The sequence below is a fragment of the Podarcis erhardii genome, assembly GCF_964252035.2.
Source record: "Podarcis erhardii genome assembly, chromosome: 6".
Lineage (NCBI taxonomy): Eukaryota > Metazoa > Chordata > Lepidosauria > Squamata > Lacertidae > Podarcis > Podarcis erhardii.
In genome coordinates this window covers 15345145-15467040 of record NC_138510.1, presented here as the reverse complement: position 1 = coordinate 15467040, position 121896 = coordinate 15345145, and the positions used below count along the sequence as shown (strand labels likewise).

The window sequence follows — 121896 nt, the reverse complement described above, 5'->3', positions numbered from 1 at the left end:
CATTTGAAGGACTTCACAGCATATTTGTCTGATGTGCTCGTTACACTGGCTATCTTTTTTGCAGGACAATCCAAGGCTAGATCTACACAGCTATAAAAAAATGCTCTGGAAAAACCCGTTGTAAAGCTCACAATGGAAATCATTGAGTTGCAGTTTCAGCTCTACAGCACCATCTGGTGTCACGGGTGTTATAACGTTTAAAACGTTGTAGTTTGACTAATATAGCTGAGTCCCAAATCCCAGCTTGGTAACAGTAGGGTGGAGTCACCACCACATCCTTAGACCTGTTTCTCATGCAGGGTTGGATGGAAGGTGGCTGGGCAGGCAGCAAATCTGGTTCAGTCCCTCCCTCTCCAAACCCCTGGAATACTCCATTTGGGGGCTTGCAAGTTCAGCTGGCAGAGTAGAAAGCTTCATGGTAGTGCAGTGACAAGTCATTCCGCGGGCAGGATGTGGTAGGTAGGACTGGGTGGAGTAACACCTCCACACAAACAAACCCCCCCATAGCGCAGCAAAAGGGGGGGGCATGGATTACAGTTTTATTTACCGATAAAATGAAACACACGGAGAGTCCCTTTGGAGCTAAAAAAGTGGGATTTAAAATATATTTTTATATTATAAATAAATGTTAAAGGAAAACATTGAGAGAGTGTGAAAAGCTTTCGTCGTATGTTGTATGGTAAAAATACAAGAACCTATTAGAGAACAAAACCCCATGGTGGCTATCACCATTAGAAGCATTGTCAGTAAAAAAAACTGTGGAAAAAGAATGGGCAACATATAGAGAATTGTTAATTGAGGAGGAGGAAAAGCAATTGAAAGTAAAAATGATATTTTTAGGCTGGATAAAGGAGCTGGTTTTGGTAAAGAACTTTCAAGATTGCAGAGAGAACTGTTGAGAAAAATCTGTCAAAAATGTATAAATTGGTGCCAGATTAGGAAACAAAAGATGAGTAAGTAAAATCTGTAACGATTCATTGGGCAAAAGATGTGGGACATAACATACAAATCACCTCATGGGAAAAGTTATGGAATAAAGATCTAAAACTTACTATTGTTGTTCGTTAAAAGAAAACATTATGAAAATGATGTATAGATGGTATCTGACTCCTACAAGACTTGCAAAAATGCATAAGAACACAACCAACATATTTTGGAAGTGTAAAGTTAAGGAGGGTACATTCTACCATATGTGTTGGACATGTAAAATAGCTAAGGCCTTCTGGGAAATGATTTACAATGAACTGAAAAAAATGTTCAAAATAACTTTCATTAAAAAACCAGAGGCCTTTTTATTAGGTTTAGCAGGAGAAAAAATACCAAAGGATAAAAAAGTATTGTTTTTATATGCAATGACAGTGACAAGAATATTATATGCCCACGGATGGAAAGAGGAAAGAGCCCCATTGAAAGAAGAATGGATATTGGAGATGATAGAATTTGCGGAGATGGCAAGATCAGGCACCAAGAGGACGATAAGTTTTGTAGAGAATGGTATAACTTTATTGAATACAGCAGGATTCACATAACGCTTGTAATTTAAATCAACAAAGGATAAAAATGGAGTATAACAAAGTTAGATAAAGTACAGTAATTAGAGGCAGTTAAAAGGGGAAGAATTCTGGAAGCCAGGGAGGGGTGGGAGAAAGTCCTGGGATTCAGGGAACCCCATACAGGTATTGATATGAATATGGTTTTGTGAAAATAAGTGTATATGTCTGTGTGTATATGTATAAGTGTGTGTGTTTAAATAAATTATGTTTTCTTTTTGAAAATTTGGGGAATTTTTTTTTAAAAAAGATAAGTGTGTGAAAAGCATGATGGCAGTTTCAAACACACACAAAAACAAGTTCCTGAAGGTTCTTTGTTGTTGAGACTAGATTTTGGTAGACTGCACGCTGAAAGGCACCTCACTGATACATATTTCAAAGTTTGCTTAGACTATATAACCTTAGGGACAAATTACATATGATCTGTGATCTCCCAAGAGGTTCTGTTCTTTTTTTATTAAAAAGCAGCACTTGTGCTGATTTGGATTGGCACTTTGGGAGGGATTAGCCCCTTTCCAAGTGCTATTTCCTTTTCTTAAATTGCTTATCCCATTAGCTGTGGTGGAGGAAAATATAGATATTTACATAATACAAGCCCTCTTCCTGCTCCACCCCATCATGGGTTATAGTAGCTTCAGGGTGATTTAAGTTGGGTTTCATTATGTTATGTACCCAATAGCCTAATGGGTCCCCCCCCTTCAAAATAGCATTAAAAATAAGAAATCTATATTGCCAGTTTGCAGCACTGAGGGTGCTATGGGTGTCAAGACAAAGTCAACCTGGAACAAAATTAATCCCCTAGAATAAAAATTTCTCCTTGGTGCAGTGAACCCCCAACAGTGTTGCGTAATGTTTCCCCCCCCCCCCCACATCAAGTTTGGCCCTTAATCACATGGCACAAGAGCCAAGGAAATAGGTATGTTCCCTAGCAAAGGGTAAAAGAAAACCAGCATTTGAGATCCTAACTAATTGTAGTGGTCATGTCTATGTGTGTATTTAGGTCAGTAGCAGCCACATAGTTACACATCACATTACATCATCACAGTCTTCATGGTCCCTCTAGGATGCTATGATTCCATGAATGTTTCATTCACCTTCTAAATGGAGCAGCCAGTGAAGTGGTGTTGGTCTAAACATCACATTTTACATTTCTTCTTTTCCTATATATTATCAAAAAAGTTCCTCCTAGTCTATGAAAATTTGTCTCCCATAATCCACTCTGTGAAGGGATGGGGGAGCTTTGAATGCAAGCCAATTATTTTAAATGGAGTCATTTCACACATTCAGTTTGGAGTCATATATTACTAGAGGAAGATAAATCATGCAATGTGCACAGCATGTGTGAGTGCGCCCACTGGTGGTTTTTAATATTTGTTTTCAGAGTTCAAAAATATGCACATGAAATAAATACTAAACATAACAAATAAAAATATCAGTTCTTTCCTAAAACCACATCATTCACATATACCGTAACATTCACTCAGAAGAACTGAAGCAGTTTACAACAATAAAGTTAAAATAAAATACAAAAGATACAAGCTTTAAAAACCATAAAACAATTTTGCAATTATATAAGTGTGATGAACACTTTATGATAGTTGCTTGGTGTTACAGTCTCCTATCTCATGCTAGAAAAAGTATGAATATCTTCAATGTTAGATTCCAAAGGTATTGTGACAGAGATTAGGCATAAGCTTCCTTCTCACTAAATAAAGGATCTGTTAGATTTATATGTGGCTGAAAGAGTCAAAACAAAGAACAATGGTCAGAAAATAAAATCCCTCTATTGTACTGGCCTGGCTGCCATGATACTAAATTACCTGCAGGTGTTTCTCATTCAAACGTTATGTAAGCTAAAAACGTATTGGATTTTATTCTTTAAGCAAGGCATGTCAAATCAGAAAGGATATGCCCTCTTTATGCTCTTTGCTGTGAATGACTTTTCATCTCCTATTTCTATACTAGAGGCCCTGTTCATTAAAAAAGATCAACATCTTTCCATGTAAGCAGCAGGTGATAGGTCTGGTTCCCATACTCAGCTCTTGTTCATAGTCAAATCTGCTGGTGCATAGAATACATTTTTCTTCAACATTTTCTCACAGCCATGAGAAACTGAGAAGTGATACAATAAGAGATCCAGAAAATTCTTGTTGCCAATTATATTGTCTTTCAACTACTTCACATTTCTATTAACACTCTGGTCAGTGACTGACATAAATTGATTCATTCATTCATTCTGTTAACAAAAGCAACTGGATTCCTATATGTTACCAAATTGCTATAATTTATTCCAGAGAGTTTCTTAGTAGGAAAATAACCTGTTCCTGTTAGAGGAAGTGAAATAGGTGGCAATATGTATTATCCAATAAGATTCTTTGGAAAAAACTAAACCCATAATTATGAATATAATAAATCTGAATGTTTTGTAACTATTGAACCAGTATAATGTGGAGTCAAAAGTTACTTTTTTAATGGATTATGAAATCATTATGAGCATAGTTAAAATTTTTAATGTGTGTAATTCACTGCATCACACGCTGCATGTGGAAGTAACCACTTGTCTTTAGAACATTAAATAATTAGCACAGAAGATGAAGATGATAAATTTGTTTGTACACTGAGGCATTTCATCTGATACAACATTGGTAGGCTATCCACATGTGTTTTTGTTTTTTAATGATAATACTTATAAGCACAACCTACATTTAATTGACTAATGTTGGGAACTTGCCAAATGGTGACCATTTCACTGAGAACATTCTGATACTTGAGTTTAGCTAGAAGGGCAATTTAAATACTAAATTATCATTATTTCTTTCAATAAGAGTAATGTAGGAAATGATATTCAATTTTGGAGTCAAGCCTAATTAAAGTGGATATTTGATGCTGCATTGAAATAAAAGGAGTCTTTAAAATATCTTACTATAGTGCACAATTTCATTTGCAAATGTTATTTAAAGTCCTGACATATACTTGTCAGCCTGTGTATCAAATAAACCTTGAAACACAGATGCTTGATATGGAGTTCTTAAAAAGAGCCACAGGGGTTTGCATAAGTATTTTCCATTTGATCTCAATATACCTGAAGGCAAAAAAAAGGTGTGTTATTTAAAAGGATTTGTTAATTCCCTCTTCTTTTGTTGTTTCTTTGATAATTGCACCAGTTTCTTTCATGTTGGAGCCTGAGGCTTTACTAAAATGAAAAACTTAGATTTGTGTTACCACTATCATGGTGGGCTAAATCTCAAATTTCATATAATTCAGTTGAGGCTAATTGGTGAAAACAATGTCGTGAACTTTATGTCCATGGTGTAGACCCAAAGGTAGAAATCAACAGGAAATTATTCTGCCCCTGCATGGCAAATTGCTGACAATCCTGTGGCATGGATCCAATGCTGCCCCCAAATTTCTATATATCATTGTAATTTTTGTGAAAGGAACTCAGGAATCCACTCTAAATTGGTTCACAGCATTTACAAAAATAGCAGGTTTTGCAGGTGGCAGCAGAGGCGAATTAGGGTAGCATGACTGGTTCGGCTGCACTGGGCACAGAGCCTCAAGGGTGCTGCAGGGGACACCACAACTATGACGTTGAATGGAAGGAGAGAGGCAGAGGGACACCAAATTTTGGTATTGCACAGGGCACCAATGAAATTTGAGACACCAAGATCTGTCACTGGTGTTAGATTACCGGTATGTCCTGGGAGACTAGGGTTAAAATCAGGACTCAAGACATGAAGCTCACCAGATAACCTTTGGCTAGTCACCTTGACCTCAATGCCCTTCTGCCCTACCTCTATCCAAGTGAACTTCAGCATTATACAGATAAGCTTTTGTGGCATTGCCTCACAGCAACTGCTGCTGGCCATTGCAAACACTAGCAAAGTTTTTAATGTGAGCAATTATTATGCCACATGGGGAGTATCAACTAAATTCTGTAACAACTTGCTAATTTTGTATTGGAAATCATGACATAAAGTCTGCTCTTGAACACAAATGTTCAAAACATAGCACCCAAAATTATTATGTGGGTAGGATTGTTTGCCTTTGTGGTTACTTTTTTTGAAGCTCTCCTTCACAAAGATTTTGTAGACAGTGATAACAACAACAAGAAAAAAGGAAAGTATCTTTTTCAAAAAGCTTCTGGACATTGTAAGCTCTAGTGATTTACTATACAGTACAACAAAATTAGGAGAATTATACAGTACTAACCCATGCACTGTATTTGAGCCACATGCATACACCTCTTGGGTCCTAGGCTAGATTCACCATATTTTGCTAAATACTATGTTGTCATGATTTGGGAGTTTCCCATTGTGAAGACTGGCCCCTTACTTTCCCCTGTATTTATCTACTTTATAGGCTGAGACTCTGCATATACCTCACATAGGTAAGTGTGCTTAGGATCACAGCATTAACATTTTCTGCACCCCTTGACATATTGGCTTTTTTCTTATCACAATTTAACATTCAATAGCAACTGGGATGTTCTCAGTTGCAGGACAACTGGGACCAGTGGTAGAATAAGTAAGCTTATGCCACTATACCGGTAATATGTATTTAATTATTGCAGGTGCCACAAGAATCTTACTTTTGCACCAACAGATGGGTCCCTTCCAATTCTACAATTCTATATGGTTATCCCTCTGGAAATAATGGTAGCCTAGTCGTCACAAAGAGCAGAAGGATGTCAGGGTTGCAAACAATTTAGGGCAGGGGCAATGCTTTCGCCCAGTTTAGTATGTGGGTTTTTTGGACTAGTTTTCACTTCATCGGATGCTTTAGTTGGCATTTATACATGGACAGAGGGATGGGAAATATGTGTGACAAATTTCGAGCAGCACCATCATCTTTAGTCTATATAATACTTTAATCCGGTGCTTTTTTCTGGGGTACACAGGGGTACGCATACCCCTAAACATTTTGTGAATCTTTGTACTTTTGTCCATTTACTGTATTTATTTTTCCCAATTTGAGCTACAAAATGGTGATTTTCTTGAGTCAAAATGAGAGTACAGTGGTACCTCGGGTTACATACGCTTCAGGTTACATACACTTCAGGTTACAGACTCTGCTAACCCAGAAATAGTGCTTCAGGTTAAGAACTTTGCTTCAGGATGAGAACAGAAATCGGGCTACAGCGGCATGGCGGGAGAAGGCCCCATTAGCTAAAGTGGTGCTTCAGGTTAAGAACAGTTTCAGTTTAAGAACGGACCTCCGGAACGAACTAAGTACTTAACCCGAGGTACCACTGTACACCTAAACATTTTTTAAGGAACAAAAGCACTGCTTCAATCTCAAGTTTTCCATAATAGGAGCTTTCTTGGGCTGCCCTAAACGGGGAATAAGCCCCATGGAATTCAGTAGGGTTTCCTATTAGGATTGTGCAGCTAGTAATAATCACCTCTCCCTCCTTTCCCCTGCTTGTATTTTTTCTAACACTAATACAAATCTGCTAAACAAGTCGTCCCTGGAGTTGACTTTCTGTTTATCTGTGGCCGAGGCAGATGGGAGACCGTTTTTAAAACAAAAACAAACAACGAAACCGTGACGTTTGTTGCCATCCAGTCAAAATTTTCCTCAGTAAATCATTTAGTGCAACAACTAGCAACCCTAGTATCTTTTATCTGTTTTATCTGTTTTTTTTATATTAAAAGCTGGGTACTCGTGGCAGCTTTCCCTCAGGAATTCTCTCGAAGCTTTATTTCCTCCCCAGTTGTTGTTGTTTTAAAAAAAGCATCCTCGTGGCAACTTTCCCCTCATAACCTCCCTCAGATCTTCATCCCTCCCTTCAACTCGGTGTATGTGTGTGTGTGTAAGAGAGAGAGGAGAGCCCGCCTATATCTCCTAATTTGATTGGTTGTCTGGCTCAGTCCTGCTGAAGACTGACACAAAACCGTCTTTGCTGGACAGGTGCGCGCGCTACCTCATTCTCTCCCCCCCAACCGCGCGCCAAAATATCTAGGAGAAGGCGGGAAAGACCGTTGGTTTTGCGCGCGAGCCTCTCCGCTTCAGGAACGCCACGAAAAAAGGATCAGCAGAGAGGGGCGAGCAACGAATACCTTCCCTTTAGATTTTTTTAGCCTTCCATTTAGTGCCTTCGCTCCATCTTTTAGCCATGACCTTCCCTGGAGAGACGAACTGGTCCTTGTTCACCTTATTGGACAAACACCGACTTTCACTTAGGGAAGCGGCTGGTGTAACACTTGGAAGCAGACATGGCCCCTTTGTGGCCAGCCAGAGCTGTGAGATCCCCAGGTAAAGACTCATAGAGTCAGGCAAGATGGAAAGCTGCTTCCACTGCGAGTACCACACAGACGCAGCAATCACCACCTCTCTCTGTGTAAAAAGTGCACCACATTAAACAAAGGAGAAAGAAGGTAGCCAGTGTTGTTGCCCACGTTCTCCTTCGTCCCTCAAAAGATCCCACAGAGCAGATACTTGGTAAAACAGTAACATGTGGTGCTTGCATATGCAAACAGTTCACTCCATCAATGAGGGCGACATCCATTGGATGGCCATTTCACAAAGGATTGAAAGAGATTTCTGATCTGTCATCACCTAATATGAAACTTATGCTCTGAAATGAGGGGCAACAGTCTGTGGTGAAACTGTACCCCAGCTACTAGCATGCAACTAGCTTTACTGTCTGGAAACTGCAGTTTACCTGTAGTACTTTTATGCTGTTTTACAACAAAGTATTTGGAGAGCAAATAATGTTTTTGTTTCACAGTCCTGTGATCCCAAAGAAGGTTGTAATTGAAACATGTTGGACCTAACCACTTGCATTTTTATACACTTAATGCTTCCTCTTTTCTAGTTCCAACAGTTGGGAGATATTAGAGTGGAGGATCTTTCCCTCAAAAGTACATTGAAATAATGAATGCTTGACTCTTCAGCTTAGTCCCAGTGGCAGCACCTACCCCACTGCCAGGCGTAACATGAATAAAAGATAACATTATTACCACAGAACTGCTTCTAAACTGTTACGTTCTGAGAATATGAAGTTGCTTTGGATATTTGGCATTACAAAGCTGAAAGTAAGCCCTGCCTACTGATAAAAGAAAGAGAGCTGCTGGGTTTTGTTTTGCCTCTTTGAGTATTATTGCAACTTGTTGCAAACCACCTGGAAGATTATTCCATTGAAAAACAGGATATCCATTTTCTAAACAAATTAATTGATGAATATTGGTCTTTCTAGCCCACAATTATCTCCTCCCCTGAGGAACCCTCCTCAAGATAAGTAGTGTAACAAGCTCATATTGCAAATAAAATTACAATAATAATGATCAATTAATTAATGAAATACAACCATCTAAGCTGGTGCCCATAATCTTGTGGAAGCATATTTGAAGGTTTAACTATGTGCTGTGTATAGAAGTATTTCGTTTTGTCCATCCTGCACCATGCATAATTTTACATAGCTTGAACTTCCCCCCTTACCTGCCTTTTTTCTAAACTAAAAAACCCCAGAAGTTGTAATCTTCCCTCACAGGGGAGTCCACAACTGTGGAACTGTTCAAGAACCACACATGATCTGTGCAGCCTGGGATGTGACTCGACAACTCCACCGGCAAAGGTCTGAGACTGGGAAAAATATACCTCCTGAGCCCACAGTCTAATAGACCATGGCTGAATTGAGAGTGGAAACAGGAACATCTAGAGTGCTCACATTCTTTCACATTAATTTCATCTATATATGTAGCAAACAACCTGGAATCACAGACTGATTTTCTAAGCTCTGAACCTATACATATTTAGTAGAATGTTCTTCTTGGGGGGTTTTCACCCAAAGGTCAATTGCAGGATACGTTATAATAACCAGATTCCCCCCCCACACACACAAATAAAATAGTGTGCTTCTGATGCTGTATGCATTTATCAAACTAATCCACTGGATATATTTAGCATAAGAAATTTGGCACTTTAATATCTTTGTCTTAAGCAACATATGGTTTTCCAAATTTAATTTAAAATAATTCTAATCTATGTGCATACTGTTCACTTAACACACACGCTATAGGATTAAATCTGTAACTTGGTTTGTTTGTTTTATTCCTGTTGTGAAATAATGATTTAAGTGCATTTCTATTTGTGCTGCCAAAAGAAAAAAGAAAGAAAGAATAATGTTCATGCTGTGACTTGTTGGAAATGAGCTGACAGGCTTTATCCTCATGTGATACATCTGCAGTGCCTTGCTGTTCCCAGCTTAGATTTCTCTGTAATTAATGCTGAGAGCTTTTTAAGTTGGCATGTTTGGCCAGTAATGTATCTTTTTCTTCTTAAAGGTTACTTCATCTTTAAGAAGTGGGAGCTAAAATTAAAGAAAGAACATATGTGATTTGTTCCAATGAGCATGCCATTCAAATCCTTCTCTTTCTCCTTTAAAGTACTCTCAACTTATGTTGGCCCCAAACAGCAGACAGTAAGCCTGAATGTGAAACCTGGATCTACCATTTGGCACTGCTCACTTACCCACACATTTTTAAAGATGAAACAAAAACCTATCTGGCTAAATTATCTGCCTTATACAGAACTATGATAAAATTCAATGCACATGGGTCATAAAAGATCATTGCAGCAACTGCAAAAACTGAAGGAATCAGAATTAATTTGGTAAAAAGTTACCAAGTTCCAGCTGGAACAAGAATCATTATTTAACTTTAAGAATTGGTGCATGAATTTGTTTCTACTTCTTCTTCTTCTTCTTCTTCTTCTTTCCTTTTGTGTTCTGTCTTTAAGATTTTCAATCTGCTTGCAGGGATGCCTTATTTTAATTGATTGCAAATAAGCCACTGGAATGGTGCATAAATGTGCTAAAGAAATAATAATACAATAATTAAAAGTACCCATAGGAAACATAGCAAATGAGCAGTGCTGATGACCCTTGTCTGTTGAATAAATGGAATCATCAAATAATCTTGTTCTGAAACTTTTCAACCTGGCACATTAACCATTTTTTAGAGAAAATATATCTGAAAGCTGAGGATTGTGTGGGCCTATATCCCGTCTTATTTTGATAAATGCTAGTTTTCTAACAAAACAAAAACATTTCCAGTTTCCTCCTTTGTAAGATTATGAGTAATATACAATCATCTTCAAAAAGCACTTAATACTATACTTCCTTAATAGAGAGGAAGCATATTATGAAGAGTGACTAGTGGGGTGCCACAGGGTTCTGTCTTGGGCCCGGTCTTATTCAACATCTTTATCAACGACTTGGATGATGGACTCAAGGGCATCCTGATCAAATTTGCAGATGACACCAAACTGGGAGGGGTGGCTAACACCCCAGAGGACAGGATCACACTTCAAAACGACCTTGACAGATTAGAGAACTGGGCCAAAACAAACAAGATGAATTTTAACAGGGAGAAATGTAAAGTATTGCACTTGGGCAAAAAAAATGAGAGGCACAAATACAAGATGGGTGACACCTGGCTTGAGAGCAGTACATGTGAAAAGGATCTAGGAGTCTTGGTTGACCACAAACTTGACATGAGCCAACAGTGTGACACGGCAGCTAAAAAAGCCAATGCAATTCTGGGCTGCATCAATAGTATAGCATCTAGATCAAGGGAAGTAATAGTGCCACTGTATTCTGCTCTGGTCAGACCTCACCTGGAGTACGGTGTCCAGTTCTGGGCACCACAGTTCAAGAAGGACACGGACAAACTGGAACGTGTCCAGAGGAGGGCAACCAAAATGGTCAAAGGCCTGGAAACGATGCCTTATGAGGAACGGCTAAGGGAGCTGGGCATGTTTAGCCTGGAGAAGAGGAGGTTAAGGGGTGATATGATAGCCATGTTCAAATATATAAAAGGATGTCACATAGAGGAGGGAGAAAGGTTGTTTTCTGCTGCTCCAGAGAAGCGGACACGGAACAATGGTTCCAAACTACAAGAAAGAAGATTCCACCTAAACATTAGAAAGAACTTCCTGACAGTAAGAGCTGTTCGACAGTGGAATTTGCTGCCAAGGAGTGTGGTGGAGTCTCCTTCCTTGGAGGTCTTTAAGCAGAGGCTTGACAACCATATGTCAGGAGTGCTCTGATGGTGTTTCCTGCTTGGCAGGGGGTTGGACTCGATGGCCCTTGTGGTCTCTTCCAACTCTATGATTCTATGAGTGTCTGAGGTTCACTGTGATATATATCATCAATGTGCTCCCATTTAAGAAAAGGACCACATTCTTATCCACAACTGAATGTGATCATCCAGAGTTAGAAGTTTATGGTCAGGATCCAAAGAACCACACAAGTATTTCTGTATGCCAAAAGGAACTTTGGACTTGTGTTCTTTGAACTTCAGCCAAACTCCCTTCTACCCCACCACCTCCACTCTCATGAAAAATCATTTTTTGAAACTGAGGAGAGTCTCTAAAGTGGTTTGTGATATGTAATGGGTGTGTACTTTCAAGTAAAAAAAAAAAAATCACTGAGCTAAAGGAAGTTATTGTGAGGGCCTAATGTAGGGTGTTTTGGGTTTTTTTTTTTTCCAGATCTCAGCTTATATATCTTGGGCTATGGATACAAGTTGTAGGTAGAGTTTTAACAAATTCATACAGCATCTATGAACTGGCAGCTCTGTATAACATACACAGCTCTACAGCTGGAGAGCAAGGGAGCTGATAAAATTAAGCAAAAATGTCCTTTTGTTTATGGGAGGTTCCGCACAATCTGCTATTTTGCTATATGGGGAACAACATTACAATACTACTGTTCTTAGTTCAGTTCATTGTACACTTTATCTCCCCCCGCCACACACACAATGTTGTTATCCTGCCAAAACCTACATATAATTAAAAACCACAGGCACTCATTCAAAGTGTCAGATCAAAAGGTTAATGTGCTATGGTAGAGAGGAAGTACTTATATTATACCCTTGAACATTTTTTGAAGTTTACAGCATTTGAAAACATGTTAAGTCAAACCCTAGCCAAAGTTAATATTACATCATTTGATTTAAAACATTAATCATAGTTTTAAAGCAGTTGATCCAAATGTTTGCCTGCTGTTTGAAAAGAAATATCATGAGAAGTGGTAGGCAGTGTACTTTCTAATGCTTGAAGTATACACACATGAAATAGCAAATTAAGATTTCTAGGGGTACTGAAACAAAAAAAGTAAAGTAAAATGTTTCTTGCAGCTTCATAAATCTAACATACTTAAGGCAGTTATGCATGTCAACATTGTAGACTTTGGAACTGGTATAGATGCAGTCTTTAATTCTATGTCATAACTTGTTTCAGCACTGAAGTTCTTAGAGCAATTGAAAATGTTATTGAAGATGTTATCACAAGTCTATCCAGAAATGAAGCACCCGTTCTCATATTAAATAACAGATCTAACTGGGGAAATATACAGTAGGTATATTCTACCGTGTGTGTGTGTGTGTGTGTGTAACAAATGTTGTTTGTTTGTTTATAACACTATATACTATCATCTTAATCACACCAGGTATTAAGGTGGTGTACTGCATAAAACAAATACAAAAACATTAACAACTTTTATTATTGCCTCTTCGTGTTTCATGAAACCCTGTGCCATGGTACAATGTTTTCCTGAAAAAAAATCTTCAACAAAATTGTACACTTATTCTTACAATCTGCTGTGTGTGGTTTTCAGTCAGTGCATGAACTGACAATCTGGCTAAAGGTCACCATGGCTTCAGTGAAAATCACAAATGCTACAGAGTTTTTTAAAAAGTCCCAAGAACAGGTCCCAACTGTGGGTGACAGTGGCGTAGCGTGGGGGGTGCCAGGGGTGCCGGCCGCACCGGGCGCAACTTGGGCAGGGGCGCACTCGCACTAGCAGCTCTCTGCCCCTACTAAAATCCACTGGTTAGGGAGCCCGCGCTCGCTCGGCTTGGCGAGGAGGTCGCAGAAGGGGGAGAGCAAAGCCTTCTGCCGCTGGCAAAAAAAGGAGAGGAAGCCGGGCGGGCGGGCGGGCTGGCTGGCTCGCGGGGGTCTGGCTGCGCCTGCTGCTGCCGTTGCCGCTGCTGCCGGGCTTTGACAGCTTGGCGAAGCGGAGGGAGAGGTAATTGCGTCTCTCTTTCCACTGGCCGCCTGGGTAGTGAGCCGAGCGGAGCAGGGAGTCTGGCGAGGGGGCGGGAAGAGACTTTCCCCCCTTTTTCCCCCCTCGCCTGGTCAAAAAGGAGAGCGGAGTCTCCTCAGGGTGCCCTCAGGCAGGGCAGGGCAAGGCAAGCAGAGCGAGGAGGAGAGAGAGGGGAAGGGGGGGGGAGCAGCCAGGAAACGACGCGGTGTGGAGGGGGAATCAATTAAGGAGAGAAGCCTCGCTGCTGCTGCTGCTTGGGAGAGTAAATTACTGTACTTGCCTTGCCCCGGGTTAGGGGGCGCAAATTATTTGCCTTGCCCCGGGTTGGGGGGCGCAAATTACTTGCCTTGCCCCGGGTGCTGATAACCCACGCTACGCCGCTGGTGGGTGATAATACAAGTTTTGAAGCATTAGAATCTTAGCAGACAGTGAGCAATAAATAAATAAATAAATTGTCTATACCTCTCAGTGGACTTGGGTAATATGGCACCCTGTGCAAGGTCAAAATTTGACACACCCACCCACGCCCTTGCGCTGCATTCCCAAAGATGGATAAGAGACTCTAGGACTCTGTCTCCTTCCCCAAACCCAGAGCCTAACTTACTGGGCTTTGAGAAGGCACCTCACTTGGCTTAGCACCCACTGTGTGCACACCCTAGAAAGTTGAGGAATTGGTAGAAGTAAATTAACAGTGCTGGACTGACATGGTTATTAACAATACCAAATTTCAAGCAGCCACGACTGCAGAACCATTCATAAATACAACCCACAGACATCAGAAAGAGAAAAAGGGACGGCCAATATATGTGGTATCTCATAAACTACAAAGTAATAGGGAAATCATGGGCTTCTGTTGAACAAGGATGTAACACTACACAGTGTGGTGTAGTAGTCTGTTTTGGAATAGGATCTGGGAGACCAGGGTTTAATTCCCCACTCAGCCATGAGGCTCACTAGGTCACCTTGGACCAGTCACTGCCTTTCAGTGTAACCTACCTCATAAGTTTTTTGTGGGAATTAAATGAGGAGGAGGAGCACCATGTACATCACCTTGAGCTCCTTGGAGGCAAGTTGGAGTATAAATGCAATCAATCAATGGAATCATTATCTGTTAGTGATGTTTTTGAATAGCTAATTACATATTTATAGCTGGTTGACAAGGATATCCCCAATAGCAACAGTTCCAGAGCAATTCATCTCAAGTTTTACATATATTGCATTGAGACACTTGAGAAATTAACTTGCAGCTGACTTAAATGTGTTGTTCCGTGATTAGTTATTTAATAGCAAACATGCATTGTATGCAGAAGGCTCCAAGGTTTGACTCTCCCAACAGGTTTTGCTTAGGAACCTTACACAGTAAACCAAAATAACTTCCTATGTAATAATTGTGTTGCTTAATCACAACATTCCACAACTGAATTGCAGATATGATTGTAAAGAAAGCATATTCGAAATATGACTTGTCTCAGATGTAGCCCATTTGGACTTTTTATATGCTAATTTAAACCATGAGATTAGATTGTGTGCAACTGGTCTAAAATTAGATCTATGTTTTGTATGGAAATACTTTCAGATATGACCTATGTACATCTTACCTGCTTTATTTAGATGATAGCTGACCTTTAGGTATTTTTCTAGGGGTAGAGCAAGATAAGAATGGAAATAGTCTGCAGAGAAAAGTCAGGTTTTTTTTCTGGATCATAGGCTTTTCTGTAGCTTTACAGTGCAGTGTCTTCTGCCACCTTAAGGACGTAAAAAGCAGTGCATTTAAAAAGTGAAAAAGCAGTCATGTCACATTTGCGCAACGAAACCAATATAACCTTTCCCTAATAATACCACTCCAAATTTCATTGTGATTATACATATCAACAATATGTTAATTATGATTGTTATTCATCAATGCTACACACATACCATGGCACACCAGATTTAGAAAATATAGTACAATATTCAGGATGGCAAATAATCATTGTGACCAAATTTCAAGTACATTATGTTGAAATAAATTATTTATTAGTCACATTTAGGATCTCAGGGCAGTTTACATGACTCTAGATTTTATTTATTCTAATTCCTTACCTAGATCTGACAATATGTCCGTTTATTTTAACCATGTGCAGTGCATTTATATAATTACAAGCAGGGAGTGCATGGGAATTTTTAGAAACCAAACAATATTGTGATTTTTAAATGGATTATTGAATTTTGTCGTTTTTGACTTATCACACCAAAAACAGGTGTGTTACTCCAAAGTCACATTTTAGTCCACTAATTTGATTCAAAGTGGTGCCTGACATCTAAACATCAACAAAAATACCCTTCCGCTCCGGAACCCTCTTCCCAATTTGGTCAAGAGACAGTCAAACCTATGCCAAAAAACAGGCAAAGTCATATCAAAATGACATTTCAGTCTACCACCATCAATTAAACGCTCCACTCTGGGAACTCTCATGCTGAGTTTCATGATGATATCTTGAGTGATGGCCTAACCTATGCCAAAAAAACAGGCATAGTCATGCCAAAGTCACGTTTTGGTCCGCCATCTTGATTCAAAATGGCCCCGGCACCAAAATGTCAATGTAGATCCTGCCCATCCTTACCTCAGGAACTTTCATGCCAAGCTTGGTGTCAATATATTCAGAGGCAAGCTGAATCTATGGCCAAAATCTGGGAAAGTCACACCAAAGTCAAGTTTTGGTTTACCATTTTGATTCAAATGGCACCCAGTGTCAAACAGCAAGAAAGTCTGCCATCCCACCCTATAAATCCTCTTGCTGAGTTTGGGGACAGTATTTTGGAAGGCGTACACACATAGAAAACAAATGAAAAACAGAGAGACAAACCCTTTTCTAAATTATAGAGTTGATTACACTCTTCCAAATCCATCTTCCTTTCCGATAGCATTTGACTTTTGCTTATCTGAATTCATGAAGCAACCCTCTTTTGTGTTAAACTTTACATAATAACACCAATTCTGAAAAGTAACATACAGCTGAACTGGTTTACACATCCACAGGTTTACAGATTCTGTAGGTTTGCAGATGACATCTACTGGTAATTGTACCACAAGGAAAATAAGAAGTGACTGTCCCAAATCAGCACCAAAATTTGGTAAGTTTAAGAAACTGAGCAATATACTAATTTATTTTATTTTAATGTAATATTCTGAAGTACAAAAAACATGTCTTTACATCTATCTATCTATCTATCTATCTATCTATCTATCTATCTTCAGCTTCAATACAGTATTATCAGTTAGTCAGTGATGCTAAAGCGACTTTCTCTGTACTGGGGTTACCAACTGGAAGCACATTTGAATCAGCAGGCCCTTCAGTGCCACTGAGGGAACTCCAACACAGCAAAAACTTTGAAACAAAGATCCCTCTCTGGGCTCAGAGAGAGAAGACTGCTTGTAACATCTGTAAATAGTGTGTTTATGTATAGTAGTGTGTGTTGGTTTTGGCCTAGTAAACTCTGCTAAATGGGTTTTCTGCAGTGAACTTAACCACTTGACTGAGCTTCCGCAGCACATATGTCCAACAATCCCAACAGATTCTTCTTTCAGATATCCCATTTTGTAATGTGTTGGAACAGTAGACACCAATATAATATTCAACTAAAACACTTTTCCTTTACTGTAAAACTATTCTGTATGTCCTTTGCTCAAAGTAACTTATGAATAATGTAGATGTGAATATATATATGTGTGTGTGTGTGTGTGTGTGTGTGTGTATTTATTTTTTGGGGGGGGAAGATGACCAGGAGTTGAATTCCCAATGGTTAAGGTATTTTTAGGCCACCCAGAAAACCCAAGATTATATTTTCCCAATAGAGCAAAGGTAGGGGACCTCCAGGCAAGTGGGCCAATTAGGCTCAGCAGGGGACTCAATTTAGCACAAAAGGCCATTTTCTCCAAACCACACCCACCTGGCCCACACCTGACTGTGAGATCTGATGTGGGGCAGGTAAAAGTACAACTGCAGGGAAACAATCAGGAGCCTTAAAGTGTACTGCCTTTTGTTCCTTGACAAACAAGGCTAGCTGTAAGATGAGCACCATACTAGCACTGAAACTAGATTGGACTCAGGGTAACTGATTAAAGGAAATATTTGAAAAAGGTTTGAACATTTTTTTCTACTACACATCAAAGCTTGGGACAGAAAGTTTATCTCATAGTAGGAATCATACTTAGTAGGAATAGTTTACCTCATAGTAGGAATCAGGCACTGAACAGAGTGGAATATTGGACTACAAAAGTCCTGTTCACCCTCAAGATTTCGATTTGAAAAAGAGGATACTTATAATTACAGCAAAGTACATTTTTCTAACCTTGCAGAAACTTCATTGATTAGTATATATCGACATAATGGTATAATACATTTTAAAATAAAAAGAGCACACCAATCTTTATTCAGAAACACTCAGATGGCTGGTAATATTTACTAGCTGTTATTTTATATTTCAGCTCTATTTCTTAAAATATTATCTATTATCTACAAGATGGTGCAGACAAACATTTATGCAACAAAAAGGTAATAATAACTTTGTATGTAACTGCAAAATTGAAATAACCATTTAAAATTAAAAATGTGATATAACAGATTTGGCACAGTATGTATAGGTGAAGTATTGTTATGATGCAAGCTGAGCTCAGGTTGAATGTTTTTAGCACTCAGCTGTTGCTTCAGCAACAATCAACCATAGACAAGGTCTTATATAGGAGCAGTAAACTCCACCTTTCCTGAAAAGTGCCTCTTCAGTTAAAGGGGCTTGGCTCACACCAGTGTGTTGACAGAGCAGGGGAGCTCTGGTTGTATTGGAGCTTCTGGAATGGAGTCCTCTGAGTCAGAGGACAGCAATACAACATCTTTGGGTTAAAGTGGCACAGTTGAGTGTCAAGACCCCGCAGCCACACCCTCGTTGGAAATAACTCACACAAGGACATGGATATTAGGTTTATGTTATTAGACAAATTTGGGCCACAACTTTATTGAAATTACAGAATGTGAACAGTACTGGCTTAGGCATTGATTGGACCTGACTATATCTGACTCCTGCCCAGTGTGCAGGAAGTCCAGTAAGGGTAACCCACCGGTAGGGGGAACCCTGTCAATGCGAACCAACTCAAGCTCCCCCTGGTGTTTCCATCGGGGTCGTGTCAAGGCCCTAGCCCCCAGCCGGGCTTCAGACTAGATCTACACCCCCGGATTCCTTTAATGGAATACCCTTAAGCATGGAGGGGCAGGTGATGGCCACACCTCCCCTCCCCCCACACAACGTCAAACAATGCCTAACCGCAACCCTAAAAGTTGTGACGATTGCTACGAAGTAGGCAAAAACCAAGTGGCCAGTGCCAATTTACCAAGTGGAAAAATTCCTACCAGGCCCCTCAGACAACCAAGGCGACCAACCAAAGTCCATAGCAAGGCCATTGCCTAACCTGCAAAATAGGGAGGGGGGGTTGAGGAAGCGAGCCAAAGAGGAAGCCCTCTGGCTCGCTCCTTGGTTTAAACAGCTCCAGCCACACACACCCAGCCAGTGGATTGGTTGACCAGGCTCTGACATGGCCGGGTTCCCCCAGGCAACAGGGGACAAGGTCCCCCGCTCCCGGTGGGGAGTGGGTGGCCACGCAGTCCACCGCAACTTCTCCCCACTGGGAAGTGGAGCAGATTTACCATAGGCACATCTTGTGGATGTGCTTTAGGATTGGCCCTGCATCCAGTTCCCCTTCGCACTTAAGTCTTGAATCTCATTTCCTGAGGAAGGAGAATCTGAATTTGGGTTAGTTATTTTATTTATTTATTAAATGTATAGACCACCCTTCATTCGAGGATCACGTGGCAGTTTACAATATAAAAACATAAAAATGCATAACATAGTCATAAACAAAAACAATACCACCCCCCACCCTGCCACACACAGTTTAAAATGACAAAGATTGTTTAATTAGCTAAAGGTGTGGGAGAAGATGAATGTTTTTGCCTGGTGTCTAAATATATATAATGAAGTATTTCAAACTTTTTAAATCTTTTAGAGCAAACAACTCAGAAACTACTTAATGTATGAGCACTGTGTCTGGACAGTGAAAAGTCATAGCACTTGTCATTTAATTTTGTAATCGAGCTTGAAATGTTGATTTAAAGGTTTCCTCATTCCCATTCTTCACAGCATATGCCATATTTTTCCATGTATAAGACAATGTTTTTTGCTGAAGTTTTTTAGTCAAACATTGGTGGTCGTTGTCTTATACATGGATGGTGAATGCCAGAACACGCTTGTGGGGTTAACACTTGCCTGTTGCAACACTTTCCACCTGGGGAGGGAGCTGGAGGAGGAGGAGCACCTTGTGGTCCCGATCCACAGGTGAGTCATAGTGGGGACTATGTGCCCAGGCCACCAGCACCTCCCCGGGTGCGCCTCCCCACCAGCTCCCCCCTGTTGCAGAGCCAGATTTGTGTGACTGCAAAAAGCGCAGCTGACTTGCAGTTGCTGAACACCCCAAGGTGGCTGCTTTCAGCTTGGCCAGAAAGAGCCCACCTCATGGGCAACTGGCAAGGCAGCCCTGAGGCAGCTCAGTAGCACGATCCCTTTCTGCAGGGCGGGTGAAGTAAGGGATGCCCCCCTTTCTTTGCTCAGATGCCCCTGAGCTGGTGGGCCATGCTCTGCTGTTAAAATATTGTTTTCTTAATTTTGGGTTCAAAAAAATTGGGCTCATCTTATACATGGGGACGTCTTATACATGGAAAGTACTTGTTTGGACCAAGGCTATGATTGTTGGATTGATATCAGTTTAGGAAGGCAGGTGGTAGAAGATAATATGCATGGTATTTAAGTACTTAGACTATATTCCCTATGTAACATCAATGTTTATGGTACTATTATTATTTCATTTATTTTTGAATGACAATATTTTGTATCTTGACAGAGATATATTTTACACTGATACAGCACATTTCGGTAACCAAAGAGTAGTGGACGACATTACCAATGACATTTCCTGTATGCTCAAGATCCCAAGAAGGAGTCTGCATATTGTTAAGTATCAAAAAAGTTTTATTACATGATCTGTGAAAATGTATCACATTTGGAAAAGTACAGCAAATTATTATCATTTGAAACTGTAGAAGGCACAAATAGGCCAAGAAAGTTATTGCACTGACTATTTCTAGCTGACGATGCCAATAAGGAGAGAAATAAGAAAGCTTGGTACATTGCTACAATCAAAAAATGCTTAATACCTCACCAATTAGTGTCTCAGTTCTGTTAGGAAAATTCCTAGGGCTCCTTCCTTGAAGTAGACTGCCAAAAGCCTCTAAGGAAAGAGGAGTCAGGTACACAAAGTAGGCTCAACAGAGAATTATAAATCATTAAGACAGCGCTGAATGGTCAGCCACAAGGCTATTGCCACAAGCATGTTCTGACAACAGTACATGCTCTCAGGCTCTTCTTATATACTCTTCTATCAGGTAAATACATGAAATCCTCTTGCCCATATCATTTATGCAACATTATTGGCTAAAGCAATGTGTGAACAGCTTGTGGATACACTACCTGGCCTTCCAATTGGACACACCATATTTGGAGTTGTTTTCCAGTTAGAAACTCCCGTTATCTTATTAAGATGTCATCCTCAATCATTCCTTTTCAGCAGGTTTTGGCTTGCATATTCTGTTACCTTTCCCTCCCAAACTTGTCCTTGGCAATTCTCCTTGTTTGTGCTAACTCCTTACCATTACATTCCAATATGTTTTCCTCCTCTTATCTGGCCAACTATTAGTCTCCTGTTAAAGAACATAGTTGCAAGGTTCTTGCTGCTTACGTACACTGCTTTGGACAAGCAGTTCTGACTCTAAGCATAGTCAGCAATTTTGATTTTAAATACTTCTATAATATTCATATCATTATACATGTTCTATATATCTAACGCAGTACACATATTTCTGACAGCTCAAGGCCCCCAGATTGTGAGCATCCCAAATATTTATAAGGAACAAAATTTGCAGTAGCTTCATTTATTCTTATTGACTTTTCTCTTTTGCAACTTTCATTGCTTTCTCATTGAACTGTTTAACTTCTCTAAAGCAAACACAGCATGACATCAGCATTCTTTGAATATTTGACAATGTCTGCTCTGTAATTATTCCAGATCTAGTGATTCAAGAGTTACCATACTTGTTCAATCATCTGATCACAGAAGTCATAGCTAACAAAAAATTATAATGTCTTTACGAAACTATTTTTATTATTCACACCTGTGTTCTGAATTGTATAAGCATTACTTTTATTTATTTCTACAGTATGCAACATTATTCTCTATTTCTGTGGTACACTGTAACCATTAAGGATGACAACAAAACATTTACTTATGGGCTCAGAAATACAAGTTTCATAGGCCTGTAAGACTCACCTCACATTTGAGATGGTATTACAGCTTCTAAATTTTTCTCCAGCTTTCATTTTAGTCCCCAACCTGTTCTACCTACCATTCTCATCAGTGCAGTGGTAGCTGCAAGACACAGGCGAGGAAAGTGAGGTCTTTCCCTCTGTCTGGTGGCAGCACTCCTCTAGGCTGCCAAGAAGACAGGTTGGTCTCTCTCCACTCACTCCCCTTGCCATACTTTCCTTTCTATGCTTAACATGTTGACATTGCAGTGGCCCTTGAAAAAACTACAGGGGCTGCTTGGGTGTCAGAAAATAGACAGTGAGTACCACTGCAACAATGGGCAGGAAGAAACCTTTCTCTTCCCACTTTGTGTTGTAGTGCCAACCCTGTAAGTGAGATGGCAGGATTTTGGGAAACCAGTTGTCAAAAGGGACTTGGAAAGTGAATGGAGTTCTACAGTAAGCAACTTATTTCCAAAATCAGATTGAGCCCAAAAACAGACAAGCTAATTCACATTTTTCCCCCACAGCTGTCTACCAGCAAAGGTTGCATTGCTGGTAATCTAAGTTATGTTGAAGAAGATGGTACAAAAGTGAATTGTAGCTGCAGTACAACAGTATGTATTACTAATTCCTTAGAATAATAGAATCATAGAATTTGTAGTGTTGGAAGGGAATAGTTTTGGTTAATTAATTTACATATATAAATAAATATGCAATTGAGGTTTTGCAGCTGAGCAAATAAAGGAGGTGATTTCAAATATTTGCAAAAGATAAATGATTGCTCAATGCATTTTGTATATTATAATATTTCCTCAAGAGTTGGGGAACTCCTATTTTTTCTCAGGAGTCCTAATATAGTATCCATATTTTAGTTTGCAATTGATGTTTGACAACAACTTAAGCAGCAGAGACTGTCTAAGAAAATGTTGGAGCAGTGTAAGAAAAGGGGTTAAAACCAATTGTTCCTTAGCTATTGCTTCTCTTAGAACCGTAACAGAATGCCTGTCCAAATCCATAAAATATTCAAAGATGTAGCAACGTGTTAATAGTAAACATATAAAATCTCAACACTTCATAAACCAATGTATGCTTTGAAGATGTTCTACTCTATATGTATAGATCAAGATCTTTTGGGAGAGAGAAATTAAATGATGACATTTTAATAAAGTTAATAACATTTATTCTAAATCCTTTTAAATTCCTGATGTCTTTTGAAAACATCCAGTATATATGAAAATACTATCAAATTATAAGGCCATGTTCAGATATAACACTAAACCTTGATTTCAGATATAATACTAAACCCATATAAAGAAATGAGATACGAAGCATTCCATCATGGCTAGAATCAAACTACTTTACTGTGGAATCCAAGTCTAGTAGGGGATCATTTGCACAAGCCATAGTTAGCCACAAACAACAATAAGAAGCCATTGGCAAATGATTGCTTGACAGGTTCAGATGAAATAGCAAACTATGATTTGCCAGAAATCAGGAACAGAAGTTTCTCCTCACCTTACACACAAAGGAGGAAAGCATATGCCCAGGGCACATGACTCGGGCAATACATGGTTCACATAGTTCAGAGGTTACTAAAACATGGATTAACACTGGCCACATTCACACATAACACTAAGCCAAACTGTGGCTTAGTGCAAATGAGCTGGCTTCCATAGAGGAGATTGCACCTGCTTTGCTCCTCCCCAGGCTTCATGGCTCAGTGCAGCAGGGCAACAAAGCCATCAACTGAACTGTAGATCATGCTTAAGGTCTCTCTTTCACCACAGTCTCAGGTCTGGATGACACATTAAGCCATCCTCTCTAGAAGCTAGTATGCTTGCACAGTCCCCACAATCCATACTTTATACAGTATTGTGACATGTGAACAGGGTCATGGACACAGAGTCAATGTTGAAATTTCCTTTTACTAAAGCTGTTACCTTTGACTAGAATACACTATTTATTTCTACAGTGGTACCTTGGATGTTGAACGGCTTGGCTCCTGAACAAATCAGTTCCCGAACGCCGCTAACCTGGAAGGGAGTGTTCCGGTTTGCAAACATTTTTCAGAAGCCAAACGTCCCCCGTGGCTTCCAATTGAGTACAGGAAGCTCTTGCAGCCAATAGGAAGCCACACCTTGGTTTTCGAATGGTTCTGGGAGTCAAACAGACTCCCGGAACAGATTAAGTTTGACAACCAAGGTACCACTGTATTAATGAAACATTTCAAAAATATTTAACAATACATATCAACAACAAACCATATATAATTTTTTTTCATTCACAAAAACATTTTTAAAAGACACAGTTCATCCAGAGTGGGCTTTTTCAGAAGTTCAATCACTGCCTTTTTCAAGAAGACCAGGACCACTTCCTCCCACAAAGATGCATTGGCCACACCATGGATCCACCCAGCCATACACAGTGGAGATGCTTTAATAAGTCAAGTGGTGCAAGTTAGGAGGGAATACATTACTTAAAAATAAGCTTCTCACTCAGAGACCCACATGCATTCAGTTCCCTAGTGCACACAATCTGGCCCATTCATTCCAATGGAGAAAAAATAACTATATGAGCAACGTAAGACATATTTCCTTTTCTAGGACTAAATATAAGGTTCCTTCAAGATTAATATTTCTCAGGGCAGTGTTTCCCAACCTTGGGCCTCCAGCTGTTTTTGGACTACAACTCCCATCATCCCTAGCTAGCAAGACCAGTGGTCAGGGATGATTGGAATTGTAGTTCAAAAACAGCTGGAGGCCCAAGGTTGGGAAACACTGTCTCAGGGTATCCTTATATTTTAGTATGTCCAGATGTTCTATCTTGAACACCTGCAATGATATAATGGTTAAACAGTAAGGCCACACACTTCAGCTTACAGTATATAGGTGTTTATGCCAATTTCTCCCCTCCCCCATCTCCTTCCCTGTTTCTTTCTCCATATGTTTGCCATATTGAGACAAATTCCAATATGAGATATGAAATGTTAATAACCTTTTCCATAACTCTGGAACTCATATCTCGCTTGAGTTGAATAATAGCTGAAAGGCAATAAAACAAATGGAAAATACAGCAGTTTAAAGTGTCTGTAAACATCTGTCATCAGGATGTTTAACGTTTGCCCTTTCTAGTGGCCATATGCAAATTTCAGCATAAAACAAAGTTATTATTTGGGAAGAGTGTTTTGGGCACATTGATTTCATGGTTAGAGTGTCAAACATGGACCTGGGAGACCAGGGTTTGAACCCCCAGTTGGCCACAGAGCTTGCTGGGTGACCTTGGGCTAGTCACTGTCTTCCCTCAGTCTAACCTACCTCACAGGGATGTTTTGGGAATTACATGAGAAGGGGGAGAACCATGCCCACTACCTTGAACTCTTTGGAGAAGAATAGTGGGATATAAATGCAATATGGGGTGTTAAGGGTGGGGTAGTACCTCTGATGGGGGAGACATTGTGCTCCTTCTGGAGCAGTTTGTCCACCTTTGGTCCCACCCTGCAGTCAGATCTCAACTGTGGCTCCTGGAAGCTGTCATCATGTAGCAGTGCTCAGGAATATCTTCAACCAACGAGCTAAACCAGTGAGGTAGGGATTTCCCCTGCATATGAAGATGGACTGGTAGATTGAGTGGACAAAACCAATAGTGGGTCCGAAAGTCAAGAAGGTTGTTTCTGCACGTGCAGTATCCATCAATACACATGGAGTCTATAAAGCAATTATTAATGTAGAAAACTATATTGGAAATTAACAGTTAAGGCCTTTAGATGATTTATTCCTGTTTCTGTTTATCTAATTATTAAATTCCATATCTTTATTTTTGGTACTTTGCCTTTTGTTGTTTTAGGTAGCCGTACCATCTAATGTAGAAGGAATGAGAAGTATCCTTTAAGGAAAACATCTATCTGTAGACTGGGAGAGGGTTTTTCTTCTAAAGAGAGACAAAGACCAATATAAAATTTGTACTTCTTTTTCTCTTTAAAATATTGGCTCTGATACTAAGTTATTTACTACAGTATTCAGCACTTAATTGTATGGCACAATGGAATCCCATCAATATTTGTGGCCTTAATTTTATAGATTTGATCACAGAAGCAAAATTTATTCTAATTGTTGAAAAAGATGCAACTTTTCAGAGACTGCTGGATGACAACTTCTGCAGTAAAATGTCCCCATGCATAATAATTACGGTATGTAGCTAACATTTTGTAACTCTGGAACTTATTTGACTGGTAGTGCAATGATTTCTCAATATATATTCAAAACATTGATAATTATATAAACTCTACTTAGCCATTATTTCCTTAGGGAAAAGGTGTGCCGGATGTCAACACAAGGCTTCTAGTCAGAAAGTTATGGGATACATGCCATGTGCCTATCTTTGCTCTCATGGATGGTGATCCACATGGTAAGTGTGAGAAATGGAAATGAAGATAGTCCTCCTCACCATATAATTTATAAAGATAGAGTAGTCTAAGAGCAGAATACTTTATGATAGAAACAGTTCTCTCAGTCTCATGGCTCCCTTGTAAAATGATGCTGGGAACACTTTCAGGAGAAAATTGGAATGAGATACTTAACATTTTCCCACCCAGCAACCTATCATCCCTCCCAAGCTTTCTTCTGAAAACAAAAGTGAACTTAGCTGCAGAAGCGGGCAGAGTTGGCAGCCTTCCAAGTGCCCCCTACCTGACATTGGCATGATTTCTGCAAAAGCAGAGTTAGGAACTCTGCCCTCCTGAAAAAAAATTGGGAAGGCAACATATCTATATATTCATAGCACTATTTTGGTATACAAAGATTTACAATTAGGATACATTGCTAAATCATACATTGATTTATTTTCACCTTTCAAAAAAAATGCAACCATGTATTCAAAACACCAATGGTGGCTCAATCCAAAATCATATCCAACATGCTGGGGAGGGGAGTTTAGATGAAGTGGAGATATATTTCTGCCCAGCCCAGAAGTGCTCCTCCAGTGGACTAATGCTATTGCCCCAACCAAAAGTGAAATGGGGCATTCTATGAACCAAATCTGCCCCCCAATAGGTATACCTCAATTTACATTTCATATCATCTTTATATTAGGTATTGAAATAATGTGTATCTACAAGTATGGTTCTGTGGTAAGTTTTTTACAACTTTAAATTCAAAATTCTGTTGCACCATTTCTAGCTAAAATGTGATATGGGAAAACTATTGCTGGTTTATTTAAGCAGGACTAATACGTTATTTCTTATTTTGGTCTACATTGTTTCTGGACCAAAGTCTTATATCTTTTGGGACTGCAGTTGATGGAAAATGTCAATTCAGTGTGTAGCAGCTGTGAAAAGGATGACACCCATGCTAGGAATTACAAAAGAAAGAATTGAAAATGAAATTGTATAATAAAGTTCTGATACAAATTTATGTTGTAACCACATTTAGAGTATTTTGTATAGTTCTGTTCACTCTATCTCCAAAAATACATTGTAGAAGTAAAAATGGTGCAGAGTGGGGCAACCAAAATTATCAGGGGTTATAACTCATTCTCATGAGGCTCCTGTAGGGCTCTTAACCTTGGGATGGCACTTCCCCCTGGAGCATATAGGCGATGTGAGTCTTCATTGCTTCTCCATTGGAAGGGCTGCCCTGCACTCCTAGACTGATCCTGCCAAGTAAACTAAAGTTGAATTGGGTTTACAGTGTAAGCCTAGCCATGTCTACTCAGAAGTAAGTTCTACTGAATTCAATGAGACTTACTTCCAGGTAAGTGGGCTTTTGAATACAGCCAAGTGCATAGGAGGAAAGGGTCCTGAGGGGCTTAGTTTATGAAGAATAGATCCACAGCAATCAGTGCCAGGATCTGAAGGCGGTAGGTCAGGATCAGTGCCAGGATCTGGAGGGGGTAAGATGCCTTCAGCTAGCCAGCCCAACGTGGATCTCTCTTTTTGTTCTCCCTTCTTGTTCCCAGCATACCTTGCTAAAAATACTCTTTTACCGTCACCTCATACCCAGTTACCCTAGCAACCGTCCAACCCCCAGTCTCTGTTCACACCTCAGGACAGGAGGGAAGGACAGTTCTCTTACATTGCCAATGGCCCTCAATGGCCCTGTATTGTTTCTTAATATCCTTGACTTAGCCAGGTCTCTCTTTTTCCCCCTTTTCTTTTCTTTTTTGCATAGGCTAGCCTAGGAATTCTTCTGCAGTTTGTATTTCTCCCTTCACAACCCAAATAATCAAAATCCTACTATTTATTAATTTCTAGGGTTTAGGAGGGTCCCCAAACCCTAGTATAACATAGTATACCTGCATCTCTACCAAAATGAGCATGGGTCGTGAACCTTTAGATGGAGATTCCTCATCCTGGATAGATGTGACTAGAAAACAGGATTCTGATGGGTTTTTTAATAGAAGGACTGAAGCTCACCTAAAACCAGTTATCTCAATAGAAAGAGGCTATAATTTACCTATTGTCTATCCTACTACCACCAATATCTTTGTCAGATAAACTTCCAAGCTGACATTTTTCTTTTTTTAAAAAAAGTATTTTTATTTAATTTTATCCATATAACCCCAATAACAAAATAGAACTTAATGAGACAAACACATAAAAATCAAAACAAGTCTTGGCATGGGATGCTCCATTCACACGAATAAATAATAAAGCTTATCTAGATATTTGCAAGACAGGTAAGTGGAGAGTACTGTCATAAGAACTGAGAAAACGAGAAGTGTTTTTTTCACATTTCAGTCTATGTCCTTTGAAGCCCATCGCCTCACAGTTCCTGCTATAAGATGGCTTGGCCTTCTTCCATCTGATTTTGACCGGTTAGTTACTTTTCTAAGAACTTTAATTTCCCTCATTCTTTCACAAAAATGAAACCAAAAACAATACATTTACTTAAAATCCCACAAAACTGGGAAACTTCTGTTGGATTATTCTGTATAAAATACACATGGACAGCTACAGGGTAAGAGAGAGGGTTTTTCAATCAGTGCCCCACTCCTTTTATTTCAGTGTGTAGATTCATGAAAATATTTTTAAACAAGTGTGAAAAATAAGATACAGTAGTCAGATTCATCTATCTGCCTTTCAGACTGAGTATACCCAAGACTGCATTGATTCCATTGACTAAACAAGATCAAAGTAAACTGGACAGTTTGAATACAAGACCTTATATTGCTTATCAATCAGCATGGAAAAAAGAAGTATGTACATTTTTTTACTATTTATTATTTTTTGAGCTTCTTGAACTCATTTTCCCTCTTACTCTACACAGAGAGAATATGTTACCTTAATTAGAATAATAGAATTATGTGATTCTAATTGAGGTAACGTATTCTTTCTGTGTAGAGTAGGAGGAAAATTCATACATCATCCCAAACAAGTTTAATAGCATGGTGTTTAATGAAGAAGCCATGGTTTGCAATCAACTACCAAACTCAAATCAGAACTAGGTTTCCAAATTATTGCTTGGATCCAAGCAACTGGGAGGAGAAATTTATTCCACAAACTCATGTGTAACAGCTAGCATAGGGGTGGGGAACCTTTTCCGGTTCAGTAGGCCAGATTGGCCTTACCCCAACAGGCCAAATTTGACAGGTGGGTGAGGCATCCCATATATCAATAAGCTGTCATGATGACATCAGATTATTGACAGGTGTGTTATCTCACTCACCTATCAAAATCCCTTGTACAACATTTCCCAAGCACCCCATAGCCAGCTGGCTGTCAGGCAACTGGAAATTACTGTGCAAGGGCTTTCAACTATTAGAGCATTTTTGAATCAAATTTCATGTTTTCTGCTAATTAGCTATGTGTAATCTACCAACTGACACAACCCATGGCTCTGCCTCCAGATAATGCACTATTGAGACAGGAGTGTATTAATGTGAATGCTAAAGACAATGGAAAAGAAAAGCAGACTAACAGATCCCAGGTATAGATTGTATTTTTAAAAACCTTTATTGGTTATATACAGCACTAAGGTTTATCCGTCACAAATAGTTTATCTTTAAGACCACTTTCATTTGTGTATTGAATAAACAGCTACTGTATTGCATAAGATTTGTCCAGTCATGCTTGTCCTTTTATCACTTTTAAGTTATTAGTTATTTTCTCAGCAATAGCCAATAGCCAATCCTTTCAAGGCCTTCCAGGTTTATATAGGTAGAATAAATCCTTGGTATTTAAATCAGTATTTAGGCCTTATAAAAGGGACAATAAGCATGCTGCATATTTGTAAAGCCTGTCCATGGCTTTTTGTGATCTTGGAGTTCAGCTACCACAACTAAACTGAAGTCATATGTGCCTGTGAGCCAAAGCCATATAAAAATACAGTTCACTAACAAATGCATGATTTATTAAGCACATTGCCCACCTGTCCTCCCACTGACTGTAATTGTAATGAAAGTCAGTTTATTATTAATTATACCACCAAATAAACTACAAACAAGAAACAAGAAAAGACCACATTACAGATCTTAATATATCTGACTACTTTGATTCATATAGTGTTATATACTGAAGTTCTCACCCTGGGCCAGCAGGGGGATACTGTAGATAGTTCAGGTCCACATATGCAAATAAGGGATCGAAAGTGACATTCAGTGATTAGATAGTTACAGAAAGTTGTTACAGTAACGTTGTACTGGAGCTCTATATAAGCAGAGTGGCTGAACCCTTCAGTTCAGTTCTGTTCTGACCTGTGAATAAACAAGAGCTGTTTGGAGAATCGCTGTGTTGTCTGATATGTTCACCTACAACTCAACAGTAAGCTGCTTTATTTGTTGCAGTGCAAGCTTTTGATTTTACTGCAGCAGTAGCAGCTGATAGGATTGAGCTGTAAATTGCCATGCATAATGTAAAAAAAAGGAAATTACTGCAAGTAAAAAGAGATTAAGACCATAATCCAACACAAACATAGGCATTCTTAAGTCAATCAAAATCAATGGTTTCAGTTCACTTACACAGTACATACTCAATTGTGGCCAAAAGCTGCTCTTGTACAATAAAGGTTTGTTTTTATACTATGAAATAACTTGAAACTGGAACAAAACTCTTTTGTTTCTTATGTGGCACAGTTACTCTTCTAGATCACTGTAAGTGTAATATATGCATCATATCAATTTCAATAGAAGTTTAATTTCCAATACTTTCCTTTACAGCTAGATATTATGGCAACATGCAAAATGAAGGCTGAAATTCAAGCACTGACGTATTTTTCATCCGATTATCTTTCCAGAGTGTATTTGCCAAATAAATTGCAGTTTGGTGGATGGATATGAATATTCAGTCAACTGTTAAAACATTTCATGCATCACTGTAAAAAAGTTTCATGCAATCCTAATTGAAAAGCTGCAGAATTTTTTTTTTACAATTTGGGGTGCATTTGTTTTTGCCTTTGATCTTTTTTTTTAAATTGGAAAGAATGATAATTTCCTTCCATGAATCCACATTATATTGCAGTCACCTAATATGTACTAATTGCAAATTGTTAAAAATAAAACGTGATTCTTACAGAAAGGCAAAGAGGATATGTTCTAACATTTAATTTAAAACCTTGATTAATTTCTCATAATTCAAGATACAAAACTGCTATTTTTAATGAAAACTATTGTTGCAAATACTGTAAGATGTGATGTATCATATATTCATTTATTTCAGCTTACAGACAATTGCAAATTAACCACAAGATAAAAAACTATAAAATGATTATTCCTCATCTTTATAAAATTTCCTAGAAAAATGGAAACATATGCAAACATTCAATATTTCTTTTTTTTTATATATAATAAATTTTTATTGAAATTTTTCCATAAAAAACAATAAACCAATCCATTTATATATCACATATTTCGCCTTGTTTGGACCTCCCTCAACTTCTCTGACAATCTTTCGTAGTTCAAATCCTCTCCTCACATTCCTTCATTAAATATTGCCATTAAATATTATATTTCTATCCTTGCTTGCCTTTTGGCAATACTCCTTCTATTTTCACAAAGCTTCTTTGAAACACGCTAGCGTTGTACTATCCTCACACATATTTTTCAAATACTCTGTAAATTTCCCCCAGTCCTCAATGAATTTCTGGTCTTTTTGGTATCTAATTTTCCCTGTTAATTTGTCTAACTCTGCGTAGTCTGTTAGTTTTAACCTCCATTCCTCCAAAGTCGGAACCTCTTCTTGTTTCCACCTCTGGGCCAACAATATCCTTGCTGCGACGATAGCATATTGAAACAGTTTACAGTCTCTCCTACTTATATCCGTTCTTGTTATTCCCAGCAGAAAGAGTTCTGGTTTCTTAACAGAGCTATATTTTAGCATTTTCTTTAGTTCATTGTGTATCATCTCCCAGAACCCCCTTACTTTTTTACAGTCCCACCACATGTGCATAAATGAACCAACCTTCTCCTTACACCTCCAACATTTATTACAGGTTTTGTACATCTCTGCTAATTTTGCTGGTGTCATATACCACCTGTAAACCATCTTCATTACGTTTTCTTTTAATGTAACACATGCCGTAAATTTCAAGTTTTCATTCCATATTTTCTGCCAATCACCAAGGTCTATGTTGTATCCTAAATCTTTGGCCCATTGGATCATAACTACTTTCACCTCCTCATCTATTGTGTGCCATTCTAACAAAATTTTATACAGTTTAGAAATTGTTTTGGAGTCGTTATTCACTATCTCTGTTTGGTATCTCGAATCTTTTTCTTTATACCCCTTTTCTTTCACATCCTTTTTAAACATTTCATTTATTTGATGGTAATGCAGCCAATCAAAGACATATTCTTTGACTTGTTCGTATGGTTTTAATCTCCACTTTCCTCCTTCTTTCTCCACCAAATCTCCATAGGTAATCCAATCGCTTCTCATATTTTCTTTTTTGACCCCCATGACCTCTAACGGGGATAGCCAATGTGGCACCCCCCCTTCCAATATATTTTTGTATCTGTCCCAAACTTCCCATAACGATTTCCGGAAGATGTGGTTTTCAAAAGTTTTATATCCCTTCTTCTTTTCTTTCCAAAGATACGCATGCCACCCAAATCTGTTGTCGAATCCTTCCAGGTCTAGGAGTTTTGTATTTTTGAGTTTAATCCATTCTTTTAACCAGCAAAGACACGATGCTTCGTAGTATAACTTCAGATCTGGCAGGGCAAAGCCTCCCCTTTCTTTTGCATCTGTTAGTAATTTATACTTAATTCTCGGCTTTTTGCCCTGCCATATGTATCTGGAAATCGTCCTTTGCCATTCCTTAAAAATCGCCACTCCTTTTAATATTGGTAACATCTGGAATAAAAACAGCATCTTTGGTAGCACTAACATCTTAATCATTGAGATTCTACCCCAGAAGGATAGTTTTAATCTATTCCATACTTCCAGATCCTTCTTAATTCCATTCCACACCGGGATATAATTGTTTTGGAACAGATCAATATTTTTTGGAGTTAGCCATATTCCCAGATATTTGACCTTTTTGACAATTTCAATACCAATTTGTTGCTGCAGTGCCTCCATTGTTGCTTTTTCCATGTTTTTAACTATAATTTTAGTTTTTTTCCTGTTTATTATGAAACCTGCCACCTCTCCAAATGTTTCAATTTCCTTCAGTATCTCAGCTGCCGTCTCCAGCGGATCTTCTATCATCAAGACTAGGTCATCAGCAAAGGCTTTAACTTTATATTGATTTTGGCCTACTGACACCCCCTTTATACTTTCCTTTTTCCTTATTGAGTCCAATAGCACCTCCAGGACCAGAATGAATAGTAGTGGTGACAATGGGCATCCCTGTCTGGTACCCTTAGAAATCTTTATTTCTTCTGTTATCACATTATTCACTATCAGCTTCGCTTTTTGCTCCGTATATATTGCTTTAATTCCATTGAAGAAGTGACTTCCCATTTCTCTCTGTTCAATATTTTTCAACATGAAATCCCATGCGACATTGTCGAATGCTTTTTCAGCGTCCACGAACATCAGCATTGCTTGTTTCTCATTTCTTGCAGACAGATATTCTAAAATATTTATTACATTTCTCACATTATCTCTCATCTGTCTGCTTGGGAGGAAACCCGCTTGGTCGTCGTGGATAATTCCTTGTAAAACCTTTTTTAATCTTTCTGCTATAATTCCTGTGAAAATTTTGTAGTCCGTATTTAATAATGAAATTGGTCTATAATTCTTTACTTGGGTTAAGTCCGCATCTTCTTTTGGAATAAAGGTTATAAGTGCTTCCTTCCATGTCTCTGGAATTTCTTTCTCCTTTAATATGTTATTCATTACTTCTTTCAGTGGTATCAACAGGGATATTCCCAATTCTTTGTAATATCTTGCTGTAAAGCCGTCTGGTCCTGGGGCCTTTCCATTTTTCAGTTTTTTTATCGTCACTCTTATTTCCTCTATGTCTATCGGGGTGTTCAGCCTTTCTTGTGCTTCTGTCGGGATCTTTCGCACCTCTTTCTCTTTTAAATATCTTTCTATTTTCCTCATATTATTCTTTTCTTTCTTTTTATATAATTGTCTGTAATATTCCAAGAATCCTTTCCTAATATCTTTGGGGTTTGTTATCTCCATTCCTCCCACTTCAATTTTATTTATTGTATTTTGCTCCTTCCTTTTCTTAGTCTGCCAGGCAAGCCATTTTCCTGACTTGTTTGCGAATTCGAAATTCTTTTGTCTCAGTTTTTTTATATTCCATTCCACCTCCTTGTTAATCATCACTGCAAATTGAGTTTGTAAAACCTTGATACTTTGCTTAATTCTTTCATTGTTTGGTTTCCTGATTAGTTTTTGTTCGTTTTCCATAATTTGTTTTAAAATTTCTTTCTTTTCCTTCTCTCGATTTTTCTTCTTGATCGAATTCTGCTGTATAAAAAAGCCTCTCATCACCGCCTTGCTTGCGTCCCACACGGTGTTCATCCTCGTTCCTTTATTGCAATTGTCTTCAAAATATTCTTTCAATTTCTTCTGTGCGTCTTGCACAATTTTCCGGTCATCCAATAAATAATCATTCAGTTTCCATCTGAAAGTTCTTTCTTCAAATCCTTTGATTTCTAGTTTAATGGGACTATGATCTGAGATAACTCTCGGTTGAATTTCTACTTGGAGGATTCTTGGCGTTAATTCATTTGATATCCAAATTTGATCGATTCTAGACATTGACTGGTTTGGTTCCGAATAAAAAGTAAACTGTTTCTCCATTGGGTGTCGTAGCCTCCAGATGTCTATTAAATTGCAGTTTTTGACCATTTCAAAAAAAGTTTTAGGTAATTTTCCTTCTTTTGATCCATTATTTCTCAATCTGTCCATCTCTGCTGATACCACTCCGTTCATATCTCCCATCACAATTATCTTCTGGTCTGCGTATTCCAACAGTTTTTCTTCCAAATTTTTGTAAAAATCAGTTTTATTTCCATTAGGTGCGTAGATCCCGACAATCACTATTTTCTCGCCTTGCCAATTAATTTGAATTGCAATAACTCTTCCTTCCTCATCTTTGAAAATTTGTTGGGCTTCGATTTTACTCCTTACATACAATATCACTCCCCTCTTCTTCTCCTTATCTGATGATATAAATTCGTTTCCAAGTCTCTTGTTGATCAGGATTTTCCTGTGTCTCTTTGCTACATGCGTCTCCTGCAAACAAATTATGTCTAAATTTTTCTTCTTTAAGAGTTGTTCCACCTTGTTGCGTTTCTTTTTTTCGTTCAGTCCATTCACATTCCAATTCCATATGTTTAAAGCCATATTTTTCAGATTAAATTAATTTGAATAATATATTTTCCTAAGTTTTATAATCTTTCCTCCTCTTCTTCCTCCTCTTCCTCTTCCTCCCCTTCCTCCTCCCTTTGTTCTCCATTCTTCACCTTCACAGCGGTACCTCCAGTTGCTCCTTTCATTTCTTCTTCTTCTTCTGCCGTTAATTCTCTGTACTTTCTTTGGAACTTGCCTATCTCCGCTGGGCTGTTCAGCCGGTGTCTTTTATTCTTGTAGGTAAAGGAGATCCCCTCCGGGAACTCCCATCTGAATTCTATGTTGTTCTTTTTGAGAATTTGTACCAGTGATTTGTAAGGGTCTCTCCACTTCAGCAGTTTGATTGGGATGTCTTTAAAAATAATTATGTAAAAACCGTCTATAGACAATCTTTTTTCCCTATTTTTTTGGAGAACCAAATTTCTCATATCTCTATCCTTAAATGTTATCAAGCAGTCTCCGGGATATTTCTTCGCTTTGGTCGTTCTTACCTTCATCCTGAAGGCATTCTGAATGGAGTTTGCCACCTCCACCTCCTGAAGCTCCAACCATTGTGCCATTTCTCTTGTTAATCTTTGTTTAATATTCTCGTTATGAGTTTCTGGTATCCCTCTCATCCTCAGATTAACTTCCCGTTGTCGAAGTTCATTCATGGAGATGGCATCCCACATTTCTTCTTGTGTTTTGTTAGATTCCATGAGACCCGCCCTGATTTTATCCTCTTCCCGTTTCAGTTCCCTCATTTCCAATTTTGTCTTTTTCATTCCCTCCTCTAGCACGTGAGTTCTCTTAGATACTTCTTTAATTTGTCCTTTCAATTCATTTACTGTCTCGTCTATTTTCTTATCCATTTTCCCAATCTTTGCGTCTAATTGTTCAATTTTTGTTTCTAAATTCTTTTCGCTCTGCCTAATTTCACCAAACATTTTCAATATTTCCGCTCTAAAATCTGTTTCTTGTTTGGATCCCTTTCTATCTCCCGGAGTCCCCCCTTCACCACTTTTTTTCTGTGTGTGTGACATTTCATCCAATTTGATCAGTAGCCCTATATATCAATAACCCTCTTCTGTATATCAATAACCCTCTTCTATATATACCAATTATTTATCCCCCTTTCAACCAAAGAATCAAATTAATCTCCCCAGAAACAATCCCCAGTGCCCCTTAAGTTCTTTAGTCAGTTATACTTTTAAATCTATTTTTGCCCCAATATAGTTATGTCCATTAACCAGTCTCCCTAATCAATGTTCCTTCTTCTTGCCCCCACTTGGGCTAATCCACTGGTTAAAATTGTTAATGATCGAGTTCCAAATCCAAAATCCAGAGTACCAGTCCAATCAATACTCGGTCTTGAATCTTCCTGCCACCATTTAGGCTAATCCATATCGTATTGCATATATCCACCTTCTTAAGATTTTAATCCTTTTTGGTCTTCCTGCCCTCAATTGGGCTAATTCCCTTAAGAGTTCGGGCTAATGGGGTGTTCCGGAGGTTAAACACCGATAGGTTAAATCCCAATTAAATTTCTTCCCGGCAGTCAGGGATCCCACCTCAATGACAAGTCCGCTCAAAGAAACCAGCCAAAATCAGATAGAAAAAGAAAAAAAAAAAAAAAAGAGAAATCAAGTTGTAATTTTCCTTCCAACCGCCAGGAGGTTGCAGTCGGTAGGGAGAGTCCAGAGGACACACACACACACAAAAAGAAAAAAGGAAAAAGGAAGAAAAAAGAACTGCAAAAAGAAGTAGGGAAGTAGGGAAGACACTAAGCAAAATAGAAGCTTCCCCGCTTCACAGAGTGAGATCTTCTTTAAACCGGTGACCAGGTTGTTTTAAAGTTTAAAGTTATTTGGGTTTAGTTTAGATAGTAGTGCCGTGCCAAACAGAAAGTCCCTTTCTCCTCCTTCTTCCTCCTTCTTCCTCCTTCTTCCTCCTGGCACGTAGCAACCAAAAAGAGTAATGGAGTCTCTGACCCGATAGATTCTTTCGTTGCGCAGAGCTTTTAAAAGTGAAACTATCGACCTTTTTTTGCCTCCCGTTGTATGGGGGCTGGGGAAATCAGGAACATATATACAGGCTAATCGCAATATAGTAACTTATTGCTCCCCTCTACTTTCCTCTTTTATCAGTTACTTTGTTTCAAGCGCTCTGGAAAGTTTCCAAGGGGAGAAGAGTTCGACCGCTAGCGACACTCACGTTTTCCACTGCTTTGCCTAGATCTCTGCGTCCGCCATGATTTCAGATAAAAGTTGAGCTCTCTTTTTAGCCTCCTTTTTCTTCGAAATCTCTTAATATTCACTCCGAAATTATGTCCTCCTTGTTTAGACTCGAATTTGCTTTTTCTGAGAATCCAGCGCTTCCCCCTCAGGCTCGGGGCTTCGCTTTCTCGAAGGGAGCTATGGCTTCCCTCAGCCCGCTTCTCCCCCCGTCGTACTCTTCGCTCCGATAAAACGGAGTTACCTGACGTCCGAGGGGTCCACGATTTCGGCTCCACGGGAACCAGTGTATCTGCACACCCTCCAGATACTTTTCAGGGGACCGCTGCGCCCTGCGGAACCCCTTTTTCCTCCGAGAAGCTCGGGATTCTCCGCAGTGAAGAAATCCCCGCCTGAGTCGGTGTCGCGCTGGACCGGAAGTCCGCAAACATTCAATATTTCACAGGCACTTGCAGTAGTATTGAAGCGGCTCAATGCATGGGAGTGCAGTGCCAGAACTTTTCAGAGTAGGAACACCAGGGTAGTTGATGGATCTTCCTTGCTTTGGCATGTGAATGAGGTGACTATGAGGCTTTTAAGTGTGGTTGTGACATAGAAGCCCAGAGCAGCATTCCCTCATGTCCTCCAGTTGTTCAACTTTGCTGCAGGAACATTTGTGCTTGCTGGGGCTATTGGGAGCTGTTAGTCCAAGACATCTGGGGGTAGCTAGGTTTGGTAAGTGGTTGGACAGTGTTCTCGAAACTACCAACATGAGTTTGACCAAACTGTGGGAAGCAGTGGAAGACAGGAGTGCCTGGCGTGCTCTGGCCCATGGGGTCACGAAGAGCCGGACACGACTAAACAAGGTTTGGGAAGACTGGCATAGAGGAAGTCAAACAATGAAGAAAATTATCAGAGATGGAGTACTTTAGTTTTGATGGGCTTCCTACTTTACACTTGTTTAAATTGTAACACTTCTCTATAAAATTGTTTGCTTTCTAATTAAATGCTAAAGATTGCATTTCAGCTGGAGGAAGATCTTTATTAAATACCTTTTATTAAATACGTTTTTCAAGTTGAACCAATATAGTCAGAAGAAAGCATCACTAAGTTCAGTGGAGTTGTTAGAAGAGGAAGATCACTGAGTTTAGGAGAGCTTCCTCGCCAGAATGCGATATATAATATTGCTGATATAGTAAAATGGTCTTTATGCTATGTACTGCTGCCCGTTTGGAGTGCGCGGGCGAATGGTAACAGACCAACACAGCTAGCTGTCTGCTCTTTTGAGCTCATTTGGACGGCTCTTGAGAACAAGGAACCGAACTCTCCTTGGAGACGTGCCTATAGGGGGCGTCACGACCAGCTCCTGCACTTCAAAATTTACCATTCCCTTACACCGGGCCACCTGTTAACCCCCTTCAAAAGCAGGTAAAATGCAAAATTAAATGCATCCAGATTCGTCGTTGAGCAAACTTCCCAACACCTCACAAATAATAATAATTTTTAAAATCCAGATTTTTTCCCCCTCCTGCGTGCCTTCAGCCAAAATTGTTACCTTCGGCTAAACTAAAGCAATAGCCTAATCGCGGAACCGCGCGAGCATCGGAAGCCACCTTGCAATAACCTAAAAGCAGCGGCTCCTAAGGACACAGCCTGCAAAGGACCAACCGGGCAAAGCACGTGAGCGCCCGCCAGAGGCCACGCCCACCTTTCACCCGTGAACTGACGCCGGCGCCTACGAGTTCAGTTCTACGGTGACGCATGCGCAGCGTGGAGGGGCCTGCGTTCTGTTGCCGCGGCTCCGGGGTCTCCCTTGGCGCTCCGGCTGAAGAAGGAGGAGAGGGTCGCGCGGGGAAGGAGGACGGTCGGCCCCGGCCCGCCTGAGGTACGCTCCCCTTCCCTGCGCCTGACCAGGCCGGCGTGTGGCGTCCGGGGCCGGCCTCGTGGCTCGCCAGGCCCTCCCGCTGGAGCCGTGGCACCTCGCGCTTCTCTCCCCGGCCCCCTCTCCCGGCTTTCTCGGTCCCCTTCAGCCGCGGCTCTTCCCTTGCTTGGCCGCGTCGTGGGGGTCCTTCCCCAGCTATGGTATCGGGGGCGGGGGCAGGTAGCCCGCCCTTTCAAGCAGCGCAGTAGAGCCGCTTGAGTGGGAGGACTTCCGCCCCACGTGCTGTCGGAGCAGGACTTTATTCTTCAAGGCAGTTCAGAAATAATAATAATAATAATAATAATAATAATAATAATAATAATAATAATTTATTATTTGTACCCTACCCATCTGGCTGGGTTTCCCCAGCCACTCTGGGCAGCTTCCACAGAGACCAAAAATACACTAAAATGTCACACATTAAAAACTTCCCTGAACAGGGCTGCCTTATGATGTCTTCTGAATGTCAGTTTATCGCTTTGACATCTGATGGGAAGGTGCCACTACCGAGAAGGCCCTCTGCCTGGTTCCCTGTAGCTTTGCTTCTCGCAATGAGGGAACCGCCAGAAGGTCCTTGGCGCTGGAGGAAAGAAAGGAAGGCAGAGAAAGGGGCAGATGGATGGCCGCCTGCCATGGATGCTTTAGTTGAGGTTCTTGCATTGCAGGGGGTTGGACTAGATGACCATTGGGGTCCCCTCCAACTCCTCGGCTCACTGATTCTATTAGCATCAACCTTGCTAACGGTCCCATGGGGATACCAGCATACCAACCCTGGATACCAGGATACCAACCCTGCCCTCCAGGGTTGTTGTAACCCCAGGGTCAGCAGACTTTTTCAGCAGGGGGCCGGTCCACAGTCCCTCAGACCTTGTGGGGGGCCGGACTGTATTTTGAAGAGAGAAAAAAATGAACGAATTCCTATGCCCTCAAATAACCCAGAGATGCATTTTCAATAAAAGCACACATTCTACTCATGTAAAAACACACTGATTCCTGGACCGTCCACGGGCCAGATTTCGAAGGTGATTGGGCTGGATCCGGCCCCTGGGCCTTAGGTTTCCTACCCATGTTGTAACCACTACAGAGAACTCTGGAGAAAAAAACTATGCAGTTGCCCAAGGCACAGCGTAGATACGCCCTACACTGTTGGGATGTCACCTTGAAACAGAGATCTTTATAATTGCTACAGGGATGTGTCTTGTACAATGTACAGCAGTGAAAGCATGAATGCTTCATTACCCTTTTTAGTAACAGTTGGGAATATGTGCAGGGTATCCATATGCTTTTCCTGGAGATGCACCTTTTTACACTGCTTGTGCTATGTAAAATTTTGAATTTTCCACAATGTGAACCAGCATTAAGGTAGAGAACAAAGTGCACCCCCACTTACATTGTGATAGTTTTCCTTTATGGGGCATAAAGAGCAGGGTGTTATCTGAATATTGAATGAAGGATTCAGTCTTAACCACATTTACTTAAAGAACGAGTAAGACCTCATCGAATAAAGTGGGACCTGCTTTTCAGTAAGCGTGCGTATGTAAATCCCGCTTAATTCAGTGGCTGCATTTATTTATAGACCACCCTTCAGTGCAAGGCTCCCAGGGCAGTGTACAGTATACAAAATTAAAACAGACAATAAAACACTACATAAAACAATATAAGTCACAGAAGTAGCACCAGTAAAATCCAGCAGAAGCCATGTCAACAACTACTATATAATCCTCAGGAAGAACACAGTCAAACCTCGGTTGTTGAACGCATAGGCGCCGACTCCATGGGGCCCGAGCCCCCTCAAAAATTCGTTTGGGGGGGCTCTGCCCCCCCAATAATTTAAGAAAATTATTAGTTATATTATGCTTTGTAAAATCACAAAATTATGTTGGTATTTTTTATTTTCCTTGTTTGACGATAGTTACCTTTTAAAATACATTCAGTAATGAGTTAAAACAAAGCCACTCCCGATCTAGAGGGGGGGTGGGGTTGCGGGCTCTCGACCCATCAACAATCTCGGGGGCCTGGCGTCAGCCCCGCGAGAAGCGGGGATTCCCCCTAGCTCATTAATATTCACCGCCCACGGCGGCAGCCAATCGGCTGCCGCAAAGGGCAGGCCCTCACAGGTTCACTTAAGGTCGGGGCAGCCCGGGGCTCGCCCCTTTCGTTCCCCCAGCAGCAGCGGTTTGGAGGTCTTGGGCCCCCCCAATATTTTTTATAAGTCGGTATGGGCCCCCGCCCCCCCCAATATTTTTTATAAGTCGGCGCCCCTGGTTGAACGTAATCCATTCCGGAAGCCCATTCGGCTTCCAAAACATTTGACAACTGAGGCACAGCTTCCGATTGGTTGCAAGAGCTTCCTGCACTCAAGGTAGTCCTTCAGATTTGCTTCTATGCCACTGTATTTGTGTGATTCAGGGCATAAATTTATTTTTGTAAAAAAACGAATTAAAAGTGGTCATATTATAAGTATGATGATTGAAAATACTTCTATTTAAATTATTTTCAATTATTTTTACAGGGGCAAGATGAGTTTGTTTGGGTCAACATCAGGGTTTGGAACTGGAGGTACCAGCATGTTTGGCAGCACAGCTACAGATAATCACAACCCTATGAAGGTATTTAGCCCCACTTTGCATCCCTTTGTTTTCACCTTCACCTGACCCTCATATCCATGCCACCTCCCTTTTCCCCTCATAGAGACCACTCCCATGACAACCTTCTGCATCTTCCTCCTCCTACACATTGCACCTACTAAGCACCTTTCCCCCCTTCCATCCAGTTATGAAGCCATTATTCTGCAGCCTTTTCATAACCCCACTTTCATCTTCACTCCCATTCCCATGTCTTCCGTCCTCTTTTTCTCAACTCTCCCTTGCACATAGACCACCCACTTTTCCATGCCTCCTCTCCTCGTGTTCTACAGCCCCCTTTTCGTGCACCCCCTGTTATATATGCTGCTGTATATATAAGAGGAATAGGATTTTAAGAGCTAGCCTGTAAGCTAGCTTGTTCAGTTGGAAGAGGTTAAGTTTAATTGATGGATGTACATACCAGTATATGGGTTTTTGCCTGTTAATAGAATACCCGTTGAGAATTGCTACTTTGAGCTGGGGACTTGATATTCAAGATAGGACATGGTATCAGGAGTGAAATAAATGGGAAATAAATCCTCCAGTGGGGGCAGTGTAATGGTATTCTTTTAGACATGTCTCCAGGCAGATATATTACTTCTAACTTTAATTTCTGTTCCAGGATATTGAAGTTACTTCACCACCTGATGACAGCATAGGCTGTTTAGCTTTCAGCCCACCAACATTGCCGGGGAATTTCCTTATTGCAGGATCATGGGCAAATGATGTAAGTAACAAATGAAAGTAGGCATTGAGGCACACCATGCACTTTGCCTGCACTATTTGTACTGAATATGGGCAGCTGCTTCTTGCAGATAAAATGTGATAATCTTAATGTTTAAAGCAACTTTAAGACAAGTCTGTTGCAATATACTGACAGACTATAAAAAAGCACTAACAATTTAAATGTTGTTTTAAACATTACCCCCGAGGATGTGGACAGGCTGCTTGGATGCGTGAAACCAACCACCTGTCTCCTGGATCCTTGCCCATCCTGGCTAATAAAAGCAAGCCGGGAAGGGCTGGGTGATGGGCTCTGCGGGGTGGTGAATGCTTCCCTCTGTGAGGGAACATTCCCAGATCCGTTGAAAGAGGCGGTCATTAAACCGCTTCTTAAAAAACCATCTTTAGACCCGGCCAGTATGGCCAACTATCGCCCAGTCTCAAATCTTCCATTCTTGGGCAAGGTGATTGAGCGCGTGGTTGCTGAACAACTCCAGGCACGCCTGGAGGATGCGGACCATTTGGATCCCTTCCAATCGGGATTCAGGCCTCATCATGGGACTGAAACTGCCTTGGTCGCGCTGGTTGATGATCTCCGGCGAGCTAGGGACAAAGGTGAGAGTTGTTTCCTAGTTCTGCTGGATCTCTCAGCGGCCTTTGATACAATCGACCATAACATCCTTCTGGACCGTCTAGAGGGGCTGGGAGCTGGGGGCACTGTTATACAGTGGTTTCGCTCCTTCCTCCTGGGCCGTGTTCAGAAAGTGGTGGTGGGGGATGAGTGTTCAGACCCCTGGGCCCTCACTTGTGGGGTGCCTCAGGGTTCCGTCATCTCCCCCATGCTTTTTAACATCTATATGAAGCCGCTGGGAGAGATCATCAGGGGGTTTGGACTGGGTGTCCATCAATATGCAGATGATACCCAGCTCTACCTCTCTTTCAAATCAGAACCAGTGAAGGCGGTGAAGGTCCTGTGTGAGTGCCTGGAGGCGGTTGGAGGATGGATGGCAGCTAATGGATTGAGGTTGAATCCTGACAAGACAGAAGTACTGTTTTTGGGGGACAGGGGGCGGGCTGGTGTGGAGGACTCAATGGTCCTGAATAGGGTAACTGTGCCCCTGAAGGACCTGGTGCGCAGCCTGGGAGTCATTTTGGACTCACAGCTGTCCATGGAGGCACAGGTCAATTCTCTATCCAGGGCAGCTGTCTACCAACTCCACCTGGTATGCAGGCTGAGACCCTACCTGCCCGCGGACTGTCTCACCAGAGTGGTGCATGCTCTAATTATCTCCCGTTTGGACTACTGCAATGCGCTCTATGTGGGGCTACCTTTGAAGGTGACTCGGAAACTACAACTAATCCAGAATGCGTCAGCTAGACTGGTGACTGGGGGCGGCCGCCGAGACCATATAACACCGGTCTTGAAAGACCTACATTGGCTCCCAGTACGTTTCCGAGCACAATTCAAAGTGCTGGTGTTGACCTTTAAAGCCCTAAACGGCCTCGGCCCAGTATACCTGAAGGAGCGTCTCCACCCCCATCGTTCTGCCCGGACGCTGAGGTCCAGCCGAGGGCCTTCTGGCGGTTCCCTCATTACGAGAAGCAAAGCTACAGGGAACCAGGCAGAGGGCCTTCTCGGTAGTGGCGCCTGCCCTGTGGAACGCCCTCCCATCAGATGTCAAAGCGATAAATAACTACCTGACATTCAGAAGACATCTTAAGGCAGCCCTGTTCAGGGAAGTTTTTAATCTGTGATATTTTAGTGTATTTTTGGTTTTTATGGAAGCCGCCCAGAGTGGCTGGGGAAACCCAGCCAGATGGGCGGGGTACAAATAATAAATTATTATTATTATTATTATTATTATTATTATTATTATTATTATTATTAAAAAATATTGGTTGCCTCCTGTTAACAAGGAACATCTCCTGTTATTGGAATAGAGACTAATGATGATTTATTTTGTATATGAATCACTTCCCATAAAACATTCAAAAATAATTTAATCGTTAAAAACATTAACAATTTGATGAAAAATAGAGGTAGGAGTAGTATCTTAGCTTGCATTTCTCTGGACACACAGATGTTGACATAACATCCTTTTGTGCATTAATTGTTCACTCTTTTCTAATAGTACAATGTTATACATGTCTGCTCAGAAGTAAGTCCCATGGAGTTCACTGGGTCTTACTTCCAAGTAAGTGGATATTGCATTGCGGCCTCAAGGTATCCTGCTTTGGTTGGTGCATCTGTTGCGAATGAAGTTGTTTTAGCAGACAAATTCTAAAATAATAGTCATCCTATACTGCAGTCTTATTCATACTTAATAACCTTCTTTGAACAGTGGTACTTACTCCTGGGAGTAAGCATTCATAGGATTAGGTTTGCATCTATTGTAGCAAAAATAAAAGTCCTGTGGCACCTTAAAAGCAACAAATTTATTGATGCTTTCATAAATCAGCGTCAGTTCACCAGGAGGTTCTTTGGCCTAGTGTTTTCAAAACACCTGAAAACCCCCCAATAATATTTAGAGTAATGTTGAGAATTATTGCAGCCCAGTGGCTAAGGTGGAAATCAAAAGCCTTAATTAAAAACCTAAGGAAAGGGTTCTCACTACCTCCATTGTCTTGATGTAAAATGGAAAACTCACAAGACTTCAGGGTTGTTTTTGTTAGAATTCCTGCTCCATGATTGCAGTCATAGGATTGTTGTCTATCACATGACGATGTATGTTTTGACTCCACAGAGTGGGAAGTGACGGAGACAGGATGTTGGTGTTACTGTGTTCCATGAAGTGGGACTATTGTCCTTTGTTCTTTCTCTTTGCTATCTGATGCTAGAGAGAGAGGGAGCCATGTTGCAGTGCTCCGTGTGTGTTTATATGTAAATAAAGTAGATTAGCCAAAATGCTGAGTTGCGAAGACTCTGCGGATTCCTAAGTGTGCTGGTGTCTGTTGGCATCGGTTGCTGTGATGTTCAGCCTGAAGAAAGCTTGAAGCTCCCAAATGAACAACCAGGAGAGAGAGAACATGCCAGTCGGACATGTGTCTCTACCAGGGTCCTACTCAAGTGTAGGACGAGCTCCTGACAGTTTTAAGGGCAAACAATGTGAACAGCTGTACATTAAGAGTGGTGTACAAATGAATCTTACTTTAAAATTATTCTGTCTCTTCAGGTTCGTTGTTGGGAAGTCCAGGATAACGGCCAGACAATTCCAAAAGCACAGCAAATGCACACAGGACCTGTGCTAGACGTTTGCTGGAGTGACGTACGTCCTTTTATTGCACAAGAAGTATTCTTAAAGATCTGTAATGTTTCTTTGGGAAATCTGAAGGCTATATGGCTTCTCCTTCAGTGGAGAAGGATGGAAGAGTTGGGTGGAACAACCTCTTTAGAATAACCTGCATTCACTAAATGGCATGATCCTGTCCTGAAAATTCTAATGTTCTTTTCTACAATATCTAATGTTCTTTGTTTTTTATTTTTACTTGTTCTGAGTATGTTTGGCCGGGCAAGAAAGATTTATAGCAGGCAGGAACTCCTGAAGGTCGGGTTACAGTGTGAACAAGCTGTGAGAGCTGATTATTTTCGACCAGATAACGCTCCTGTGGGAGTAGCCAGGCCACCGGGTTCTCCATGGATTACTATGCCGCCAGGGAGGAGGCGAAGGTGGCGTAGAGACAGGAGGCAAAGGCGGGGTTGTCGGGCCGGCGTCCTGGTAAGATTGCAGAGGAGTCCATCTAAACCACCACTCCCTAGCATATTTCTTGCTAATGTGAGATCTCTTGCCAACAAGATGGATGAATTGAGGCTGCTGGCGGCAAAGAACAGTCTTGTAAAAGATTGCTGCGTTTTATTTGTCATTGAGACATGGCTTCAACCGTCCATACCAGACACGGCTATTCAGTTGGAAGGCTGTGTGGTACATCGTCATGACCGAGGCATGGACTTCGGAAAAACCAGAGGAGGGGGGCTGTGTGTATATGTGAACAAATGCTGGTCCAATAATTCTAAGACCGTTGGCAGTTACTGTTCACCGGATTTGGAATATGTGGCTGTTAAATGTAGACCAGCCTATCTCCCTAGGGAGTTTACAGCTGTTATGCTAACTGGTGTGTACGTGCCACCAGATGCCAATGCCAACTTGGCGCTGGGATGCCTGCAGAGCCTTATCAGCAGCCAGCAAGACAAGCATCCTGAAGCTGTGCACATCATTGCGGGAGACTTCAATCATGTTGAACTTAAAACAGTGCTCCCAACGCTCTATCAGCATGTGAAATGTCCCACAAGAGGGGACAAGACACTGGACAAAGTTTATTCGAATGTAAATCACGGCTATAGGGCTTTACAGCTGCCACATTTGGGCCAGTCCGACCATATGTCTCTGTTCCTGGTACCAGCATATATCCCACTCAGGAAACGGGCTCCCACAATATCAAGGACTGTTAAAATCTGGCCTGAAGGTGCTATCCATCAGCTGCAGGACTGTTTTGAGAGAACCAATTGGGACATTTTCGATCGTTCAGACCTGGAGGAGCACACGGCGGCAGTTCTGTGCTATATCAATCACTGCACAGACACTGTCACAGTAAATAAATCCATCCGGTTTTACCCCAATCAGAAACCCTGGATGAATAGAGAGGTCCAGTGCCTGTTGCGGGAAAGGAACAGGGCTTTTAGGTCGGGCGAGGTGCAGCTTTACAGTGTGGCAAGAGCAAACTTGAAGAGGGGTATTCGACGGGCAAAACTGGTCTATAGGCAGAGGATTGAGGATAATTTAAGGAGTAACAACACAAGACAGATGTGGCAGGGGATTCAGCATATTACCAACTACAAACCTAACCTTGGTGCTGTCGACGGTGACCCTTTGCTGGCGGAGGAGCTTAACTTCTTCTTTGCTCGCTTCGAGAAGGAGCCACCTGAGACGCCGGTATTACAGCCACCAGCCCATAGGGGCCCCTCATTCACTGTAGAGGAGCATGAGGTGAGACAGGTATTGAGGATGGTGAATCCGAGGAAGGCTGCTGGACCTGATGGCATCACGGGAAAGGTGTTGAAGGGCTGTGCGGATCAGCTGGCGAGGGTCTTTACTAAGATCTTCAACAAGTCCTTACACCAGTCTATTGTCCCACCCTGCCTGAAGTCGTCAACTATTGTTCCTCTGCCTAAAAAATCCACAATCAGTAGTCTGAACGACTACAGACCAGTTGCACTGACTCCAATCATCATGAAGTGTTTTGAGAAACTGGTGCGCCGTCACATTATTTCCTGTCTTCCATCAACTTTTGACAACTACCAGTTTGCATACAGGGCAAATAGATCCACGGAAGACGCTATCACTACCACTCTCCATGCTGCTCTGTTCCATCTGGAGCAGCCGGGGAGTTATGTGAGGCTGCTGTTTGTGGATTTTAGCTCTGCTTTTAACACTACCCTCCCCCATAGACTGGTGTCCAAGCTAGAGGCGATTGGACTCTCCAACTCCACCTGTCTCTGGGTTTTGGACTTTTTGTCAGAACGTTCTCAGAGGGTTAGAGTAGGGTCACATATGTCCACAGCCCTTAGCCTTAACACCGGCTCACCACAGGGTTGTGTGTTGAGTCCCCTGCTCTATACTCTCTATACGTATGATTGTACAGCCATTTATTCCAGCAACAAAATCATCAAGTTTGCTGATGACACTACGGTGGTGGGGCTCATTTCAGGAGGGGATGAGTCCGCCTATCGGGACGAGGTGGAGCGGCTTTGTGCTTGGTGTGGAGAGAACAATCTGGCTCTTAATACGGCTAAGACCAAGGAATTGGTGGTGGATTACAGGAAAAAAAAGGCGGACATTCAGCCCTTGTATATCAACGGGTGGAGAGGGTGGCGGAATTCAGGTTTTTGGGAGTGACTATCGATCAGGGCATGACTTGGAGCGCAAATACCACTGCTCTGGTGAAGAAGGCCCAGCAGAGAATTTATTTCCTCAGACTTTTAAAGAAGAACAATCTGAGTGAGAGACTGCTGGTGTCCTTCTACCGAGGCTCCATAGAGAGCATTCTCACATACTGTATTTGTGCCTGGTTCTCCAGCTGTACAGCTAGGAAGAGGAAGGTGCTCCAGAAGGTCATAACCACAGCCCAAAGGATTATTGGTCATCCCCTCCCATCTTTGGAAGAACTGTACGGTTCCCGTTGTCTTAGGAAAGCAAACAATATCCTGCAGGATGCATCTCACCCGGGACACAGTCTGTTTGTACTACTGCCTTCTGGCAGGAGATACAGAAACATCAAGTCAAGGACAAATAGACTGAAAAATAGTTTCTATCCAAGAGCTGTGGCCTTCTTAAATGCAGTAACTCGATAGTGTGACCTGGGAGTTTGATGGGTGTGGGTGTGGGTGTGGCTGGAATGTGGTTTGTTTGATTGTTGTTGTTGTTTTGCTTTTGTTGTTTTTAAGGGATGGCATCCAATTTCGTTGCACTTGTGCAATGTTGCACTTGTGTAATGACAATAAAGAATCTATCTATCTACAATATCAGGAGATCTATGCCCTTGATATGCTGTCACACTCGGACATGTATTTTAGAAACAGATAAAATACTACGGAATTTCTATTTCCCACCCACACCTTCTCTTGTCATTATATAGGATGGGAGTAAAGTGTTTACAGCATCTTGTGATAAAACTGCCAAAATGTGGGATCTCAACAGCAACCAGGCAATACAAATTGCACAGGTATGATTTTTTTTTCATAGTCTTTTATAGAAAAGCTGAATAGAAGTGTGTTTAAATGAAGTGCTATTCAGATAAATGTCAAGAGTTTTAATCCATCTTCATCAGAATGGGGAAGCTTTCTTATGTATGGTCTGCATTACCTTAATAGAAAGCTGTAGTGGGTAGGTTGAACTAAAAAGTGGACCAAGCCTACACACCTATTTCCCATGGATATTTAATTCTTAGTACACTCCAGGTTCACCTATCAATTTTCTCCATAGAAGCTTCAAACAGAGCTTGTAAGAAGATAGGAGAGAAAAGCTCTGAAGTACCCTTTATATGCTCTAAGTTTTGCAAAAGGCAGAACTTTGCTCTAGCCTCCCATGCCTGTGTGAAATGGGGGGAAGTGCAAGAATGCTAATATGATTAGTGTTTGCTTTGCATTGCTAACTGTGTCCATCAAAAGAGAAGGTACAAGGCGAGACCAGGCTTGCTTTGCAAAAGAAGAAAAAGCAGCGGTCTTCATTCCAGTTATGTCTACACCCACCCTAAAATGCATGAATGAGCCTTATTCTAGACATCTTTTAAAACCTCCTTGTCCTTTAGCATGAAGCTCCTGTAAAGACTGTCCATTGGATTAAAGCACCAAATTATAGCTGTGTGATGACTGGAAGCTGGGATAAAACTCTGAAGGTAAGATGTCAATATTTTGTTTGCATTAATGCTATTCTACATATTTGAAAATGTTTTCAGCAGATTTTGCGTAGCATGTATTATGCAGAAAATTGTGAGTTCCGTGTTTTGTTTTGTTTTGTTTGTAGCATTATTGTATGTGGTACAATTGTATCCATGTTTACTTAGAAGCAAGCCCTGCTGCATTCAGTGGGCCTTTCTTCCAAATAAGTGTGCCCAAATTTCTGCTTGAGGGTGTGAGGTATGAACTGGAAGCGCCTGGTTGTAATCCTGTGAGGCCATGAGCTCCCTCAATAAATGACTGTTAAAGTTCCTTTGGTGCCCTAGTTTGTATCATAGGAGTAATCCCAGTTCCTCCCTTAAAAGGTTGCTCTAAGAATGATAAAGAATGCATTTGAAATGCCCAAAGTCCTTGTTTATATAGTAGTATCTCTTATTAATATGACTTCAGTGTGTAAAAGCACACTGAAATGCTTTGAGCAAAGTCACTATTATTTCAGCTTGCAAAGATTGGGACAAACCCCATACACTCAGTTCATCCTTAAGACCATCTTTGAACCAAAGCCCCTCACCCCATTCATCGTTGTATTGACTTGCAATACACAGGCTTTCCAGAACCAGTCTTAGTTAAGGACATGGAGACGGCATAGTCAGTTTTGCTAAGATAGCCTGTATAATACCTTATGTATGGGATTGTTGATGTTTTTCATTTTTTAGTTCTGGGACACCCGATCGCCCACACCAATGATGACCCTGCAGTTGCCTGAGCGGTGCTACTGTGCTGATGTAGTAAGTAAGAGATCTTTTGGCGTGTGTTTGCATGAAAACATGCTGTTGTTTGCCATTTGTTTACCTATCTTTCTGCCACAGTAATTAACAGGCTGAGTTTGTATTAAATGTTGCCATTATCATTTTAGGCAAGTGCTTTTACTGTTCGTTTTGACTTTATGTAAATTTTGATTCAGATGAGAATTTAAAAGTTTTATTTTCTACTTTCTACTTTAATTTATCTTGTTTCAGGTATACCCCATGGCTGTTGTAGCTACTGCAGAGAGAGGCTTAATAGTTTATCAGTTAGAGAATCAGCCTTCTGAATTTAGAAGAATAGACTCTCCACTTAAGCATCAGGTAATAATTAAACTTGAGTTAACTTGTCTTGATTTATAGGAAGTAGGCCTTCTTTAAGTTGTGCCTAAATCAATACTTTTAAAAACAGTATTTCTAGCAGTTGTTCTATTTATGTGATAGATTTTTTTTTTTTTTTAAGCATCATGGGCCAAATTCTATAATTTGTTTACATAAACAACTGTCATTATCACTACTGGGATCTTAAATTTTATTCTTAGCTGTTCTTTTGAGAGGGATAAGAATCAAAACTGGTTGGAAGAATAGCTTCTTAGAAGAACCCCCCAAAATGACTTTGCCAGCATATATCTTATTGCAAGGAATTTAAATTTGATAATCTAGAATTCAAAAATGCTATTTCAAGTGTTTAAGAGAACTTGAGCTTACACATATGGAATTGTAAAACACTCTTTTCTTTGGCACGCAGACCTCCATGCCATAATGCAGATCACTTTGAAAATTTCTTCAGTTTCTGAAAAGGTTTGTCTTATGGCATGGTGGGCTACCGTTTGAGAAACCCAAAGTGAGTTACTTGAAACTTGGCCCTCATCCTTTGGGTGCAGCCAGAAATTGACGCCTGAGAAATAACTATTTCCCAAAGGTCCTTGAATATTTGGACCTGTTCTTCCCATTGGGATTTGAATCATACACAATTCTTTGGCAAAATCTTTAAAAATCCTGTTAGAGTTCTCCTAATAAGTAAATGCTTTGCGTGCTCTTAACTATTCAGTAGCTTTTATGTTGCATTGTCCCTGCTAACGCTTTAGGCTTGTTTGATAGCTGACCGAAGTTGCAATCCTATGTACACTTATGTGGGAATAAGTCCTGTTGACCTTAGTGGGATTTTCTTTGGAGTAGACATGTATAAGATGGTGCCATAAAACGCAACCTCTATCCCCCATTTAGCATCGCTGTGTCGCTATCTTTAAAGACAAAGTGAACAAGCCAACAGGGTTTGCCCTTGGAAGCATCGAAGGAAGAGTAGCCATTCATTACATTAACCCACCAAATCCGTAAGTATCTTGAAATGGGCTGCAAGCTGCCCACTTAGGCTTGCATGGAACATGGGCTTGTAGAAGTAGGCAATCTGTTGCGTGCAATGTGAAATGACAAATGCTTTTTTTTCTTCCAGTGCCAAAGACAACTTCACCTTCAAATGTCATCGTTCCAATGGCACAAATACATCTGCACCTCAGGATATCTATGCTGTAAGTATTTCGCACGACATCCAATAAGGATCCTCCAGGGCTGCTGAAAGTTATCCAGACCAAGTATAGATATGATGTCAAATCTGGAGTCTTCGTTCTTTGACATTTTGTCCCTAAAGAGAAATTTTGCTTCTGTCTAAAGGCAGAAAACTGACATCTGTAACAATCAGAATGTGAGTCGCTGAAGAATTTGTGCCTGCTACATTTTCAACCCGATTTTTTTTTTATTCCAGTAAAATACGTTCTTGAGTGAAGAAAATGACATTTCCCCATGCCCTTGGGACAGATGGTCAGATACTTCTCTATATAATAGCCAGTTTCCAATATTCTCTCCTAGCATTTTGTTCCGCTTTAGCATGTTTAGTAACTGGAACTTAGAGCTACGGATTCCATTGAGTTAACTAGGACAAAGCAAATGGGACCCGGTATGGGAAACATTTTGGAGGGGTAAACCCCCCCCAAAAGAAAATACTGGGATTACCAGGCCAAGGATATCGCTTGAGTGTATATTTTGATTTTCTTCCATAAGATCTAATGCACACACACCTTTTGTTTCCGTGGGGGAAAACTTAAAGTTGCACGTGGCAGTGTTGGGCCCAAAACCTGCTCCCCACCCATAAAACTGGGTGTCCTAGTCACTTTTGGCAGACACCATGGGAACAGAGACCAGTATTCATCTTATGCAGCTCTAGCAGATGTCAGTGGAGGGAAAATTTGTTTGTGGTAGTTCTCCCCACCTTTGCCGAAACAAGGAGCCAGATTCTGTAGCATAGGCACTGAGAGAGCTTCTGGCTTGGAAATTGGGAAGCATGCCTTACCCCTCTTTCTGGGCCTGGAGGCTATGCTTTGTTGGGGATAACAGCCGGTAGGGCCAGCTTTTAAGAAGCAGTTCAGACTCCACCTTGTGCTTAGTGTACTGGGGTGGGTGAGGAAGGACCAAAGAACAATGGTTCATCTCCTTTCCTCCTCCAGTCCTTCCCGGTGACCATTGCCTTTGTGAGCAGAGCTAGTTGTGGTGTCAGGTCTGCTTCAGTGGTATAAAACTGGGAGGTGGGGGAAGGGTGATAAAGTATTTTGGGGAAGTATTGTAAACTGTCAAGTAATAGACTTTTTTTTTTACATGAATGAACTTTGCTGTTTTGGTCTGAAATGACTAAACAAAGCTTGCGATGACTTTTTTAAAAAATACATCATTCGCTTCCTTTCCGAACTTTGTTGGTTCAGCTGTTAACTTTCAAACTGATCCATATAAGACTTTTGTTCACTTTTGGAACTGGTGTTTGAATGTCAATATTTTCCTCTTCCTTCCTCATCCCTCTTTTGCTATCATGTCTCTTAGGTTATAAGCCCGAGAGCGCAAACTGATACCGTGTAAGTCGCTCGAAATGTTTTCCAAAGAGTGGCGTGAAAATGCTTAAATTAAATTTTAAATGATTACTTTGAAGGTTAATGGGATCGCCTTTCACCCTGCCCACGGCACCCTTGCAACGGTAGGATCTGATGGCAGATTCAGCTTTTGGGATAAAGATGCGCGGACAAAGCTAAAAACCTCAGAACAGCTGGACCAGCCAATATCTGCTTGCTCCTTCAACCACAACGGCAATATATTTGCATATGCGTCTAGTTACGATTGGTCAAAGGTGAGTTGGCTGAAATGTAAAGAGAGCATCTTTTAATAGATGTTGTTGGAGAAATTCGGCATCTCAGTTAAACTGAAATATCTAGAAAGAGAAGGAAATACACCTAGTACCATGGCACAATATCTGAATGCAGCCAGAGCCCCACTTACTTGCAAGGTGTTAAATAAAATTCTTGGTTAAGGTTTAATTTGTTACTGCTGTGTAATACAATTGTATTTAACCATTTTTGCAGGGGCATGAATTCTATAATCCGCAAAAGAAGAACTATATATTTCTGCGCAATGCTGCCGAAGAGTTAAAACCCAGAAATAAGAAGTAGTGAGTATAATTCGGACCATCCTTGTAGCACTGCTTTCTTGCCACATGCCCCCTCCTCATTGATCTCTTTCCAGTTGTCTGTCTTGGATTGGTAACCCTTAGCAGGGGTCTCTGTGACGGTTACCAAAGTACATTCATATGGGCTGGAAAAGTACCCTTTGAGTAGTGTGTTCCATGCTGCCCAGGAATGCCTGACATTTGCATGAAGACTTGCCAGTTTTCTTAATAGTAGCAAAATCCCTGCACTGGACCAAGAAACAGTTGTTGCATCCTAAGTACTTGCCAATATTTTATGAATACTACAGAAAAAGTGTGCTTTGCAATAATTCTCAGCAAACCTTTTTTTCTTACTGGATTGAGAATTGGGGGCTAATGAGTGTTGGGGAAAGTCAGTTTTTGTGATTTTAGATTCTTCTGAGGTTTTCTTTTTCATAGAATTGTAAATTTAATATTAATCTGCTGCCAATGTGTACCCTTTTTTTGGTCTTAGACATATTTTTCTACTCATGTATGCGGGCTATGTACTGAAGGCAAAAAAAATCCCAGAATAAACCCAAATTAAGTTTTGATGCATTCTAGGAATAATTCAGTTCTGATTTCGCTGCAAACTGTGCCTAGGTTGTGGTTTTGAGATGTGGGCGACTCACTAGGGGGATAGAGTTGCATAGCACAAGCCCTCTCTGGTGATACATTAACATGCAACAGTGGATAAGGTGACTACAGACCCAGGGACTCCGTGCCATGTAGAAATACTGTTGTGCCTGTGTTTCCGTGAACTCTTGCCTGGTCATTGGATGCAAGATAGAGGGCGAACAATACAATGTCTCTGCATTGCACTGTGCCCATGTCTGCAGTAGCAAGAAAAAGAAAGGGCCTTATCATAGCTAAAAGGACAGTTTCATATACATGTGCCACATAATAGGACCACTTCTGTACCCTAATCTGTGTCTTAAAAGAGCTGCAGATGCAGCTATTTCCAAGTTGAGAAAGCATTCCTAACTCCACTAATATTGCATAGCGCTAGGCAGGTAAACCTCATCGGAACACAACTAAGTAGAAATGGTGCAGAGGCTTATGTAATGTGCATCTAGTCCAGGCTTATTCACATTGGGGAATCTGCTGTTCAAAACGTCAAAGGATTTTCTTACAAAAAGCTTGATGCCGATTTCCGTTTTATAATGAATGGAAGAAGGGGGGGGGACTGAATTTGTATACAAATACGCTTCTGTCAGAATTTTTTCTGTAAGCACATATGTTGTAAAACTCGCTATGATTTAAATAAAACTGTTTTGAATTTGAACAAAACTTTATGTAAGTACTTCAGTTGTCAGCGCTGGTGAACTGAGGGATCAGAGGCAAAATATTTAAAACCACTCTTATTAAATGATTTCATGGAATCTCAACCAGTCTCTTGTTTTGTATTGTTCACAAATTAATGTCTGCTGCTGAGCTAAAGAATTCAGTGGCCAACTCTCACTGATACGCAAGTGAAAGGCCTGTTCTTTTTCAATAGTTTTTTGTTTGGCAGCTGAATGTGAGTAGCTCCCTTTTCACGGACAGGAACATAGGGAGCTGTTGAACTATTTGGCCGTCTAGCCCAGTATTCCCTCTTGTGGCTGGCAGTGTCTCTCTGGGCTTTGCAACAGAAAGGCTTTTCTGAGTCCTTCCACCAGAGATCCTTTTAAATGGAGAGCCAGTTGAGTTGAACCCAGGACCTTAAAGCACATGCTCTACACATGAGCTACGATGGTTCCATTTATGGTACAGATAGCCTGAATTCAAGAACAAGAAATAGGTTCTATGGAATCTCTGATCAAAAGGGCCACTTTCCACAAAATGCAAGGATGCATGAAAACCATTTGACCAATACCTTGCTTAAATGGTTCTTAACTTCGACATGGGCTTCTTCAAATACTGGCATAGTTTCCTATAGGGCCATGTATCACGTGTCTGCCAATTCTATATGTGAAGGTCCTGGGGAACCAGCATCCATACGACAAGATTATACCCTTCATTTTGTATAGCCAGCCCAGAATTGTCTGCTCTGAAGGCCTTGGAGATGCATGTTGCTTATGGATAGCTGTATTCACAATGGGAGTGTGGTATACACCCAGTACTTTGGATGCAACTACAGTACTTTGAATAGCCAGTAAATAAGATAGCATCAAACTTCTCAAGAGGTGAAACTGATGCAGAATGAGAAGCTTCCAGTGCCAAATTCATTATTACTTTGACTATCAGCTCAATCTTTTTCTCAAGGCAAGCTCCCCTCGTGCTGCTTCTAGTTGTCATGTACAGTTTACTTTTAGCCACTAGCAGTTCACGCCTTCTTGGTTAGGGCTGGGTGTTTGTTTTGTTTTTTTAGTGTTCATGTGCTGCTGAACTGCAAATGGACTATTGCAGACTTAATGCTTATTCTTTCTGATTATAAAAGCAACATCTTTCATTTTGCAGTTAAATCTTGTGGAAGTCAGAAGCCTAGCAGGTAACAACGGTGTGTGTACGTGTGTGACCTGTGCAGAGCAAATATTCCCTGGCTTCACTTGAGCTATCGCCTGCTTATCTGTGTAGTAAATTGAGCATAGTATATATTTCCCTTTTTTAGTGAGTGGCGTGGCAATTTAGTGAAACCCCACGATCGACACATGCAGTTTTGATGTTCCTTCCAAAATGGTTGGTGAAATTGCAGGAGCAGACCTGATTTTACTCTGTAATTCTGGCTCGCTTTTGCAAGAAAGCTTAGCATTATGTTTGCATTATGCAGTTTTAAGCATCATGCTTATTTGCTAGCCTGACTACTTTTGGTGAGATGGTTGCTGTTTTCTCATAGGGCACTCACATGGCAATTTATATTGACATTCAGATATGAATCAGTCCTTTACTTCCTTTTTGTTTATGTAAAACCCGGGTCCGTGCCTGATAAAGCAACTTATTTACAACCACTCTGCAAATCCATACTGAAACGGGAACTTGGAACAGATCCAGATCTTCCTTTCTGTTTACCACCCTCTTTGTTTTTATCCTTGAGAGCAAGTTATGAGTATAGCGTAGGAACCTGATAGAGCTGAAATGATAAACTTGGTTCCCCAAAGACTTTTATAACAAGGTAGCAGGCTGCTATTTTCGTATGAGTTTTAGTTGATTATATGAGCACATTCCTTCAGAAATGCCCTCATTCAGGAATCTATATTCTGTTTACCTTTTGATGCACCTGCAGGGAGTATCACTTGCATTACGTTTCTGTGCTTTGTGTGTGAGGAGAACAATTTGAGGGCAAGTCCAGAGTTAAGCAGAGTTTGATTGCCTTTTTATGCATGCTGTTAGAGCATTTTGTGCATTAGCTGATATAGCTTTCTGAAGATAAGTGTCTTGGCTTTGTGGATGAGGCAGAAAACGAGAATGGATTCTTCCTGTAGCCTTCATAGTTATTTTGAGATGAACGTGATAAACTAGGAGTGGACTGATTTAAATTGAAGTTTTAAATCAAGTTTCCCATTTGCACACCAGATATTTCATATAAAAAATAGTTATCACTGAAAGCTTGATTTATAACTAAATAAGGTTCTTAAGCTATACTGAAGGGTCTATATTGCTGTTTTTAAAAAAATTATAGCATTTTTGTTTTAGCAAATGGGTACAGAATACATTGCTTATTTATGAAATTTCCATGTTGTCCCAAAACCAAATTTCTGAGCGCAGCTACTAGTTCTCAGCTATTAGCAATATCTTTACCTTGCTGTAAGAGATTCTGGAATTTATTCTGCAGTGCATGCTGAGTTCATGCGGGACACTGCCCAGGCCTATTGAACGTCAACATTGCCCCCCATATCAGTCAATACTCCTATCATTCCCATGGACTCCAGATTTCAGGGAGAAGATCACTTGAAATGTCCAACCTATATTTCAGGAAAGTTGTTCTCCGTTGTGCATCTTCTTAAGGAACTGACTTCAAAAAGAGCTGTAGAATTTCCCCAAACACAGCATGAAAACTAAAATAAAAAATATCCTAAAGAATCAAACGTATAGGAGTCAGTCCCTATACAGTAGGGAAGATTAGCCTGTGGCTGTCTAGATTTATTTATTTTGTAAAATAAATGAAATGTATTTTATGAAACTTAGATGTATTAAGATGTTAAGGCTCTAAATGCAGCAAATAAACAATAAATTAATGTAGCATCCCTGGCATAGCCAAAAGCAGAGAAGGAAAGTGAGTAAGGGAAAGTAGGAACTGCCAGCCCCTTTTGCCATCCTGTTAAACCGAAGTGCTTGAATTAGCAGCATGGTGTGGCTCAGTCTGTCTGCGAAGTTATTTCTAAGCCCTACAGGCTTGTTAGCGCTTCCTTTAAAAAAACAAAACAACGGCACTGTTGTTTGCCTTTGTGCTAGGATTTATGCTGTAAAATGTTCTCTCCCCGCTGTCTCCTTTCCAGTGTTTCAGTAGAAATCTTATACGTACACAACTCTTCAGGGCTGTCATGCTCCTTGAGTGTTTGCTTGGACACTAGTGGAACAAGGTTGAATGAATTAGCCCCTGGAGTGCCTCCCTATTCTCTTTCTAATCTAAGGTCTTTGAAGGGCTGGAGTTGAGTTATATAAATAAGCACCCTTACGAGTCTTCTTGTTCTTTTTTTGTTTTGAAGGTACCACAGGAACTTCAACTGAGGAAGGTGTCTCTCTACCCAGAAGTTAGCTAGCCTTGCTTGCCACTTGGGCTTCTTCCTTGTGTCATCTTACCTGTAGCAGCCAAAATGCTTAAACTATACTGCTGGGTTTTTCTTCTCCTCCTCCTAAACCTTTTTATCGATATGTTTTTTGTTCTGTGGGAACTGCCTCTGGTTTTCCTTAAACTCTCCTCCTATGGGTTGACCTATGTCAACATTTCTACCCACTTCTACAAGGGCGTATTTTTGGGTCAACTTGCATAGGATTGCACAGTAATGGCACATGATACTGCTAGCAGACGCTTTAAGCTGAGCTGTAGAACATTAGCAGGCAGACAATCGCCTGTAGCTTAAAAATGTGCACCCAAAGGCTCACATAGCTGAACAACAGGTGCAAAATTGTATCATCTGCCTTCTCCATCCTTGCCAAGAACAAAACAGTCTTCAGTTCGTTCCCCTAGCTCTGTAGTTTCCAGGGCACCTTGAAAAATTCATTGGAGGCTTAGCAAGGGGCTTCCTTCCATGATCAGTAAAGGTGTAAAAGCATCCTTGTCCCTGACATAGTCTGAGGGTGCATGATGGTCCCATTCTGGTCCGTGCCTGCACGAATAGGAGACTGCTTGAGAACCTCATGTGCATCACCTTGCGTTTCTTGATGGGGAAAATGTGAGATGTAAATATAGTAAATAAGAGATAAACAATGGTCTGGCCAAGACTACTGCTGTTCCCCTGCAATGTGAACCATCTGTATTGCATAACGAACTTTTCATGTGATGGTGAGGATCAATGGTTCCAGCAAGCACCCTGCATGAAGTGGGGGGGGGGAATGCTGTAAGAAAGCAGCTCTTCCTCAGCAAGCTGGTTAATCTGAAGAAGGCTCCCTACTTGCAGAATGCCTGGAGGCTTGCCATCCCTGGTGTCTCCCTCTTCCCCTACCCCTCCCTTGGCCAAAAATCATCATTTTCAGTTGCAATACATTCCTGCATCTTCACTGCTCTGCCTTAAGGTCTGCTGTGTGCAACCACCCTCTACGCCAGTCACAATAAGAATCAGCCATGACAAAAGACACCAAAGCTGAATCCTAGCTTTTTCTAACGTGCATTGGTTTAGTTTATGCCTGAGGAAAAGCCTCTGGCGTTCCCTTCCCTTCATCATTCAGGCCTTGCTTCTTACCATAAATTGGCTTATTGCAAGGAGAAAGGGGGAAAGAATTTTGTTCATGCTCCCTTGCTTCTTTCATTCAAAATAGTATTCCTAGTTAATCTGGGCTGGATGTTCAAAGGCCTTCTGCAGCTAGCCACATTTAAGTGGGTGGTGTACAATTGGACCAATCTTTGTGATCCATTGTACATGTTCTAGATTGTATTTATGGTAATATTCCTGCACTGTCCAAGGGTTAGCTGAGGTCCTCTATCACCAACTCTGCGTAAACCCTGCCTTCTAATGCATTTATGTGATCTACAAGGGCTTTATGAGGTGGTAAGTGGACTGTACCACAACAGATTGTAGATAGTGGATCATAACCAAATGTCCTTCCCTTAATCATCATCATCAGTTCTGTGCATCAGAATCCAGCCTTATCTCTGATATGCTGGTTTTCTATGTGCTTGACTTTTCTATCATGAAGATATGTTCAGCCATGTGCTCTCAGTCTGAAATGAAACAGTCCACTGCAGTTTTACCAGCTCTTCGGCTATTGGTGTGAATTAGACCTAATTTTGAGACCGTTTGAAAAGTTTTTTCCACTAGCACATTAATGCTCGAAACACATTTTCCAGTGATCTTGCACTCCAAATGAGTATTATCAATCTTTTCACTTATGTAAGAATCCAGTCTTAATCCAGATTGAAAGTAGTCAAATTTATGACTTCCATTGAAGAGAAGTAACAATCATTTATGAAAAAATCTGGTCCACCAGCACACACACACACGCTCCACCCCATGTAATATGCCACACATTGTAATCTTGATGACAAAAAGAAATGGATCACAGGACTGGTCGCAAGCAGTAAAACTTGAATTTATGTGACTTTCTTGTATAAATCTGACCTGTGGTGTGAATATAATATGCAACTAGGAATAACTGTGACCCCTGGGTCATTGGTTTAAGACTATATCTGCTAGAAAAAGCAGTTCGTCATGTCACTTGGATTTACAGCAAAATAAAATGTTCAAGATGGCTATCTTACGTTAATTCTGTGCTTTCTCTCCCAGTGGTTGTGAGGAGAGAAGAGAGTGCGTTGCATTGAACCCTTTACCAATTTATCTCCTCTTCTTAGAGAATTTAATGAAATTACATCCCACCTTTCTTCTAAAGGCAAAAAATTAAGGCACGTTATAACATCGCCCAACTGTGTTTGCCAAAATAGCTTACCCGGTAACACAAAGTATTATAAGACAATATATTAGAATCCAGTGCATTGCTTGCTGGAAAAGTTACAGGATATTTGATCTAGCATTTATAGATACATAATCTTAAGATGTGCACAAATACCAGTTTGGATTCTTGTTTTCTTTAAATATTGCATAAAAGAGACTTTTGGGCTGCAATCCTATGTTCATTTACCTGGGAGTAAGACCCATTGAACTCAATGGGGCTTGCTTTGGAGTGGACATAAGATTGCACTGTTCAGCTATTTAAAGTTTATTTTTTTAATACATTGTTGGCCCACTTAGTTTTGTGTGGGTCTTAATTCTCAGCAAGCATTCTTCCTGAATGGGCTCATCTTGTCCTCCTGGAAGTAGCAACTGCCCGTTCACTCCTCATATTTCTCTGGTGGCTGTGTGGATTGAGCCCCAAAGGCTGCAAAAAAAGCACAGGTGAGATCAGAACAGTCACATGGTCAGACTGCCATTTAGCTTTCGATAAGCTTTGCAGAAGGGAAATAGCCGCTCCTACTCTGTAAGAGCAAAGAATCCAGGAGGGACCTCAAAAGATTAATAAGCCTGTTGTGCCATAAAACCTATTATGGGTCACAGCCCACTTTGTCAGATGCATGATTCTAAACCTTAGGAGAATTTCTTGAAAGGTAAGCGCTGTTTCACAATGGAACCAACTTCCTTGGGCACCAGTGGACTCTCCATCAACAGACGATTAAAAGCTGCATCTTGCGCTGGGTAAATGACCTTATATTGGCAGTTGTAAACCTTTATTTGGGCCAGAAGATGGCAGCATTTGTATCCGTTCAAACTTAACTGAGGATTCTTCTGGAGGGCTCTGCATTCTGCTGGATGCTAATAAAAGCAAAAACGAAACAAGAAAAAAAAGACAACACAGACTTCCATGACTTTGGGCTTTATTGACACCAGGAAACAACAAGCCACCTCTAAAGTCAGATGCCTTATTTTTATTTTCCTGATAATTATAGGTGACTGCTGCAATCACGTCAAGTGCTTTCCCATTGTGTTCCAGGATTAGCTCCCAACTCCTTCAGCAGCTATTATAAGTATTCCTTTCTCTCCCTCTCTGCTAAAAAAAAATGTTGATGTATTCAAAGAGCAATATATATTTACAAGTGGGACTTGCGGTGCTCCTAGTCAGGGTTCCAATCCTCTTTCAGGATATTCCATTCCACCACCATTTCTATTTGTTTGTTTTGGGTATTTATATACTGCTTTCCCACCTCTCCACCCACCCAAGCAGCCAGCTAGCATTCCATGACTGCTGAGCACGCTCAGTCCTCCCTAGTCTGTTTGCAGTTCCCACACCCTTCCTACTTCCCATAGCCCTATTTTTAAAGGGAGATGATGTTTGTTGCACTTCAGAAAAAACTTGGGATTTCCCCACAGCCTGCTTTTACCACCTCATGCTCGAATGGTGTCATTTTGGCTAAATAAGGGATGGTCATACAGCGTCCACTATCTGTATACACATTTTTATTTTATAAAACCAAACCCTGGATGCATATGGAGAGAAGAAAATCAAAACAAGAAAGGAAAATGGCACCAAGAAAACAAAATCAATTCAGTTCCTAAGCAGGTGGGTCTTGCCAAACTTCCAAAACGTGATAAAGTCTGGACTTTGGTGGACAGGCTGGCCATGTAGGCATCACCAAGAGAGAGAGATTTACATAAAATTTGCATGTATTAGTGTATCTGTATAGATGCAAATTTATAAACAATTCCTATCAATATAAAAACAGTACATTGCAGCAGGAGAGACTGCGACTGTTGATGAACAGCTTCCAAGGTGCTCTGATACAAATTTCCTTATGGTTTGGTATGTTTAAATCTGGACTTGGACCAGACAGCTCTTCAAATAGATGACTGCCCTTTGTACGGTAGGACACATGCCCTCCCTATTGGTGGAGGAACCTCTACTCTCTTTGCACCCCACCTTATAAAAAAAAAGTCATGAAGGGGCGTCTTCAGTAATCGCAACAGGATACATAGGTTAGTTATTTCATTTACGAATGAATTGCTTCTGATGGGGCATCTCAAAGCAGTATGCAACACAATAAAAAATGTATATAAAACAATTGCATGTGTAAAAGCAAGTTTTTAACAATTACATACAAAGCAATGAAAACTTTATAACCCATTTCAAATCCAACATGGGTACCAACTGGGATAGCAAGCTCTGCTTCAAAGGCTTGGAGAAAGAATAACGCCTCCTAAAAGACCATGGAAATGACAGTTATATTTGTTGCGTACTTAATTTGTATGGAACGCTCCTCCTTAACCTCAAGTGTCGTCTTTACAGAACTCGGCTTATTGGGCCTTCTCAAACGTGGAACACTCTCCCATCAGATGTCAAGGAGATAATTAGCTCTACAACCTTTAAAAGACATCTGAAGGAGGCCCTGTATAGGGAAGTTTTTAAAGTTTAATGTTTTATTATGTTTTTATATACGCTGGAAGCTGCCTAGATTGGCTGAGGCAGCCCAGTCAGATTGGTGGGGTATAAATAATAAAATTATTATTAATGTTGCTTTGCTTTGCTTTTGTTCTTGTCTTTTGTCTTTTGAGTTTTTAATCTTGCATTTTTCTGCTGCTATGAACTGCCCTGAGATTTCAGATGAAGGGCTGTATGCAATTTTTTAGTTTTATTATTAATAATGATGATAATAACAATACTGTTGGTATCCATGCTTTCCACCCCGCCAGTCCCAGTGGGGGGAAAATACATTTTTAAGGGAGGATCCCTGTTATTTGTTGGGAACGTGAGCCGTATGAAAACGGTCATGCCTACTCACCCATTATTTATACACCATAAATAAGTAAATCTGGAAGGGAAATCTTATCTCTCCACCCTAAAGTATGTCATCTCCCCCATGCCTGCTTCTCCAGGACGAACGGAGTTAAGGCACTTTCTTACATATCATAGGAGGGTTTTATGCCCACACCAGCTGTTCCTTTCAAAGTTCCCAAAAGGCAGTGGAAGAATAAGCAAAGCCCTCCCTCTCTAGAGCTATTGCATTACGTTCGCCTGGTACCTGGTCCAGGGGGGCAGCTTTCAGAAACATTTCCTTGCATACACAAAAGCCAGGGACTTGGCTTCACGTGACAAGATCCAGCAGACTCAAAAGACACACACACACACACACACACACACTACATTAGCATCCATGCAGCCCCTGAATAATTAAAGTGTCTCTTCAAGCTGAATGCATTCACCGAGTAATTAATCAGTCAGTAGGAGAAAATGTGCTCCCTTTAGGAAGCCAACAACGCCGGCTGTTGCATCTTTTGTCTGACTTAAACAAATGAGGTTGCAGACATGATGGTGCAGATCAGAAATTTTGGAACATGCACAGGTTTGCGCAGCAGGCTTTTCCAATCCGCATGGAACACGCTTGTCCTTATGACACTGGGTGCACGGAAAAGCCACTTCGCAAATTCCATTTTTTTTCGTCGGGCACCTGAGATCTTTAAAGTGTAGCTGTAAAAAATGGAAAATGGAATGCAAGAGAGATGTGTTTGCCTACACATGTATTGTGCAACAGGACATCAGGAGCGATTGTTGGTTAGCACTGACTCTTGAGCACGCATTTGTTTATTAAATTTATAGAGCACCCTTCAGGGCAGTTCATAAAGTAAAAATGCAATTTAAAAGCACAAAATACATGATAAAGACACTTCACGGGCAAATGTCAGCTGGCCTTTGTGTAATGTACAAAACACCCTATTTATGGGGACTGATACACATGGGCCTCATGCAGAAAACCATAGGTTTGATCCCCAATCCTTGCAATTCCCCCTCTTCCTCCAATGAGCACAGTGTGGCGGGAAAATATAGATCACCCATATGGGGTAATTAATAGAAGACTTGGCTGTATCCCTAGATCCAAAGCCCTGGATTAAACACACTCCAGTAACGGAGCCCCAGCAGAGTTTAAAAGTCATAAAATATGCAACAGTGAAGTGTTAGGAATATAGGCTGTTAGACCCTTTTAATACAGTATCCCATCTGGTCCACTTACAGCCACCACCACCCCCTGCCCGCCTCTACCCCTCTCGCAAGGAACAGGCCACACCATTAGTAAGTTTAAATGCTTTACTTACAAACTCCAAAGGTCAGATTATTTCTTGGTCAGATTCAGCAAGAGGAACACATGCAGAAACTTCCTGTGTTACCAAATACAGAAAAATACTTAAGAGTATGAGGCCTGGGCTTGTTGCCTTGTCAACTTCACATCATGGGAGAGAATGACGAGGGGACCTGACTTAGGTAAGTCTGAGAAAACAGCTCACTCTATGGTCTTGACCTCTTAAGAGTTGAGCTTACTAGTTCTGACTGCAATTTCCCAAACTCAGGGTGACAAACATTATATTTTAACCAACGGGCATCAATCACTGTTCCATAGAATCACAGAATTGTAGAATTGGAAGGGACCCCAAGAACCATCTAATACAACGCCCTGCAGGAAATATTTTGCCCGGTGTGGGGCTTGAACCCACAATTCTGCGATGCAGAGTGGGACATTCTATTGTCTGGGCTAGATTGATAGTTTGTTTATATATATATAATGAGCTGGAAATTGTACAATAGCTGCAGCAAGAATTTTGTTAGTGAAGAATTGGAAAATACAGGAAGTACCAACATTGGAAGATTGGCAGATGAAGATGATGGATTTTTTGGAGCTGGCCGACCTGACTGGAAGAGTCTGCGACCAGAATGAGGAGGAGTACAAGGAGGAATGGATGAAATTTAAAGATTATTTAGCTAAATATGTTAAGATAACTTAACTGGAAAAGCTTGCAAATAATAGATAGGCTTAGGATTCAGACATGTAAGGATAAGATTTATGATGTTTAAAGTCAAATTTAAAAAAATGAAAGATGTTAAGTGATCAAATTAATTTTTTGAGAAATTTGATTTTGAAAAACTGTTAAAATGATATATAACGAAATTCAACAAAGGGGATTTGAGGAAGTCACTTAATAATGTTACCAAGATTTAAATAGGATGTATGTATTTTTGTTTGTCTGTTTGTTTTGTTTTGAATTTTTGAAAATCAATAAAAAAAATTGAAAAAAGAGAGAAAATTGTACAATATCCACATTGTCAAAATGCATAGACCAGGGCCTGACTGACTGCAGTGACCCTCAAAAGCAACGCTCCTGATTGGTCCATCCAAGACAATCCCTCACCTGACTCACACATTTGAGCAATGCATGACACAGGACTCTTGTCACAAAGGCCTGTGCTGCTAACACACCGCCTCTAGCAACCCTCTGAGCACCCTCCACCACCCACCACGGCTGCAGCGGCTGCTTGCTCTGGCTGCGGAAGAGGGAACAGGGCAAGGGGGAGATGAGTGGAACGATGCTGCACTGACTTCCAGCTACCGGTTTCCCGCCGCCTTCCAGCTATGGCTGTGCCAGGGGAAAAGGTCTACAGCAGCTGCCTCCCTTTCGGCGAGACGCACCAGAAGCTGCTAGCCACCATCCTGATCGTGCTGGGACTTCTCGCTTTACTGGAATATGCCATCAGACTGATTTCCTTGGTAAGCTCTGGGCCAAAGATGGAGGGGCATGCTGGGCCAAAGATCCTTGGGCATGCTGTTAGAAGCACCAAGGGTTAACTCCAACAAAAGGTTTGCAAAGCGGAACAGCCCCATAACAGTAGCTGCTGAGCAGTACAATGACACTTGCCTTTTTCTTCTCTCCAGGGCTGGATTAGCATCTCTCCATTAATGAGGAAAATACATGACTCTTGCTTCAAGAAAGGTAAGTTTTAGATGAGAAAGAGGTGAGGATGATATCCTGTTTTCTTTTGTCCCTCAAGTTCTTAGGATTATGCTCCTGTCCTGTTTTCCAGCTCTTCTGTTTCTCCCAGGCCACGGAAATCACGGTGTTGAAACTGGAAAAGTATCTGCTGGTACCCACACAGCTAGAAATATCAAGGGGGGGGGGACTTAATAGTCAAGGAAGCAGTCAAAAGCGGGGGAAACTTGAGTATTTTTGGCTGCTCAAACCTCCCAACAATACCAAACAACCTGGTGTTTTGGCCAAAGAAGTGTGTGTGTGTGTGCGTGTGTGTGTAAGAGGGAGAGAGAGAGAGAGAGAGAGAGAGAGAGAGAATGAGAACTGGAAAGAGAAAGGAGATACTTGTAAACATGCAGTTTTATTATTCTGGGATGCTTAGAAAGCTGGAGTTTGTTAGCTAAGACTCAATTGCTAATAATTTGTTAGCTAGCACGACTCAAAGAGGGCAAGAGTAGTGAGGAGAGACTGAATAAAGAAATGTCTCATCACACAGGGATAGCTAGGGTGCTTCTCCCCACCCCCAAAACATTGCGGACTACAACTCCCATCATCCCTATTGGACATCCTGGCTGATGGGCATTGTAGTCCCTAACATCTGTGTTGACTACCCCTGCGCAGATCTGAACTCAGGCCCTGCATAACCAACACTCTGGCAAGGCCCACTGGTGCTGAACCCCTAGCAGGGTGGCTGGGTCAACAAGCAGCCATTTGAAATTCCCTACAGTTATCCCAATGAAAGCTTTTTGGGAAAGCTCAGATGGCTGCTTACAGCTTACCTTCCAATATCACCAGGTTAGCCCATGGCTTTGGCGGCGGGGTGGAGGCAGTCACCTATATACAAGGGGGGGCCACCAGGGGACATATTGCCAAGGGTGCCCTTCAATCTGCCCTTTCCTCCCCTACAAAGTGCTAGGACTGGTTCAGATGCAGGTCAGCACTCAAGAGACGAGCAGAGAAGTTAACTCTTTATTCAAGGAAACAGTATACAAGGCAGCAATCCCTACAAACAGGGCTGGCCCCTATGAAACAGCTGCCAGGACTGAAGGTCTTCGCCTGCTGTTTTCCTCTGAGTCTCCTGCCCTGCTGGATGTTTTCCAAGCAGCTTCCAATTACGTGGGGAGGGAATCTGTGCCACTTGTTCTGTGACACACATAGCCCTCCCTGTCCTTGGAGAGAAGGGGGGAGAGGAGCTTAGTACAGTAGGACCCCCAAGCTCCTGGGATGCTTCTGCAGCCTTTTTTGCCTCCTCCTCTGCTTCATCTTCTGAGTCTGAATTGCTTTCTGCACCTGGCTCCTCTTGCTCACTAAAGCCTGTTGCTTCCTCAGCATCCAACCACTCCTCTCTCCTTCTCCCTCTGACCTGTGTTCAGTGTCCCACCACCACTCCCCAGCCGCTGAACCTTCCTCCTATGAGGCTTCCTTAGGGGGCTCCCCAAGTGGTGCCGCCCACCACTCCTTGTCAGACAGCTAGTCCCAGGCACAAAGTTATCATGGTTGTATACTACCATGGCTTCACTCAAAGAGTCCTGGGAACTGGGCTCTTAAATTCTCTTCACTTCTGAGGCATCCCCACCCCTCTCCTTGGGACCCTTCCCCCTATTCCATTATTATTTCTTTGCTTGTTCCACCAAACAGCCTGCTCAGGAAAGCGAACCAGGCTTTGCTTGATCTGGGATTCCGTAAATAAACTTACAAAGTTTAAATTGGGGGTGAGGTCCACTTTTACAGCCTGAAGTCTGCTTTCCGTTCTGGTAAACTTTCTGGGGTCTGCATGCCAGTCATGACTGGGTCCAGAAGCAAAAGCGGAAATGTGAATATTACCCTTTATGCAGTAGACTAGTTTTTACACACGAACTCACACACACTCCATCCAGGCAGAAAAAAAGAAGCATTATCAGAGTTCAAAGACACATACTTAGGAGAGTGCAAAGGAGGCTGGTGCAGGCTGTGACCTAGGGAGGGGAGGCATGGCTGATGAGAGTCCTAAGGGCCAGGCAGAGCTGTTTGGAGGGCCACGTTAGGTCCCTGAGCCAGATGTCCCTCACCCATGCAGTCTTTCTCAACCTTGGGTCCCCAGCTGTTGTTGGACTACAACTCCCATCATCCCAAACCCCGGATCCTGCTAGTTAGGGATGATGGGAGTTGTAGTACAACAACAGCTGAGGACCCAAATTTGAGAAACACAGGCACTTTAAAGCAATGACCAGGGAAGCAGCTTCCTTTTCCTCCAATTGATGCTCCCAAGTGTTCTAACCACCCTCACACTTCTCCGCCTCCCTTTTCCTCAGGTGGCCAACTTCTGAAGACCATGAAGGTCCTCTCCAGCAGCAAGAGACTGTGGAAGGAGTCGCTGCTGCTCAGAGGCCGCAAGAAGCTCTCCAGCATGCGCTTCCGCTGCATCGTGGACCCCGTCAAAGTCACGGTGAAGATGAGCAGCCTGCAGGAGCCCAAAGCGTGCTGCTCGCAGGGCGGCCGCAAGAGCAAGGCCTACTACTCTGGCGAGTGGTCCAGCCACCACGACACAGACGACAAGAAGGCCAGTTGGTGCAGGAGCCAGCAACGCCGTCGAAGCAGCCAATGCAGCTCCCACCCCTCGGACACCGAAACCCCCCAGCCGGCGTGCCCCGCCGGGTCCGTCGCCTCCTGGGTGCGTTTCAACTTCAGCCCCCCGCAGCGCGCCGCCGAGGCCGCAAGCAGCTCGGCCCGCTGCGGGGCCCACGCCCGGAGCCACCAAAGAGCCACCGGCGACAAGCAGCACAGCTCGGACATCGCCAGGGAGGGTGCCCAGGGGCAGAGGTTCCTGCAGCACTCGGTGGGCATGAACACCGAGGAGCCTGCTCCCCGCTGCCCGGAACCCCCTCACGAGCACTTCAACCGCCAGTCCAGCGAGACAAATTTCATCCCCAGCCCCATCTTGCCGGGCCCTAGGCGGGTGGTGTACTCTGCCCTGGCTTCGGATGTGGCGTCCAGGACCCACCTCAACGGCGAGGAGTACCCCTACCCGCATTCCCCAAGAGGGCCACGGCACCGCCTCGGGCCAGAGTGGCAGCAGCGCTTGCCTGCAGCGCAGCAGGCCGAAGTGTATGTTTACCTGGTCAGCCCTCCGCTGCCCAGCCCGGAACACAACCCCGACCAGCCCAACCACCCCTTCTCCACATCCCAAGGCATCTCCAGAAAGGACATTCTGGCCAATAGGATGTCTCTCAGCCACAGCAGGGGCAGTTCCAGCCAGGGACCGGCAGGGCAGGGGGGCAGTGACACCCACAAGCAGCGCAAGAGTATCTGGGAGAGGAAGCACCAGCAGAGGTCCCTGCAGCCGAATCCGGACTACGAGAAGCTGGCAGGAGGCAGCGGTGGCGCCAGCCTGGGCCACCACGAACCCTTCTCCCACAATCCCCCTCTCTTGGCGGACAGGGGGAGGGGAGGGCTTGATGCAACACCACCTACCATTGCCGCTTGAAGGTGCCTTTAAGTGGGGACGGACTCCTGAAAGGAGCAAACGGCAACCTCTCCCATTTCGTTGAATACCCTTTGAGCGTGCTCGGGTCAATAAAAATTGAAGGCAAGGCATGAACATTTCTGTATGGAGATTATTGGAAGTGTCTCAGAGTTTGCGACTGGTTATTAAGTAAAAGAAATTGCTGTCTCCCTAGATCTAAACACATGGCAGAATACTATGGTAGAGAGAGTCCCAGAAGAGGTGTCAAAACACAAAACATGCAGCAAAGTGAAGCATGGGAATATAACAACAACAACAACAACAACAATTTTTATTTGTACGTTGCCCATCTGACTAGGTTGCCCCAGGCACTCTGGGTGGCTTCCAACATACAGTGGTACCTTGGTACTTGAACAGCTTGGCTCATGAACAAATTGGCTCCTGAACGCCACAAGCCCAGAAATAAGTGTTCCGGTTCGCAAACGTTTTTCGGAAGCCGAACATCCAACCCGGCTTCCGCTTGAGTGCAGGAAACTCCTGCAGCCAACCAGAAGCCGTGCCTTGGTTTTCAAATGGTTTCGGGAGTCGAACAGACTCCCAGAACGGATTACGTTCGAGAACCAAGACACCACTGTATATAAAAACATAATAAAGCGTTAAACATTAAAAAGCTTCCCTATACAGTAGTACCTCAGGTTACAGGCGCTTCAGGTTACAGACTCCGCTAACCCAGAAATAGTACCTCAGGTGTGGTGGCAGCGCAGCAGCGGCAGTGGGTGGCCCCATTAGCTAAAGTGGTACCTCAGGTTAAGAACAGTTTCAGGTTAAGAACGGATCTCCAGAATGAATTAAGTTCTTAACCCGAGGTACCACTGTACAGGGTTGCCTTCAGATGTCTTCTAAAGGTTACATATAGGCTTAGACCTGTTAAATATTTTGTTCTAAGTCATAGAATCATAGTACGAAAAGGAGAGATATAGTATAACACAAAGAGTATAATCAGTTACATTTCCATACATACATATACAGTATATACCCAGATATTCATAAAAGGTTATTCAGAAGAAGCGCGGCTGAGCAAAGGCAAGATTATGAACTTTTTCTGCTCTCATAATTCACTAACCACAATGTGTGTGCGTGTTTCTGTTTAAAAAAGAGGCTCATTATTTATAGCAGCAGCGCTGAGATCTAAAAGGCCACAGTGCGTTCAGGGTAATCGGAAAATGCAGAGACAAAGGAAGAGACCTTTGGATACAGCATGATCACTGCTACAAACGAAAAAGGATTTAGGGCATCTCCTCCCAGGATGCTTCACAGCCCAGAAGGGTGGCAAGCATCCAGCTTTGGCATTAGCAAAGCCAACAAGCCTAACTATTCCCACAGTACTGTACAAGCTTTCGGAGAGCGGATGGAGGCTACAGTCTACAAGCCACAGTCCAAAAGAGATGCCTTTTCTCAACTCGAGAGCTTAATACCTGCTCTGGAATTGGGGTTTTATTCCATGGAATGCAGGCACCCCACTATAGGCTCAGGTAACAAGCAAAAAAAAAAAGTTGTTTTGGTCTTGTCCTACCATTAGGCAGATTGTGGCAGCTGCCTCAATTTGGCGGTGGATGCTGAGAGGTGCAGAGCAGTAATGAGGCGTTGCCAAACACAACTCTGTATACCATGTGGTCTTCCCTGCAAGGCTTAAGACAGCCTACTGCGAGGTGGAAGATGAATTCAGTTGCCAACCTGGTTGGGTTTCGATACACAGGCAGTGGTGGTGGGGAAGACCATATTGTCTTTGCCTCAGGCAGCAAAACGTCTGTCCCAGGTTTAACTCATGTCCAAGCAGAGGGGGAGAAGTCTGACTATCCTATTTTTGGCCTGATCTACACTATCAGGGGACGCAGGTGGCGCTGTAGGTTAAACCACAGAGCCTAGGACTTGCTGATCAGAAGGTTGGCGGTTTGAATCCCCGCGACGGGGTGAGCTCCCGTTGCTCGGTCCCTGTTCCTGCCAACCTAGCAGTTCGTCAAAGTGCAAGTATATAAATAGGCACTGCTCCGGCGGGAAGGTAAACAGTGTTTCCATGTGCTGCTTTGGTTCACCAGAAGCGGCTTAGTCATGCTGGCCACATGACCTGGAAGTTGCATGCCAGCTCCCTCGGCCAATAAAGCGAGATGAGCGCCACAACCCCAGAGTCGGTCACAACTGGACCTAATGGTCAGGGGTTCCTTTACCTTTACACTATCAGTGGATGAGGGAGGGACACTGAGAGTAGGAGGCCCCAATTCCCCTCACAGCTCAAAGGATAACCTCACAATCAATCCTTTCCAGGCAATTCTTGGAATTGTAGCTCTGTAAAGGGGAAAGAGTTTCCTAATAGCTTTCAGAACCCTTAACAAACTGCAGCTCCCAGGACTGCATAAAGTGGTATGATACTGCTGTAAATATATAGTGCGGACAGGTCCTTATTTTGGTCCATCTAACAGGTTGCCCTTCTTTGTGTGCTTCCTCCGCAGAGGTCCAGAGGGTGGCAACACGAGAACGGGGCCTTTTCTGCATTGGCCCTGTTTGTGGAATGCTTTTCCCAAGGGAGGCACCAGGCAAAAACATTCCTCTATAATCAAGCCTTTGGGTGATTATTATTACCTTTTAAATGTGCTTGTGGAAGGGGCTTATTGATTTGTTTTTTGTTTGTTTTGTTACATATTTTCTGTTTTTATTTTGTATTTTTATGTTGTGATCACCATGAACTTCAGATCAAGGGTGATATACAGAAGTAATAAAAAACTATCGCCCACAGAGAGCAACTATTTTTTGTTGGGATAAGCCCCCACAGCTCCTAGGACCTGGCTCTAATGTGCATGATTTTTTATTTAAGCGTTCGCTCTTTTCTTCCTCTTCCCAAAGGCGCAGCTTCGTAAACATCTGCGGCCACCAAACGCATTATAAGCAAGGAGGGACGGAGGCTCCCCGCCCGATGACCTTCTCCAAATGCCAGCGCTCGCCAGCAGTTGCAATTATTTGCAATCGGGATTCCTGCAAAGTTCAACATTTAAAAAACAGGCGCGCGCGCTGTTAGGCGGCTTTCTCTGGCGGGCTTCTCGGCACAAAGATTTGCTTTGCAAACTTGCATTTCTTAGTCAAATCCAGCGCTCCTTTCTGCCGCCTCTCGCCACCCCTATGCAAATCGACCGTCCGTTTGCAACGAGCGGCAATATTCTCCAGGGTGGGGAGGGGAGGAGGAAGAGGCTCCGGCAGTGCCTGCTGGGGGATGTAGTTTCAGTGGGAAGCAGAACCGAGAGGCTTGGAGCGGGTAGTGCTCGCTCCCTGCAAAAGCCACTGTTTGGGGTGGGTAAATCCACCAGGAAATGCAGGCTGTGTCTCAGAAGCGCACAAATACCCCATGCCCAGTTATCAGGACTGAGTTTCAAGAAGCCTTTGACAAAAGGCCCTCACCAAAGGCTCCTAAATATAACTTAACAAATTCAGGTCAGCTGTAAAAGTGATGTATGTATGCGCAAAAGCAAGCAAGCAGACAAAACAAAAAAACCCTTAGTTTCACATACACGATCAAGGCGTCTGAACTGGAAATGACTGACCAGGAACAAAACCTTGGGATCATTGTGGATAGCTCAATGAAGATAGGGATCCACTGTGTGGAAGCTGTGAAAAGGAGTGAACTCCATGTTACAGATCATTAAGAAAAGGGTATTTTCGTTCTGGAAAAAGTTCAGAAATACGCAACCAAAATGAACAAGGCGCTGGAAAAGTAACAACATTTAAGTCTTATATTCTGGGGCGGGGGGGGGGGGAGAGATAGCTGCAAGGGGGCATCGCAGAGGTGTAAAAGATTGTGTATGGAGTTGAGAAAGTGAATAAAGTGTTTTCCTCCCTCTCTCATAATATTTACTGTATTTATATCCCATCTTCCTGCCAAGGCACCCAATACCCAGGACCATCCGATGATGCTGAATGTTGGGAAATTCAAGAAAGACCAAAGAAAAACTTCACACAGCACCTTGTTAAACTATGGAATTTGCTCCCACAAATTCCCAGCGGCTAACCAAATGCTTCTGGGAATCTTAAAAACAGAACATGACGGCAACAACCCTCTTCTGCTGTTGGTTTCCCAGAAAGTGGTGTTGTGTGGGAACACTGCTTCTCAACGTGGAGATATCTTTCAGCTATCGCATAACCTAAGTGTTGAATTTAGTGGTTAACTAACAAGTAGATTGGGACGCGGGTGGCGCTGTGGGTAAAACCTCAGCGCCTAGGACTTGCCGATCGCAGTTGGTCGGTGGTTCGAATCCCCGCAGCAGGTTGAGCTCCCGTCGTTTGGTCCCAGCTCCTGCCCACCTAGCAGTTTGAAAGCACCCCTAAGTGCAAGTAGATAAATAGGTACCGCTTTATAGCGGGAAGGTAAACGGCGTTTCCGTGTGCTGCGCTGGTGCTGGCTCGCCAGAGCAGCTTCGTCACGCTTTCCACGTGACCCGGAAGTGTCTGCGGACAGCGATGGCTCCCGGCCTCTAGAGTGAGATGAGCGCACAACCCTAAAGTCTGTCAAGACTGGCCCGTACGGGCAGGGGTACCTTTACCTAACAAGTAGATTAAACTTGTATTCTGCAAATCCAACAGAAGCATGGGAGGGGAGAGGTGCGCTGATGCGCTCGTCATGAGAAACTACACATTTGGTGCATTTGGTACACATAGTTGGTTACTTGGCCAGATCAGCTCTGTTCTCTGACAGCCAGTGGGCAAGTGGCTACTAAGGAAAACAGCCTTTTCTGTGGTTGCACATCAGCTGGGATGCTCTTCCACAAGTTAACTTGCCTGGCCCCTTCTTTGTTGTATCTTAGACCAGGCTTAACCAAATACTGATGCTTTTCAGACACTGGACTCCAACTCCCATCAACCCCAGCCAGGGCCTAGGGGACTAAAGGTCAGGGATGGTTGTAGGCTAGCAACAACTGGAGGGCCACAGGTACCCCACACTCACTTTAGCCTCTAGGCAAAACATGTTCAGTTTCAATGGGCTTTGAGAATTTAATTCAGGTGTGTTTATTACATTGGGCTTAATTTTGATAGGCTTATGTTCATTCACCTTCTGGCAGTACAGTCGTACCTGGGATCCTGAACGCCTTGCGAGTCGAACGTTTTGGCTCCCGAACACCGCAAACCCGGAAGCGAGTGTTCTGGTTTGTGAATGTTCTTTGGAACCCGAACATCCGACACCTTGGTTTCTGAACGCTTTGGAAGTTGAACGGACTTCCAGAACGGATTCTGTTCAACTTCTGTATAATATTTGAATTACTGCTTTTTGTTTGCATCTCCTGTATTCTTAGACTGCACTGCAAAGTGTTTTGGAATTCAATCTCTAGGATTCTGCACTTGATTTTCTAGAATGCTTCTAATTGTAGGAGCATAAGCAGCGACTCGAGTGATAGGCAACAGGTTCTGATTTTGCTCTCAGTGCAAGCTAGCCATTTGGAGTGGTGGGATTCTGCCAGCATACAGAAAGTTAAAGATGACAGACATGAAATGTAGGCAGAGCCAGAATTTTATAGTGGTGAGCCACATTTTGGTTTCCAGCAGCCTTTGTCCAGTTTCCAGACACATGGCTGCATATGGCACACAATTTGGCAGCCACAAGATTTTGCAGAGAAATTTGGATTGGATGCGTTCCAACGATTGGTTAACTGCACCAATCCATAATGGAATGCCATACAGTACAGGAGTTTTGGGGCTACTTTGGCGTTGAAGACCTTTAGTACTTTTAAAAGAATGTATGTATTAAAAGACGGCTTAGGAATTTTGTGAGTGTGCGCGCGAATGGGAAGGTGGAATTTAAGTTTTTAAAATCAAAAAGCAATATTCTCCCAATATTCTCCCATTCATCTAAGCAGAAATAGGCTCCGGCTCCGGTAGTCCACGGACGCTTCTGCCTTGCTACCACGTGCAATCCCGTCTACTCAGAAGTAAGCCTCGCCAACGAGCTCCGCGCGACTTATTCCCAGACCCCACGGGATTGCATGATCAGGCTTCGAAGCGCCTCGAAAGTCCGCGTCGCCGTCCTCGTTTTTGCGCCGCCCCAATGGACGAGGCGTCGGCGGCGAAGAACTACGAAGCCCAGGGGCCTCTGCGGCCGGCCAGGCTCGACGTTTCCCCCCGACCCGGCGGCGGGGAGGCGTGGCTGGAGCCCGGCCTTGGAAGGGGCGGAGAGGGAAGGATGGGTACAAAGGCGCGCGAGCGCTGGAGAGCACTTTCACGCTCCGCGGCTCCAGGCGAGAGGTCGCGCTGCTGCTGCTGCTGCTGCTGCTGCTCGACGGGGCGGGGGGCTGGCAGCGCCTTGGGAAGGCGGAGCGCTCTCATTGCCCCCTGCCGTCGATGCTGCGGTTGCTTTTGCCGCTGGAGCTGCTGCATGGGGCGCGGAGCTGCTGCTGCTGCTGCTACTGTGGTCGCTGAGTCGCTGTTGCTCGGGGGAGCGGGCTCCCCCGGTCTTCTCCTCCTCCTGCTCCTCCTCGACCGTGGACCGCTCGCTGGGGCACGCGGTGACCCAGGCAGAGTAGGGCACCTTCTTCCTTCCACCCTGGACGTCTTTCCTCGCGCCTCGTCTCGCCCTTTCCTCCTTTTGGATGCTTATTCCAGCCTCTCCCACTCTCCGCCGCCCTCCTCGTCCTCGTCGCCCTTCTCCTGCTCTCCAAGTAGCAGCTGCGGCCATCGCCGTCGGGGCTGCTCCGGCGCCATGCACACGGTGCAGAAGGACACTACCTTCACGAAGATCTTCGTCGGGGGGCTGCCCTACCACACCACGGACTCCTCGCTGAGGAAGTACTTCGAGGTGTTCGGCGACATCGAGGAAGCCGTCGTCATCACGGACCGGCAGACGGGAAAATCCCGGGGATATGGCTTCGTAAGTGCGGATTTGGGGGCCGGGGGGGGTCGCTTTTCGGGAAGGGCTGGGAGGGGCTGTTCTGATCACCTGGCGTCGGGGCACCACGCCAAAGGACCTCGCCAGCCCGCCTCTTGCAGGTCTTGCCAATGAATTCGGAGTAGTCGACACGTCGGGGCGCTCACCTGCAATAGGAGTCTTCCGTTTTCTGCCTTAAGCCTGCGTGGAAAGGTTAAAATTTCAATGGCCGAAAAGAGAGACCGGCCGTGGGGAAACCGTACAGTATTTTTTAATTCCCTCTTTCTCGAACTTGGTGATCCCTTTGAGCCATAACCAGCCTGCATTGAATGAGATAGTAATAGAATTGTAGAGGTGAAAGGGACCCTGAGGGTCATCTAGTCCAGCCCCCTGCAATGTATGAATCTCAACTAAAGCATGACAGATGGCCACCCACCCTCTGCTTCAAATCCTCCAAGGAAGGAGGTCCACAACCTCCATTCCACTGTCAAACAGCTCTTTGTCAGAAAGTTCTTCCTGATGTTTAGTTAGAATCTCCTTTCTTGTAACTTGAATCCATCGGTTTGGGTGCTACCCTCCAGAGAAGGAGGAAACAAGCCTGTTCCCTATGTGAAAAGCCCTTTCGATGTTTGAAGATGGCTATTGCATCTCCTCTTATTCTCAGGCTAAACATATCCAACTGCTTCAACCATTCCTCATCAGGCTTCATTTCCAGACTTTAGAGCATGTTGAGTTATATAAACTTGCAATGAAATACGGGGAGGGGGGGATTAAGGAGGTGGGGTGCAATTTGATGGCTTAGGGTGGGAGCCCACAGACTTGCAACTGCCTCTTCAGGCTTATGAAACTGGAGGGCCATATCTAGAAGGACTTGGTTGGTTCCAAAGGTGGTTTGGGAGTCTGGTAGCTTAGAGTTGGGGTGCTGTGTGGGTGGAGGGAAGAGATGGGGAAGCAATTGGCTGTTGCTTCTAGAATGGTCCTTGGAGTTGGGGTGTCCAGTTCAAGAATACTCTGCAGAGCTGAAAACTAGGTTCCAAAGGGCCTGGAGAGCTCTTTGCATTGAAGTGAAGTGTTCTGCTTAATTGGCGTTTGTGTGCTCTTGTGGGGTATGTCGTTGTTAACAGTACTGTAATAGTAAAAACAACGTATTTTTTAAAGGAGAAGGGACTCCTTGCAGACATATAGCTGGGAGGTGGAGACTCTGCTTGGATTATTTGCTCAGTGTGTTTCTGGGGAAATGGGGTTGTGGGTCGCACAAACTCTTTGCTGTAGTATTTACGGCATCTCTTCCGTGTGCGTGTGTCATGTGTTGTCTCCCTCATCCTTTCATACTGGGTGTGGGGAGTGGGGCAACCTCCGAAATTGTATCCCATCAAGGAATCCGTTCCAGTGGTTCTACGGTGGTCCTGATCCGTAGGGAATTTGCGGCACAGTGGCAGAAGTGCCGTGCGGGTCCGGAAGTGGAGGGTGTCTCTTGGAAAAGGAATCGGGCTTAACAGTTGCAGGGGGTATTGCATGAGCAGAGGTTTTTGCAGGTTGTGTTATTTCCTGCTGCTTTCTGACTTCGTGACCTCTAATCGGTATAGAACGGCAGCGCTTAGCCTGGTACTTTCCCCCTCACCCTGTCAGATGAAGGGTACTTAACTCTGTGCATGGGGGAAATGGTTTTGCATCCCAGTGTACTGCTGCCCCACTGCCTTTGATCCTTGTTGTGTTGTTCCCACTTCACAGAAATCGGGGTGGGAATATTACCCTGTCACGTTCCCCTCCCCCTCTTCCAAATACTCCCACACTGTTCATGCTGTGGTGGATTTGGAGTATCACATGGGCTCCTTTTTGCATTTCCTACGGACGTCTTCCAACAATTTTTCAAAGACAGTTGCTGGGCGAGGAGATGGAGGAAATTGCATCTTCTCTCTGCCTTCCAGACTTTTGAAGGGATTGCATGCTAAGTGCAACTCAGTTATCCGAATAGGGATATTCACACAGCCAAAACAGCAAAACACACACACACACACACACACGGTGTTGGCAAGTTGTAGAGAATCCAGAGGTTTGCAGAAGTACAGAAAAGAAAATTAAAATGTGCATTCACACACACAATTTTCAGGGTGGGTGGGGAGTAGCCTCTCTAGAACAGCTCAGTAAGGACTGAGCATCTATTGGGTGGGTGGGTGTGGAAAAAGGCATGGCTGACCAGAACTGATGAGGAGCACTTTGTGCTGCAACATTTTGTTGCAGGCACCGCTTAAGTAGAAGTTCTTTAACTTGCCACAAAATGCAGGGATAGCTTTAAAAGGGGATTGGACAAATTCATAGAGGTATGGAGAAGTACCAGTCATGGTGGCTGTACGCTGTCTCCATAGCACCGCCCACGTCCCTAAACCGTTGAGCCTCTTGGGCTTGCTGATTGGAAGGTTGGTGGTTCGAATCCGCTCAACGGGGTGAGCTCCCGTTGCTCTGTCCCAGCTTCTGCCCACCTAGCAGTTCTGAAGCACGCCAGTGCAAGTAGATAAATAGGTACCACTGTGACGGGAAGGTAAATGGCATTTCCGTGCGCTCTGGCTTCTGTCACAGTGTCCCGTTGTGCCAGAAGCGGTTTCGTCATGCTGGCCACATGACCGGGAAAGCTGTCTGTGGACAAACGCCAGCTCCCTCGGCCTGAAAGCAAGATGAGCGCTGCACCCCATAGTCACCTTTGACTGGATTTAACTGTCCAGGAGTCCTTTACCTTTTACCTCTGCTATCTCCAGGATCAGAGGTGGGATGGCTCTGAACGCTGGTTGCGGTGGAGAGTACAGTTGCCCTGCAGTCCTGCTTGTGAGCTTCCCAGAGACATCTAATGGGCTGCTTTGAGAACTTGTCTTGCATTAGGGACATGGGAAGCTGCCTAGTTGATCCCACTTGCCCATTCTACACAGGCTGGCATCTGTTCTCGCAAGTTCTTCAGCAGATGCTTTCGTAGTCTTACCCAGAGAAGCTGAGGATTGCACCTGGGATCTCTACCGTTTCCTTTCCTAGGTTCTTAAATTTCTTCTTAAAGAGGATTCTTGTTGGAAGCGACAGGAGGCTTTCTCTAACCAATAACTGACCTTTCACTTCATTTTTGGGCATCTTGAGGATGCATCTCAGCAGGACATTTTCATCACCGCCTCCCAGCTGCTTTGCATTTTTATCATTAGAATAAAAAGTCAATGAACTTGTGCAGCCCAGGAGTGATTTTATGCAGTGTATTCTTAGCATTATGTCAAAGCCGAGACAACTGTGGTCATTCTTAGCTATGGTTTATGGTAACAAACCAGATTCAGATATGGTTTATGAAGCTGACTTGTTGCAATAAACCACAGTTAAGACTAGCCACAGTTTACGGGGTTGTGCCTAATGTTAAATCACAGTTGAAAACGGAAGCAAAAAGTTTCTGATCTCGGTACCTGCACTCGAGAGTTTGGTGTGGGGAGCTGACAAACCCAAGGTTCTTTCATGTAACACTAAGCCAGAGTTTAGTGTTGTATCCCAACCATGACAATTATTTCCAGTTATGTAGGAATGTCACATTTAGCTGGAATCTTTAAAATAGAATTTGCATGATCTACATATCTACATATACGAGGCATGTTCAGACAATTTTGCAGTTTTGTCGTGCATTGAAATAAACCCTACAGACTTGTTAACGGTGTACAGACAGGAGTGTCTCCTGCCTTCTCAAGCTTCAGTAATGCAATTCCACACTTTCAAAAAGGGGAAGCTGTTCATTTCTGTGCTGTTCTTGCTGCTTGTTAGGTAGGGCTGCGCTGCTTGGGTTTCTGTTTGCTTTGTGGTGAGAAGAAAAGAAAAGGAAAAGCTACCACCTGATATTCCCTAACAGTGCCAAAAGGAGGGGGGGGGCGCAATGTGTTGTTTTTAAAAAAGAGGAAACAAAAATAGTAGCTACTCTGAACTTATCTGCCTGCAGTTTATAGCATTCTCCCTTGAGTGCTCTTTTGCTTTGGGATGCTTCCATCTACTGCTGGCTTTTCCATTGTAAATCACGTTCTGAAGGGCAAACTTTACAGTGCTTGGAAGGTACTTCAGCCATAAAGCTGCCTCTGTGAGTGTTCAAGGGATCTTGAGTCTTAAAACGGCGTCTTCGCCTGCCTCCGCCTCTGCTTGGCTGCCTGATATTCAGCCTGCCTGGTCTTTTTTACTTGTGATGTCAAAACAGGAAACAAAGGGGGATATAGGTGGAGATGATGAGGCTTCCTCTCTCCAGAGCTACATAATGGATTATCCCCTCTTAACAGCTTTTCAAGTGAGATTCAAGGAGCGTTCTTAACTTTGTTGTGTGGAAGTGCTTGCTAGAAAGGAGGGGAGGAAAAACACCCACTTGGTGGTGTTCCAGGTCTCTTACAAACGCAGTTTGCCTGCTTCTTTCCAGGTGACCATGGCTGACAGATCTGCGGCCGAAAGGGCTTGCAAGGATCCCAACCCCATCATTGACGGCCGGAAAGCAAATGTCAATCTTGCCTATCTGGGAGCAAAACCAAGGAGTGTTCAAACTGGTGAGACAAACTGCCCCCCTCCCCCCCTCCTCTCTCTCTCTCTCTCTCTCTCTCTCTCTCTCTCTCTCTCTCTCTCTTTATAAATTGGCTCAATATCTTTCTGGGTTTGAATAGGACAATAAAAATAAAGCTGTGTGTTTTCTGCACCCAGGAAGCTCATTCCGCCATCCAAATAAACTCTGCATGCTGAGCTTATTTTGTGCGATTTGTTTCTGCTGCCAATAATGGAGTTTTCAACGCCACTGACAATCTCTTGGCAAGTGCTGCAGGAGCTGGAGCAGAGACCATGCAACTATGCATGCCTCCAGTTCCCAAGGAACAGGGACCGTGTGTTTTTTGGACAGTCGTGGTCAAGTGACATGTGCAGGCCCTCCCCTTCGTTTGTATGCATTTCCCTTTCCTGGTTTGTTCTAACCCTAGTTTACCATGATGTCCACATCTGGCAAACTGTGGCTGAGGCTAAATATTATTATTATTATATTATATTATTTATACCCCGCCCATGTGGCTGGGTATTAAAATACAGTAATCCATCAAACATTAAAAGCTTCCCTAAACAGGGCTGCCTTCAGATGTCTTCTGAAAGTCTGGTAGTTGTTGTTCTCTTTGACATCTGGTGGGAGGGCATTCCACAGGGTGGGTGCCACCACCGAGAAGGCCCTATGCCTGGTTCCCTGTAACTTGGCTTCTCGCAGCAAGGGAACCATCAGAAGGCCTTTGGCGCTGGACCTCAGTGTCCGGGTAGAACAATGGGGGTGGAGACACACTTTCTAAAGAAGCAAGTGGGGGATGAAATTGGTTTATAAGGAGCATATGGTATGCTCAGACTTGCAGAGTACAGTGGTACCTTGGTTTAAAACCATAATCCGTTCTGGAGGTCCGTTTGTAAACCAAAACAGGTTGTAACCCAAGGTGCACTTTCGCCAATGGGGCCTCCAAAATTTTTTTGTTCGTAATCCCCCCCCCCAAAGAAAGGGTTGTAATAAAAAAAAAGGTTGCAAACTGGGACACACACTTCTGGGTTTGACGTGTTTGTAATCCAAAACGTATACAAACCAAGGTACCCCTGTACTCTGGTTGTCAGACCAGGTGATTGGCCTCTGTGACATCCAAATTGAGCCATTATAAGGCAAATCTTTAGAACATCTGTGTTTAGCTCAAAGCTTACAGTAAACAGGTTGGGGGGTGTGGGGTTTTTTTTTGTTGAAAAAATGTAATTCAAGAAAAATCATAGGTGTCTTTCTGTAGCTTGCTGGCTCGCCTGAGCCATCATAGATGCCTCTGTTCTTCTTATTGCTCTCCTTTGGAAAGTTCTGCATCCTTTTGAGGAGAGGCAACTACAGCTGAAGCCCTGGATTCCTTCATTTATATTCTTTTTCGTCAGCTCCAGAAACTATAGGCCGTGCAATATAGCCATTTGATGTTGTGACCCGAGAGCCTTGCAGATTCAAAGAAAGAGAAACAGACAAATAATCTTAAACATGACAATGTATATATATATTGAGTTTCTGAGCATGCACTGGAGAATAAATGTGCTGGAAGCAAAGAAGGGGAAGATGGGGATTTGTGCAAAGAAAAGAATGCTGGGGAACTTTGCCCAAGGATTAGTATAGTTGGCTTGAGATTGTATATAATCTGCAGCCAACTGTTCACAACTTCAGTAAACTTTGTGTGTGTTGGAGAATGGTTACAGATTGAAGCAGAGGCGAATGTCTGAGACCAAGGGGAAAGGTTGACAGCAATATGGCAGGTGTAGCAGTGTAGGGAGAAGGCAGAATTATACGAACTCGGAAAAGGATGCTGTGAAAGGGAGATGGAAGCATTTTACCTCTAAGGAAGCAAAAAAGAGAAGATAGCAGATGGACATGACAATTGGCCCAAGTAAGGAGGTTCCCCGTTAATGAAAGTCAAAATAAATTGTAGATGCTTTCATAAATGAAAAACACAAACATGAGTCAAGTGGAGGACTAGCTGTCTAGAAAAGAGACAAGTTGGAGACTTGGAATTAATAGAATGTAGCAGAGTGTGGGTGATAGAAGAGTATTATATTATATTAATAGTATATTAAAAACTGGGAAAATTAAATAGTTGGGAACTTGCTTGTGTTGTTACACAAACATCCCGTGATGGTGGTAGGGGGAGTGGGAAGTTGACTTGACACATTTTTAGAAGTTTATTAAAATAGCTAATAGAATACACTGCAGTCATCTGGTTCAAAAAGAATACCAAACCATAGTTTGACATAACATGAGGCCGTGAACAAACCTTGTTCTCCTTCTCTCCTCTCGTCCACTTCAATTCAGTAAGTTGCTTCCTGTGTAGTACAAACGTAGTCTGCAGTTAGAATCCAAACCAGCAAACCGGTTTGTACTTGCCTTGCAAAACTTGCCCAAACCGTAGTTTGCAGTCATGGTTTGGAGGGACATGCAAACCATAGTTTGCTAGTTTGTATGTAACTGCAAACTATGACTTGTGCTGTATGAAGTAGCTACAGGTGGGAGTGGATGAAGTGTTGAGAGGTCTGGAAGCATAACTAGTTTTAATGTCAAGGCTAAACTAATAATAAAAAGGGGGCCATGGTGGGAAAAAGGTTGGGAAACACTGGGCTAAAACATGCATTCTGAAATGTGATAATATACAGTACAGGAGAAGCATTGGCCAGTTCAGGTTAAGTTGCCAACTGTTGGTAACAATTCAGAGCAGAGTTAAAGAGATGCCTGAGGACAGGAGAATGTTTCTAGCACTCCACAAAAGCTTATGCTGTATTTTTTAGTCTAAAAGGTGCCACAAAACTGCTTGCTGCAACAGACTACGCAAGACCGGAATTCATCAGATAATGTTGTCATAGAGAAAGTAAACACAAAAATTGTTTGTACTAAAGAGTAAGGATTAAGATAGCTACGATGCACAAAGCAAAACTGTAAATCCCGCCGCAGACAGCGGCACTTAGCTCTGAGTAAGCAGGCCTAGGCACAAGCTGCACTTCTGAATACACGATAACGTTGCACAGCCGGATCTAATACTGCGTTTTGCAAACATTTTTCTAGGTTTCACCTTAGGGGTGCAGCAGCTACATCCAGCTCTCATCCAGAGACCTTATGGGTAAGTGGAATTCTGTTGCTTCTTATAAATTTCATTAGCAACTTAAAGGTAAAACTAGCAAATCGACTTGAAGAAGGGAAATAAACTCCTATGTTGCAGCAAAACCTCCTGGAAATCTACGGCAAAGCTTTTTAATCTTTGTGTTTGGATCACCCCTTTTGGTTTATTTTCATGGGCGTTGCATTTGCCATCAGCAAATTATAATCTTTGGAAATGGCCCTCTTTCCTTGGGTTGCAAGGGGCTCAGCAGAGCCTTTCTTCTCCCTTAAGTTTCACCTCCCTGCTTCACCTCTCAGGGTGCCCCAGAGTTGTTCAGGAGAAGGGAGGTGTGTGAGCAGCACCCATGACCCTCAAGCCGTCTCCCTTTGCTTGATCATCTTACGTGAGCTTGTGTGCTGGAGGGTGACAGAAGATACGACTACAGTTTCTTTCTGCGGACCGTGGCCATAATCATGTTACCTGCTCTACTGATGGGTACACAAAACTCTTGAGAATACAGTGGTACCTTGGTTCTTGAACTTAATCCATTCCAAAAGCCCATTCGACTCCCGAAACCGTTATAAAATCAAGCCGCGGCTTCCAATTGGCTGCAGGAGCTTCCAAAAAACATGCACAAACCGGAACACTTACTTCCGGGTTTGCGGTGTTCAGGAGCCAAGCTGTTTGAGTACCAAGGTACCAATGTATCCCATTTCTTCAGTCCCTTTGTCCTATCCGAAGAGTCGGAAGCCATTCCATAGTACATTTCTCCAATCTTTAATTCCCCCATGGGATACATTGCACTGGGAAATTCTCCTGCACAGGCTCTGCTGAAATGAATGGGGGCTGTGCAGGAGCATGGCATTTCTGGGTTTGTGAATGCCCTCATGCTGCATAAACTTCGTACAACCTAAGCAAGGTCTTTTTTTTGTGGGTTTTTATTTTTGCATAGCATTAATTTGAATTTGCTGCATGTAGTTGCCTCATTGCTTTGTGCTTTGGGTAACACTCCTGGCCCAGAAGACAAGCTGCAAAGTCTTAATAGTCAATGAAAGGAACATTAGGTCAGAAATTGATTCTGGACAGATGTTATACGGGGCTTGAGGAGCCTACAGAAGCAAGCCATTGTCTGCTGTTTTCAATAGCATATCCCATTCCTCCCCGGTCCAGAACATCCTCTTTTTATGCATCTAATAGGATCTGGCAGCTGCTCTGGAAAAGACAAGTGTGCTGCTAGAGAACAATAGCAACTGTCATACTACCTTCATTTAACTGTTTAATGATTGATGCCATTCCTTTTTCTTTTTTTCTTTTTTCAGCACTGTGTTTTTCAGAAAGTGCATGTTGGGTGCTGGGGTGTGTGTGTGTGTGTGTGTGTGTGTGTGTGTGTGACCTTGGGAAGGCTTATGGTTTTATGGGACAATGCATTGTCTCTTTTTCTTTGCCAAGAATAATTAATATTTAATCTTTTTTCCCCTGTCCTCTGCAAATTTGATGCTTTCCCCCCCAAACCTCCCCACCCCCACAAGGAAGCCTTCCTGCTCTGGGTTTTGCCAGCTGCATTGATGTTAAAGATTTATTGGTGTGAGAGGTCGTGTTGTCACAATAGCGACTTCACCACCTCTGTGTGTGTTGTTGAAACAAATTGCTTTTTTCACATTCAAATGCCCGTTTTGGGTGCACAAGTGTAGGGCTCTGTCTTCAAATAAGGAATATTTGCTCTTGTTCTTAACAGCTCAGGGAAAAAAGAGCATGGGGTTGTGTGTGGGTTTCTACTTTTTCTTTAAGGCTCGGTTCGGGGAAGGGGTTGTTGAGGGTGGTGATAGCATGAACCCTGTTGAATTCAGTGTGGCATTTTCTGAGCTGAAGCATTTCCCGACTGCATTTACCTGCAGATGGCCTAGATGTGCATTCGCAGAACTGATCTGAGAAGTAGACTCTGCGCAGCTTCCCCACCGCACTCTCCAAATACTGAATTTTGCAGTCATGTAAATCTGCACTAGGGACGCGGGTGGCGCTGTGGGTTAAACCACAGAGCCTAGAACTTGCCGATCAGAAGGTCGGCGGTTCGAATCCCCACCACGGGGTGAGCTCCCATTGCTCGGTCCCTGCTCCTGCCAACCTAGCAGTTTGAAAGCACGTCAAAGTGCAAGTAGATAAATAGGTACCACTCCGGCGGGAAGGTAAATGGCGTTTCCGTGGTCGCCAGAAGTGGCTTAGTCATGCTGGCCACATGACCCGGAAGCTGTACGCCAGCTCCTTCAGCCGATAAAGTGAGATGAACGCCGCCACCCCAGAGTCGGTCACAACTGGACCTAATGGTCAGGGGTCCCTTTACCTTTACCTAGCGTAATAAGAGGAGGAAACGTACGTCAAAGTAGTCTTAATCTTCTAATGGACTTATCAAACAAGGAGGCTAGAAACTGACCCTTGCCATCATTGCACATGTCTGTGTACTCAGTGCATATAAGTGAAGAGGTCTACAGTCTACATTCATCCTGACAGTTCAATCAGACCTCCACATACAGGAGCAGTATACCTTGGAATGCCTATGGTAGGCACAGACATGGGATGGTTGTTGTCTTTATGCCTACCCTGTGAGCTTCTGGATGCCTTCACTTGGAGACAGAAGGCTAGACTAGATGGACCAGATTTCCTCGTATCTGTGCAAAATGTGGGGATATCTGTGCACATTTAGCTATGTATGTGGACATGGGTGGCGCTGTGGGTTAAACCACAGAGCCTAGAACTTGCCGATCAGAAGGTTGCGGTTCGAATCCCCGCGACTGGGTGAGCTCCCGTTGCTCGCTCCCTGCTCCTGCCAACCTAGCAGTTCGAAAGCACATCAAAGTGCAAGTAGATAAATAGGTACCACTCCGGAGGGAAGGTAAACCAGCTTAGTCATGCTGGCCACATGACCCGGAAGCTGTACGCCGGCTTCCTTGGCCAGTAAAGCGAGATGAGCGCCACAACCCCAGAGACGTCTGCGACTGGACCTAATGGTTAGGGGTCCCTTTACCTTTACCTTTACCTTTACCTTTACCTTTACCTTTACCTTATGTATGTGGAAAAGCTGGTGTGTGGGTGAAAGCTTTTTCCAACTCTTGTGTGCTTTGTCTTCATGCACTATGGAATATGGGACTCTTCATGCATGTGTGCCGTGCAATCTAAGCAGTCAGCGTTCCAGTTCTTGGGCACCGGGTTTTGTCAGCCGAGAAACCATTGGGGTTGCATGCGGTGTATATATGGCAATGAATGTCAGAAATTATTTGTTGGTTGCCAAGAGACGGGAACTGGGAGGCCAAGAGAGGCAGGGAAGCAGGGAGAGAGATGTGCATGCCTATATCTTGTTTGTAAGCATCGCTAAACAAGAATTTCGCTGCATTCTGCTCCAGCAGTGATTCAATCGTGGGAGATGTAGGCTGGCAAGACGCAGAGACGTTTGCCCAAGTGATCTTGGTTAGAACTGTAGCCTTGCTCCTAAGCAGAGCGTTGGGAGTTCTCCTGGGCAACACATGTTTGGCAGCTGCCTCTATTATTGTCCTGCTGGAACAATAGGCAAAGAAGTTTCAGTGCTGGATCCAGCGTTCCTTGAGCACCCAAGGCTTCAGACGCCTTTGGAAGGAAGAACTAAAATGGTAGTGTTTGTGGCCCCTGATATTTTCTGGGAGTGATTCAAACTTGATCTGTTACAAGCTGTGCCCTGGAGTGTTACATCATTGTGTGTGGAGGCGATGGGGAATGGACGGACAGGATCCATTGCAACTGAAATAGTAGGGCTTAAATCTCTTTTGTGGGTCAGTATCCAACATGTCAGGGACGCAGGTGGCGCTGTGGGTTAAACAGCAGAGCCTAGGACTTGCCAATCAGAAGGTCAGCGGTTCGAATCCCCACGACGGGGTGAGCTCCCGTTGCTCTGTCCCAGCTCCTGCCAACCTAGCAATTCGAAAGCACGTCAAAGTGCAAGTAGATAAATAGGTACCACACCGGTGGGAAGATAAACGGCATTTCCATGCACTGCTCTGGTTTGCCAGAAGTGGCTTAGTCATGCTGGCCACGTGACCCGGAAGCTGTACATCGGCTCCCTCGGCAAATAAAGTAAGATGAGCGCCGCAACCCCAGAGTCGGCCATGACTGGACCTAATGGTTAGGGGTCCCTTTACCTTTACCTTATCCAACATGTCAAGTTCTTGGGCCGTGTAGACACCATGGGCAGAAGTGCAGAAGCCCCGTCCTGTGCAAGGACTTCCACTTGTGGAATGGGGCTTCCCCCCTTCTCCCCTTTTGACCCCCAACATAGCTCAAGGAGGAGTTTGGGGGGAATCCCAGAACAGCATACAACAGGGGGAGGAAAGCTGGGGATTGTTCTTTCTGTTGCTTGTTCAGATGGAATGTTTGTAATAGTGTGACACTAAATTCCACCTTGTACATTAAATAATAATAATTCTGAGAGCTGTACTTGGTGAAAGTTCTTGGAATCATAGATCTGAGGGGGAGATTGCAGTTCCAAGGATTCTGAGCGGGTGGGTGTGCTTTAAATGCATGGTGTGTACGCAGACTGGTTTTGGGGCTTCACGGGAAAGGTTTTGACCAGAGCGACTCTCTGGATTTCTCTCCTTCCCTGGCAGAAATGCTCGTGGCAATTCATTTATTACTTCGGGAGACGTTCCTGGGGGTGGTTGAGGGAAATGTTGTTGCGGTAACCACAGACAACAGACCCTGCAGTTAGCGGTGTTGAAATTTTTATTGCAGGTCTCATGAGAACTAGAAGTTCTCTCTTTGAAGTGCAGCAGATGTGAAGTTTCTCTCTCTCTCTCTCTGCCTGTAGTCAGGAAAAGAGATGGGGGGGGGTGAAATGTGGGGAAAGGGCCTAGCTCTGTGGCAAGGCACCTGCTTCGCAAGCAGGAAGGTCTCAGGTTCAAATTCTGCCACTTCCGGTTAAAAGGAATCCAACATAGCCTGACCCCCTCTCTCTGAAACCCTAGAGTGCCGCTGCCAGTTGGAATAGCAGTGGAATACAAATAGTAGAGAAATAGTTGGACTTGGTATTAAGGCAGCTGCTTGTACTCCAGTCTACTGGATTGTAGAGAAGAGCTTGAGGATGGGAGGGTTGTCTGGAAAGGTAAAGCAAATGGAACAACAGAGTGACTTTTCTCCTAGAGTATCTTACAATGAGACACGTAGAGCTGCCGAATCTTCTAAAGAATTGTTCATGCTGTAATTTCAAGCTGTTGAGAGGTCTAGTTGTTGGTGTGGTTTAATGCTAACAGGGAGAGTTCCTAAATGGGTACCTGCAGAGTGCTTCCTGGACATGTGATAGATGCTGGTCTGTTTCAGATTCTTGCCTGATATTACCGTATTTTTCGCCCTATAGGACGCACTTTTTCCCCTCCAAAAATGAAGGGGAAATGTGTGTGCGTCCTATGGGGCGAATGCAGGCTTTTGGTGAAGCCTGGAGAGCGAGAGGGGTCGGTGCACACCAACCCCTCTCGCTCTCCAGGCTTCGTGGACCTCTCCGCAAGCGGCGGGAGCGCTCCCGCTGCTTGCGGAGAGTTGCCTGCGTGCTGAAGCCTGCGTGCGCTGAGCTCAGCGCGTCCAGGCTTCGCGGACCTCTCCGCAAGCAGCGGGAGCCAGCGCTGGGCTCCCACAGCTTGCAGAGAGCTGCCTGTTTGGGGGCTGGGGTCGGGGGAAGCTCGGGCGGGCCTCCCCCGCCCCAGCCCCGCGCCTGGGGGGGAAAAAATAATTTCCCCCCCTTTATTTCCCCCCAAAATAACTAGGTGCGCCTTATGGGACGGTGCGTCCTATAGGGCGAAAAATACGGTATTTGAGTGGGTGGGTCTTATGTAGACAGTGTTATGAACTTAGGTACAGTGGTACCTCGGGTTACAGTTGCTTCAGGTTACATACGCTTCAGGTTACCGACTCCGCTAACCCAGAAATAGTACCTCGGGTTAAGAACTTTGCTTCAGGATGAGAACAGAAATGTGCTCTGGCGACGCAGCAGCAGCGGGAGGCCCCATTAGCTAAAGTGGTGCTTCAGGTTAAGAACAGTTTCAGGTTAAGAACAGACCTCCAGAATGAATTAAGTACTTAACCCGAGGTACCACTGTATATAAGCTAGGCGCCAAATGGCACCTTAAACCTAGGTTATGGTTGCCACAACGGAATGTCTATTCACCCGGGGGTTGGACTGGATGACCCCCGAGGTCCCTTACAGTGCTATGATTCTGTGATTCTACGATCTCAGCTACATAGCTTGACTGTACATTTTCCTTACAACAATTCACTTGTCCCAGTATGCAAAGAGAAACACACACAGTGGAAATAGTATTAACTATGGACTAAGGCAGAAGTTTTTAAACTGTTAGTCGCCAACCTGGCACCCAGAAATCTCCACATAGTTGCAACTGGACCCATGGCAGTGCCTGCCTAATTTCTAACACTGTAGGTAGGTGCCCATGTATGTGGGGAACTGAACCATGTGACTCTTCCTGCCCCACCCCTTTGAGGGGGAAGAAACATATGATGCGCATATAATACAGCTGCCCACATGTACATGCTGCAAGTCAGGTGTGATTTAGGATGCTTGGGTATTCCCCTCCCTTGCCACATCAGAATCTGTAGTAAACATCTGGACCAGTCAGTTGAGTTACTACCCCTCTGTAGAGGATCACAGATCACAACATAAGGCCTGTAACAGTGTCCTGACTCCTCTTCCCCCGTATTCTGAGCAAAGCTTCTCCTGGAAGGAGGAACTTCATGGAGCGGGAACAGATTCCTTTCTATAGCTTTTTTTGTGGTGGAAAGTACAGATTTCGGCACGTATTGGCTCTTCGCAACCAGCGTGGTACAGTATGGGTTCAGCTTGTACTTTCTGAGTCTCTATATATTAGTACCAAATGTAACACGGATACATCCCCCCTCAAAATTCCTGCATATGGAGACGTTTGGCTGGGAGTTAGAGTGCTGTTGTAGGTAGGACTTTTGAGCTCAGATTGAGAAACCAGAGTTTAAATTCCCAACTGGAGACAACATGTTCTATAGAGAGAGTCTGGCTACAAAAATCCTCCTCCGATCTGGTGCCCTCCCAGTGTTTTCAGGGAGCCTTTCCAATCTGGGTTGGTGGGCTCATAATCCAAAACATCTGGAGGGCACCAGGTTGCAGAAGGCTACCAGGCAACCTCACTAAGAGTGTTTCACTGTCCTGCAGCCTTAGCCCATAGGGCTGTTGAGAGGATTACAAGGATGCTGCAGGCTCGTTTAGGCCACCGATACAGGTGTAAGAAAATACAGTGAACAATTGCAAACGTAGCGAAAGTTGTCATGAACAATAAGTGAACCATAAATCATATTAAGATATTAAATAAAGATGCAAAAATTAAAATTAATCACGGCAACACCCCCCCCCCAGCAAAACCTCCTTAAAACAATACCCCAGCCCAAGAGTCTTTTCAGCAGCCTCAGCTTTTGTAGCTGGAGTCAATCAGGGCCCTGTTCTCCCAGAATAGCTAGAAGGGTAGGACTCAAACCAGTGGCTTCAAGTTACAAGAAAGGAGATTCCAACTAAACATGAGGGAAAGCTTTCTGACGGTAAGAACTGTTGGACAGTGGAACAGACTCCCTCAGAAGGTGGACTCTCCTTCCTTGGAGGTTTTTAAGCAGAGGTTGGATGGCCATCTGTCATGGATGCTTTAGCTGAGATTCCTGCATTGCAGGGGTCAGACTAGATGACCCTTGGGTCCCTTCCAACTCTCTGATTCTATGAAAAATGCCTTTAAGGCAGGGAACAGGTCTTCCCGGACTCACAGCCAAGATGGTAAAGCTCGTCCTTGACGTTTCTGTGCCTTAACCAGGCTCCCAGTGTCGTGGGAGGAAATCTAAGCACAGTTCATCATCCTTCGATTCCTAGCTTAAATCAAACAAACAGAACTCGGTTTCTTACTTTTGTGGCTCCCTGACGTGTTAACGCTTGGGGTTTTTAGCATTTTGCTTGGCCATTGGAGCTGGTACAATTCAGGCTTGGTGAGTAATCCTCCTTGTGTGACAATGTTCACATGGTGGAGAGGGCAGGGAGCTGGTTGAAGAAAGCAAACCTGAATTAAGTCTTGTTGCTGCATTCTGGTTTTTTCTTTCTTTCAGTCATACAGGCATTTAGTTTCTGGGCCAAATTCAGAGTTCAGCTGCAATATTCAGGACACATTGCAGGAAAGAGCTGCAAGTAAGGTGAAAGGGACTAACTTACTGGTAATTTAAGCTGCTTCTCCGTGAAGAAGAAAAAAAAAGAAGGTCATTAGGTGACTATCTGTTGGCTTAGCTCAGCATAAGATGGAAGGAAGAACCTGATGTATACATGGAGGTCAGAGGAAGAAGGCCAGGATAACTTAAAAGGGATATCGTTTGTTCCATCACAGCAGTTTTTCTTCACTGCGGAATATCCTTCTGAAGGATGCTTGCAGTGGTGAGGAGGAACCATGGGCCATTAATAGCTACAGAATCCTATGAAAATGAGTTTCAGGCGATTTAAGGCTGGCCGCTTCATTATCCTGAGCACTATGTAAAGTAAGGACTCAAATTGGAACCTATATTGTAGCGTAAATGTTCCTGTACAGCGTTCCTGTTTCCATGGATGCATTTGCAGGAATTTGCAAGCTGCAATGTAGCTCCTGTTCCTTTGATAGAAAAGAAGGGGAAAGCGGCAGCCAGGTTCCTAGCTAGGAAGAAACTCTGTCGTTGACACTCTGAACAGCGTGAGCTTCAAGCTGTTTCACATAAGAGGAGACCAGGACTTGGTAGGACAGGATGTATGTCTGTCCTCAATTTTATATGTATTTAGCAGATATTGGATTTAAGGACTAGAGCAATCTGTGTCCTGGGGAACTACAAAGTTCTGATGGATTACCTTGCCCAGTACTTTTGGTCACCCCCTGTCGGGTGTGTTGTGCGTAGGGTGGACACTTGTTTCATATGGGGTGACTGTCCTCTGCCCTGCTTTGCAGACGTGCAGGGTTTCCTGGTTTGTACTTAAGTGTTACAGTAGTTTGGAAAGAAACACATGAAGCTGTGTCCTATTGAATTGGAACTGGTGGCCCATTTAGACCCAGAAGCCGCTGACTGGGCAGGAAAGAGCCATTACACAAACTCTGCAGCAGGTGGGTTGCTGTTGCTTATTAGGAGGAAGAAGAACACGGGAGGTTGACGCAGTGCTAATGCACTGGCAGGAGTCCTGCATTGGCTCTGCTGGTAAGTTTGCACTGGGCTGACCTCTCGGCTGCCTCTTCCTCCTGGAAAGCAAAACTGACTTGCCTTCTGGGAAATTAGTGTAGCAGCTCCATACCACCTGGTGAGCTGCTTCTGTTTAGACCTGTTCTCTCTAGGAAGAAGTTCTTTAGGGTCTTGGGCAGAGGCCTTCCCCAGTCCTGTTTCCAAAGGCCCATTTAGCTGGTGATCTAACATGGGAAGTTAACACAAGTAAAGCATTACCATGTTGTTGTTTAGTCGTGTCCGACTCTTCGTGACCCCATGGACCAGAGCACGCCAGGCACTCCTGTCTTCCACTGCCTCCCGCAGTTTGGTCAGACTCATGTTTGTAGCTTCGAGAACACTGTCCAATAGTCCCTCTCTAGCAATGTGGAGTTGTCTCCAGAGAGGATTCGTCTGGGTTTCAAGCTGATGTTACTGTTTTCCCCTTGCCTTAAAATGACAAAATAAGTAGCTTTAGAAACTTACAGAGATGCTGTATGTTGTAAGGATTTCTTCTTGGGCAATGGAACCTTTCCCCCATGTACTCACCAAATCTGTTCTGGGGGTTCCCTCAACCCTCTGGGGCAGATTTGGGGATGGTAGGAGAGAGGGGAAGTTGCATTGTGCTGGTGGTAACCCTTGTGATCAGAGTTATTTAGTTCAGCCTGCTGATACAAAAAGTGAAAGAAAACCTAAATCTTCATTTCTCTTTCCTCCCTCCCTGCAGTACTGTTGTTTTTTGTGGAAAACAATAGTTAACAGAATTAGCTGCTGCAATGGCAAAGAATTGAAACAGCCCCATCTTCCTGCCCCCTTGCATTACAACTCCAGTCTGCCCCAGACACACCCCCACTTGCCTTTTGTGAAACACAACACACCAAAGTATGTGAAAATGGCTGCATTCAGACAGCGCCTTATTCCATTTTCTCCACCAGATATTTTCAGGGTTTTTCCTGTGTGATTTTTCCCGTAGCATTAAGAGTAGCTTCTGGAAACCAGGGGACTCTAGTGGAAGTTCAGCACTAATTTCTGTGTTTCCTAGGGGGGATGGGACAACTATTTGCAACTTTGTTAACTCAGAAAACCACAGGAGTTTTGCAGTATAATTAAATGTGATGATTTTGGGGGGGGGGTAGTATCCTGGCATATGGTTCTTTCCTGCTGTTTAGAATTTACCATGACATGGATGCATGTTGATCAAAAAGTCAGAGTTCCATAATGCCACAGGCAATGCAGCGTAAAAGGAACATTACAACCTTGGACAGAAACACCAGTCCGATAATCCACACACCTGTCCCATCTACCTTGGACCTTCCAGGTGTCTCCTAGAGCTCACTTTACACTCTTGCAATTCTGGATTCCAATGGAAGAGCAGTTGTGGGCAAGCTATCTTTCAGGGCAGGTTTCATTATTGATTTCTTTTGCCGCAATTGGATTTTTTTTACTAGAGGAACCCTGATAATCTCGTAGAAAACCCCAGGACTATGTTTGAAACCCCTTTCTTTGTTTAAAGACCACTTACTCATTTCTGTTACATTAAAAAAGGTAAAGGTAAAGGACCCCTGACAGTTAAGTCCAGTCACGGGATTCGAACCGCCGACCTTCCAACCGGCAAGCTCAGTGGTTTAGACCACAGCACCACCCACGCCCCTCTGCTATATTAGGGTTGCCATATTTCAAGAAGTAAAAATCCGGACACAAAAAGTTTTCCGTCATTGGAATCCCGGACATGGGACATTGGAACTTGACGGATTGGCTTAGTCAACAGATTCATAGCTAAGCATGCCCAGTTCTTCCAATCTGTAGAAGCAAAAGCAGGTTTTCCTTCTAATCTAATGCCTTTTACTTGTTTTGTGTGAAAGAGACTATGAGTAATTTTCTTTCTTTCTACAGCTTGGCAGATGCAGAGGCTGAAAAGATTTCTCTGTTGTCCTCATGTAAATTCCCTCCCTCCCCCACCCACCACACAGGGAGATTGTATCTTCAGCTCTTTTGCCTGACAACCTGTTTTTGTGCGCCTGCCCATAAATATTTTTGTTTCTTCCAGCTTTGTGGGGTTGCTGGTTGTGGCAGTGGCCAGATCAGATCTAGCAACAAGGCTCTGGATCTGCTTAGCTTGAGTTGCAAAAGGTCTCTCTTTGTTCTTCTTCTTCCAGCTAAGATAGGGGGTTGATTGACTTCCTACTTTGCATTCCCACCTCTTTTATACTTTCCTGCTGTTGTTAGGAAGCTATTGTTAAAAAATTAAGAAATAAAATTTTGGTGTATTATGTGTACTCTAATAATCTATGTTGATGTTGGAGCTGGTGGGGGAGTTCTAGTGCTTAGGACAGCCTCCCCCGCCCTCCCCCAAAAGCAAACCAGGTAAACAGTTGTGGGCACCACACACAAATCCCACAACCAAGCACACACCACAGCCTATTCTACTACCTTTGCTGTAAACTGCTTGCAGGTGTTTAATTTGAGTAAGTTGTATATACATTTCTAGAGCGGGCGCAAAGTGGGGCTGGTGAGGATTATTGTTGTTGTTGTTGTTGTTATTATTATTATTATTATTATTATTATTATTATTATTATTAATACCCCGCCCATCTGACTGGGTTTCCCCAGCCACTCTGGGCAGCTTCCAGCAGAATATTAAAATACAACGATTCATCAAATATTAAAAGCTTCCCTGAACAGGGCTGCCTTCAGATGTCTTCTGAAAGTCAGATAGTTGTTTATTCTTTGACATCTGATGGGAGGGCTTTCCACAGGGCGGGTGCCACTACCAAGAAGGCCCTCTGCCTGGTTCCCTGGAACTTCACTTCTCACAGTGAGGGAACCGCCAGAAGGCTCTCGGAGCTGGACCTCAGTGTCCGGGCAGAACGATGGGGGTGGAGACGCTCCTTCAGGTATACTGGGCCGAGGCCGGTTAGGGCTTTAAAGGTCAGCACCAACACTTTGAATTGTGCCCGGAAACATACTGGGAGCCAATGTATGTCTTTCAGGACCGGTGTTATGTGGTCTCAGCGCCCGCTCCCAGTCACCAGTCTAGCTGCTGCATTCTGGATTAGTTGTAGTTTCCGGGTCACCTTCAAAGGTAGCCCCACGTAGAGTGCATTGCAGTAGTCCAAGCGGGAGATAACTAGAGCATGCACCACTCTGGCAAGACAGTCCACAGGCATGTATGGTCTCAGCCTGCGTACCAGATGAAGCTGGTAAACAACTACCCTGAACACAGAATTGACCGAAAACCTGGAAGTAAATGCTTCCGTTTTCAAACGCGTCTCAAAAGTCATAGAATCATAGAATCATAGAGTTGGAAGAGACCACAAGGGCCATTGAGTCCAACCCCCTGCCAAGCAGGAAACACCATCAGAGCACTCCTGACATATGGTTGTCAAGCCTCTGCTTAAAGACCTCCAAAGAAGGAGACTCCACCACACTCCTTGGCAGCAAATTCCACTGTCGAACAGCTCTTACTGTCAGGAAGTTCTTCCTAATGTTTAGGTGGAATCTTTTTTCTTGTAGTTTGGAACCATTGCTCCGTGTCCGCTTCTCTGGAGCAGCAGAAAACAACCTTTCTCCCTCCTCTATGTGACATCCTTTTATATATTTGAACATGGCTATCATATCACCCCTTAACCTCCTCTTCTCCAGGCTAAACATGCCCAGCTCCCTTAGCCGTTCTTCATAAGGCATCGTTTCCAGGCCTTTGACCTGGAAGTCGAACGGTTTCCGCTGCGTTTTTTTTTCAATTGTCCTCATTGACTTTGGAGACCGCCTTTTGCACCTCGGTTGTCAAACGTTTCGGAAGTCAAACGGTCTTCCAGAACGGATTACGTTCAACAACCGAGGTACCACTGTATATATAATTTTTTAAATGTTCCAATGTTGATTGTATTAGGCTTGAATTTGTGTTGGGATGCTTTGCCTTGTCTGCTTTGAGTTAGCACCAGGGCGAAATCCAGCGTCTCCTTGATAGGTTCCAAGGAACAGATCGGGACAGCAATGTCAACAACCCTGTCAATGGGCTGATCGCTAAGGAAACAGTGACAAAGTAGGACATTTGAGACCCAAATGGCCTGAGCAGTTAGGGGCACCCCAAGGTAGTTGTGGGGTTGAAGTCGCCGGTATGGAACTAATGAATGTTTTACTTCTCATAACCTGTAACCTTTCTTAATGTACGTAGAAGGATGTTTATGCTTTAAGAATGTTCAGATGTTTTATGGCTCTTTGTGTGCTGTGCCAAAAACCCTTGTGGCAGCAGGCCATTTGGCTAGAACAACTTCGTTAAGTTGAGCTCTGTCCTATTGCAATAGTCTCCAATAAACTCCAGGTCCTTAACTGGATCTGGTGAAGTTTGCTGTAATGTGCTTGGTTCCGTGTTTTATTTAAAAGCTGCTCTGTCACCTGGGCAACAAACGGGTGTTGTAGAAGTAAATTCTTACCACGTTAACTGTCACTTGGTGTTCACCTAAATAGTCTGTCCAAGATTTCAGGCAGGGAGTTCCCCTCTCAGGCCTACTTCAAGACGTTAGGAATTTAAACAGGCACCTTCTGGTCCATTTAGGAGGAGTGCTGGAGCCAGCCTGTATCTATTCATGCTTATTTATTTATTTATTTATTTTAAAAAGTTTATGTATATTAGCATAATAGTCACAACAGTAAACAATACCTAGGGTTAGCAGTAACTAAACAAAATGCTTTGAAAATCTAGGAAATTGCCAGCCAAAGGACTTTTTAAATAGCCATCTTTAGTTGGAAGAGCCTAGGGTCTTAAAAAGAGAGTACGCAGTTGCATTTTGGCCTCATTCAGCGGGGTCATTTTTAGGCGTGGGTTGAAGTGGCTGCAACATTAACCGCTCTCAAGTTGACACTAGATGCAGCCTGCTTGCTTTTATATATCTGTCCTTTTGCCTCCCGTAGATCTGCATATAACCTTTTCTGTGTTTTGCCTTGTGTCTCGTTAATGTTGGTTGTGACGTTGTGCCACGTAGCTAGGATAGCACCTCGATCCTGACCGCGATCCTTTCTCTGCCTGTCTTGGGCCCAAGGTACCAAGCGACACCCGACACAACTCTGCAAGAAACGTCAGTGGTTCTAATTTTAGGTTTGACCAAGTTCTCTTTGCTGTGTTTCCCGAGTGTTTGTGGTTTCAGCCAGTGATTAATCAGTAATGCCATGAAGCAGCTCATGAGTTGCCATTCACAGGGTGAATTTGATGTGTGATGACAGCTTGAGGATCACTTGATTGATATTTTTATAATCACGTTTCCGATGAAGTTTCCTTCTGGCATTAAGATAAAATTATTCGGGCCTTGTTTTAGATTCCCTTACAGTTTAAATGGAACAGCAAATGTTTTTGACTTGAGTTGTTAAATCTTTATCCCTCTTTCTCTTCCCCCTTCTAAATAAATACAACAGTTTTTTTAAATCTTTCAGTTTTAGAAAAAGAAAAAGTTTTATATGCAGAAACGCAGCCAGGAGATAACTTCATCCCATAGTACTTGGTGTGTGCTTCCTTTAGCTGATAATCAAAACTTAACCTACCTGATGTTTTATTACTATTAATGTGTTTAATAATATATCCGTTGCTGCTGTTTTTCATAAATCTTTATTTTATCTTTTGTCCTTTCAAGGTTTTCAGTAAACGAATCTTAGGACCAAATCATTTTTTTAAAAATTTACATTGTGAATATCTAAGAAGTCTTGCCAGAAGAAGGAAGGGATACTTTATGGCATGGTTTTATTATAATAATTTGGATTATTATTATTATTATTATTATTATTATTATTATTAAAGAGACTGGATAAATAGTCTTAGAGAAGATTGGTAAACATTTATTGAATATATGGGAAATAATTGTGTACAGCTGAAAAAGCTGGCAGCATTCAGATAAATTCAACAGTGTAAATAAGTTTTGATGGATGCAGTAATGAAATATTGAATGGTATATTTTATGTAAAATATGCAGGAATTTATGATAAGTAAAATGAACCATGGAAAGAGAAGAAGGGAAGTCACTGATATTTTAAGGATGTAAAAATGAGTATTTTAAATTGTAAAAAAGAAAATTTAATAAGAATTACATACAAAAAAAGAGAGAGGGATAGATACCCCCCCCCCAAAATCCCCTCCATCTGCAGCTACAGCACCTAATTTTTAAAATTTTTTGCATTTTAAGATTGGGGCGTTCTTTAGAGAGTTGTAAGATCTTTCTATAAATGGGTTATCTGAGTAAGTATCGGGGTTTTCTTTTTCTATGTTTTTAGTGGTTCTCATTTTTGTGCAGGCAACCCCCCACCCCGTTCACACGGGGGTTGCAATCCGAGGCACTGTGCATGTCTGTGAAATTGCATATAATTGAAACCCATTGGAAAAACCCCAGCAAACGCCCTGTCTTTATGGTGTTTCTGGGTCACTTCCAGGTTCAGCTCAATGCAGATATTGAATGCATGTAAACAAGGTGCTTGCCTGTATGTAAATACCGCCTTGAGTCCTGTCAGGGAAAAAGATGGGGTGGGTATGTATGTATGTATGAATGGTTGGTCGCTTAAAAAGTTGTCTTCGCCATCCCAGCATGAGGTGCTGTTGCATGCAAAGCATTATGGTCTGCAAAGGGTGTGTGTATGTGTGGGTGGGTGGGTATAAACTCTATAAAGTTGAGAAAGTTGACCCTTTCATTGCAGTTGCCTCAGTTTCTTGGTAAATTCTGGCTGTAGGAAAACCGAAGCCCCAAACCTAGCCCCACCCCCCATCCCCAAAGACTAAAAAACTCATTTCTTCAATTGAATTTGCAACGGTCATAGTTTTTTTCCTGCGAAAAATGTAATTATGCGGAACAATATATACTGGGATACCTAGCAAGAAAAAGGATGTGGTTGTTTCGGTGCTGGAAATTATTTAAATGCCTGTGAGACGATGACAGGCTATGATTAAATTCCACGTCAGGACATGGGTTAAAGTGGCCTCATGTTCTTAATAATAATAATAATAATAATAATAATAATAATAATAATATATATACCCTGCCCTTCTGGCTGAGTTTCCCCAGCCACTCTGGGTGGCTTCCAACAGAATATTAAAATACAATAGTCTAAGTAACATTATGGTAAGTATCGGGTAAGATACAGCTTGTGGAGCACAGTATGTCTTGGTGGAAGAACAGTTACCCAGTTTAAGAACGTGTTCGCTGGTTAATCCATATGTGTTTTTAATATGTATACAGTAGCAACACTACTTTTCAAAGAAATAAGCCTGCTTTCTTCGGTTTTTTATGCTTTTAAATACTGCATCTGTTGCAACAGGTCCCATCTAGGAAGAGGCATTTCCCTGACTGAGAGAAAAGGGGAAATGTTTCTTCCATGGTGGGGCCAGCTACCCATGGCTTTTCTAAGAACCATTAAAAAAATAAATCACTCATATTTCTTTCCGAATCTGAGGTCATCATTGGTAGTCTTCATCCGAGTGTCACTGCCAAGTCAGATCCTGTGGGTGCCAATGGGATGTGTTGCTAGTGTGTGAAAACAGTCCAGATCCAAGGATTCCCCAGGCATGCACCTCCCAATGGTGGGGAGACATCAGGTGCTATCCTGGCGCCTGCGCATCTTCACTTGGTCGCAAGTGGCCGATAGCCAGCTGCAAAATGCGCCTGGTGCCTGGCTAATTTTGAATGCTGCTTTCCAGAGAAGCTCACCTGCTGCTAATTTAGATAGGGTTGGGCAAAGACTTTAACATAAGTTGAAGCTTTCACTCTCTAAAGGTTTCAATTTTATTGATTAATGTATGTTGTGGTGCATTTTGTAGTGTACGTAATACCTCCTTATGGTTCAGATTGTGTATTGATGATGTTTAGCATGGCGTCCAGGGAACTTCGGTAGCAGAGCGGCATAGAAATTACATTAATACATAACTTCTGCTGCCCAGTTTAATCAGGGACACCTTTTGTTAATGGACTGGAAACTCTTTTAGTAGATTAGACTAACCAATGAATTGAACCAAATGTTCAGCCCTGACTAAGTCATTGTGGAAGGCTTAGGCCATCAAAAATAAGACCATAAGCCATGGGCGTAGCCAGGATTTATGTTGGATTTAAGTTTTTTTATTGATTTACTTGATTTGAGCAGGGGGAGCTGCTCCCCAGGACTACTTGCATCAAACAGAACACGTTTCCAACTCTAGCAAAACGTTTTTAGTGGCAATCTTCTTCTTCTTTCTCTAAAGAAATTTTCGGGGGGAAATTTCCTTCCTTGAAGGAGGAGTACAAATGGAAGTGCAAAGCAGTTAACTCGTGTCAGCAGATATTTATTTTCTTTCTTTCTTTCATCCAGGGTCCCAGATAAGTTGCCGAAACCAGCACAAGTCTCAGCCTGTTAAGGAAATGGGGGAGTTTGTTTGCATGGCAACTTCAAGGAAATCTGAATAGGGTGTGGGAGAGGAAGGGGGAAAGAGTAAAGAGTGCAAGCGCCTTGTGTTTTTACAACAAACGCCTCATAATCGCTGCCAGAAAAAGAGAGGAGCCTTCGCTATTGTGGCAATACAGGTTTAAACATGGAGTCAGTGACAACAGGCTGGAATGTTAAACAAAACCTGAAAAGGCCTTTACTCTAATTATAGCTAGAAGCAACCGGCCAGTTCCTTGGAGATGCAGTGATGAGGAGAGCCGTAATGAAATTGCCTCACAGGCATGGCTGAGGTGGACAGAGGACTCTGTTTTGACAGTAACACTTGTTTTGTGGAAATCTTGACCAGAAGCTACAGCGTTGAGTTCTTTAAACAAATTTTATTAAATAAAGATATTGTATATCATTAAGCCCAACTTCAGCAGATCACTGGCTTCTTGTGAAAAGCCTTGACTAAGCAAAAGCTAGACATGCTCTGCAGTCTGAGTGGGAGTGCTGAAAGGATTATTGATTTGATTGATTGATTGATTATTGACTACGTCTGAAGGTGATGTGCAGTGTTGTTGTTTGGTTGTTTAGTTGTGTCCGACTCTTCGTGACCCCATGGACCAGAGCACGCCAGGCACTCCTGTCTTCCACTACCTCCCGCGGTTTGGTCAGACTCATGTTTGTAGCTTCGAGAACACTGTCCAACCATCTCGTCCTCTGTTGTCCCCTTCTCCTTGTGCCCTCCATCTTTCCCAACATCAGGGTCTTTTCCAGGGAGTCTTCTCTTCTCATGAGGTGGCCAAAGTATTGGAGCCCCAGCTTCACGATCTTTCCTTCCAGTGAGCACTCAGGGCTAATTTCCTTAAGAATGGATGCGTTTGATCTTCTTGCAGTACAAACCCAAGAGTGCAGTACAATCAATTAAAAGCTGTTAAACACACACACACGCACACACACACACACACACACACACACAAACAAACACACAGAACATAAATGAAATCAGTGCGATTTTTCTAGAAACAGAGGTGCCAGAACTTGCCATGAACACCTCCCTCATTCTCTTATAATGGCAGTGGCACCAGCCTGAAAGGTGCCGGAATTGAATGCCCTGGATGACGCCATATAGAGCAGGCACTTATGGCAAAGGCCCATTTACCCAGCTGGGAAAGCCTGCCAGAGCAAAAATGCCTTGTTGCTAAACTTTTTATGATAGACAGTATAATGAAATGTATCACAAAACGTATGTGGCAAAAAAGTGGACTGTAAATAAATAAAAGAAGCTTCTTGTTCCTATTCTTGGTTTTTTAACCACAACTCCAGACATTTTTATGACACCCATCTGCACTGTGCTTGATTTTAAAAGAGCTGATATGCAGTAGAATTATTAAAGAAGAAAAATGGCACCTGGCATAGACCAGTTGGTTCCCAACATTTTTTGGCCCCACCTAAGCGTCTCTAAAATCCTGATGCCCGCTCCCCATGACATATAATTCTTATTATTCAAAAAGTGAACTTCACATGGAGGAAGCCTAAAATGCCATTCACTGTTAATAACTCATTCTCGAATTGTCTCCCTGTGGGGCGTGTGCCCCACGTTGGGAACCATGGGCATAGACAGTGAGTACCTTTCCACAGACGTGGGCGACTGTGGCTCACACTTGGAATCCCACTGGTAAATCTTACGTTGATACTTCAAGTGTCAGAACCTAGGTGCCAAAAGGCTCCCCAAATCAAGGTTGCAGTCGCCAAAACAGAATGTCTAGTTGCCATTTGGGGGCAAGATGGCTCTAAAATCTTATTTTTTAAATGATGGACTAACTGTGATTGATTCTTAAACATCTGGCTAGTTCAGATGACTCCTTTGCGCTAGGTCAGGCACCCCCAAACTCGGCCCTCCAGATGTTTTGGGACTACAGCTCCCATCATCCCTGACCACTGGTCCTGTTAGCTAGGGATGGTGGGAGTTGTAGTCCCAAAACAGCTGGAGGGCCGAGTTTGGGGATGCCTGAGCTAGGTTAAGAACTTTGAGAACTTAATGGTGACTGCTCCTGCTCAGGCTGCACAGAAAAAGCATTTTGGTTCCAGATACTCATTCCGATGGTGCAAATAAAATATGAAGGATAGACTTCTACAGGATGTGTTGCTAGTGTGTGAAAACAGTCAAGATCCAAAGATCCCTCAGGTATATGCACCTGGTGGAGACATTAGGCACCATTCCGGCACCCAGGCATCTTCACTTGGTCACAGGTGGCTGATATCCAGGTGCAAAATGCACCTGGACCCTTGCGAATTTTGAATGCTGGGTATTCCCAGAATTCATATCCCCTCTCTGCCATGAATCCCACTGGGTGTCCTTGGGCCAGTCTTCAAGTTTTAGCTTAACCTGCCTTATAGGGTTGTTGAGAGGTTACTGTAGAGAGGGGAAGACCCATCCCTGCCACCCTGAGCTTCTTGGAAGGAAGTTGGTATATAAGTACAAGAAATAAGTAATTCGATGGTAACGGTTTATAAATGATAAACCGTGCAAATAAACACTTGGCAACTGCTTTGCATGCTTCTCTTGAACTTCTAGATAACCAGGAGACAATAGACAAGCATAGTGGCAGCTTCTAGAATATCTAGGTATTTCCCAATATCTTTAGAATAGTGCAAGCAGGAGTGTTTGGCTGGTTTTCTCGCCTGCTGGCTGGCTCCATCTCCATGTCCAACTCATCCCTTCACATGGCAGAAGGAAGGCAGGACCAGAACATCCCTGATCGCCCTCAGGTGTTTCTAATAACATGGGGAGGTGGATTGAATGCCCAAAGATGGTCTATGAGAAGTAGGTGGCAGAGGAGCGACTTGTGTTAGTCCTCCTGGTGCTGCAGGTTGACCAAAAGGCAGTCGATTGCAGCATGGCGGCCGGTTTTGCTCGGCAGCTTACCAGTTGTTGCAGAACATAGATGTTGTGACGTGTTCAGATGGCAAGCGCAGACCACAGAAGCTGATAAGATCTTAGCTTGCCTATCCAAAAACTATACACTGAGGACACCTGAAAAAAAGAAAAGAAAAGGGATAGTGCATATTAGGAGTGAGGAACACAGGACTCTGGAGGAACTAAATGTGGAATGGAAATTAGGAATGCAGTAGGAACCTTAAGGAAGTAAGGGGAGGAAATGTGTTGGCTTCTCAGTTCAGCCAAAGGAGATGGTGTTAAATGTTCCCTAGTCCGCATAAGTGCTTTCCTTCCTTCCACAGATGATGTTGGGTTACAGCTCCCCTCAACCCTGACTTATGGCTAAACTGGCTGTGGATGATGGGAGTTGGAGGCCAACAGTACCTGGGTACTCAAGGTTGAATTGGAAGCCCAGCTTTAGAGGGAGGGGAGTGTTCACGTCTGTCCTCTCAAACTGCAGAATGCAGTCAATATGTCCGATATATTAGTAGTGAGTAGGTTATTCCTGTCTGCTTCTGTGGAAAAGGAAGTACTTAACTGCTGGAATAAACTTCAGCCATGTCGTTTGTCAACTCAGTAGGTGAGAATGCACCAAGTGAGCAGGAATACTTTTTTCCTGGCTGTAAACTGTTCTGAGAGAGTTAAGTGTGAAGGTAGCCTAAGCCCATTCCCCACAACAGAGTGAATAAACCTTTGCAGCTGAGGTGACCTCTGTCAAAAGTGCTAGGTGCCATTGGAGGTGGCTGTCGCTATTCATCACCATTTTGTGAACATCCAGGAGCCATCTAGCTGGCTGGTGGTTAAAATGCAGTGCTGGACTAGATGAATTATTGCATGCTATTGTGTGTACAGACTAATCATTAACTTTCTGAGTGTGGTCAAAACAGATCAAGATAGGAGGTGATCAGCAGGCGACACAAACACACAAAATGCACTTTTAGAAAAACAAAACTCTCCTCCCGAAACAGCCTGATGAGGATTGAGCATGCTCAGTGGGCACTGAATGTTGACTGGCTGTTTTGGAGACGAGACAGAATGGTATGGCGTTGTCTTGGAAGAAGCTGGTTGGAAGCCTAAACCAACCCATGGGCCTCTGTTGTCTGTCTGCTGGTTTAAACCTTCCCAATTTTCTTGCTTTGCTTTTTATTTCACTGGTCCTTCTCTCTATCTGCTTTCTGGTTTTCGTAGCCCAGTGATGGTTTGGCTCTCCTGCTCCCAACTATTCACTGCTCTCCTGTGTGAAGAATCTTGACTGTGTCTTCTGTCTGTCTTTAACCTCACAGGCTCGCCCACCACTTCATTTACCCTCAAGCCATCGTCCAGCCCAGCGTGGTCATCCCGACCCCTGTACAGTCGATGACATCTCCCTACATAGACTACGCAACGGCGACCCAGGCCTACTCGCAATTCACCGCCACCGCTGCCTACGACCAGTATCCGTACGCTGCCTCTCCCGCTGCTGGCTACATGGGATATGGCTACACGGGGGCTGTCCAACCACCTCTCACCGCCTCCAATCCTGCAGTAGCCGCTTCCACCGCCTTCATGCAGTATCCAGCCACACAGCTGCAACCCGACCGTATGCAGTAGATGATGACGGCAGCATCACCTCCATCCTTTTGGAGAAGGACTATTTCTTTCTTCCCATGATGGAGTGAAAATATATTTTTTTTCTTTAGTGGGTGGGGATTGGTGTCGGAATCCGTGAGACGAAAGAGGAAAGCAGTTCAAAAATAAATAAATCGGGAGTTTCTTAAAAGACTTTTTAGGAAGAATGCATATCAATACCTAAGCTATTTATAGTGTTACAGGCAAGCTTTGCAAAGGAAAAGGAAAAAAGGAAAGACATTCATAACAAACAAACTTTCGTAAGCTCTCTCTCTTTTAATGAAGACAAATAATTGTTGCAGAGGTGGACTGTAAGCGACTTAAAGAGGAAAACCGCAGGTCTGCGCACACTTAAATCAGTCTGCTTCCACCGGCCATCATTTTCTCACTCCCTGCTCCTGCTTTTATGCACTACTTAACTCTGTTGAACTCTGCAGGGTGGCCATTTGCTCTTGCCACAGAAGGTACCCGGAGAATACAGTAATGAAAAAAAAAAAGCAACCTTTTTCTTTTTGGCTCATCTTAAAAACTTTGTAATATTCAAGATGCCTTAAGGAGGAAAGAAAGAAAGAAAGAACCTATTTTAATATTTATTGTGATCTTTTTTATTATTATTATTCACGGGAGCTGTGAAGTGCAGGTGGAAGAATAGTAATATCTGCCTTGTTTAATTCTCAACTAAATTATTGTATGTAGGTGAAGAAAAAAACGTTCCTAAGTAACGCTAAATCACTTTCAACATGCAAAAAAAGGGAATATTGGCTCGAAGGACGTTGGAATATTCCTTTAGTCAACGCACTGTAATTTTCTCTCTCTTCTTCTTCTTCTTGTAATTGTTACTCTTTTAAGATTATCTCAAAAGTTTTAGGTATATTTTTTAAAGCAAAAAAAGGAAGGAAAAAAAAGAATACTGAACATATTGTCTACTTTGATAGATCTTTTGTTTATAATGCTGCAAAGCCTAGAGAAATTTTACAGTATTTATATAAAAAGCTAAGCATGGGCCCGTGGGCCTGTCAGTGCTTAGGAGAATGTCAGGAATGGATCAGAGTTTTTAAAAGGTGTTTCACACTTGAACAAAGAAAGGGTTTAAAACGTGACATTTTTTATACCCAATGGTACAAACTGCTGATTTAAGCAAAGGACACAGTGTAAGTTAAGTGCATTTTTACAAAAGAAGAGCAATAAACTATTTTGATTTTTAAAACGACGTCGCATTGTCTCTTGAAGCCCTGTAGCAGATGGGGATGTGGGCTGTGGCAAAGTTGGCCCAGGTTGGTAGACAATGGGTTGCTGTGGCCTGTTATTTGCAAGGGCCCTGGGAGAAAGAAAGCCTCCAAGGCCATGCCAATTAGTGAAGTCCAAGTCATCTGCTCTGAGGAAAGGCACACATGGTTAGCAGGTTACTGACAGAATACCATGCACTCAGATTCAGTACAAACTTTGAATTAGTGACACCTAACTTGCAAGCTATTAGGGAAGCGGGTGGCGCTGTGGGTTAAACCACCGAGCCTAGCAGTTGGCGGTTCGAATCCCCGTGACGGGGTGAGCTTCCGTTGCTCGGTCCCTGCTCCTGCCAACCTAGCAGTTTGAAAGCACGTCAAAGTGCAAGTAGATAAATAGGTACCACTCTGGCGGGAAGGTAAACAGCGTTTCCGTGCGCTGCTCTGGTTCGCCAGAAGCGGCTTAGTCATGCTGGCCACATGACCGAGAAGCTGTACGCCGGCTCCCTCGGCCAATAAAGCGAGATGAGCGCCGCAACCCCAGAGTCGGCCACGACTGGACCTAATGGTCAGGGGTCCCTTTACCTTTAACTTGCAAGCTAAGAGGATTTTAAATAAATTATATAACTTAGCTGGCGAGTGGGTTACATCTAGAAATCAACAGAAGTGGGAATGCAGTTTAATTAAGTAGTTGTCATTTGATACATGGTGTTGGGTTTGGAAGCATGGAACCATATCAGGTTCTTGGTATGAACTTCAGGAAAGGTGGGTTTTTTTTTGCAAAAACTTGTTCCAGTGGTATCTAGCCCCACTTCTGCTTAATAAAATGTATTCAGGGCTTGTTGGAGCTGTAATCTTTCCTAGGGCAGATGTGTTGCACAACTTTTGGTCATGGCCTAAAATAAAAACAACAGAGAGTCTTGCAGCACTGTATTATGGCATAAGCTTTCATGAACTACAGCCCACTTCGTCAGATGTGAGAATGTAAAATAATGCATTAGATTTCTGTCGTAAACGAAACTGAAAATATAAGACGTCATACACTACTATTGGACGCTGAAGTAATGTTGCTGTATTATAGTAACTGCTTTGCCATGCTATAATCTAGTATCAGAATACTGGGACAAGGATTCATGTATCGACAGCTGCATGTTTAGCCTTACGTTTTAAATGGGAAAAGGTCAACACTCCTCCTTTGGATTAACTGGTTCCTGAAAATATGGGATACGGGCTGTAAACTTACCTTTTTGTCAACAGCTTTGAGGTTGTTGGGTTGTGTGTGTTTTTTTTAAAAAAATACAATCTAGTGAACTATAACTTTTAAATGAAAGAAATAAATAATATTGTCAGAGTGAGAGGAGGAAAGTTACGAGGTAATCGATTCATTGAGAGATGGAGATTATATATCCTGTGCTGGAATAATAAAAGTACAAAATGCAGCACGTAGGATACCCTCTCCTGGGAATATTATAAAAAAGCTAAGGTAGTTTAAGTTCATAACCATTTGCTAAAACAAGTATATGTATTCGCAGCATAATGCTTTTTGATAGTCATTAGCTGTTTTTTAAAAGAGAGGTCTACCATTGGCTATTAAGAACGTGAGAGCTGATGGAATTTCCAAGTGTCCAGTTGGCTAGAGGCCAAGGGATGTGGGTGAGCTTCTGTCTTTCATGGCCTGTTTAGTGGGCTTCCTGAGGCCATTCAGAAACAGGATGCTGGTTTACATGGACCTTTGCTCCAGCAGGGCTCTTACATCCATGAGTTACAGCTGTGCCAGATGGCTATGCTCTTTCCAGGTTGGTGGAGTCCTCTTCTGTCTTTCAACCCTCACAGTTGTTTAATTTTTGAGGATTATACTTGGATATAAAAATTGTGGACAGAGGATAGTGTTTTTCTGAGGTCTATACTGCAAGTGACAGACATGTGATTGCAATTTCCCTGCATCTCCCTCGTAATGTGTAGCTGGGAGCAAACGTGTGATGTGAAGGCATTATGTTAGCATTTTCCTATACCTTGTTCTGCTTCGTTGGGTGTTTCTTGTAGACATGGGGAAACACCAACCCAACGTCACCATGTTACACTGCCATCTTTTTCTTCAAGTGCACATGACAGGGGCATCAAAGGTTGAAGGGGCCCTCACCTTCCACAAAGCATGTAGTTCTGCTGGAGGATGGCATTTTAACCACCTTCATTTTGCAGTCTTTATCATTTCGCCTCTTTTCATTTTATCCACGACAGGCAAGCAACCGAACCAGAGCTATTTATTTCAAGCAACGGCTCATCACACAGGATTTCCACTAATCCATCATTCTCAATAGGCTTTTAATGACATGACTGGTTTCTTTTTGTCTGGTTAAATCCTTGCCTTCCCAAGCCAAGTCACACTGTTTCATCTGACCTAAAACTGGGCATGGGCTTTGCCCTGAGTACACACACATCACAGTGCCCAAATGCTGAGATAATGGCAAAATTGCTCTGCTTCGAAGGATGCATGATTGTCTCTCTTGTGGGGCATTTGAAGTCCTGGGTCTGTTTCCTAATTTGCGAGAGGCGCCGGTGGGTTCACTTCGGTAGTTTCAGATTCTGGACTTTGTATGGTGGGTGGGTGTTAAATCTCTTTACATCAGGCTTGGGGAAGCTTTGGCCCTGCAGAAGTTGCTGAACTACAGCTCCCATCATCCTTGGTCATCAGTCATGGGAGCTGGGATGGATGGAAGTTGTAGTTCAGCAACATCTGGAAGGAGTCCACATCCTACAGCATGGTCATTTCAAGAGGGGCTTGTCCCCCACAGCAGTGCAGCCCAAGGCAACTCTCTCAGTCAGCCTGTACCCAGCCTGCCCAAGATGGATCCCAGTCTTTTTTCTCTTCCTTTCTTCTACCCAGAAACCCTTGCTCAAAACTCTCCATGTCACCTCACACCCAGTTACCCTGGCAACCTTCCACACACACCCCGGGTCTCTGTTCACATCCCAGGACAAGGAGGGAGGACAGTTCTCTTGTACAGCGGTACCTCGGGTTATAGATACTTCAGGTTACAGACTCCGCTAACCCAGAAATAGTACCTCGGATTCAGAACTTTGCTTCAGGTTGAGAACAGAAATTGCGTGGCAGTGGGAGGCCCCATAAGCTAAAGTACCTCAGGTTAAGAACAGTTTCAGGTTAAGAACGGATCTCCAGAACGAATTAAGTCCTTAACCCAAGGTACCACTGTATTTCCAATAGCTCTCAATGGCCTTGTATCGTTTCTTAATGGCCCTAGCTTGGCCAGGTTGGAATTTCTCCACAGCTTGTGTTTCTCCCTTCACATCCCACATACAGTGGTACCTCAGGTTACAGACTCCTCTTCAGGTTACAGACTCCGCTAACCCAGAAATAGTACCTCTGGTTAAGAACTTTGCTTCAGGATGAGAACAGAAATTGTGCGGTGGCAGCAGTGGGAGGCCCCATTAGCTAAAGTACCTCAGGTTAAGAACAGTTTCAGGTTAAGAACGGACCTCTGGAACGAATTAAGTTCTTAAGCAGAGGTACCACTGTAATCAAAATCCTACCATTTATTACTTTCTAGGGCTTAGGGGGTTCCCCCCCCCATCTATAACAGTATTTCCCTGCTATTGGAAATTGGCATGCTTATATACTTAACCCCATCTCTTAAATACCAATCCACTTTTTTTAAAAAAAAAAGTATTTTGATTGCTTTGTTGGGCTTCGGTGAGTACTTGAGGAAAGGGAGTTTCACTACCCTAGAGCAGTCAAGGGGAACGTTTCTCAATGTGCTTTGCCCGGGACCTCTTGATGGATGGAATTGTCAAGAGCTCATTCACGACAAACGGGTAAGCTGGCGTTGGAATGAAAGGAATGAGGCAGCGCGAATGCTTATCGGGCAATAAAAGGGCATCCTGAGTAGAAGCAGGCCCAGCAATCTGAAGCCTGCCTCGCCTTGGCAAGAGAGAGCAGCTTGTGTCACTCAGAAGCAGTTTGTCAGCGTTGCTCCAAGTCACTTCTTTCCAACAGCTGCATGGAGACTGCATCTCCAACACTGCCTTAAGATGGAAAGCTCTTGGTAGGCTTCCCACGATGGAGCCTTTTAAAGTAGGTGCTTGGATCAGTCAATCTCTCTCCCTTCATCAAGATGTTCCATTCTGGAGCACACACAAAAAATGAGTGAAGCTAGCAAAAGGTTGGCCTGTGGACTGCTGGTCCTGCCATCTTTCTGGATAACCCATTCCTTCCAGCTGCTGTTGGATTCCAGCTTATATCATTGCCATTGCCATTTCATTTATAAGCCACATTGTCCACAAACAAATCTGCGCTTAAATATCTAAACCCAACTACGAAAATAGCACCACAATGCCATATAACATCACAGCAACATAATACTGAAAAAGTAATAATCGGCGATCTCTCTGACATATACTGTATAAACATTCGCCCATAAAACACAGCAAAACAGTTTTTGTTGGTATCTGTCTGTCTCGGGAGACGTGTCTTTTTCCAGCCCATTATCAAAGTCCCATATTCCTAATTGTCTACAGAAGCATTTCCTTTTGTCTGTCCTTAACCTACCGTCAATCAGTTATGTGAATCCCACTGCCACCCTGTACCCACTAATTCTTGGAAACTCAGTTATGCAGCCCACTTTTTTAAAAAACCAAAAAGACTAAAGAAAAGCTCAGTTCTTTAACTGTTAGGGAAGGTGTTCAATCAAGGATCAAACATGGATATCAATATATCCTCTCTTTTCCACCAACAGCATTTGGATCCAACGAATCAGTATGGGGGAAATTGCCTCTTCTGTTCAACACTTGTTTTCTAATGTATTCTGTGTCTGAGGTCAGAGAGGTTATCCAGTGACACAGTTTGCTGCCACCGAACGAGTCATTAAAACATTTGCTATGGCTGATAAGCTGCAAGGCGAAGGAAGAGATGGCGAGGGAAAGGGACACGTGCCCTCAGCAGAGTTTATCTAGCTCAAACACTTGAAGTGGCTTCAGTATTTCCTGCTGGACAGAGAGTTTGTGTATGCTTTTTTTTAAGTAAGTCAGTCAGGCATTTCTGAAGAAAGTTAGAGCATAAAAGTGGGAGGCAGTGCTAATGTTTCAGCCCTAAGCAGGCCGCTCCTTTACTAAGGACATTTAATCACTTGATCACTGCTGATAAGCAGCCATAGGATGGAATGTCAATATTCCCATCTGGGATTTGAGTATATTTTCCCTTCGCTCCCCCTTTTATATTTGCAACAGGCGTATGAAGTTGGCTAGGTTAAGTTAATATATGTACATAAGCAGCAGTTCTTGTCAAATAGATTTCAGGCCCAATCCACACACAGTGTAACAGACCCAGGAAATCCTGTTGGCTTCCCTGGCTCTCTACACCTTTAATAGCCACATGTGGCAAGAAAAACAATTCATTGGTTGTATTATGCATTTTGCTGTTTAATGTAATTATCGTATTTATGTATCTAAGCCTATATCAGATTTAATAAAGTTTGTAAAAATGGGGAGGGGAGTGAGGGTAGGGTTATACAGTGGTACCTCAGGTTAAGAACTTCATTCTGGAGGTCCGTTCTTAACCTGAAACTGTTCTTAACCTGAGGTACCACTTTAGCTAATTGGGCCTCTCGCTGCTGCCGCACGATTTCTGTGCTCATCCTGAAGCAAAGTTCTTAACCTGAGGTACTATTTCTGGGTTAGTGGAGTTTGTAACTTGAAGCGTCTGTAACCTGAGGTACCACTGCAGTCCTAAACTCTTTTGCAACTTATTTCTAATGTGCTTGTTTCTCATATCTGAGAACTAACCCTGAAGTCCAGCCAACAATCCATATAAACGATTCAGAGACTTCATGGCAATGGAAGATGACAAGGCCTTTTCTATTTGCATCCTCTGCTATGGCTCTTGTAATCTAATTTCCCCACCCAATTACCAACAACCCCATGTACTTCCAATAGGCTTGATTGAAATAGACATTAATTCTTTTCTGATGCAGAGGTAAGATGCCTTGATAGTTTCCTGTGGTGTTGATTCCATGCTCATCCCTTATAACTTGCCAGAACTGAAAGAGGAAAATGAAAAATAGACAATAGTAGTAGCCAGAGGCGGAGCTAGCTGCTCTGGCACCTGGAACGGTGCACATGCTGTGCACCCATGGGGCGGGTCACACCCACCGCACCCCCCTTCCTCTGCCAGTGGTAGTAGCTTGTCAATACTAATACTGATGGGGCCACCTGTATTGCAGCAGGGAGGTCACTTCACAACCCTCAGGCCACCAGTGGGAAAGCCCACCTCCAAGTTACCACAAGCCAATAATCACCAGTCATGTGCTGATGCATGGTTTGTTGTGTTGCATGAGCTAGTTTGGGGACTCAGCGTTTTGAATGCGTTATACATATGCAACACCAGATGACACTGGAGAGCATTAAAAATTATTTGCGATTTTTCTTTTGTTATAACGATTTAATTTCTGATTTATTTATAGTGGTTTCCCCCCTGTGTGTAGATCCACCCTGGAACAGGGTTATCCAATGTATTCTGCAGATATTATTTGACTACAGCTCCCATGGGTGGCATCCGTCTCTCTTGGGAGACAATGGAAGAGTGCACCTTCAAGGTTGAAGTCAAACCGTTGGAGAGTTACAGCGCCTGCTGTGGCTGTAGAGACCAATAGGGGAGAGACCTGCTTCATTGCAGCTGGAGCAGATGAAGGTGTCCAGTTTTGCTGCTACAGGTGTGCCATGGCGTTTCTTCTGTCTGCGCTCCTCCTAGCAGTCATTCCTCCTCTGGTCCCTGCTGTGGATACACAACCTGACTGTCTCCAGGCTCTGCAGTTATCTGCGAGGGATTCCCTCATGGCAAGCTTGATGTTGCCAGCCTTCATGTCTCATTTGCAGACATCTTTGTGACACAGTGTTGGTCTGCCACTTGGCCGGGGGCCTGAAGCCAGATCCCCACAGAGCACGTCCTTGGGGTTCCTGCCATCTTCCATTCTGTGGAGATGACCAAGCCATCATAGAAGTTGCTGAGTCAGGAGTGTGAACATGTGGCAAATGTGGGCTTGGGAAAGCGCATCTTTGTTTGAGACTCTGTCCTGCCATGTGGCGCCCCAAACCTTCCTGACACAGCTCCCATAATCCCTGGCTAACAATTGCTGAGGCTGATGAGACCGCCATTTTAGCATAGCTGTCAACCGTCCCTTATTTGGCGGGAAACTCCCTTATCCCAGCACCGTATCCCGCTGCTGTCCCTTATTGATGATGTCCCTTAAATTTCCCAGCTTTCAAAGGAAGCAGCTCCTCTCCCTCCCTCCCTGCCGGCCAGGGAGGAGGGGAGCTCCAACTGTGTTGCTTGGCTGCGTTGCTCACCCAATAAGGAGTCTGAGAACGACTGGGGGGTGGAGCTTGCATGCCTTGTTCCGATCAAATTGGCCGCGTTGCCTGGGGACCCGCCTTTGCTCAGTGCTTCCCAGCAGAGAGGTGACGGTGGTTTTCCTTGCTGCATCCCCTTTGCCGGGTTGCTGCGCTGTGGGAACCACTGCATGAGGCTTCGTTTGGCTGCTGGCTGGGCTTTCTGCCTTTGGCTCGGAGGGGCTCAGAAGTTGAACATACCTGTGCTTGGAAAATCCCTTATTTTGGCTGCTGATCCCTTATTTTCGAGGCTGCTGGTCCCTTATTTTCAAATCTGTAAATTGACAGCTATGCATTTTAGCTGTCACTGGGTTAGAGTGCGTAAACAAGGGAGATCAGGGTTCAAATCCCTGCTTAGCCACAAAGCTTACTGGATGACCTTGAGCCAGCCACTCTCTTACAGACGAATCTACCTCTTAGGGTTGTTATGAGGATAAATTGGCGGCAGCGGGGGGTGGGGGGAGGGAACGAGACAATGTATTTCTCTCTGGGCAATTTTTGAGGCAGGGTGAGATACTAATCCAACAGGCAGATTCTCGTACATACTTTCTCTTTGGTTTGAAAAGCTTATACTAACATTCATTGCATTAGTAAACAGAAAATGCTAACAAAGTCATCGCTCTGTCTCTCTCTCTTTGTGTCCTGCACAATTCTGCCAGCCAAGTGATTTGCTTGCTGCAAAGCTCCCACTACCGCATTAAAAAAACAAAAAAACTCAACCCTAGCTACTGAAATAGTTTGAATAACAAAATCAACTGATGCCTAAATGACTGTCTCGTTGTGAAAGAAGGGGGAGGAATCGCGTGTGCACAACCAGATCATTTTCCTGGAAAAGTTTCTGTTCCCTGCGATAGAATGCTTTCTGCTGTTATCTCACCCCTCAATGCTCAGCTGGATGTATTGAGCTGCGCCTGATCAAATGCTGCCACAAGAGTAGATGGATCCCTTTGTTTAATAAATTAAGGGAATAAAACCCACAAATGTGAGCATTGGTTGCAATGAAATAATTTTTAAAGGATCCTTTTTATAAAGTATGTATGCATGCATGTATGTATGTATGTATAAAATTATCATTCAAGTTCAGGGGTCCTTTTTAAAAACAGTAATGATTATTAGAAAGCAACATTTCTGTACCGCGTTTCCACTAGAATAAATGCCATTTTCAAGGTAGTCTCCTATCGATAACTTTAAAAAAATCAGTATAACATTTACAAGCAATGAACCAATCCTATATGCACTTAGAAGATTCATATTTCAGTTTCCTATAGTCTACAACCCATGATATTATTCATGTTCTATGGCATCTTTAGCATTTTTGATAGCATTTTTTTCCTGCTATTGGAAATTGGTGTGCGTATATATTTATTTCTGACTATGTCTATGCAGAAATCTGTCAGGTCTGTCAGAGTATATATAAGAAAGAGACCTCAAGCAAAAAGTTGGGATGCCAAAAATGCACCAATGTCACAGTGGGCTCTTCTGAGTGTTCAGATTCACCCCTTGTTGCTATTGGGACTTTAATACGGTGATAAAGATTTGCACTTTCTCCATTAATCCAGATGTGGGACCTCTGTTGCGGCAGAGCTGCTTGCACTGGCTTCCTGGTAAGGCGGTTCATTTTTGCTTATTGAGAGGGGCAAGGCAGCAGGGAAGTCAGCACAGCAGAGACACGCCCGTGACTCCGATCGGGTACTGCTCCTGGTGTGTTTGCACCATGCCCACCTCCCTGGCACCCAGCCCCCCTCCTTCCCGGTTAGCTAGGGAGCAAACTTCTGCATTAATCTGCAGCAGCCATAACATCAGCCTATAGGAAAAGGGAGAGAAGTGGGACCGTAGGGCCTCTCCATCCACTCAGCAGAAGGAGCCGTAACATTTGCCTCCTTGAAATATTTGAAATATTTGCATTCCAGCTGGTCATTACAAGACCTCTGAAAGTTTTTAAGTGCCCAATTTTGCTTTTCCCCCTCCTTCCTCCAGATCCCTTTTCCTTTTATGCTCTGTCTTTTAGATTGTAAACCTGAGAACAAGAAGTGTCTTGGCACTGACTTTCCCACCCCGCCCCCCAGCCTTTTGGTTGACTGAATACAGTGGTACCTCGGGTTACATACGCTTCAGTTTACATACGCTTCAGGTTACAGACTCCGCTAACCCAGAAATAGTACCTCGGGTTAAGAACTTTGCTTCAGGATGAGAACAGAAATCGTGCTCCGGCGGTGCGGCAGCAGCAGGAGGCCCCATTAGCTAAAGTGGTGCTTCAGGTTAAAAATAGTTTCAGGTTAAGAACAGACCTCTAGAACGAATTAAGTACTTAACCCGAGGTACCACTGTAGTGGGATAAGAATTCTTTCAATAGATAAAATAAGAAAATCATCTAAACTGTCTCAGTGCAACCAGCAATAGAAAGGGGCCATTTCTTCAGAGAGCAAAATAGGGTGCAGTGAAAAAAATCGACACCGGACTTAAAAAGATCACAGCTGCTTTTCTTCCATGCTCCTCTGTTGCTTTTAGTGAACGGAGGATGCCAGGCTGCAGCTCTCAAGTTGCCAGAATGATAAGAAGCAGCTTCCTAATCTCAGAAGCCAGGAGCTGACAGGGTGGCAGTGATAATAAGCATGGGCTCTGGTGCTACGTAGGGCTAGAACACAGGGTAATATTTCCCAAACTTTTGATATGCTGCTTTTTCCGGATTAAAACTGGAGGTGCACTGCAATTTTTGTCTTTGTCTTTTTTCTGTTTTTTCTAAAGTGATTTGTGTTTTGTCCCCCGCCAAAACCCAGCAACTTCTTTGCAACTAAAGAATTGCCCTGCCCTTTGTTGCCCTGCCCTTTGCTCAGTCAAGCCAGGGTTCTATGGGGCTGGGGATGTTTTGGGGGTCCATGTCAGCAGTAGCATCAGGGAATCTGAGGCCCAAGCTGCAGGTGCTACCGGTGATGTATGATAGGATCTGTCTACATTGTCTTCTTTAACTCATTAAAAGCAACTGTGCATTTGTGTGCACTTCTGCCCAGTCCTTTGCCCTCTACTTATTTTTACCTGCTAGGATCACTCTCCGGCTGCTTTTTTGCCCAAGATGAAAATGTGCCATTGTGTATTGTGTAAAATACAATACAAAAGGCTTACGCCATCCTCCAGGCTTGTAGCATAACCAGGAAATTCCTGGAACACCTACTTATACTCTGCATAGAAAGAGCTTTGATTTCTCTGATTCTAGCTGAAATGAATGGTTCCTCTCCTTTTGCCACCTCTCAGGAATCTGCAAGTCCCAGTTCTATTATCTGAATGCAGCTGAGCAAGCGCTGCTCTTGCATGTCCCTCAACAGGTTAGGTGCAGGAGTAGCAGCTGATGGTTTCTTCCACTCGTCTCCACCAGTGGAGGAAAAGGCAGACGGCACGTTGACCGCTCAGTAGTATGACATCTGCTTTGCATGCAGAAGGTCACAGGTTCTACCTCCAGGTAAGGATGAGACAGAACCCTATCTGGATGACTGTGGCCACACCTATGCACCCCCTCCCCCAGTGGCGTCACAATGGGGGGGGGGGCTGTATGCCCCGGGTTCCATGTCTGCGAGGGTGACAAGAAGTCACCCAGCAGGGGCTTGTGGCGGCGGCGGGAGCAGCTATCACGCCGCTGCAGCCGCCTTGGGAGGATCCTCCGTTCGCAGCTATAGCCGCAAGCAGAGAATCCAGGCGCCGGCAGCAATCCGCTAAGTACAGCACATGTTCGGTGTCGCACACATGCACTGTACATAGCAATGCCGCACATGCACTGTATAGCAGTTTGCCGCCAGTGCCGCTCCAGCACCGTACGGACGGTGCCGGGATCCCTCCGTCCCTGCTATAGTCAGCAGCAAACTGCTATACAGTGTATGTCATGGTGTCGCTACATACGGCGCATGCATTGTACATAGCGACGCTGCACATGCACCCTACGTCGTGTCACCCGCCCCGGGTGTCACAACTCCTTCCTTCGCCCCTGCCCTCCCCTCCCCTCCCTCCAAAAAGGGGATATGCATGCTTTAAAGAGGGCAAAAGTGGACATGTTTGCATAGAATTTACGCATGCTATTTTAAATGCAAATTTAGAAAGAATTGCTGTGATCTAAATAGAAATACATCTCACCCTAGTGGGGAAGACTGTGAGCAGGCGAGTTGTGCTCTTGCTCAGTCCAGACATAGGAACCAACTCCTAGGGGGCCAATGTCCCTTTGTACGCCACCAATGAAAGGTTTTAGGAGTGCATTTGAATCTATTATTATTATTATTAGAATTTATATAACGCTCTATACCCAGAGGTCTCAGGGCAATTCACAGAATGAAATCAAAATATAAAACCACAAAATACATAATCAAAATAAAACAACAACAACAACCCAATAACCCCCCCCCAAAAGAAAACACTGGGATCAAATTAGAAACCAGGATGGCTTCTCTAAATCAGGGATGTCCCTTAAAAATAGAGACACTTGGAGGGTCTCTGCTCCTGTTCTGTGGAACACGATGCCCACTGAGATACAACACGTGACGACTACTGTATCTGCACTTTGAAGACACGTTTGTTCCAAAAATCTTTTCCAGGTGGATAAATAGGTCTCTGACATGGGAGTCTGCTTGATATTGCCTTTAAATTTATCCACCACTGTTTTCTGAGCTGCTTTTAACTGTTTCTTATCTGTTTTTATTTTATTTCGCACAATACCTTGAAGCATGTGTGTGGAAGGTGGAAAATAAATAATAAATATTTTGCCTAGTTTCCTATTGTGAAGCTTTTGGGTTTTTCAAAAGCTCTCTGGTTTAAGATTCCCTAGCCACCTCAACACCAAGTCCTTGCCTCAGAAAAACCCCCTGCAAGAACCTTTGCCTCTTTCCCTGCCTACTGGCTGAATGTGGCTGCCCACAGTCTTGTGTGTGTATTGTAATCAAGTTTGCAGGGCGGGGCTTACCTGACTCCCCCCCCCCCATATTTTATTCAAGTTGCACCCCTGTGTGCAGGTGCTAACCACTGTGCACCTTTAAAGCACCTTTTTTCTCTCTTAGGGTTCTTGAACTGGACTTGGACTGAAATTCGCATCAAGGTCTTCCCTTCAAAGAGAGGACTACTTTCTGAAAGCCCTTCAAATAGAGAACTGTCCTCTCCAAAATAGGACACAAGGCTGCACTAATCTAAACTCCCGGAGAGCTTCTATCAACATAGACGACCATGAGCTAGGTGCATCCATAGACCAATTTAGTAAAAGACAGCTTTGCATGTTCGCTTCCAAAAAAGGCCTGGCAACTTATAGTGGTTGTGCATTTGTGAATAGCAACTTGCTATCTGCCAGAGATAAAAAGGCAATAGCCATGGTGCAATCTTAATGGCACTTCCCCCCATTACTTCTCAAGGGGGGTTGATAAAATGGATGTGTAGCAGGA

At 43.2% G+C, this 121896-nt stretch overlaps 4 protein-coding genes and 2 long non-coding RNA genes across 13 annotated transcripts; 4 read left to right on the top strand and 2 right to left on the bottom strand.

Moving 5' to 3' along the window:
- The first annotated feature begins 7530 nt into the window (after window positions 1–7530).
- On the top strand, window positions 7531–31506 carry SPO11 (SPO11 initiator of meiotic double strand breaks). 5 transcript variants are annotated; one of them, XM_081867973.1, is made up of 13 exons: window positions 7531–7808; window positions 12798–12911; window positions 16622–16716; window positions 18071–18137; window positions 20531–20639; window positions 22518–22604; window positions 25834–25867; window positions 26079–26176; window positions 26295–26394; window positions 27078–27115; window positions 28724–28800; window positions 29070–29181; window positions 31141–31506. In XM_081867973.1, exons 1-13 carry the CDS (start codon window positions 7669–7671, stop codon window positions 31258–31260), a joined length of 1191 nt encoding a protein of 396 aa, XP_081724099.1. In that variant the 5' UTR covers window positions 7531–7668; the 3' UTR covers window positions 31261–31506. The 5 variants fall into 5 exon arrangements, with proteins under 5 accessions (XP_081724099.1, XP_081724098.1, XP_081724101.1 ...); XM_081867972.1 differs by having other exon boundaries at window positions 26067–26176; XM_081867975.1 differs by lacking the exon at window positions 31141–31506 and adding an exon at window positions 29833–29971 and having other exon boundaries at window positions 26067–26176.
- Window positions 29916–39593, bottom strand: LOC309345243. Its single transcript, XR_014158136.1, has 2 exons — window positions 39485–39593; window positions 29916–30815 (listed from the first exon to the last, which is right to left on the bottom strand). It is a non-coding gene; the product is annotated as an uncharacterized lncRNA (long non-coding RNA).
- Window positions 39594–39672: 79 nt separating this feature from the next.
- On the top strand, window positions 39673–61719 carry RAE1 (ribonucleic acid export 1). 3 transcript variants are annotated; one of them, XM_081868009.1, is made up of 14 exons: window positions 39673–39814; window positions 42363–42459; window positions 43097–43201; window positions 46371–46463; window positions 49828–49914; window positions 50500–50586; window positions 51304–51375; window positions 51607–51714; window positions 52618–52724; window positions 52844–52919; window positions 54365–54559; window positions 54792–54877; window positions 57332–57362; window positions 59518–61719. In XM_081868009.1, exons 2-13 carry the CDS (start codon window positions 42370–42372, stop codon window positions 57333–57335), a joined length of 1110 nt encoding a protein of 369 aa, XP_081724135.1. In that variant the 5' UTR covers window positions 39673–39814; window positions 42363–42369; the 3' UTR covers window positions 57336–57362; window positions 59518–61719. The 3 variants fall into 3 exon arrangements, with proteins under 3 accessions (XP_081724135.1, XP_081724137.1, XP_081724136.1); XM_081868011.1 differs by lacking the exon at window positions 57332–57362; XM_081868010.1 differs by lacking the exons at window positions 57332–57362; window positions 59518–61719 and having other exon boundaries at window positions 39674–39814; window positions 54792–56280.
- Window positions 61150–66704, bottom strand: LOC309345212. The gene is made up of 2 exons (XR_014158099.1): window positions 66043–66704; window positions 61150–62341 (listed from the first exon to the last, which is right to left on the bottom strand). It is a non-coding gene; the product is annotated as an uncharacterized lncRNA (long non-coding RNA).
- A 486-nt stretch (window positions 66705–67190) lies between these two features.
- On the top strand, window positions 67191–71323 carry LOC309344953 (uncharacterized protein). The gene is made up of 3 exons (XM_081867898.1): window positions 67191–67487; window positions 67653–67710; window positions 70038–71323. Exons 1-3 carry the CDS (start codon window positions 67353–67355, stop codon window positions 71207–71209), a joined length of 1365 nt encoding a protein of 454 aa, XP_081724024.1. The 5' UTR covers window positions 67191–67352; the 3' UTR covers window positions 71210–71323.
- Window positions 71324–77404: 6081 nt separating this feature from the next.
- RBM38 (RNA binding motif protein 38) lies at window positions 77405–109074 on the top strand. 2 transcript variants are annotated; one of them, XR_014157958.1, is made up of 5 exons: window positions 77405–78089; window positions 82501–82624; window positions 85672–85726; window positions 99928–100040; window positions 107543–107698. XR_014157958.1 is itself a non-coding variant. In XM_081867916.1 (4 exons), exons 1-4 carry the CDS (start codon window positions 77598–77600, stop codon window positions 107847–107849), a joined length of 978 nt encoding a protein of 325 aa, XP_081724042.1. In that variant the 5' UTR covers window positions 77425–77597; the 3' UTR covers window positions 107850–109074. The 2 variants fall into 2 exon arrangements, 1 of the variants encoding a protein (XP_081724042.1); XM_081867916.1 differs by lacking the exon at window positions 99928–100040 and having other exon boundaries at window positions 77425–78089; window positions 107543–109074.
- The last annotated feature ends 12822 nt before the right edge of the window (window positions 109075–121896 follow it).

What these genes read in the sequence shown, in the direction of transcription:
- LOC309344953 (XM_081867898.1), top strand. Translation starts at nt 67,353, where the DNA reads ATGGCTGTGCCAGGGGAAAAGGTCTACAGCAGCTGCCTCCCTTTCGGC. An exon ending in CCATCAGACTGATTTCCTTG is followed by an intron (nt 67,488 to 67,652) that starts GTAAGCTCTGGG and finishes TCTTCTCTCCAG; the next exon opens with GGCTGGATTAGCATCTCTCC. An exon ending in TGACTCTTGCTTCAAGAAAG is followed by an intron (nt 67,711 to 70,037) that starts GTAAGTTTTAGA and finishes CCTTTTCCTCAG; the next exon opens with GTGGCCAACTTCTGAAGACC.
- RAE1 (XM_081868009.1), top strand. Translation starts at nt 42,370, where the DNA reads ATGAGTTTGTTTGGGTCAACATCAGGGTTTGGAACTGGAGGTACCAGC. An exon ending in ATAATCACAACCCTATGAAG is followed by an intron (nt 42,460 to 43,096) that starts GTATTTAGCCCC and finishes TTTCTGTTCCAG; the next exon opens with GATATTGAAGTTACTTCACC. An exon ending in AGGCAATACAAATTGCACAG is followed by an intron (nt 49,915 to 50,499) that starts GTATGATTTTTT and finishes CTTGTCCTTTAG; the next exon opens with CATGAAGCTCCTGTAAAGAC.
- RBM38 (XM_081867916.1), top strand. Translation starts at nt 77,598, where the DNA reads ATGGGGCGCGGAGCTGCTGCTGCTGCTGCTACTGTGGTCGCTGAGTCG. An exon ending in ACCAAGGAGTGTTCAAACTG is followed by an intron (nt 82,625 to 85,671) that starts GTGAGACAAACT and finishes ACATTTTTCTAG; the next exon opens with GTTTCACCTTAGGGGTGCAG. An exon ending in CTCATCCAGAGACCTTATGG is followed by an intron (nt 85,727 to 107,542) that starts GTAAGTGGAATT and finishes TTAACCTCACAG; the next exon opens with GCTCGCCCACCACTTCATTT.
- SPO11 (XM_081867972.1), top strand. Translation starts at nt 7,669, where the DNA reads ATGACCTTCCCTGGAGAGACGAACTGGTCCTTGTTCACCTTATTGGAC. An exon ending in TCTAACTGGGGAAATATACA is followed by an intron (nt 12,912 to 16,621) that starts GTAGGTATATTC and finishes ACACATCCACAG; the next exon opens with GTTTACAGATTCTGTAGGTT. An exon ending in TAATGTAGAAGGAATGAGAA is followed by an intron (nt 25,868 to 26,066) that starts GTATCCTTTAAG and finishes TTAATTTTATAG; the next exon opens with ATTTGATCACAGAAGCAAAA.